The sequence below is a fragment of the Tiliqua scincoides genome, chromosome 2 (genome assembly GCF_035046505.1).
Source record: "Tiliqua scincoides isolate rTilSci1 chromosome 2, rTilSci1.hap2, whole genome shotgun sequence".
In the NCBI taxonomy this organism is placed as follows: Eukaryota; Metazoa; Chordata; class Lepidosauria; order Squamata; family Scincidae; genus Tiliqua; species Tiliqua scincoides.
In genome coordinates, this window is record NC_089822.1 from 59,064,725 (window position 1) to 59,208,903 (window position 144,179).

At 42.8% G+C, this 144,179-nt stretch overlaps 2 protein-coding genes across 2 annotated transcripts; one reads left to right on the plus strand and one right to left on the minus strand.

Moving 5' to 3' along the window:
- Window positions 1–13,572: 13,572 nt before the first annotated feature.
- Window positions 13,573–73,354, minus strand: SYK (spleen associated tyrosine kinase). Its single transcript, XM_066615001.1, has 14 exons — window positions 73,242–73,354; window positions 44,226–44,676; window positions 42,416–42,576; window positions 37,886–38,024; window positions 36,240–36,312; window positions 34,143–34,174; window positions 31,422–31,490; window positions 25,370–25,445; window positions 22,190–22,367; window positions 18,346–18,555; window positions 15,945–16,131; window positions 14,932–15,072; window positions 14,568–14,680; window positions 13,573–13,776 (listed from the first exon to the last, which is right to left on the minus strand). The coding sequence occupies exons 2-14, from the start codon at window positions 44,631–44,633 to the stop codon at window positions 13,704–13,706; spliced, it is 1,860 nt and encodes a 619-aa protein (XP_066471098.1). The 5' UTR covers window positions 44,634–44,676; window positions 73,242–73,354; the 3' UTR covers window positions 13,573–13,703.
- Window positions 73,355–137,788: 64,434 nt separating this feature from the next.
- Window positions 137,789–138,388, plus strand: DIRAS2 (DIRAS family GTPase 2). The gene has a single exon (XM_066617549.1). The coding sequence runs from the start codon at window positions 137,789–137,791 to the stop codon at window positions 138,386–138,388; it is 600 nt and encodes a 199-aa protein (XP_066473646.1).
- The last annotated feature ends 5,791 nt before the right edge of the window (window positions 138,389–144,179 follow it).

Sequence of the window (144,179 nt, forward strand, 5' to 3'; positions counted from 1 at the left end):
CACATCCTGGTTTCCATTCTAAAAATCCTTCCCATCCATCCTCATGAACAGTGTATGTGGAAATGAGTTTGGTTCTGTGATGTTAGATATAAATGGGACATTGCATGAGATCACCAAAAATAACACTCTTGGGAGTCTCTGTGTTCCTCTGGTAGTACAAAGTACTACCATGCAATGGAATTCTAGACCTCTAAGATGATCAGATTTGGGAGCTCTGCAGCGATGGATGAAGCTCTATACAAACTCGCCTAGGAGCTAAACTACACTTTATGTTAAAGAATTTTATTTATGTTTATGTAATTATTTCTATACCCCACTAAACAAAACCAATAAAGTTCCAAAAGGTTAACAATTAAAACAAGCAAAACTACAAAGCATTGTCTTCCTTACTGATGCCCTTTGGAAGTACATCAAATGTGCTTGTGTGTGTGCTTGTTTTTTCCAAACATAAATAATATGTAAGAGGTACTTTTTAAGTGGGTGCTTTCTTTTATTTAGTAGGGGGAGAGTAACTGGCCCTCCTCACCCTAGCACTATCTTTTCTATCCTATTGGGACAGGGAGCCATTATTTGATTTTTCTCTGTAAACCACTTTGTGAACTTTTTGTTGAAAAGTGGTATATAAATACTGTTAATAATAACAATTGGCATGAAACAAACACACTAGGAGCTGTAGCCATGGACCTGCACACAGGCTGCTCAGGTCTAATGGTCATCTACTTAAAACCCCTGCTAACTGGGTAAGAGACACTTTTTAAGTGGGTGCTCTTCTTTTATTTAGCAGGGGGAGAGTAACTGGCCCTCCTCACCCTAGCACTGTCTTTTCTAGTGGCTGCCTGCTGGTGTTCTTTTGCATCCTTTTAGATTGTGAGCCCTTTTGGGACAGGGAGCCATTTAGTTATTTGATTTTTCTCTGTAAACCGCTTTGTGAACTTTTAGTTGAAAAGCGGTATATAAATACTGATAATAATAATAATAATAATATTAAAAGAATGAGGATCAGGACCATAGTGAGGAGAAAGAACGGCCCCCTTGCTGTCCCCCTTGCTAAGTCTCAGTCTAGGTTGGGTCCCTTATGGGTGCTATTCCTCCTGAGAAGGAAACATCCCTTGGCTTCCCATTAGTCAATGGGAGCTTCTTTCCAAACTTAAATAGCAGTAATGAGGGATCCAGATCAGACTTGGGAGTTGAGCATAAAGGAAGGTTTTTAAAAACTCTTTGCTATACTTCCAATCTGGATGGTGTTCCCTCTGGGACTTCTATCTGCACTGCCTTCCTGTTACTTTGGAGCACAATTCAAGGCTTCTAAAGCTTTCAGTAGCCTGGGCCTGGATAACACAGGCCAACACACATTCTGCTTCCTTAAACATTACACCAATTCCTGGGTTTATTTGGGGTGCTCATTCCAAAAATGGCATCCATTTTGCCCTATCATGTCTAATTTTGGAGACACGGCATAGCCTGTTTAGTGAATAGTTCAAGCAGCTTCCTCATGAGGAAGCCATGGTGTAGGCTTCCTCATGAGGAAGCTGCTTCAACCATTCACTAACGAAACTATGCCGTATGCCCAAAACTAGACGTGATAGGGCAAAACAGATGCCATTTTTGGAATGAGCACCCCAAAGTCATATCAAAGCACCATAAAGTTTGGGAAAAACTTTTCTGACCCTCAATTTTGTAGGCCTGTGTAATTGAAGCGACCACCTTCTCCTTTCTGTCCCATGGCAACTGAGGGCTGGAGATCAATTGAGAGTACTCTCTTATTAATAATACCACCATTATCCTCAGTGAAATCATCATGTGCACAAAGGAAGACATTCCATGCTGGAGCAACAGAAGCTGCCATACACTGTCAGAGCAGTGGCCCATCTACCTTTGTACACACTGGCAGCCTGTCCTTTTTCCATTCCCTTCATCCTGCTGAATCTAGTTTCCATTCTGTAAAAGTTCAAACTTCTGTTCCTGATGATCTGCAGAGGAAAATCTATAGCAGAACGAGGTTTAGTGTTGTTGCACAATAACTGTGAAGAAAGAAATAAAACAGGAACATATGGGACATTAAGAAAACAAAATCTGCCTCGTGCTTTATGGCTGAGCTCCTTAAGTCGGGAACGCAGCGCAGCCATTCTTAGAGCTGCTTGTTTCAGTACATTATGTCCTGCCTGCACAATACTTCAAGCAAAGTACATGTAAATTAGAAGATAATAGGCCATTGTCCAAAAAAAGCTATCGTACCAGATGAGACAATTGGAGAACATTCTTGGAGAACTCTGTTTTCCATAGCAAATCAAGGGTTTGTTTATGCACTCAGTGCCAGCAAGTATATTTCACAGCTACTTAGGAGTGGTTGTGGACTCTCCACGTAGCTTCCTTCAAGAGTTGCCTTTCTCCATTTTGGCTCATTAGAGGAATAAGATCAAAAATGACTCTCACGGAGTCATTGAAGTTAGTCCAGCATCCTAGAAAAAAAAGCCCTGTGTGCCTTCCCTGCTTGAGAGCTTGGTGGTTAAAACACACACCAACATCATGCAATAACTCTTCCTTTTTTATTTGAGCCAATGGAACCCTGGTTACTCTGAGTCAGCTGAGAGATGTACATGTGTGGAATTAGGCACATATATCCCTCTTTGTGTAGTGTATGGTGTGTATATATAGGTGCTGCATACATCCAGTGCCTGGGACTCTTGATGTATAGCCCTTTAAAGGAATCTCGATTTGTACCACTTGGCTGCATGGGCGAAAGTGTGGAAAGCAGTTCCTCCCATCTTCCTGCCAAATCAGCTGTCTGCAGTGACTCCTTTAAAGGGCTATGAGTGTGTAATCTAGAGGCTGTAGCATTCTTGAATTAAGGCCACTTGCTTCAATGGCAGTCTCAGCTCTCTGCAGCACAGATGTTTGGGATGTTTGTTCTGGGTGTGAGAGTATTATTTTGACACCACGGTTGAGATTGTGGATGGGCAACTCACAGTTGGGGAATTCAGTCTGGCCCCAAAGTCTTACTTTTTGTCCTTTAGTCCCATAGAGCTTTCTGCATGCAATTCATCTCCTTTTATATACAGTACGGCGGGAAGTTCTTTGTAGAATAAATTCCAATGCAGAATAGGAGGGCTTATGGGGTGCGTAAGTCGTTCCACTAAATTGTGCCCTTCTACCGCCGATGCTCCCTATTTTATTTTTATTTTTATTATTTAATGTATACCTTCACTATTTTTGTTATATAGTGGGTCCATGCGAATAAAGGAAGGCATAGTGATAACAGCTCAATACGTTTATTCCATCTTCAGAACAGAACCTAGCAAAATACAAGGCAAACCCCTGGCTTTTAATAGCCTTTAAGTCCACCCAGGCCTCCAGTGATTGATGCAATTGAAACATTATCTAGAGGGCCAATCGGATGGTAGGATTTCAATCCATCACCCAATTGGCCAGCCATAAGTCTGGGCCAATCAGTTATGCAGGATTTTGATCCTGCATAACTTACATACATAACAGTTTTTGTGGAAAGTAGCATAATATAGGCTATGTATGGGCACTCCTAGCAACTGGTTGGTGCTGCTTTTTTCTCAAATGCCTCTACCTAGAAGATGCTAGAGTGAAGGCAGGAAGTACTGCTTTCTTCTCTTGACCCTCCATCGCTCTGATTTGGCTTCTTGAAAATGTAGCAAAGTGACATCATCAAGAAGCCAAATCAGAATGACAGCAGAAGCAGAAACAAAGATTCCTACCTGACTTTGGCATCTTCTGAGTAAAAAGCTATGATGAATCCCTGTATTTATTTGAGTTCCTCTCAGTGGCGTAGCTAGGTCATTTAACACCCAGGCCCATAAATTTTTGTCACCCCATATGACACAATTAATTATTTAATTATTATTTAATTATTAATTAATTCATTCACATTTTTATACCACCCTTCCTCTAAGCAGCTCAGGATTTGAAATGAATAATAATAATGGCCAGAAAATAAATGCAGTGAATATTTCCCCACAAGCAATGGATGATATTCTGCATCAAATGGTATATAACATGATGGTATTATTCCTAAAAGCCACAATTTCCAGAATTTTGGTCACTAGTTTTGAATTAAGGCAGTGGTTCTCAAACTTTTAACACGGGACCCACTTTTTAGAATGACAATCTGTCCAGGACCCGCTGGAAATGACATCATCAAGCACAATAAAATAAATAATTATACATAATTAAATTAAAGAAAAACAAATAATTAAATAAGGGGAAGCCAGCCCTGTTCCACCAAGTGAATTTTCTCTGTAGCCTGCCTGCAAGGACACCCTCTCCCCCAAATATCAGTGAGATTTTCAGCCCTCCCCAGTGTCCAATTCAGTGTAATATTTCATGCATAGCACTGTCAGGACCCACCTGGCTTTACAAGTCTAAAATCAAATAAACTAGTCCTTACCAGCTGAAGCCTATTTTATTCTTTGGGGGGTGCTGCCTTCTGGAGCATTTGTTGAGCTCCACTTACATCAGATTGGGACCATGCAACTGGCCTTGCATTTCTCTTTGCCTGACTTGACCAGGAGCCAAGGCACATTTGCTTACTTGTGAGTAAACGCAACTGTGTGGCTTAGTTTTGCTTTCCGAAGGGCTCAATACATTCGTCTGCTTGGAGGGAGGATTTCCTTTTTGGGGGGCTGCTTTCTTTGGATAGGAAACATTCTGGTGTCATTGGATTCCTGTCAGTCTGCCCTTTCCGATGAACTATGGCAAGTTCACCTACCCGCAAATAAACACGCGATATGACTCAGTTTCATTTTCCATAGGGTTCCATGCATTTTTTTGTTTCCAGTTTCTTGGCCATAACTTTTGATAGAAAGGAAGTATTTCAATCCAGTGTTTTGAATTGCATTCCGCTGGAAATTCCACATCCAACAGTATATAGCATGATGGGGTTATTCCGAACCTCTGCGATGTTGGGGCATTTGTGGTGTCACCCCCCCAAGGGTAGTGTCTGGGGCAAACCGCCCCCCTGTGCCCCCTATTAGCTACGCCACTGGTTCCTCTGTTTCTTTCTGTGTATTTTCTGCATGTCTCCCTATGTTTTGGCCAAATTTAACTCACTTGCACCTTCTGTGGCTTCAGATACTGGGAATGGCAGACTTGCAGCCCTTGTCCCTTTATTTCATAAAGTACCATTCAAGGGGAGGGGCTTCCTGGAGGTTTAGAAAGGCACTTCTGTTTTTTTGTGAAAACAAGAAGTACCTTTCTGAGGTACCTTCAGGAAGCCTTCTGAAACTCCAGCTTCACCTTGGGATCTGCCATTGGGGGTGCAAGTTTGTACCCCTTCAAGGCATGGTAACTAGAGTAATGTAACCCCCCCTCCCCCTTAGCTTCACTACTGACTCACAGGCTGTGAGTGAGAGGGGCTAAAGATGCTGGCCTGGTAACAAATACAGGGATAAAAGTCTAGTGGAAAAGCAATCAGGTTTTTCATTTTAATTCACCCATTTTTGTCAACTTACAAAGGGTCCAAGCAGATCTGTAGCAGGAACTACATCTGCTGGCCATCAGAAGTAATTTCATCCATAGCAATAACTATTAACCCTTTGAATCCTACCTTTTTCAGCTTGCCTTGTTCTTTTGCTACTTTAATTTAATTTTAAATTTAATTTAATTCTTTTGTTTAATCTTTTAAATAAAACTTATCAAATGTTAACCCTGTGCCTGCCTGGTTCCTGCTACAGGAAGTACCGTGGATTGTTACATCTCTTTGCTCTGTAAGCATTACTGTGAGAGTTAATTTGATTGGAAACTCTGAGGTTTGGTATCTTCCTGGGAGGGGTTTTTCTGTCCAGATGGTCTCTTCTATCTGACCTGATTGCTCAGGCCTGTGGCATTGGATACATTCTACGAAGGCTTTCCCCCATTCAGCTGCATGTCCAAAGGAGAGGGGGGAAGGGAGCAGGATGGGAGTGAGTGCACTAACCACTAGGAATTTTGCCCTGGATCAGCCTATAGTTGCTGCTAGTCCCATTCTTCTTTTGTTACAGGAGCCTTTTAGAAAGTGGCACACAGGAGAAAGCATGAACGCTGCCAGCAGAAAATGGGGCAAATAATTGGAGAGACAGGGAGAGACAACTCCATGAAGCAATTGGAGACAACGTGGAACGTCCTAGTGTCTGTGTGGGCAGGGCCAGCCCATCTGTGAGGTTTAAGGAAGAGTTCGCCTCAAGCAGCAGACTGGTAGGGGGCACCATATCTGTCCACCTACTTGTTTCCTCTGCTCCTCCTTCCTTCCATTGGTGGAGGCAAAGTGTGAAAGTCCTCCACTTCTGCTGTGGTTTTGTTGCCCCCCCCCCCAGGGTTTAAAAAAAAATCAGATACAGTCAAAGTGCATTATATGTAATGTATAACTTGGTCCTAAACTTTGTTGTCTTGGGCTTTTGTAATGGAAATGCGTAAGATCCGTCAAGGAGATAGGGTGTGATGTCAACAGTGGCTCCTTGCTCTGGCAGGCAAGCATGGGAGTAATACCAAGGCCTTAGATTGCAGTGAATGTGCTGCCCAGATGCAGCCACTTGGAGGCAACAAGACCCTCAGGGATAAAAGCAGCACCTGGACAAAGGAACAGGGTGTGCATGTAGAAGGCAAGAGCTTGGTGAGACTGAGAGGGTAGAAGGCAGGAGCTTGGAGGAGAGAGAGGACTGAGTGAGAATTGCTGGAATGGGGACTTCTGGAGACTGGTGTGTGGCTACTATACCCAAGACCTGCTGAGAACCAAGGTGTTGCTGTGGTGGCTGGAGACGCTGTTGGCAAGAGAGGGGAGGAAGGAGGACCTCTGTAGGTTGAACAGGTGAGCTACCCTAGTGGTGGGGCAGTACCCAGCAGTGCTTTCTGTAAAATTAGGGCTATTTCAAGTGGAGAGGGGAACTAATTAGCTTAAAGTAGGCATAGGTTCTCTAGGCCAAGTTTAGAACAGGAATTTCGCAAAACAGCTTTCCAAGTAAGTTTGCGACAGATTAACATCTTTTGGTTAAGCAATGAATCGTCTCAGATTATTTATCTTCTGACAGTTCAGGAGTATCAAGGAAATGCTGTGCAAGCATATTTCCAATCAACACAATGAGATGTGCTTTAAGGCACTTCATATCAATGGGTTCTCTTTCCTTCATTTTATTTTAATGCTCCAACAGTTGGGCCTATGCCTGTTTACTCAGCAGAAGCTCTCAATTGTGTTCAGTGGGGCTTACTTTTGGGTAAGCCCCAAAAGTTTATCAATGCCCTGTTTATCAATGTATTTATGCTAAATGTATGTGTAATGCTTTTGCTGAAATATTGTACATAGAACATAAAACAAATTAAAAATAAAGACAGCAACCAAATCTGGGAATAAGATATTCAAAGGCTGCCATCTGTTGGTCAAATATATTTATTACACTTGGCATAAAAACAAGAATGAATCTGATCATTTATCAGTATAATTATTTTAGGTCAAGGCAATTATATAGCTTCAACCACCACCTTTATTTCTACGCATGCACACACTTTTTGAAATGTCTCATCAAGCTCTTTTTTTGTAGGCAGGGAATTGAGGGTTCCATATCCAGAATACAGAAAAAATTATTTGGTTAGATTAATCTAGTAAACCTTTAATTTGCTGAAAGGTGTTCTCAATTAAAGAGACAGCAGGTTTTTTCAAGTTATGTCAAATACAAGTCCATTTACCCCTGCTAATTGGGTAAGAGGGACTTTTTCAAGTGGGTGCTCTTTTTTTTTTAGCAGGGGGAGAGTAACTGGCCCATCTCACCCCAGCAGTGCCTGTTCTGGTGGCTGTCTGCTGGTATTCATTTGCATCTTTTAGATTGTGAGCCCTTTTGGGACAGGGAGCCATTTAGTTATTTGATTTTTCTCTGTAACCGCCTTGTGAACTTGTTAAGGTAGCAGCCCCAGGCCTGCTGGTAATTTGCAGGCTGGATAGAACCAGGCCCTGATGTCTTGGCCTGACTGAGCATAGCATCAGGGGAGTGGCTGATGCAACACCAAGGCAGCATGGACTGTCACCTGGTATGTCACCCCACAGTGACTCAGCACATCAGCAGATAATGGCTTGCTCTTATTGGCTGAAGCGAGTATATACTCCAGCCAGGGCAAGCTCCCGTGTGGGAGATGCAGAGTGGATTTTGTGCCGAAGGCTACGTCAGTGTGTTTCGTGACTCGTGTGCTACTGGACTGTTTGCTTATCAAGTCTGCCTTGATCTGTATATAGTAAAGGACATTTGGTGGAGGACATCTGCCGTGTGTCGTCTTCATTCAAGGGAGTACTGCGGTCTGGCCTTGGGAGGTAGTCATGCTGAGCGTTGGGCTGCTAGCTCACTGCAACAGAACTTTTAGTTGAAAAGCGGTATATAAATACATAATAATAATAATTTTCAGCACTACAGGGCATAAGTACCATTTTAAGAGGCATTTCTCATTTCCTTCCTTATGCTCCCTGCTACACACACATGTATTATCTAGAGTCAAAACTATGGTTGTTGCTTCAAAACTATTGTTTTTCCCCACGTGCATATGTAGTCAGTAGACCAATAAACTCATACAATTATGGTGCACTCCTCTTTGGGCTTTCCACAAATGGAACATATGTTCCATCAACAGAAGGACTGAGCTGCTGGTATGACAGTTGCAGTGATGGTGCACAGGACGGGGCCACCAGTGCAAATGGCTGGCGACCATATGCACACACCACTGGACCACCCAGTGTGGAGTGCAGTGGCCAGTGCTGCGAAGTTGGCAGCAGGAGTGGGCCTTGGGTGGGGATGGGGAAATTGAGGTACAGATGAGGAAGAATGGGCAGGGATTGGGGTGATGGGGGTATAAGAGGAGGGCAGGGGAAGATATCAACTGTAGCAGTGCCATTGATAACCTATGCTTCTTCCTGACATGCCCCCTTCAGCGCACTTGGACTTGCACCCACGAGCAGGTGATAAAATGCTCCTATCAGATCATTTTGCTTGCCCTCTTTTGCACCTTTTCCAGCTTTATAATAGTCTTAAGGTGTGATGACCAAAAATACATACAGTATCCCAAATGTAGCTGCACTATAGATTTGTATAGGGATATAATATCTGTGGTGTTATTCTCGATCCCTTTCTTAATGACCTCGGCATGGAATTTGCTTCTTCACTTTTAAGGATAAGTTACATATTTTTGATACAAGATCAGCAGTTTCACATTTGAGTTCCTTAAGAACCAGTGGTATCACTATGGTTTGCATCACGCAGTGTGGGAGTCCAGCTCATAACCCCTATGACGGACCTTCTCCCATGCAGTGAGCAGGGCAATGCCCTGGCTGGTGGATATGGTGATGACTGTTGCCCCACTCCACTGGTTTTTTGGCCATAACGTTTGATAGAATAGAGATATTTCAGTGCAGTTTATTTTCTTGCAATCTGCATGAAATTATGCATCAAATGAGATATAACATGATGGGATTCAAAAATACCAAGATTTTAAAAATCTTGTAGTGGTGTCACCCCGTGCGCATCACTCAGTATGGCCCACACCCCCACCAACGCCACTGTTAACACTTGAGTAGTAATTTTTAGCTATGCAGTCCTCATACGCCCATTTTCCATCCCTTATTGTCAGTGTACTTTTTTACACTTTTTTGTGTAAAAGTTTTTACACTATTTTTACACACACACACACACACACACACACACACACACTTCCTCATGTGGGCAAGGCTTCCTCTTTGTGAAATAAACCTTCATGCCTTTCACAGCTTCCTCAAGCTGAGCCATGCCTCCCCCAAACTTGGGTGCCTTTCCAACTTAGTGATTCTATTTAGCCCTAAGGGGGCCATCTGAGCTAGTTTGAGTGTGTGTGCAGAAGTATTTTTCATCTAGCAAGATATGAACTGATTTCCCAAGGAGGCTTTCTTGTTCTTCATGGCCTTGCCTTGTGTGCTTACCTGGAAAAAGGGTGGTTCATGGCTTACAGGCCATCTGTATTCATGTAGCAGGTTCAAGTAGGTTGCAGAAACACTGCCATTAATAACATTGCAGGAATACCTGTCAGTGTTGCTAAGGTAGCTCTTGTTTGTGTACGTACTGTTTTGCTCTCTCCTGGGAATGCAGAGGATCATGACTATATTATGCTTCTGGAATTATCATCTGCTGGCACCATGGAACCACTGAACTGCATGCATTGTTCAAGAAATAACCCAGTAGTTTATGAATGGTAAGAGTGGAATAAGACATTATACTGAAGTAAACTATTCACTAGCAATGATAATTTCAGAGGTAGAAGTCTACTTCTCTAGTTGAACATAAACAGTGCTTATGCAAATGATGAAAGGCTGTAATACAGGAACCACATTGGCTTTGCTTCCTCTTTAGGTTCTTATTCAGTTAATGTTTCCTTTCGTCTGAATCTGTGCTCATACTACCATATATTTCAATAGGGCTTCTGTACTGCTCTGTGTACACTGTGCACCCCCCCCCCCCAGAAGTGATGTTATGACCAGAAATGACATCATCAAGCAGGAGAATTTTTAACAATCCTAAGCTGCAATCCTACCCACACTTACCCAGGAATAAATCTCATTTACTATCATTGTTAAAAGCATATACAGAGTAGCCTGTTAAAAGTACAGGTCTGTAACATTTCCCCAAATGTAGTCACATACCATAGTAGCATCAAGTCTGATATATTAAAAATAAAATGTTGAAATGAATGGGGACCCACTTGAAATTGGTTCGTGACCCACCTAGTGGGTCCCAACCCACAGTTTGAGAAACACTGAATTAGACAAGTGTGCAGAGACTACAATTCTCTTATGAGAGATACTGATTCTTCTGTTTTTACCATTTTGCATTATCCATTGTGATTTTGCTAGTCTTGGGGAGGGACAAGATGTTATGGAAACCACTGAAGCTCCATTCTCACTCATTGGAAATTTCATGGAGTCAGTTGCTGTCAATTGCCCACATACTTCCAACCACTTCATCACAACTACAAGGGTTGGAAATGTGTTCTTTTAAAAAACTAAATATGAAAAATACCCAGGAAGCTGATATTTACTCTGCCTTTTTACAGAATGGCATATAGAGAATCCTAGACTTATACAGGAGACAGTTCCAGAAGCCTGTATCCTAGTGACTTATGCCTCATCTCTTCCCCTTTTGGATTTAGTTTGCTCACAAAGCTCATTATAGATATTTCACCAGTCAAATCATAAAGTCCAGGCAGGTGTTGCCATGTGAGTCCTGGATAAGAAAAGCAACAGGCTGGGGTACTACAATGCATGTGATTGTCAAAGTGCAACCCCATCACCAACTGTGGAATTTCTTGTGTGTTGTAAATGCAGAATTGAATAAGAACACTAGAAAATGAGATCAAAGATTTTGTTTATAAGGATCTCTATCAAAATGCAGAAGGCCATTCATAATAAAATTGAAACATTTTCTATACATTAGATAATACACAAAATCGCTCACTCTAAAAATATATTAAGTAATGATGTCTGGTGTCACTATTCATAGGCCTTGTGCTAACATTTCCAAATTGACTTGTTCAGTGTTAGTGTACATTCTGTAGCACTGTTTGCAACCAAAAGAAGCCAGTTCTGATTTTCCATTTTGTTTTTCTACCAGTGTTCATAATTGCCAGTGTGCAAACACACATTGCTGAATGCGTGTGCAGGGGGAAATATCACAGCAGAAGCTACTGTTAACATCCCCTTATCTCCTTGCATATAAAAACTATAAGTGGTTTTATGTAAGTCCTCCAAACATCAAAAATATTTTTGCCTTAGAAACATATAAAATGTAGCTACCTCATAATTTCAGAGAAGTATCAAAAATAAACACTGTCATTTCAGCATGGCCTATTCAAATCCATTATTAAAGAAAATAACACATTTATGAATCCTATACATTTCCAAAAAGACATAGAAAATATATTAAATCCAAGTCGGAGCTTACATTTATTATTATTTTTGAAAGAACGCACCATCCCACATGTATTTCCATAGTATAATTTAACCTCTCTCTATTCCTAAGTCTTCATGACAGGACAGAGGGCTACAATTGTTGCAGGACCACTGGAATGCAATTAGCATAATAAATCTTCAGGAGCTTTAAAAAATTACCAAGCAAGCTGCCATACAGAAAACTCAGTGGGAGGCAACAAAATGGATCTGGCATTGGTTGAGGGGACAGTGCTTAACCTCAGTTCTGCCAGTTAACTCTTGTCCCTGGAATCCTCAATCACTAAATCCAAATGTAGGGAGCTCTAGCAGCGGCAAGGGAATATAATTCAGATATAGTCCCTTCCCCAGCTAGCCTGTATGACAGTCCTGATAGTGTGGGCCAATTTAAATCTCACAAACTAAATTCTTACATGGGGATCAGTGAAAAGCTCTTTTACAACACCTGAAAGTTGTTACTGCATGCAGCCTCTCCATGTTGACTTTTGTGGTGGGCAATGCACACTTAAGATGCAATCCTAAACACTTTCCTGGGAGTAAGCCTCATGGAATACAATGAGACTTATTTCCAAGTATTCATGTATAGGACTGTTTGCGCGCGCAAGCTCTCTCTCTCTCTCTCTCTAGAGAGAGAGCGCGAGCACAAGGCTTTCAAAATGTTATGATCAGCAAATGGTGTGTCATTCCATGGAAATGCTTCTTGGCAGTCTCTACAGTCAACTGTAATACCAAACTAAGGAGTTGCAGACCTACCATAGAAGTCTATGGGGCAAACACCCTGGGTGAGAGTGTCTAGGATCCCACACAGAAGCCTCTTTGAGGATCCCGATGGAGTTGGAAACAGTGCTTCTGGTTTTTCTGGAAGTACAGTTTACAGCATTGTGGAACCTCAGAGAGGCTTCCCTGATGCGGGCTTAGATTGTGTGAGCCTCAAGTGAGGGGGGGGGTGAATTTGCACATGGGGGGCAACATTGCAGATCTTTGCCACGGGGCTGGGGAGTAACTAAGCTCTAAAAGATTCAATTCCAAGGACTAGTACTAGTTGAGCAGAAGTGCTGAAGCTAATGCATCCATTTTTATCCCACTGCAAAAATGATTTGGTTGTACTGTACAGTCAAGGTGAAGGATGTGGTTAACAGCCTGCTCAGTAGTTAGATTTTGTTGCGTTCTCCCCACAGAATAGAAGTAACAGCAAGGGGAAAGTGCTGGCAAAGATCAAGGCACAGCAACATCAGACCAATGTAAATATACAAGTAGTCACATTAAATAACTTCTAAGATTGAACTCTGTTTTACAGATCTTCATTCTGTTAGAATCAGTGCTTGAGAAGCTCTAGGGAATGGCTAGGAATGTGGTAGCATCAATGTTCCATAGCGACAACAATTAACAAACAATGAAGATCTCCTGATCCCACTACAGATACTAAAAGTAAAATAGTGCCTGGGGTGGGACAACAGATGATTCCTGGTCCCTAGCAAAATCCTTACCCATCTTGAATTGATACACTCAAAGCAGTATCAATGACCAAAGAATCACTGGACTCCCACTTAAAAAATAATACTTTAAATGTGGACATACTTAAAAAAAAAAAATCCTTACCAAAATGCAACACCCCCCCCCCCCAGCAAAAGCAATTCCATAGCAAAGTCTCTTTGTTCACAATGGCACTGCTGGAGAGCTGTTTTTGAAAAGTACTGCTTCTTGCTATCTGCCTCCTGTGGCGTCTTCTTTCACAAACAACAAGAGCACAAGCCTCTTATTGTGCAATGTCATAGTAGAAGCTGCGTAGCCTTTTCTCCACTTCAGAAAACATTGGCCGATCATCAACACTGCAGGAAAAAGAAAAATGCTTTTGCAGGTAATTGCAGTTTTTTCCCTTTGTTATTAAACAGCTGGTTACTTTCTAGTTCAGACTGAGAGGCAGTTTCTAATGTTTAATACCTATTGAACCCCAGCGTTTACTGAGAAGTGCATTCAGGTTTCCAGGAGTCACTGAACAACCCTTCTGGTGCAGGTCAAGTGGCAGAGGGGGCAGTTCAGGGGAGGATTGGGGCAGAGATCAGGACAAACTGGGACAGTTTGGGGAGTGAAGGGGGTGGATCTTGGAGACAGCAGTGGACACTAACTCCTTTTCCCAACCTGGACCCACCCCTTGAGACTCTTCAGCATAGGCCTGAAGAAACATATTGGCAACGAGGTGGCCGAACAGGGGTACAACTAAACAATATGTTTACTTACTTCTCCCAGGCCATCCGGTTGCCATCCCCACCACAGGATGCAGCATAGGCTCCAGTGGTGCAGCTGCATTACGTGGGCTGGTGGGGAATGGACTGGGGAATAGGACTGGGGCATAAATTGTGTTTTAGAATATGCTTAACTGGTAATTCAACAATTGCAATTTAGCTGTGGACTGAGGTTATATGAAGCTGAGTAATAGTCATCTCCAAAAACCTGATTTTATATCCCATGTTTGCATTCAAACTTTAATCACAATGGTTTTTTGTGGCTCATAAAAATATCCTTCATACAATTAAGTATCATTAAAACCAAAGAGTGCAGGAATAAAATTGTAAATAAACCCATCTGTGTTTCTTTTATCAGAAGATATATAAATACTCACTTATATGTCCAGCACAACTTCATTAGCTCATACATATCAGGTGGACAAGATGCTGGAGATTCCATTCGCTCTCCTCTTTCAATCATCTGAGCAACCTCCCCTCCTTTCATGCCCTGCAACAGAGTAGCAAGTCTGTTATAGACTCAGAAAACTATCAGGATGATGGCTGGGGCCTTCTGACTGAAATAGGAACATCACAATTTCTGGCTTATTTGTGTGTGTGTTCCCACCCCAGCTGATGTACTAAACAGTTGTAGAGTGCTTCTATCAAGGATTCAACTTTCTCTAAAGTAGAATACAGTTCTAAGCACATACTTTAGAATTAGGAAAGGGAAATTCAATGAACAAGAACAAAGCTACTTACTTTATATGGTTTTTGGCCATAGGAAAAAGCTTCCCACATCAGCACACCAAAGCTCCAAACATCACTCTTGCTGGAAAATTTGAAGAAATTCATGCATTCTGGAGCATACCACTTGACTGGCCATTTTCCATAATGTTCTGCCTACAACAATCCCCAACACAAAAGACATCAATATAAGCCATATAAGAAACAGACAGGAAGCAATTTTTCTTTAGTATATGTTAATGGTATTTTTGCTTAGAGAAGCAATATGGGTTTTTTTCACTGACAGCAGTGATTTTCAACCACTGTACTGTCGCACATTGGTATGCCATGGGGGTTTGGGGGGAATGTCATATTAATAGGGCCATTGGGGGATGTAAGCCCTAATGGTGTGCCTTGTCCATTGCCAAAAAACTGATGGTGTGCTTTGACAATTTTAGCACCTTGCCAGTGTGCCACAAATTGAAAAAGATTGAAAATTGCTGGCTTAGAGGGACAGTCTTTGCATCTCCTGGCAACTACTACAAGGTGATGGAGGGGGAAATTTCCCAGTACAGTACAGATAATTACATTATCAAACTAGGGACAACTACCATGGGTGCCAGGTTTTATTACCCAGGGAAGAGTAGTATATCGATCTGCAAATAAAATAAAACCTACTACCATTCTTTGAGCAAGTGCAACTTAGCCGTACTGGCTAGCCCCAACTCCATGCCTCACTCAGCAACCAGCAGTAATGAATGTTATGTTTTTTAAATGGTTAAACTGCTTTTAACTATTTTCAGAATGTGTACATACTGTATACCATGAAGCTGCTTCAAGTAGCATCTGTGGAACTCTGATTTCTAACCACAATGTGGTCATGCTGCACTTGACCTAATAATTTTGGAAAGAGCTATTCTCAGCTTCAAATTCCAAATTCTTCTAATTTACAGATGTCATCATGTTTAGATAAAACGGAGGTACAGAGAAATTATAAAGACATCTGATAAGAAATCTGAGTCAAAACATTTCACAGCATGAAATATTACCTTGTAATAATCGTTAGAGCCAAGAGCTTTTGAAAGTCCGAAGTCACTGATTTTGGCATAATGCTGTGTAACCAGAAGCACATTTCTTGCAGCTAAGTCTCTGTGCACAAAGTTATTTTCCTCCAAGTATTTCATTCCCATTGAAACTTGATGAACAAGTTCTATTATATTCTTTTCTGTAACATCTCTGAAAAACATCAGCCGTACATTTTCATTCCTCATTATGTGTCTATACTACAAAATCTTGACTTCACTGAGAGTAGAGAAATTCCATCTCCTGCAGTAACCAAGTGGTAAACAACTGATTTTGTACATAAGTTTCCTAACTTACTTTGCTTTGACAGCACATCTTCTATGTACTCATTCTGGAGATTGTGCTATCATGACATTTTGCTAAAGTTCCATTAACTATGTAAGTCATCCTAATAGGTAGCAGCTAGCTCATAAGATTCTCACGACCTAAGCACCAGATAGGGAAAGGTTCACTGTATCATGAACAACTTGATAATAAACACATGCCTAAAAGTTGGCACAAGCAGAAGTGAAAGTGGGCTATGGCAGTGGTGCTCGAACTTTTCTGACTCACACCTCCCTTGATCCTTGTAGCCATTGGCCACGGCTCCCCATTACAACACCTCACCTCAGTTATCCCCAAAATGGGGATGAAGATGTTATAATTATATGCTAGAAACAAGGCTGCCAGCACTCTGAGGCTGCAATCCTAACCACACTTACCTGAGAGTAAGCCCCATTGAACAGAATAGGACTTACTTCTGAGTAGACCTGGTTAGGATTGTGCCCTGAGTTTGTTAGCAGCACACCTGGAGGGTTTTGGAAAGGGAGGGGGGAAGTGATGAATTTGCAGGAGGGGAAGACTTTGTTTTGTGTGTATCTGCTAATTGCAAACTGACGCAAACTGAGACCTAGAGACTGTTTGGCTGGAATCCTAACCCCACTTTCCTGGGAGTAAGTCCCATTGAACACAATAGAACTTACTTCTGAGTAGACCTAGCTAGGATTGTGCCTTTTGTCTTACAATAGCAGCCAAAAGAGTCCCCCCCCCCAAAGGAGGCAGGAGGAAAAAGGGGAATGGCTAAAAAGGAATGGGGATTTTTATTTTTAAACAATTTTTGGAGACAAAGCCATCAAGAGTGGCTTTTTTTATTTTTTGAAGGGGGAGGAAAAAGAGAAAGGTGAGGATCCTGGGTTAAGCTGACTCAGAGCCCAAGCCTATGTAGGTCTACTCAGAAGTAAGCCCCATTTGAGTCAATGGGGCTTACTCCCAGGAAAGTGTAGATTGGATTGCAGCCACACCCAGCAAGATTACAACTCACCCCAAAGTAGTTGGGGGCTGCTCACAACATACACCCAACATGCAGATGCCACCCCTGTTCCCCCCAGGCAAGACGGAGGAATGCAGGCTGGGGCATTTGGACACCCCCCACTAGGAGCAGGCTGGCTCCTTCCTTCCCAAGCAGCCTTGACCAATCCCAGGATGCCCAGGGCGAGGGGCACACTGGGAAATGTAGTCCTTGAGGCAAAGTTGCACATGGAGAGAGCTCCATGATGAGATGCGGCACCTCTCCCTGCCTGCCCAGCCAGCCTTCTCTCCCACCTCCCCCCACCATGTTTCACACTGCCCCACCCACCTTGTTCTCAGCCTCAGAAAAGCAGCAAGTCAGGAGGCAGCATGTGCAGAGCAGCCTCTCTCCCTGAGATGCCTGGCGACGCCCCTGGAGGCTAGCCACGCCTCACTAGGGAGGCAGGACACACAGATTGAATACTTCAGGGCTATGGGAGAAATTTCCTCAGAAATTTCAACTGAAGAGAATGTTAGATCTTTGCTCAGGCATAGCCAGAGGCATAGCAAACAATTGGTTCGAGGAAAGTTGCAAGCAGCTGAGTCAGCTGAATTACACTGCACCTGTGCTTGCCACACCCTAATTAACTGGGCAAACTCTGATTGGGTGCTTAGCCCACTTAAGCCTCACTAGGCAACTCCACCAGTGCAGTAGGTGTAAACTGTAAAGCTGCCACCAGAGACTTTGACTGACAATTACTGTATAGGAACTTGGACTGACTGACTGTGATTTGTGGATACTGACTGGGAGAAGGTAACTCTGGACTGCTATATTCTATGTGTATGACCTGGACTGCTTTGACTACTCTGTGTGTAACTCCTTGCTCAAAATACAACTGCTGTTCAAAGACTCTGCTGTGTCTGCTCCTCGGTATGCACCCTGCTCTACAACAAGACACACCCAGGTTTCTACCTAACAATGTTTTCATATATCATATACACCAACACTAGAAATATGTAGAGTTCATTTTAGTGATTAATTTATATTCCATCAGTTATGTTTATTCAAAAAATACCATAAATGATCAAAGGCCAACTTACCTGTGTTTTATCAAGTATTTATTCAAGGGGCCAAGTTCAGCCATTTCCATTACCAACATCCAAGACTCAGCTTCACATATACCAATCATTCGGACAATGTATGGGTTATCTAGTTGTTGCATTACATTTGCTTCTCTCAGCAGTTCATCCTTTAGAGCGGGATCATTATTTTCATTCTTGAGAATTTTCACAGCCACCGTCTTTTTACCCCTACCAAGACATTTCCAAGAAATGTAATTCTATGTTGGGCCTCTGACATATGTACAGCCTAATCACTAGATGTGACTAAGGTTGCAATCCTAACCACACTTTCCTGAAAGTAAGCCCCATTGAACAAAATAGGACTTACTGCTGAGTAGACCTGGTTAGGATTGTGCCCTAAGTGTGACACCTCAGAGAAGTGGAAGACATGGCTTAAGAATACTGCAGATACTCGCCTATAAGTCGACCCCACAGATAAGCCGAGGGCAGGTTTTGAGCCAACAATTATGGAATTTTCTATGACCCTCGGATAAGTCAGGGGTTAAACTTAGGGGGGTGTCTGACTATAGTTTTGTCTGATTTTACCTAAGGCCAGATCCTGAAAAAATAACCTACCACTAATTGTTACCTAAGAACTATAGTCTCTAATTTATTAAAAACATAGTAAAAGATCAAAAGATACATTTTTATTCTTTTTTAAATTCTGGTCTTCACCACCTTTTTGTAAACACTATCAGAGTAAGTGCACTGTAAATTACATACCAGTAAAACAGTGGTTCCCAACCTGGTATTCATGTACTCCCAGGGACACTCAACAGGACCTTTAGGGGTACTTGAAAAAGAATGGAATAAGGCAGAAAAAGGCAGGTCATGCTCCAGAATGCCTTGCAGGGCAGGAATGCCTTGCAAGGACCAGCAAGACAGGAAGGGAGGTAGCTAGTTGGCTGTGAAAGCCCCACCAATAGCTAGTTTTTAGACATCAATTCATCTATGAACCAGCACAGTAAAAAAGCTGAAACATAATATGGAAAGTGATCAATCACCCAGAATTTCTCAGCACACTTCTGGTGCAAAACAGTGCAAAGGCAGAGTCTTCTGTTCATCAAACAGATTAAAAGAGAAAATATGTGATGAATACATGAAGTCTGGGCTTTCATATGGAGGAGATGAAGGCCTGTATTATTGATTACAAACATTTTGCTAATATGAAGGGTACAATTTATGGAAATGGGCTGCCAAGGGATATGCAAGTGAAAAAGGTTGGGAACCACTGCAGGAGATCCATGAATCAAATCCACCTTTAAGGTGGACATGAGGAGAACCATGAATCAAAGACAACTTTAAGGTGTCTGGTGTGTTAAGCCAGAAGCTCTACATACAACATACAACCCATAACACATAACTGAGAGTGTGCAATTCAATTCACAGCAGAGAGATGAGATATTTGCAACCCTTTTTACTCAGAAGTAGACCCACTGCTTTCCATGGGTGTTATTCTTAAGTCATGGTGCACTGAATTGTAGCCTGGGAAGGAGGATCCCATCCTGGTGTTTCAAAAAAACAGACCTGCTTTGCAAGCATTTGCAAAGCAGAACCAGGCTGCAGCAGGAGAATAAAAGGTTAACTTTGGCTGGAATGTCCCTGGAAAGTAACTATAGCAACTAAGTCAGTGCCTGCCTGAGCTGAGCAACAGCTCAGTTGAGAAAGGAAACTGTTCAGAGTTGAAAAGCTCTGGCCTCTGATTGACCAGAGATAAGGCAAAGTGATAATTGGAGCTTGATTACTTGGCAAAAATTTCATGTGATGTATCCAATCCGACAAAACTTCCCAGAATAAGCTTTACTGGGCCAGAAATAGCCTTTGTGTCATTAACCATTCAGAGAAAGGGAAAGATATAGACAAAAACTTCACTCCAAATTGGACAGGCTACTGGCAAGGCATCAGATTAAATGTAAGAGAGGAAAAGTTATTTTTCTCTTTTTCTTTCCGAATCTGTTTTATCACAGATTCATCCTCATTTAGAAGCAAAATTGATAGCCATTTCTTTGTTCTGTAACAAGAATATTTTTTTACATTTCTTAATTGAGTAAATGCACTTAACACATTGATATAAATTTAAAATGAAAAGAAATTAAATGATAAAACAATATTCAAATTTTAAAAACCTATCCTTTTTTTAGACTGTGCTGCAAAACATAAGCACATTGCATTCAAAAAGAATACATATATGTATACCCTTTCCACAAAATATGTAATCAGTCCATCTCAGGAAATTAGTTGAAAATTACATATTTCACACTAATGTCAAGATTGCTTAACAAACTAATACAGGCATGGTGAAAAGGATGAGGCTATTTTGTGGGATTTTTCATGAGATGGGAGAGGGAGTAACAAAAGTTGAAATAGCATAGCATGGAGATCTCTTACTGTGAAGTCCAACAACCCAGGGAATTCTCTGAAGGACCTTCCCAACTGGGTTTAGAATGGGAGGCCCTCATTTTGGTGCCACTCACAGCATAAAAAAAAGACAAGATGGACATTATAGCTGTTTTATCTCCAGGTTCCCAGTTTGGGTAGGGGTTGAAAGCAGTCAGGAGAAAAGCCCAGAACTTACACTCATCCCACCTCTATCAGGGTAGAAAGCTGGGAATTTTTTTTTTTTTTTTTTTTTGCTGCTTCCAGTATCTGGCAGAGTGCTTGTTCACCCCCAACAAGCCTTCTGGGGTTACAGGTGGGGAGGAGAAAAGGAGACCAGAATTTATTATTATTATTATTATTATTAGAAAAATTTATATCCTGCCTTTCTGCAGTGCATCTACTGCTGTGACTGGTGATCAGGGAATGCTGAAAGAGATAGTCCATAACCCAACTCCCCCCCATCCAACTGTTCCCCATAATATGTTTTGCTCTCTGCAGTGGTTTCACTATGGTTTCGGTCACCTGGTGCAGGACCCCAGTGTTTCATTCCATGATGGACCTCCTCCCATGCACTGGGTGGGGCAATGCTCTAGGTGGTAGATGAGGTGATGTACCATTGCCCCACCCCTGCTCGTTTCTTTTGATATAACATTTGAAAGAATAGATTTATTTCAACACAGTCTGTTTCATTGCATTCTGCATGGAATTATGCATTTTATATATAATTCAAATAATACCATCATGTGTTTTATATATATATATATATATATATATATATATATATATATATATATATATATATATATATATATATAACACATGATGGTATTATTTGAAAATACCAAGATTTAAAATTTTTTGGCCAGAAGTGGTGTCACCCCCCCCCCCGCTGCGCACCATCTGGTACAGCCCGCACCCCCCTAGCAATGCCACTGGCTCTCTGTTCCCTGGGCTATGAAAGAGATTGGGGGGAGGACCTCAGGGTGAAGAAGGGCTTGAGAAAAACCCTGCTTTACTGGCCATGAGACAGGGCCAGTGTGAAGGATGGAACAGCCATTGCCCCTTATAGGATGTATTAAAATTGGAGACTGCCTGTAGTTTCAGGGAGGAGGAACTGCCCATTGATTTGGACTGCCTGCCAGAAAGCATGAAAAACAGTTCAGACAGCAGCATTTCTAAACTCATATCCGGTGCAGAGTAGTGGATAAACTATTGGACCAGGAAAAACTGGATTCATATCCTTTGCTCAGTCATGAAACTTACATGACTTACATGAAACTTACATGACTGAGCAAAGGATTTACAGCATGACTTTGGAGCACTCACCACCTTCCAGCTTAACCTACCTCACAGGGTTTTGGTGAGGATAAAAGGAGAGGAAGAAGGCATATACACTGCCCTGAACTTCTTGGCGGTACATACATGTGATAAAAAGTAAACTTACTTTTTCATTTCATATGTGCCTTTTCTGACAGTGCCAAAATTACCAGAGCCGAGTTCGAGATCTTCTAGAGTCAGCAAATTTCTGTCAAGTGTGACATTTTTAGCTTTCACCTCTTCCGGGTCAGCATAAGGACTTTCATAGACTTCTGTGTCCATGGGTAAGGCTTCCCTTTGATCACCTATACATCGAACAGCAGGACATACTTACTGCACATCCTTCTGCAATCTGATTGTATTTCTATGTTCATGTTAGCTGACCTGGCCTTCAAACAAGAACAGTCAAATTTTGGATCTGTTTATCTCTTCCTATCTCCACATGGAGATGCACCTCAGAAGTTCACTTTGAAATCCAGTTGAACTTCTGAACACATTCCAAGAGACTGTCAACTCAAGCCAATCTGAACCATCAGTTCAATCTCCCTCACAGGTCCAAATTATAGCAGAGTGCCAGGAAATCTTAAGAATAAGACAAGGAATGCAGAATGGTCTTAACAAATGGTAGCATTAAATGCCGAGGTTCTTTCTTTTGTATGGCCACAGACAGACTGCCATTCACTCCTTAGGTTACAATCCTATGCACACTTACCTGGGAGTAAGACTTATTTTTGAATCGACATGCATAGCATCAGGCTTTTAGAATAAGCCAAAGGGTAAGAAGGATTCTGAAATTGACTATTTGTCTCTGATTAACTTAGGTCATTCTAAATACTGGCCTGAATTAATGAATAGCTTAATTACAAACAGCACGAACGTTCTCACAAAATCAACCACTTACAAAAGTTTGGATGAAAATAAATCTTTTCAAGTAACAAAAACACTTGCAGATGGTCAAACTTTTGTGGAAACATTTGTGTTCATCTTGATTTTGCTCACAAGCATTCTACTCACAGGATAGTTTAATACCGTACCTTCCTCTGGTAGAATGCTTATAACAACTCTGTTGTTCAGTGCTAGCAATGGCACATGATTTTCTGCTGATACTTGGGGCATGGTTTTTGGGCTTTTACTGCTGTATAAATGTTGGCATGTTAATGGTTTCAATATGTTTTTATCACATCATCATTTATTGTAGTTGCATTATGTTGTTAATTACCTTGGGCACATTTTTACTTGAAAGGTTTGATACAAATGTTTTAAACAAACAATTAATCTCCAGTGGCAGACGTACCCAGCCCTGCACCGAGGGCAAAAGTCTGTGATGCCGCCTTCCCCACTGACTGCAGTGAAACGGAGCCTTGTGTGACTCCAGGACCAACCAGGGAAGCATTCTGAGGTTTCCCTGCAGTCTTTAACTATACTTCCAGAAAACCAGAAGTACAGTTTCCGACTACGTCAGGAGCCTCAGTGAGGCTTCCTGCGCAGACTCAGCGCCCGGGGCATTTGCCCTGTTCACAAAGAGCTAGGTCTGCTGCTGCTAATCTCTTCCACTATTTAGCAAAGCTCTTCCCTCTCCTCCTTGAATAGTGCAATCCTATGTGTGCTACTCAAAAATGTCCCACTTTTCAATGGGACTTTACTCCCATGTAAGTGTATATACGATTGAAGCCTAAGGATGCAATCTTATACATGTTTCCATGGACGTACGTCCCACTGAACTTCATGGGTCTTGCTTCTGAGTAGACATGCATAAGATTGTGCTGTAAGTCTCTCTTTAAGATTAATTTTTCAATCAGTGCTTTTTCCAGCAATCTGCCAAACTCATTTTAATGGCAATTAAGTTGCACTGTTATCTAATTTCCTCTTATAAGTGATGCTAATGAGCAATCTCACCCTAGAGCTCACTATCAATTTTCTATCTTCTAACCCCTTCTGATTGTCTATGTTTGTACAGTGACTGGCACATCATTAGTTAATTAGTAAACAATAAACAACACAACATAAGCAGCAATGAATGGCTAGGTATTTTAAATGTCAATGAAAATGTGTTTCATGTACAATTGTGATTATATAATGGATGTGGTCGAGGCAGCTCTTAACATCCTAGCAAGCTTTTAACTGAGAGAAATGTAATGTCTTTTTTTCTATTCACATTATATTAAGTGTTCATTTTGCTCTGTACTTGAGGCCTAGATTTAGTAATTTTCCATAATATAAATTTTTAAAAGCAGTCAAAAAGGTTAAATTGATCCAATCAAGTACTGCTTAGCTCACACTCAACACCACAGCAGTTCACAATTAAGAATTTGTCACATCCTCAGTTGGACTTCTAAAGGCCAGACATCACTCTGTGGTTTGCATCTTTAAAAGGACACAGAATCCAGTGGAAAAAAAAAACTGATTTTCAGGTTCACCATCTATCATTATGGAATAATCAGTGGGTCTTGAATGGCTACTTGGAAGGGCAATACTTGAGCCAGCTTTTTGACCAGACTTGACTAAGGTCGCAATCCTAATCCTAATCCTAATCCATTTCCCAGCACCGACATGCATTCTCTTACTGTGAGCAGGCCTCCATGAGTGCCAACCAACTGCAGGATGCAGCACACATCCCATTGGCACAGCTATGCCAGTGCTGGAAAGTTGGTTAGGATGTGGGCCTAAATCATACATCTGAACTCTTTCACAGCAATTCTTATATTGAGTCTTACAGAGCAATCCTACACATTTTTCATGAAGCTCAATGGGGCTTACTTTCAGTAAAGTGTGTACTGGATTACAGCCTTATACAGCGATCACATAGTAATCTGGTAGATTTGATTTTGACACCAATATTATAGTTCTGCTGTTGTTGGCGATTATCCTAGATCTACTTACATCTCCTTTCTGCCAGATTTGACCAAAATCAAGAAACCTTTGACTTTCCTAATAATTACATCAGGTCCCTACTTTTATTTATTTATTTATTTATACAGGTATTTATATACCGCCTTTCTTTGGTCGTCAGATTTCTCCTCAGACTTTAATCCAAGGCGGTTTACATAGGCAGGCTGTTCTAAACTCCCATAGGGATTTTTACAATTGAATAGTTCTAGTATTTCATAGAACTCCTCCTCCTCCTATTTTGATGGGTTAGGTACAGTATCCAGCATGAAGGAAAATGAGACTTGAACCTACAGTGAAAAAGACAAATGCTTTGACTGCTATGTCCTGGGGTAATAAGACAAATAGCTAGGAACAGTGTCTTTGTCACCATAGTTTGATAACAAATTATTATCAGAAGTGAAATGATGTCACTGCTTACCTCTCTTTGGCCGAGATGGAACATAAGGGTTAGATGGAACTGCAGAATCATCACTTGGGCCAGGAGGCAAAGGTGGCTGGAGCATACAAATAGATAGTTTAAGAAAAAAATGTTCAGGGGGAGATTAAGAATAGCATCATATGACATAAAGGAAGCAGTAAAAAGATATAAGCAAAGATGAAAAAGCACAAGAAAAGGAGCAAAGCTTGTCTAAATCTTCAGGTTATTTCTTGAGTAATTATGCCAGAAAAAGCATTTGTATGCTGCTGAAGCCAAGAGGATTTTGCAAATACCTTCAGAGTATTTCTTTAGAAAGGAACTAATTAATGGCTTTGTGATCAAATTAAAACTTTCAAGAAATGTTTATCTTATTTCAAAATACTGTATCCACTCAAACTTTTCCTTCTCAAAATAGTCTCTGAATCCCATGCACACCTTTAAAAGGAAACCTATTTGAATTCAATGAGGCTGACTTCTGAGTTAACATGCATAGGACTACACTGTAAGCTATAATTGTTTTCAGTTGATTATACTTTTAAAAAGCATTCCAATCCATCACTGTAATCTAGAAAATCATCACTGCAATACAAAAGCAGCATGAACATATAACCAAGTCTCTTCAGTTTAATTGTGTATAATGAAATGTGACTGGGTCTGATCTGAATTCTTTAGAAGATATCACACAGCTCTCAAGAGCAACTTACTCCTGAATCCAATTCTTTGATTTTCAAATTTGTAGGTGGTAATGTTCATCCATTAGAAGAAAAATTCACAATCCGAAGTCAGGCAATTTATTTAGGAGCAATGAAAAGTAAAGTAGAAAATGATGAATGTTCAAATTCTAGAGAAGTCTGTTAGGGCAATGGTAAGTAAAACAGCACACACACTCCTTTTTTCTGCCTTGCCCTGTACCGTTCCACCTCATCTTTTTTCATTTGCCTGTCAAAGAATCTCTCACTATAATAGCAGACTCAGAATCTGAGAGTCAACCAAACTGTAGCCAAAACAACCCACAAAAAAGTGATAAAAAATATTCAGGAACTTATTGAATATTAGCTTGCAGAAGTTATAAACTTTTAAAACAAACCTGCAAAGATGACAAAAATGTTTTGCAACTTGGGAATTCTAAAGTTTAGAAGAGAGTCTGGATTCCTAATAAGGCTTCATGAACATTAAGTAAGGCTTGGAACATTGAGTTCCTGCCCACAAAAGGCAAGTCCAGGATGGAGAGGGACAAGGACTTTTATTTTCTTTGTAAGTACTATTTCCAGATGCACTAGAAAACTGATTGTGTGAAGGGGGTAAGTGATAAACGCAAGAGCCAGATAGATTGGAAACATGATGAGTGTTGCGGTCTAACAGAGTGAACCAGCATATGCCTTTAGTTTGAAGTAAGCCTCATGGAGTTCAGTATGATTTACTCTCAGGGACATGTACAAAAGAATCTGGGAAAGCTGGAGACAGAGAGAGAGAGACAGAAGGTTCCCACCAAGCCTAATAGTTTGATCTGGGGCATATTTACTCTGAAGTAAGCCCCATAGATTTCAGTAGGACTTCAGGAAGATGTAGAAGAAAAGTTGAGAAGGCTGGGGTATGAGTAAGAGATAAGACTCGCATCCACTCCCTGTAATGGGATCTAGGGAATGTTTATTTCACAGTAAACATGTGGAACTCACTCCAAGAGAGATTTACATACAGCAACATTTTGTGAGACTTCTCTTGTTCTGAAGAATTCAAAAACTCTTTGGTTTCTTTTTACTTGTCATTTCAGGCATTGCCTGGCCTTGTACTGTGGGTTTCAATTCTTTGAGACTTAAACCATCCTCAATGGAGACACAGTGGAATAAAGCCCTTCTTGCCATTAGGTCTATGTGTTGTCAGAGTTATCCTGGTTCACCCCCCTCCCCGACCTTGCTTATCTCAGCATGTAAGCTAGCCCCGTCTACCCTGCCAGCAAGCCACCTGCCTAACCCAAAGGAAAAACCATTATAGGAGAAGAAACATCAAACACCCAGCCCAAAATGCAAGTTTGGGGTAGGTGAAAGAACTGTCAACCAACAGCCAATCAGGTTAACAGCAAAAAATTCCTACCTGGTTCACAAAAGAGCAACCAGGGTTGCTCATAGGGTGGGCGGCTGGGGCTATACATAGGATGGGCTGGTGGGACTTGAAAAGCAGTGCTGACTAAAGCTGGGTAGTCAAAATGGCCCCAGCAACAGCTGCGCCATGTCACCAACTCAGTCAAGCAGGCTGTCCTAATTTTCCCACCTCTGTCCATGCACAGTGGGGGTGTGTGTGTGTGCAAATGGCAATGGAGCTCTAAGTGCCTCACCATAATTCTAGATAATCAGTGGAACATTAGATATTCTGAAGCAGGAGGCCTATAAGGAATTATGGATACATTCATCTCCTCTATGGCATGAGACTGCTGCATTTTGGTGCTAAATGAGTAGATTCCTGGTAACACAGCCTTGGCCCTCAGCAATCTAGTGCTACAGAGCTAGCAATTTAGACCAGTTTAGACTAGGATTTTTACCTTCCCCCTTTCTATCTTGTATGGGACAGTGGTGGGTGATGGAAGTTGAAGGATTAGTGCCTCACAATACATATCCCTGACCTTATTTTCACCCTGCTCATTCTGAGATATTTAAAGCTGTGTGGGGCTTTACCACTTTGTATTTGAATGTGGTTGTGATTAGAAAGTTGCTTTTTGTCCATGATAAATCTTTTTCCTCCTGTTGCCCATACACTTTAGTTTCAGAGGTATAGAATTCCTAATATTATCCTGGATGGAGAAGGGAACTGAGGGTCAGGCCCCCCCCCCCGAACTTACACTTTACATACACTTTAGTTTCAGAGGTATAGAATTCCTAATATTATCCTGGATGGAGAAGGGAACTGAGGGTCAGGCCCCCCCCCCCCCGAACTTACACTTTACATACACTTTAGTTTCAGAGGTATAGAATTACTAATATTATCCTGGATGGAGAAGGGAATTGGGGGTCAGGCCCCCCGGAACTTAATTCTTCCCCCAGATACTATAAGTAGCTAACTGCTTAGACAGGTCAATTCACCCTTCACCTAATGCAAGGGTGCCCAAACCCCGGCCCTGGGGCCACTTGCGGCCCTCGAGGCCTCTCAATGCGGCCCTCAGGGAGCCCCCAGTCTCCAATGAGCCTCTGGCCCTCCTGAGATTTGTTGGAGCCCGCACTGGCCCTACACAACTGCTCTCAGAGCGAGGGTGACTGTTCAACCTCTCGTGTGAGCTGTGGGATGAGGGCTCCCTCCACTGCTTGCTGTTTCACATCTGTGATGCAGCAGCGGCAGCAAAGGAAAGGCCAACCTTGCTTTGTGCAAGGCCTTTTATAGGCCTTGAGCTATCACAAGACCTTCATTCATTCATATAAGTTCATCTTTAATATATTCATTTATGTAAACATGTAAATTTATTCAAATTCAAATTCAAATCCCCCCCCCCCGGTCCCTGATACAGTGTCAAAGAGCTGATGTGGCCCTCCTGCCAAAAACTTTGGACACCCCTGACCTAATGCATGCTTTTATTGCACTGTTTGATAAGCGTAGATCTCCAGTTTGTAGAGCTTTTTTCGATACTTTTCCATAACAAGAATTTCCTGCTGTTTTCAAACAGAGACCATAGAAATGGGCTACATCAGTTAAATCCTTGCATTTTAGACAAGTGTTGGTTGTTATGTAACAGAGTTTGTTTTTCTTCTCATAAAAGTTGCAAAGGATTTCAGGGGAAATGACACACTCACATTTTTGGACAAAATGAAGTTTACTCTTGAAGCCACTAAATGAATAAAATATGAATCCACACCAAAAAGTTCCAATTTACAAAAAAAAACGGGGAAAAAAGAAAAAATTCTGAATAGAAATGGTTCCTTTGGCACTCAGCCCATGTCTGACAAGAATGGAAATCCTTGCTCACAGTACCACAAGGTGATACAGTCCTTGGAAGCCATGCTAGAGCCTTATTCTCTGCTTGGACTAATTTCACATAACAGCTACTTACACCGACTTGGATCCAGACTCTTATGAGTTTATGAAAGGAATCTTTCTGGTCCCTTTCTCCCCAAGGTAAGTATAATTCTGAGGGTGTGGGACTAATGATGCGGAGGGAAGGCTTTCCAGAAATTGGGTGGAGGCACCTCTCTCAAGCAAAGTTTCACACAAGCAGCATGAGAATTGATGGGAATTCTCCCTTACAGCCGCCTTTTGCCACATTGCATGCCATTTTCAAGGCTACACAGGGGAGGAAGGGCAAGAAAAATCCTTTGCAAGAGCATTGTTCTATTTGCACAAGTGTGGATTCAACCCTTTCTCACTTTGTAGTAAACAGGTCCAAAAACCACAAGGTAAGAACAAAACCTTTGTTGTAGTAGAGGTCTGCCCTGACCACATCGACAAGCTTCAGTGCTTATTGAGAACAGGATATTACCCTGGAAAAAAAGTACTGAACTGCTTTATACTTCTAACACAATATATAAGTTTTAGTAAAAGATTAAAAATGAAAGCAAATATAATGTTGCTTAAAATATAAGTTGAGAGAACAAAAATATGCTTTAGCAATGTATTTTGATGAAGAAATCCACATGTCTGAAAATGTGCCCCTTATTTGCCTTAAGACGCACAAGTAGGACATCATCAGAAAGAATAAGTAACTCCTGGAATTATTTCAGTGTTCAGACACACTGCTGCATGTTTCTGCATTGTGACTGGTAGAGAAATCAAATAACAATCACCACATAGATCTCTCTCACACACACACCCCAAGAGCCCAGTAGATTCCCTGGTATCTATGGATCCGGTATCTGCAGATTTGACTCACCGTGGATGCCGGGGATACCAGGGAAAGCCACTTCCAGTTTGCTTGCCCAAATGTGTACAGGAGAATTAGCAGCAAGGTATCAAACCATGGAAAAGAATTACTGATCAGCTGAATGAAGTTAAGCCCTTCCACACATTTACAGATGAGCAAACTGGAAGTGACTTTCCAAAGCCCTTTCTGGAAAGGACCCACCACGGATAATGAGGTTGCACCTGTACAAGTTTCCAGCATTTTACTTGTTCCAAATCAGCCATATGCACTGAAATATGGTTCTCATATTTATCAGCTGGTATAATACTGGAAGCTATTCCAAAAAAAACCTGAGTGTGGGAAGTAGAAGAAACAGGTAGAATAGCTCTCTTAGGAAGAAGGGGTGGCTCTCTTCTTTATTTTTCCTATTTCAAATAATGTGGTGTAAAATATACACCTCACATCAAAAAAACTTGACATTAAATCAAGCTAAACTTAAAAATTATGTTTAAGGCAAAGATTTTAGAATACATATGAATATAGGCAAACTGGATCCCTTTCTAACAATGCAGTGGTTCTCACACATTTAGCACCGGGACCCACTATTTAGAATGAGAATCTGTTAGGACCCACTGGAAGTGATATCATGACCGGAAGTGACATCATCAAGCGGGAAAATTTTTAACAATTCTAGGCTGCAAGCCTACCCAGACTTACCCAGGAATAAGTCCCATTTACTATCATTGTTAAAAGATTATACATAGTAGCTTGTTAAAAGTACAGGTCTGTAACATTTCCCCAAATGCAGTCACATCCCATGGTAGCATCAAGTCTATTAAAAATAAAATATTGAAATGAATGGGGACCCACCTGAAATTGTCTCATGACCCACCTAGTGGGTCCCGACCCACAGTATGAGAAACACTGTAACAATGTGTTACTAGTTTAACTTTCAGTTACCTTCTCTCTAACTGATCTTATAATTATTTGTGATGTGTATGCATTGCCACCTCTCAGTAACAAACAAAATGCATTCACTTTACTTTCACTAAATATTAGTCATGATTTAATTCAATGCACCAAGACTGGAAATAAAAGCTGAAGAAAGTTGCCAGATGTGCACAGGAGAATTAGCAGCAAGGCATCAAACCATGGAAAAGAATTAAAGGTCAGCTGAATTAGGTTAAAACCTTCCATGCATGTATTAATTTACAAAACACAGAATCCATGCACCTTCTTGTATCCCGGCTTTGGGAAAGTGTATGACTTGATCCTGGTGATAATTCCACCTGTTGACCAAGTCTAGAAACCATAAAGGATATCAAAAGGATCAATAAGTGTTTCAGAAAAATATGAAAGAATTTAATAGACACACACTTATTTTTTCAAGTTTCTACAACAATGGGTTCCAAATGAGAATGGAACCAAAAGAAAACGGGACTCTGAAGATCTTTGTATTTTTCTGCAGAACTTCTATGTAGAGGAAGGGGTCTTCCACCCATCAGAAGCCCATACCGTTCACAGAGGCAACAATGAGCAGCAACTGTCTGGGGGTCTAGGGTCATGAAAAAGGCCATCCTACCCCTGGAATCTGCCCCAAACTAGTGGAAAATCTGGTAGTGGCAACCATGGAGTTCATTTCACAGTGGCTTGCACCATATATATAAATATCTAATTTTAAAGAACAATGCAATGAACTTATCCTATTATGACTGGTGCAGGCACATTGCATTGTAGTTTAAAAAATATATATGGTGGCAGCCAAATGGCCATTGCCAGCAGCGGACCTCCCCAGCCCTGCATCTGGGGTAAAGGTCCGCGGTGGTGCCCCCCGTGGGCTATTGCCACAAAAATCCGCCCCCCCAACTCACCTGAGGCTCATGGAGCCTCACACGACCCAGGGGTGCATCAGGGAAACATCTCTGCGATTCCCCAACACTATAAACTGTGCTTCTGGAAAACTGGAAGTATAGTTTCCGCCCCCATCAGGAACCTCAGAGAGGCTTCTGTGGGGTCTAGTGTCTTGTGCCTCGGGCTTTTGCCACATCGGACCTTATGGTAGGTCCGAAACAGGCCACTGCAGGAATCTGTGAACATCATCTCATAGGAAAATAAATTCACCTATTTCACTGGCTGAGATTACAGAAGCCAGAAGTTGGGAGATCAGAACACTTCTGCATATTAGCTAATATTTAGGGTCTAAAGTTCAAACCTGCTTTAAATAACTCGTTATGATCAGAAAGTCTTTCTCCCTCGTTCTAGTTGCACTGTCTTTATAATCTCATCTTCAGAGAATCAACATGAACAGCAAAATGCATGTTGCTTTGGTCACAATTCAGATGCACTGATAGCACACGGTATTAGTTTGAAATGACTATTCCAGGTATAACTTGACCTACGCATTGCACTGCAATCTCTCTCATGCATACGCTCTTTCTGCATTTCAAGGGCATAAGGCAGTGGTCCTCAAACTGTGAGCCATGACTCTCCAGGGAACCATGGAAACCACGAAATTTTTGCAAAAAATATGCCACCCTATACAATGCATAGGATTAGTAGCCCTAATGGGAAGCCATGGCCAATGGCCCAAGGGAGCCACCAGTCAAAAATGTTTGGGAATCACTGGCAAAAGGAGTTTTGTCTACTTCCACGAAAATGACAGAGTGCATTTTTAAACAACATTTTTGGTTTCCAAGTGAGATTGCCATGTTGCCCAATTTAAAACCCACACGTGAGAAATACATCTTTATGATTATAAATTTAGCAAAAATTAAGACAGATGACCAGTGTTCTCTATAAAAGAGAAGCCACTGGATGGAGAAAACAATATGGGCAGGAGGTCTGGTCTAGAGGGTAGAGCCTCCATTTGCCTGAAGATTAACATCCACAAGGTCGGCAGTTCGAGGCCACCGGCACCGTGCGACCTTGAAGCAGCTGGCAAGCTGCAGCTGAGCTGTTCCATCTGCTCAGAGCGTGGGAGGATGGAGGCCAGAATGTGAAGTCAGATTGGAGCGTAACATCTTGAATGTGGTGGTTCTTGAAAGAGAGAACCTTCTTTCAATTTGTAAAAATCCCTGCGTGGATTTAATAAGCCTGCCTGTGTAAACCGCCTTGAATAAAGTCTTGAATAAAGACCAAGAAAGGCGGTATATAAATACTGTATATTATTATATTATTATTATATGATTTTTTTTCTGCTTATCTGAACGTTGAAACTGAATACATAGTTTCTGTTCATCACTAGAATGTAAAGCAAAGTAACACAAGACACTCTCAGTCCTAAGTAACCCATGCAAGCATGTGAATGGTTGTTTGATACCCGCTTATAAAGTAACTGCTTCAGAGAGCAAAAAAGGTGTCAAAATTGGTAGTTAAAGCTATGTTTCAAGCAAGCTTGTTTCATGTTTCATTCCATTCTCCTTCCTTGCCTCCAGTCCTTCTCAAAACTTTCACGTGTAACTGAATTTCTGTAAGAATGACAGCAATTACTGAGGAAGTAAATATATGGAGGCCCGACACACTTATCTTAATGACCTTGGTTTGAAAGATTGTGATGCAGAATAAATTCTACCCCATGAACAGAAACACAACCCAATTTGGCACATCTTGCTGCTGCAAATATTTTCAGAAAAACTGTACACAGTTTTTTGGGCTGAGTTGCCATGGTCTAACGTTTTCAAAAAAGTTAGAACATGGCAACTCAGCCTGAAAAACTGCTTACAGTTTAATATGGATTCTAGCCATGAAAGCCTTAGTATGCTTATTTCACAAAAAGTATTTCTTACAGAGCATTTAAAGACACAAAACATCCACATAATGAGTAGTAGTACTGTACAAAGATAAACAAAATGTGAAGAGTATCTACACATTAAGAGTTCCAAGACTAATAATAAAATACTATAAAGTTTCATGAAGCTATTAAAAGCAACCATTACTATTCTGCTACTTTCTTACCTTAGGAAGTGGTGCAAAGCTGCTAGAGTTACCTAAAATAATGAGAAATACAGGTTGAGTCTCATTATTCACAAGGGTTCTGTTCCCAGAACTCATGTGGATGGCAAAAATCGCATTAAAGCAAATCCATTTAAAAACAAAGTCCCTTTGCTAGGCAATTTAAAAACACCCTTGCAGGCTTTGTGATGTAAAACAGATTCATAAGGCAGACAATCCAGCAATCTGTCTCTCTCTAGGCGCTAAGAAAGACTTCACTCTGAGCTAGAAACCCCTCCCTTCACTCAGAGCAAAGTGATTATCTTTCTCTCACATGCTCAGGGGGAAGGGAGGGTTCTAAGTGCCTGGACAGAGAATGATTGATGAATTGTCAGCTGGTTACCCTCTCTGGAATTGAGGCTATTGTTAAACAATTGTTTTCCTATAATTTAAATGGTCCTTCTCATCCTGTTGAGATAGAAAAATTCATGGATTTTTCCAGGGGTGAAAAATCCATGGATAATTAGGTTACACCTGTAATCGCTTGCATGACTGTCTCTTTAAAACAGTGAGAAAAGCAGTTTTTTTAAACTGTGATTTTAAAGGAATGCATTTTTCCCCTTCTCCAGGGATCAGTACATTCCTTCTTATTTGCAGTGGCCATTCGTACCGAGTCAAATCAGTGTATAAAAAAATTAGTGTATAACAAGGTTGGACCTGTACTAATGACTACGAAAATATCAGCTGTTGCAGACAGGTTTCTAGGAGAGAAGACAGGCAGAGAACATCTGGGAAGTAAAGGCTCAAACCTGATTCTGACATGATTATGCTGAAATAAATGTTCAGAACAATCCTATTCTCTTGTGCCAGTGCAGCAACCAATGCGCTGATGCAGGCTGGTTTTTGCAAGCTGCCTTGACAGCCCCGTGTTTGGTGAGAAAGCAGGGTATAAATTGGCTAAATACAAAGATGCTCCAGTATTCCAGTGATTATTCAGAATGAGTGGAAATGACTTCCCTTCACTTCAAAGAAAGATCAATCAGTCTTTTTGGCTCAGGAGTGCTCCATGGCTGACAGTTTGAAAATATATCTGGTGGTTGTTGATGAATTGCCTGTTCTTTTTCTGTCCTTCAGGAATGATTAGGATATAAGTTACGGTTGGCACACAGGTCAATTGACAGGTCAAATATTGTCAACTGAATGGTCAAGAGCCTGCCTATTACTTGCCCATGAGTCAGATAGTCCATGATACTATGATGCTGATGGTGCTTGAAGAATTGGCCTGCTGCCAGTTTAGCACCACTGCTTCGGGGGGGGGGGGGGAATAAAAGAGCAGACGTGTTGTTGTCTTAATATTTGTCATTACAATTTATTTTAAATAATAATGAAATTAAAACTAATAAAGAAATGTAGCTGCAGACTGCCTTTGGCATTCCAGGAGAAAAAGAAAAGAGAAAAATTATTCAGTGAATCGCCTACACAGTGAATGTGTAGAAACCCTATCAAATTGTTGCAGAATAAAGTGCTTATATGACCCAAGAGAATGGTGCCAAAATCATTCCCAAGATAATCTGAGAAGCAACATCTCCTTCAAATAACAACTAGCTTTCAGATATATGAGCCTCAGCATAGGAATGTTAAACTTGGGGCACAATCCTAACCAGGTCTACTCAGAAGTAAATCCTATTGTGTTCAATGGGACTTACTCCCAGGAAAGTGAGGTTAGGATTGCAGCCTTAATCAAGTTGGCAGTATTATGCTGGCGACTTCCCACTTCACTGCTTGTTGTATTTTGTGTCTCAACAAGAAGTTTGAAAATCTGTTTTTATATCAGCCCCCTACTCATATTTGAGACAACTTGTCCAAAATGGCTGAATGACAATATGTAGGCATCTCAGAGTCTTGTGGAGATAATTCATACAATCCCAGTTTTAAATGACAGACCGCCCTAGATAGGTTCTATCAACTTTCAGTGTTAGGAATTTGCCTGAAGTGGTAAAAAGAGGAATGGTCTGCAATAGCTGATGCACGATGGCCAAGCCATTGACAGTGTTATGTACAGTAGTTAAGTAATCATGCAAATGATGTATGGGTTCACCTTCCACATTAACAATCACTCACCATTTGGATTTTTAACTGGTTCTGTGATGATTCTTAGTAGTCCATCTGCTTTGTAGGAATAATGTTCCACTAGCTATTATGAAGAAAAAGTAAAATAGGAAAAATTAGACTACAAGGATGACGTAATAGATGCAAGAAACAAGCTATTGAAATCTTACCAGTGGCTAGAGCCAAAGATTTGGCTGATAAGTTCCAATTGATGTATACAATTCAGCTCCCTTGGGTTCCTGTCCACCTGGGGCTGGCTTTGCCAGAAGCAACCTGGAATGGTTGTATGGAGCTACATCTTTGAAAGGACGAAGAACAGATGAGCCCCAGCCCATCTGTCTGCCACCCACCCTCTCAGCCTGTCACTCGGATCCTTTTCAAACTTATTATGACCAACTTGCTGCATCCTATCCCCCTTCCTGGGCCTGATCTGCTGACACAGATCAATGCGGATTTGCACCAGCTAAATAGCTGGTATGGGTCAGAGTTTTCCCATTGCACAGACAGAGGTTTCCCTGGTGCCAGGGACAATATCCCCTTATCCAGAAGAGGTTTTCCACCTGCTAAACTCCTCCATGGGATGCCGTGTAGCCCATGCTGGTGCCGCTGCATCCGTATGAGGAAGTTTAGGTTGGACAAGGTTGCCTGTTTAATTGTGTTAACCTAAATTTAAACCTACTTTAAAAACAGCAAATTTCTGCAGATTTGAGTCAATTTCTGATTTATATTTATTATTATTAACAGTATTTATATACCGCTTTTCAACTAAAGTTCACAAAGTGGTTTACAGAAAAAAATCAAATAACTAAATGGCTCCCTGTCCCAAAAGGGCTCACAATCTGAAAAGATGCAAATGAATACCAACAGACAGCCACTAGAACAGACAGTGCTGGGGTGAGGTGGGCCAGTTACTCCCTTGCTAAAAAAAAAAAAAAAAAGGAGCACCCATTTGAAAAAGTGCCTCTTACCCAATTAGCAAGGGTTTACATGAAACTTAGAAACATTCAGCAGCAATGACAGATGCTTCAGAATGCAATCCTAAATTTGTCATTCTTTGGCTGTATTATGTTTATCAGTCAGGAATCTAGACAGTAAGAGAACTAAAAATGGTGTCTGGAATTCTAAATAAAGTATTGTATTTTCAGTCTATTTCCTTTCAGAAGGTTATAACAAAAATGCCACTTCCATTGCTTTTTGTCCCTTTCTCATTAAAAAAGAAAAAGGCTGTTCTCATCTAGGATTCTTGTAATTTGCTCAATCACAACTACCACCCAAATTAGTCTAATTCTCTCCAAAATTGGACAAAAGTTAATATTCTATTTTGTAGGCAATTATAATTTTTCTCCATAGTGGATAGGAGTAAAAATTATGATGCAAAACATATTTATAGCAAAAGCTTATGCATGTCCACTCAACAGTAAATCTATTCAAAAGTCCCACTGAGTTAAGTGTGTATAGAATTATAGCTTACATCCTATACATGCTTATCTGGGAGCAGGTCCCATTGAGCTCAGGCCCCTCAGGCTTGCTTCTCAGTAGACACACATGGGAATGGTTATTTGATACAGAGTACAGATTTGTGTTGAAACACACACATACCATTTATGCTGTCAAAATGAAAACTTTAGAAAGAGCTGAGAGACTGTATTTTGACAAACCTGGCAGAGAGTATCAAACTTCTTTCCATCTGGGATTGAGAGTTTCCCCCTCTTGTCTACATCAATGCGATAATGAGCTACCTTTTCATCATGGAGTAGACAGAGAGCATATGATCCATTGTGATCTCTTTGTCTGATTCTGCAAAGACAAAGACAAGTAAAACATTATTTTAAAAATGCAAGGAGGGTCATTGATAGGAAGACAAATATGGGGCTAATATACTGTCACTAGTTACATAATGCCTTCAGTCCCCACCACATGCTTGTTTCTTATGGATTATCTACATTATTGCCATTTGTCTAATGGTTGGAGCTCACTGTGGGGCACAATCCCACAAACTAACAGTGACACTGTTTTCCTTGCTGAAACTACAAAGTGTTGGGAAGTATTTTGAAGTGACAACTGCAGCCTAATTCATATCTATTTGAAGATGTTTATCACTGAGTTCTTACTTCCTCAGTTCTGAAAGACATCATCTTTTCTAGTGTGAATAAAATTATGAAACAATACTTATTTCTGCAGATTCCTCTACCATAAAGAGCACAGTTGCAGAGTTCCAAAATGCCACTTGGAACAGAACTTACTCCTCCAAGTTCACACTTACTCAAGCACTGCACACAAAACTCTCTTAAAGTATGGTTTTATTTTATTGCTTACAGAATGCTGTCATGTCCTCAATTTCAAGACTTCTTGTCCAAAAGTGTCCCTCATTTAAAGATCAATTGGATTTTTAAATGAAGGAAAAACATTCAGTAGTGTAGCGATTAAGTGGGGGGGGGAACTGTAAGTACTATAGGTACTGCAACACACCTTATAAGCAGCCCCTCCCACTTGCCTTTGGAGGCATTACAGGCAGTTATGGCAATCTGCAGGAGATGCCATTTGGTTCAGTGAGTGCCTACATGTTGCCATCACTGCCCAAAATTGCTCTGACATCAAGTGGGAGGGGCTACTTACACAGCACATTGCGGCATCTGCAGTAATTACCATTTTGCCCCCCACCAGCGTATTACTGAAAACACTGTTAAAGGAGAAGAAAATTATTGGCTTATATCTCTTTTGTGCTACAACCTAAAAAAAAAAAGGCAGAACTAATAAGTAATGTGATCTTGTCAAGTCCTCTCCAAGCTTCATGGGTGAGCAGGGTTTTCCAGTTCCTGAATAGCTAAAACACTGAGCACTTCTTAGCCCATCTCAGCTCTCTATAAATAGATTAGGTAGCTGCTAACAGAAAGAGACACAGAAGTGCATTACACATGTTGACATCACATGTTATACTCAGACAAGAGAAGAAAGAAAAACTCAAAATGCTGGATGTACATGGAAAATTGGAAGGAAGCAAAAAAAAAAAAAATCAGTTAATTTGTTCCAGCAGAAGGAAATTCATGGTTTTTAGTACCTGTCAAGAGCAATGAAGTAGCGAATAACACATTTCAGAATAATAAAATTTGCTCTTTGACTAAACTTCAGTGGGTTCTATCTGCCTTTACAGAGTCTAGGTTTTCAAACAATCAGATCTACAACAACAAATAATCCTTTTAATTCAGAAGTAAGGTATTGTCTTGTGCATTACTGGATGATGGAAAACTTGCTGTTATTGCAGAAACAACTGTCAAGGAGCCTTTAGGTGCCATCCCAAGAACTCTATCAGGTTATACTTGCCAAGACCATAGCTGGTACAATTGCCTGGGCAGAGAAGGAATTCTGGCACAATGCAGTAAGTTTGCCTCTATTATGGCTCTGTTAAAGTCTGTTCTCATGCCAGCTGGGGCATAAGTGCTCTGGGAATACAACACAGAAACAATAACCAACTACAGCATTAGTATTCAAACTGGGGTGTTGTGACGTCCCAGCCTGAGGGCCCTGGCCTCTGCCCCTTTAAGGGGCGGGGGTAGGGGGAAGGCAGCGACATGATCCCCAAGATCGCATCGCTCGGTGGGGGGGGGGCTGCAGGGACTGGGATGTACTCACCAGTCCCTGTGGCAGCCTTCCTAGGGTGCAGGGAGCCTTCCTAGGGTGCAGGGAGTGTCTGCAGGGCTCCCCATGTCTTCAAAAGTTAAAGTGAAGAGATTGCGCTCCACCTCCACAAAACCGGAAGTGGAGCCCGATCAGTCTACTTTCACTTTTGGAAGCCTGGGGAGCCCTGCAGACGCTCATGCAGGGCTCTCCGTACCCCAGGATGGCTGCTGCAGGGACTGGTGAGTGCATCCCAGTCCCTGCAGCCCTCCTGAGTGACACGATCCTGGGGATAGTATCGCTGCCTCCCCCTGCCCCCACCGCCACGCTCCCCACCCCTGCAAGAACTTACTGCAGTTTTCAAACTCCTGGAGAGTTAGAAAGCCGCAGCCCTACAGATGTTGTAGTCTGTGGATACTTCTGATCAAGGCTCCAATTCCACAGGAGACTTTGTGTGGCTTTTCTGTTAGGCAGAGTGAAGAATTTTTGTCACACAGCAGTTTGCTTCTCAACATCATTTCTACTTCCCATCCCCCCCGCATCTACTGCATCTAGCATCATTGTCACTTATTCCCATTGTGTCTCTGATAAAAAATTTCTCAACAAGAATATAGTCACTGCTTTGCTGGATCAGATCAATGTCCATCAATTCCTCCATTTTGCTTCCTTCTTGATGCTCAAGATTAAAACACCTGCATTGACCTTTCTCTGCTATTTGTCCCCAGAACCTGATATTTAGAAGAATAATGGTTCAGTAAATGAATAATGCTTCAGTAAACTCCTACCACCAGTGGTATTTGAGGTGGTGTCCTGTACTTGCAAGACCCCCAGCCCCTCTGTCACCTGACAATGAGACCAGCAATGCAATGCAACAATCAGCAGTAGGAGACTCAGCCCAGCGGACAGAGCTCCAGCATGCGCTTTTCGCGCACTTGAAAAAGCCCTCCTATCAGCCCTGACCATCTTACAGGATGTTGTTTGTTGTGTTACATCTGACCTCCCAATCCGGAAGTAACTGGTGATGACATCATAGCCAGTTACTCCCGGTGGTACTTCCAATAGGTGAACCACGAGTGGTACGGCAGGGAACAAATGTTGACAAATGCTGATTTAGATATCATGGCCATTGCAAGGCTGACAGCCCAATCCTAACTATGTTTCAGGCACCAATGCAGGAATGCCAATTGGGCATGAGCTGCATTCTGTCGTTGGGAGGAGGGGAGTGATAGAGGCCTTCTTAAGGTGTTTGTTCCCTTTCTTTGGGGCTGCCTTGCAGCTGCATCAATGCTGGAAAGTCAATTAGTACTGGGCTGTCAATTTTCCATATTGTTATCTCTTATCATGTTACCATCGTGTTACCATTTACTTAAAGCAGGCACTGATTTTACCCAGTCCAGGCAAGGCAGCACCTTGCAAACTCCTGATCAGACAGTTTTAAAATGGGATAATTGGACTAAAACTATACTAAACAGGATCTTGGAAGCTCTTGGAAGCTAAGCAGGGTCAGGCCTGGTTAGTACTTGGATGGGAGACTGCCTCGGAATACTGGGTGCTGTAGGCTTATACCATGGTCTTTCGAGACTGAAGGTTGCCAACCATACTAAACAGGATACTATACTATACTAAATACTATACATGATATCCGCTCCTTATTTCCTAAATTGCATATTATCTATTTTTGTACTGTTGATCTCTATATTTAGTGCCAATAGGTCTGTTGTTAAAACAGAATCGTTCACAGCCCAATTCTGCGGTGGCTGTTCTTTCACAACAAACCTCTGGAGGAGGCAGAATGGATGTGAGGCAGCAAAGGTGGCAGATGTAACAGGTAGTCAGATAAGTGCCACTGTACACCATACATCACTGTACACATAAGCGAACATACACATGTGCCCCCCAAATGCCACACTGGGGATACTGAGATTATATGTGTACAAACTATCAGTACAAATTATAGGATTGCAGAATTTGAGAGACTACAGCAGACAGAGCTGCTTTAAGTACTTTTAGGGCGCAATCCTAATCAACTTTCCAGCAATGAGCTAAGGGCAACACAGCCTGAGGTAAGGGAACAAACATCCCCTTACCTTGAGGAGGCCTCTGTGACTGTCACCCAACTGCAGAATGCAGCTTATGACCCACTGGAACAGCTATGTTGGAGCTGAAAAGTTGGTTAGGCCTGGGGCCTTAATGTTTTTGGCATGCTGAAAGACGATTAATATCCATTTCCCCTTTGGAAAACTGGTAACAAAAATGGTTAATAAAGGTTAAACTATAACCACTTAACTGCTTTGTTCTGGAAACACAGCCCTTTTAAACCCACATCCATAATGAGATAAAGATGCATAAATTTGCACAAAGAATATACAATGCCTGTGCAAACAAGCTGTGAAAGTTTTGCAGTCAGTGAAATGATTGATAGATGTGTATGCATTTTTGTAAATAAACACGCTTGGCAAGCTTTGGAACAGTTAGAAACAAATACGCTAGGAAGTACTATTTAGTTTTCCTACTACTCTTCAGACTGTCAGCATTAAAACGTCTGGAAATAGGAAGGGAAAATGTTTACTTACAAAAATTTCCCATTTGTCCTGGTCCCTAAAAGAACACGATGTTCTGATTCCTCTCGAGATATCATCCCATGGAACCATGGCATTTTCATATGGGCTGTAGTAGCAATCAACTTTTCTAGCTGTGGTTTCTGACTAATAATCGCTTGCTCAAGAGCATGACCCTGCACAGTGGAGAAAAGAGAAAAAAGGTGTAAGTCATGTACACTTTTGTAAGATTATAATATAAAGGGCTCTAGAAGCTGAGCTAATCACTGGATGACATGGTGTCAGGGTGAAGTGTGAAAAGTATATTCAAAACCATGTGCATTCTTGGAATTTGGTGAGTATGATTGCAGCTATACTGTGTTGTACCATGCAGTGTAGGTTCTTTTGAACAGTAAAATAAATCAAGAAACCAAGCAGTAAAATAAGTCATAGTACTTCAACTGATAGACTAAAGAATGGCAAGATAAAATATGTCATATTATTCAATTGATTTCATAGTATTCTCAGTCACGAAACTGAGAAACATGGAGGCAAATATGTCTCCCAAAAATATGCCTCCCCCAAAATCTCCCAGTGTAATGAAATGGCCTTTTCAGCCACACTAGACGCTGTTCCAGAACCACCTTTCAGAGCGCGATACCATAGTCTTTCGAGACTGAAGGTTGCCAACTAATGAAATGGCCAGTGTCTCTGACGTAAGACAGTGGGTGCTGGATCAATTTTGAGGGCCCAATCCTATTCAACTGTCCAGTGCTGCTACAGCTGTATCAACAGGACATGTGCTGAATCCTGCAGTGGGGGGGGGGGCAGTCATGGAGGCCTTCACCATGTTGTTGGCAACCTTCAGTCTCGAAAGACTATGGTATCGCGCTCTGAAAGGTGGTTCTGGAATAGCGTCTAGTGTGGCTGAAAAGGCCAATTCGGGAGTGACAGTCCCTTCCACACTGGGAGCAAGTGCAGTCTGTCCCTGGTCTGTCTCCCTGGCTATGGGCCTTCCTTCTTTGCCTCTTAGCCTCAGACTGTTGGCCAAGTGTCTCTTCAAACTGGGAAAGGCCATGCTGCACAGCCTGCCTCCAAGCGGGCCACTCAGAGGCCAGGGTTTCCCACTTGTTGAGGTCCACTCCTAAGGCCTTCAGATCCCTCTTGCAGATGTCCTTGTATCGCAGCTGTGGTCTACCTGTAGGGCGCTTTCCTTGCACGAGTTCTCCATAGAGGAGATCCTTTGGGATCCGGCCATCATCCATTCTCACGACATGACCGAGCCAACACAGGCGTTTCTCTGTCTCTGTTTCTGTCATGTTGCAGCGAGTCATGGACTCTTTGCTCACAACAGGAGAGGAAACTGAATGCTTTCCACATGCGCTGCCTCCGATGCATTCTCAGCATCACCTGGCAGGACAAAGTTCCAAACAACACAGTCCTGGAACGGGCTGGAATCCTTAGCATGTACGCACTGCTGAAACAGGCCTTCACCAAGTAAGGTAACATTTGTTCCTTTTCCTTGGGGCTGTGTTGCGGCTGCACCAGCACTGAAAAATTAGATAGGATTGGCCCCTCAAAGTCTTCAGATAGCTTGATGTCTATTCCCAGAGTACGTACACACACACACACACACACACACACACACACACACACACACACACACAGAGTAGTAGTAGTAGTAGTAGTAGTAGTAGTAGTAGTAGTGATGTTACTGAACAGAAAAGTTATCTATTAAAGCCTGAAAAATGTTTTGAGCTGGTGTGCTGTTTCAACTTATACCTTCTCTTCCAAACTTATTTCAAAAACACAAAGAAAACGGTGGTAGAAGAACTTACAAACTTACATGTAGGTTCCATGTCTGTTTGACATATTCCCTCATTAGACTCTCCTTTAAGTTCTCAAATTGACTTATTTTTGGTTCTGTTCGTGGTGGTCGATTACACGGTTTCTTGAGTAGGCAAACAAGGCCATCAACTTCATCTGAGTGATAGTTAATGAGTTCTACAGGACTCCTGTGGGATTTTCCTCCTGTAATGGCATAAGAGCCGCTGATTTCCTTCTCAATTGTGTAATGATAAACCTTGCTGTCATGCACCAGGGACAAAGCATAGCCGCCTAGATGGTTTCGGCTCTGCCTCAGTAAGTATAGCCCATTGGTCAGCCCGCCTTGCATCAGGTAATCTTCAGCTTCCTCACGTGTGATGCTGCCAAAAAAATAGGTGAGGTGGTTCAAAGGATTAGCATTTGCCATTTTTCCTTTCACTTCTTAATACCTTGTAATAATTGTTTTGCACCTGGAAGAGAGAGAAAAAGAAAAGAACAAGTTTAAGAAAGAGTAACCTCAAAGGTAAAGCAAGAGTAAAAATATGATGCAATAATTTTTTATTTTGCATGCCACCACAAATGCTTCCTCTGAGCCCAAAAGGTAGCTATATCACATGACCAAAGTTTATACCCTACAAATGAGATGTACAGGTTGAGCCTCATTATTCGCTCAATAATGGGTTCCCTTCCAAGCACTCAAGTGGATGGCAAAAAACTCACTATAGCAAATCAATTTAAAAAACAAAGTTTATTTGCTCTAGTGATTTAAAAAACAGCCTTCCTGACCTTTGTGATGTAAGATAAGAGTCATTAAGAATCAATCAATCAGTTCTCCTCCAAGCACTTAAAAGGCGCTTCACTCAGCCCCTCCCTTCACCAATGCAAAGTGATCACCTTTCCTTCACGTGCTCAGGAAGGGTTGCCTGGAGAGAAAAGGACTGATGGATTGTCAGCCAGCTGCCCTTCCTCGCTCTCATTAAGGAGGCTATTGTTAAAGGACTGTTCAGTTTTTAAAACTAATTTTAAAGGGGTGCATTTTTCCCCTTCTCCAGGGATCAGCACATTCCTTCTCATTTGCAGGTGCCATTCCTGTTGAGTCAAATCCGTGTATAAATAGGCTGGACCTGTACAGGAAGGTAGTATTGTGGTGGTTACTACACTGTCTTGAAGACAGAGAAACTGTCCGAGGCTCCGAGCTGGCCTCTCCACCAGCGCTGCATGTTCTCTGCTGGTGGCAAAGTGCCTTAAGGCACTTGCATGACAGCTGTTGCCGAGGCACTGCCCCCCACAGGACTGGGTTGCCCATGAGTTTATAGCTGTGGATATTTGAACCAGGAACCTCCTGGCTTATAGCTCACAGACTTTCAACTATATGCATACAAATAACACTGTATCATTATTTGCATAGCATACAAATGCAGCCTGAGTACACTGCTACCAAAAAATAAAACCTATTGCAGGCTGGCTTTTTTGAGTCTGTTGTTCTCTAGTCTAAGCCCTTTTTGCATAGGCGTTTTGAGACTGAAATACTTTCAGATTATCCTTTAAAATTATTATTTTAATCTTACACAGGAAGCCACAAATGCAAGGCACTTCAGCAGTTAAGTGTGTGTACATCTCTAGCTGAAAGCATCTAACCTGCCTTTCTATTTCCTCCTGTGGCTAGTGGACATTCTAAAACCCCCTATTTTAATCAAAAGTAATCTCCAGTCAGTCTGTGCAGACTGAACAGCCAAAACCAAAACAAGTGTTGCATGAATGATGCTTGAAGCACCCCTCCCCCAACCCCCAAACTGCAGTGGGAAAACCTTTTTAAGGTATGGTATTAATATGTTGTTTTTTTTAAAAAAAAAAGATGTAAAACTATAGCACTTTTGTAGGTCTAATTACAGAGTGTTCCTCTCTTAGGGACCTTTCCTAAAGGTCAGTATTTTCTAAAGTCAGTAAAAAAATACCCCCAGGCTGGCTAAAACATTCAGTAACTCAGTTTCCAAAACATCTCTCTTCCTTGATTCTTAAATCCTTGGATTATTTCTGCTTTTGTCAGAGGAAGGCAAGTTCTTACTTTTTCTCTTAAAGTGTTCTGCTGAAAAAAGAACTCTGGTGACCAGAATCTAGTAATTTGCTGTTTTATGACTCATGCAGCTATAGCACCTTCCTGGGTAAAGCAACTGGTGCAAGTCCTTTATGGTACATATGCTGTGGGTGAGCCACAAGCCCACACTGCTTAAGACCAAGGACCGGTTGGTCTGCAGCAGCAGCTCAGTGGTCATTACAACCCCTACACCCTACCAAACATTTTGACATGTACAATGTCCCATGAGAAAAATGCTGAATAGGTTCAGGAAGACACCTTTTTTTTGGTTGTTGGCGTTTTTGTTTTGCAAACTTGCTAGGAATATTGTATCATATGTAACTACTGCAAATTAATCAGGTAACTGTATTCTGCTTCGCAGACCTTTTTATATGCAAACAAGCATTCTGACGGGGGGGGGGTACAAGTGTCACCACAATATTGATTGGAGATAGACTGTACAGTATGTAACATAATATCCAGCTGAAGTGCCAAAAAATGTACTCCACACCAACTATGCAATAAAAATAAAACTGATCAAATGAAGTTTTCCTCGCAGTTGGCTCAAACATTCAACAAATTGTGGATGCAAACCTAACCCCTTATGTCAGTGCTTTCCAGCACTGACATAAGGGCAATGCAGCTCTGTGGTACAGGAACAAACATTCCCTTACTTTGAGGAGGCCTCCATGAGTGACACCCAACTGGAGGATGCAGCACATGTCCCATTGGCACTGCTATGCCAGTGACATAAAGGGTTAGGATTGCGCCGGGTATCTCTCTCTCTCTCACACAGATCTGTGTGTGTGTGTGCGAGAGAGAGAGAGAGAGAGAGAAATATTCTGCTTCTTTGAAAAACAATTAAATATTGAAAGAAACTAGATACAATCTCAAGGGAGACAAACTGCCAGTTGGCTACTTTGTACTGAATTCCTGGACACACACTTGTCAGAAAGCAGGTATGCAACACAGACAGGACTACAGTTAAGCAGAACATCAGTTGCGTGCCTGCTGTAGACTTCCCTGGGGCAAATGCCCCAGGCGCTGGCCGCTAGAACCCCATAGAAGCCTCTCTGAGGCTCCCGACAGGGGCGGAAACTGTGCTTTCCGGTTTATAGCAGCGGGGAACCTCACAGAGGTTTCTCTGGCATGGGTTGTGGTTGCGCAAGGCTCTGTGATCCTCTGGTGAGTGGGGGGTGGTGGATTTCTGCACGGTGGGTAGCAATAGCCCACGGGGGGGGGGGGTGCCATTGCAGAGCTTTGCCCCGGGCATGGGACTGCAGAGGTCCGCGGCTGCAGAACATCATATTGATAAGTGATACTAAATATTGACAACTATCATGATTATTGTCCCAATCTCAATATTTAAAGTTAAAATATATTTACAGACCAGAAAATATTCTAAAGGAACCAATTCAGAACTAGGTATGAAAAAGCAAAATTCTTAGATTCTCATCAGCAAAGGTCTTCTTCCATAGAATACTTTGATATGAAAAAGAGTAGACACTCCCCTCTCCCATCAGAAATGTTCCAATGATTTGAAGATTAGGGAAAGAAATAAGAGCCTAAAAGATGGGAAGCAAACAGGGTAAATATATATCAAAACAGATTTGTGAATAAGTCTGCAAAAGTTATTGGTCAACAAAAATATCATAGCCCACCTGCATATATATACCTATTGGTTTTGTTTTGTTTTTACTTTTTGTTAGTCATTTTACAAGCTACAAGTGGTGCCTTGGTATCCACAGGGGATCTGTTCCTGGACCCCTGCAGGTACTAAAAAATGGAGGATAAAAAAATCCATGATTAGTTACCATTTAAAGCCTTCAAGCTTCTGAAGGCTCTTCTAAGGTCCGTGGAAGCCTCCACAATGGGAAGTAGCTCCATAATGGGGCTACTCAATTCTGTGGCAGATCTCAAGTGTCACTTAAATGAGCATTAAACATCACTTCCAGTTTTGAGGCAAAACCTTAGGAGGGCTGGAGAAGCCCTCCCAGGCCCTCCAAAAGCCTTATGAGTCTTTAAGACATCACTTCCAGTTTTGATGCAAGGAGGTGACTGGAGCACAGCTCCAGTTGCCTTTGGAGGGTGCAGGTTGGGCCAGATCTGGCTCAATGCAAGTCTGGGGAACCTGCACTGAGCCAGATCCATGAATACAAAATTCGTGGATAAGTAGGCTCAATCTGTATAAGAATGCACCAAATAGCAAAACAGAAACAGCTTCAAAGCTCATACATACAGAAGTGTGTTAGAGATCAGACAGGTCAGGAATTGGGGAGGGTCCATACAGCCAGACCAACCCCTGTAGTGGTGACAGCACTAGTATCCATTAGGGACCATCAGGGGGCAGGTCCACTGCATGATTTTCCCTCAAGGTTCCCTGCAACTTGGCACCAGCACTGCACAAGAATCAAAACAAAGACACAAAAACAGGACCCAGGCTGGGACCCAGTGCCCCCAAAGAACCTAGAGAAATAATGTTACCATAAATTTAAGGCACATAGTGACACATCAAAGAATAAACATTGATTTTAATATTTCAGGGCACGTGTATGATCATTTTAAGAAGACCATATAATTCAAAAGGGACAGCCTGTATTTAAAAAAAAAAAAAGTCCTTATAGATTTGAGCTTTTTACCTATGTAGCTATTTTGTTCTTTGTGGCCATTCTGCAGCCCAAAACTAAACAAACAGTTCCACACATTTCCCAAATGTATCAGAAAGCTATCAATATCTCAAACACGGCAGATACCAGAACAGAAAGTCACAATTAGGAAGTGCCAATTCACAAAACAGAGAACCCACAAAGCAGAAGTTTGACAAAGATAGTGTTTGAATGTATTTTCATGATGTATTTTCATACAACATACTCTGTCAACAAACCTGTTCCTGGTTTCCTTCAGGGAAGAAAACTAAATAGTGATAATATACAAAAATATGAAGCTGATGTCCACAGAAAACAGCAGATGAACATCAAAAAGGAAATGGTGTCAAGGCTTTTACAGCAGTAGAAAAAAAAATGAAAAGCTCAGTAGCAGAATTAAAAAAAAAAAAATCTAAATGCCAGAAGTGTGCCTAAAAATAACTGTAGCTGTCTATTTGATGCCCTGAATATTTTCTGTGTGAGAAAATTCTTAAGTATGCCAGTATTGCACGTTTCCAGATGGATTTCAGCTTTTAAACAAAAGGAAAGATGAAGTTATGATAAAGAGCAGGAAAGGCAGCTTAGATAAGAACCAAACCAACCATTCACACAGCACATGAACTAAACTGAACTCAGATTGATATTTAACAAGAAATGTTATTAATTAGTAACAATTAAATGATCTTCCAAATTTGTGTTCCTTTATCTCTAGCAGTTTGTCTGGGAGAGGAAAAAAGAAAATCAAACAAGTATTGTAGCATTGGGGCATTTAAATACCAGAAATAGCTTAAAATAAAACCTTTTCTTCCATCTGGTTACATGTTCATGCAAGCATATGCAAACAAGGCAAGTCTAGGAATGTGTTAGAGCAGTGTTTCCCAAACAGTGGGTCACAAGCTGATTTTTGGAGGGTTGCAACAAGTTTTTTAAACCTTAAAAAAACACTTTTGCACTCTTGCCTGGTTTACAGAAGGAAATTGTTAGCTGGAATGCTAAATTATGGTATGAGGTTCATACCCCGCCAAATTAAAATTTCACATTTTCCAATTTGCATTAGTAATTGGTGTACCGTAGATCACACATGAACCCAGTTTCAGTCTTTTGTCTGGCCTGGAAGTCCCTAATTGCACATCTTGCTCTCCAGTTCAGCCTTCTGAGTACCCTGGAATGACTGTAAAGGTTTGGACGGACAGTCCTTGAACTCCACTTATAGGATGAATCTATCAAATGTCTACACACACATACTATATGTAAGATCTCTAGCAGCCTCATGAGCATAGGGCCCTGATTATAATTAATTAATAATTTATTATTATTAATAAAGTATTTCTTTCTAGATTTTTTCTTTGTCTAGTGGGTTGTGAAAGATTGTCATTTTAAAAAGTGGGTCCTGGTGCTAAATGTTTGGGAAGCACTGTTGCATTCCTATACACATTCACCTGGAAGTAATTCCCACTGAACTCAGTGGTGCTTACTTCTGAGTAATTATGCACAGGACTGCAGCATAAGTTAAGAAAAAATGTTTGAGCATCAGTAATACGGAGAGCTCAGTCATGAGCCAAGAGACAGAAAAACAGAGAGAGAAGGACAATATAACCTAGAACAATTCCAGCACCTTGGCATATCAATTAACATTGCATTGCTGCTTAAACCCCAGCATCCATAAAGTGGAAATCAGCACTTACTAAAATGTGCTTACTCCCAGGGTATTTAATCCAGGATTTTCAACCTTTGTTTACACACTCTTTGTGGGAGGTTCTCATGATGCTGTTGTCTATCTATTAAACACTGATATTTTTCTTGACACATTTATTTATGCAGAAAATTAGTCAACAATGAAAAAGTAAAGCAGCAGTGCAATAACCACATGCACAAATGATCAGGGCTTGCTCAAGAACTCCTGGTGACTGAGGCTGTGTGCCAAATGGCACTCTACCTTATTTGGCAACGTACCAGTTTCCTCCCACTCTCTGGATTGGAAAAAGAAGAAGGGAGCAGAGCAGAAGAAGTGTGGAGGTGAGAGGAATGGTGGGCTGGAGTGCTAACGCTCAAATCCACTACTTCTCCACACTTCTGCTTCATCCCCCCTTTCCTTTTTTGATGCAGGAAATTGTGGGAGAAAGAGCAGCAGTGGCGGTGCGTGAGCAGATGAATGTGGGTGCCCCCTGCCAATCTGCTGCCTGAGGTGATCATCTCAGTTGGCCTCATGGATGGGAAATGCATACCCAAATTCAACAAACCACAACAGCGGAGGGCTTAGTCTACTGTGCTCCCAAAACAATACTATGTCTACCACCATGTGAAAAGAATATTGCAATTCTGGATACGACTGCAAGCAGGAAAGCAGTGAGTCAGTGGCTTTATGAAGAGCCTATCTGTGGTTCATTGTAGAGGTCTACAAAGAGCCACAGACTGTGAATCTAAAAGGATTCATCAATACATCGTGGCCCAAGAGTCATTATGTTTGGACTAGGCTCAGTACATACCGTGTTTCCCCGATAATAAGACCTATCCCGAAAATAAGCCCTCCCCTTACTGTGTAAGATTCCTCTAAAATAAGCCCTCCCCCGAAAATAAGCCCTATTGAGATTGCTACTGTAGTGAAGGTGATCCCCTGCGCTACATGCTACATTACGGTACCCTCTGTATGCACCGTCCCCCCCCCCGGGTAAAACGCACGCCGCGCTCTGAGCTGCATCCAATCAGAGCTGCAGCAGTGAGTGTGTCATCCTGTTCTTCCCCAGTGATTTGCTTGCTGACGCCATTGAGAGCAGTGCCGCGGAGGAGAGCTGAGGCAGGACAACATAAAAACCCGGTATGTAAGCGGGAGTGAGGGGGCATGATGGAGGATAAAAGAAGAACTCAGGAGGCATGATGGAGGATAAAAGAAGAACTCAGGAGGCATGATGGAGGATAAAATAAGCACTCAGGGGGCATGATGGAGGATAAAAGAAGAACTCAGGGGGCATGATGGAGGATAAAAGAAGAACTCAGGGGGCATGATGGAGGATAAAATAAGCACTCAGGGGGCATGATGGAGGATAAAAGAAGAACTCAGGGGGCATGATTTGTTCACATTTACCTGTTTATTAAAATTGCTGTCAATGTTCATTAAAATAAGCCCTCCCCTGAAAATAAGCCTTCTGGTGTTTTTCTGTCCAAAAAAAAATAATAAGACAGTGTCTTATTATCGGGGAAACACGGTAGTGAACTACAATGTATCTCTAACAGATCCTCTTGCCTAGTATTCTATGGACCTTTCAGAATAACAGAAAATTTGGTGGCATGTATACAGTTGCAAATTCTAAAAGAAAGAAAAGGAAATTACCACTTTCTTAGCATAAGACTGTATTTTAACTATCAGTACTCCCACACATGCATCTTGTATTGATCAGTAATATCAATGTACCAGTTAGCTTGGTGGCACTCACTTTTGTCTTGGATCTTGGAATGAAAACAATGAGCAAATGAGTCCATGATTTGTGATGATTATGAGCTCTACAGAAAGCAAACAGTCCTTAAAAACACAGAGGTCTGACATCTATCGGCACTATCAATAGCCTTCTAAAACATCCCATATTCATAGTGCAAGAGAGAGGTGACAATGTTACACCAGTGACAATAGGCTGGAAGAGATCAGAACATGGAAATATATGCACCTGCTCTGGAAACCTGTGGTATTCTGTATGCAGAATGTATGGTCTACTACAGAGCTATAATTCCTCCCTCAGCATCATTATGGGCAGGACTGCAGCCAAAAAGTCTTGACACATCTAAAAAGAAGGCCACTCCACTTATTTTCATACAACTGTTTCAGAGCTATTATACAGATATATAATTACGTGATTGCAGTTCACTTAACTTCCTTCTAAGTAACCATGCACAAGATATTTTGCAATAATAATAGCATTTAGAGATGCTATTGAGTGGGCGCAGATTTGAAGAGAGCCATGTCGGGTCTCCTGGACCAGGAGGGAGGTTAGGATATGGCGGCAGGGTCAGAGAGAGGTAGTACAGCACTCACGTTTTGCAGCAAGATTAGGTCGCAAAAAAGCAGCAACAGAACAGCTTTTTTAAACATATGAGTAGCATAACATTTATCCCTGCTAATTTGGTAAGAGGCACTTTTTCAAGTGGGTGTCCTCTTTTTAGCAAAGGGAGAGTAACTGGCCCTCCTCACCCCTGCAGTGTCTTTTCTAGTGGCTGTCTGCTGGTGTTCTTTTGCATCTTTTTAGATTGTGAGCCCTTTTGGGACAGGGAGCCATTAGTTATTTGATTTTTCTCTGTAATCCACCTTGTGAACTTTTATTTGTTGAAAAGCGGTATATAAATACTGTTAACAACATCAACAACAACAACATACCTCTAGCAGTTATGCTTTCTAAAAAGTGCATGGATGCCAGTGTGCTCTGATGTTATTTTCCCCAGGATTAATTTCAAATATCAGTCTAGATCAGATTTTCTGTGGGATTTCAATTACACTTTCATCTATAGAGGCGCATAGAGGGGAGGGAAGAAGTGTTCCTAAGTTTGTCTTCTATGCTTCATGAAGGCCTAGAGGTGGACAAGAACTAAGAGGACCTTGGGAAGGTGGAATGAGATAGGAGAAACTCCCTCTCTCCTATTATCACACTGTTCCAGTCAAATTTAGAACTTCCATGCTTGGTTTAACCCATTTCTGCCCAGCCCACAGGACACATTTGATACCTGTTGCATATATGCAACAGTGGACAGAAATGGCTTAAAGCAAAAAAGATAAGTACATTGGTAACCTACTCACACATTTCCTGACTCACGTGTGATTTGGTCCCGTTACAAAGGTAAAATGCCATTAAAGGGAGAAAGGAGCAAGACACCATTATCCCCCTGTGTACTTAAGGGGGCGGTGAAACCCAGTTCAGCGTGCAATGTAGCTACTAGCACAGACAATTTGGAACTGATAGGTCTCAAGGAACTGAAAGCCTTGTTTGGTAAACAATGTGCTCTCTTCTCACAAACTCTACATACTATCTTTAGAGGCCAGCAGTCTATGGCCTGCCAGTTAGAGGCTCTGTGTAGGCAGTTGAAAGCACTCACAGTGAAGGACAGGCTTCCCTGTGTGGGTGACATTCCTGCTGTTTCCTCAACGTCTGAAGTGAGGATGGGAAGAAGACTGCAACCTTGCAAGATCTCCCTCTCCATTTTTCAAAGCCAGTTAAATTATGGCAGGTGGCACACAAAATTCAGAGCAAAATCTTCTCTGAGCAGTCTTTTACGCTGCGATTTGCATGAGGTGGACTTGCTGAATGTGACTAGATTAAGTTCTTCTCCCAATTGGCAAAATATCCTGCTGTCTTTTTGACAGGATGTAATACCTCAAATGCTTTTTAAGTTATCTTCTCTTTTATATCGTTTTGGAATACGACCTAAGAAAGTCTATTATGAACCTCCCAATATTGCTTTTACTCAATCTCAGGGAGTTAGACATCCTGATACAGTTAGGGCAGAGGTTTCTCTTACCAGGCCTAGAACCTCTGAGCATTTGGACTCTCAGTTTCTGGACCCCACATTTGGACTTCAGTTGAAAGAGTCATTTTCAGAGCTAGCTCTGCTAGAACAGGAGCGTTTGATTTCAGCTTTGCAAGAGCTGGTGCAAGACTTTGAAAACATACAAGATACATCAGTTTCTACTCTACTCCAGAAGCAGGCTGCTTTTCCAGAAGATTTGATTGAAACGGATGTAGCTGTGAAACAGATACCTGCTTCTAAGATAATTCATCCAGATCTACAGTGTCTAATGGACTTTAAAGAACAGTCAGTGACACTTTCTCTTTCTTCAACCTCTCTGTTGTTCCCTCCTCAGGTTGGAGAGAATACTCTGGAAGAAGTAAAGTCTGCTTCTCTTGCCCATGGCTTGGCACTCTTGTCTGCACAAAGTGGATGTCAAACCCCTGGAATAATAGAAACTGATGTTTCACAGCAAAGTCATCTTTCTAGTGAACTGACTATTATGGAGGCTGTTGAATCTTTGTCTGGTAATGACCAGACAATTTTGGATTGCCCAGCGCAGTGTACTCATTCTTCTCCAAATACTACAAACTTGTATCCTGCTGTGAAGTTGGGCTCAAGCCCAGTTGGGATTCAAAGAGTCTCCAATGAGGTTCCATACAGAAATGTGGGGGCTGAGTCCCCTGTACTGAATCCCTGCGTGGCAGCTGATATAAGTTTTACCATCTCCTCTTTTGCAAATAGTCAGGCTCCTTCAGTGGGTATTTGACCTGAGAGCAGCTAAGGAACTTCATCATGGAATGTGGTGGGGTGGGCGGGGAAATTAGAGCAGTCTGATTTTTTGGATTTTGTCAAGAAATGGGATGTTTTATGTTATCAGGAAGTCTGGCTCTCCTCTCCCCCCCAAGTAGATGGCTTTAGAGCTTTCTTAACCCCGGCGGTCCCTGGTTCAGGAAGGGGTAGACTTAAGGGGGGATTACTTTCGTTGATCTCTATGAATTTGTCTATTGCAGTGGAATCCTTGTCCGCTTTTGACCGTTATACTCTGGTGGTAAAACTTAATTTACAGCCAAGTTCCTTAATTTTGGTAAATGTGTACTTCCCGCCACTTGTGGGTTTAGCCACTTTAAGACAAATATGGATCAATTTTGAGAAGCATCTCGGGAGATTCAAAAGGCATATCCTTCTGCTCAGGTGGTCATTTTGGGGGATTTTAATGCAAAAATGGGCAGAAATTATTTAGAACTCTTTACAAAATTTGGAGCTTTCCCCCCATCTTTTTCTGACCCTCCTCCATTGCGCAAACAGGTATCTAACGACCGTAGGTGTAATCGTCAGGGCTTATTTTTGGCCCAATGCTGCATAAAGCAAGATCTAATAATCCTTAATAGCTCATGGCCAGAGGATCACCCGGCTGTGTGTTCCTTTTGGAAGGGGGCTAAACCCTCACTTTTAGACTATGTGGCTATTTCTAGGTCATTGCTCCCAGATTTGTTGGATTTTAGGGTACTTAGTAGATCAGAGTGTGACCATCTCCCATTATCGCTCAAATTTTCAACAGCTGGGCAGTTTAAAGAGATCCATCACCCTACTGACCATTTAGGTTCTGTGACAAGTTGTGTGAAATGGACCAGTCATGTCAGTGTTAAAATTCAGGGGCGTTTGAGTTGTGAGTGGGTAATGGGCTTCAGGGATGCGATTATAGCTAAGGAGGGTGATCCTTTATCGCATTATAATAATATTGGTGCTGCCTTAAAACCTTTTTTAAGTAGTTATGCGCGCAACAATATCAGTCTGAGACGTAGATCTTAGAACTGGTACGATTTTGAATGTAGGATCCTGAAGAAGCGTGTTACTGCTGCTCTGATTATGGCGAGAGAATCTCAATTGGAGGCTCATTATGTGCACCTAAAAAACTTAAAAAAACAATTTAAGGAAACCATCAAACTTAAGAAGGAAATCTTCATAAGAAAAATTGGGAAGATTTAATTAGTGCGGCCATTCAGAAAAATACATCTCTTTTCTGGCATACAATTCATCCACTACTGAAAGTGTTTCCCTCGGGAGCCTAAAATCATATTACAGCATCAGAATGGGTGGAACACTTTCAGGGGATTTATGCATCGGAGCAACCCCCTTGTCCAGATTTGAGATCGAAATTATTAGCTGAAGAACTTCCATCCTGGGAACCTGTAACCAGTGAGGAGGTTGTCTCTCTTATTAGGAGAGTAAAAAGTGGAAAAGCTCCAGGGGAAGATTTTATTAGGAGTGATTTGCTTAAAGAACACCAGGACTGGTGGGCTCCAACTTTGGCTGCTTTATTTTCGTATATCGATGGAACTGCTAATATGCCTTTGGATTGGGCGATTATAGTTCCCATTTATAAAAAAGGAGGTCATGAAATTCCCTCAAATTACAGGCCCATTAGCCTGCTTAATGTTATTAGCAAACTCTATGCTTTACATCTGAGAGATAAGCTATTAGCCTGGATGGAATCTCAAGACATTATAGCCGAGATTCAGGCAGCCTTTTGCCCTGAAAGATCACCCCTTGATCAGACTTTGGTGCTGCAATTCCTTGTCGAGAAACATCTGGCCACTATGGGCTCTAGACTTTTTGCAGCCTTTGTTGATTTTAAGGCTGCTATTGACCTAATCCCTAGATCAAGGCTATGGGATAAATTTGCAGCTTCATCTATTGATCGTTGATTATTGTTGCTTATGGTTAGTTTATATAGCAACTCTGGCATAAGGATTAGGTGTTCATCTGGTGGTCATTTAACGAAACCAATTTTGGTTAATAAAGGGTTCAAACAGGGTTGTGTTCCTGTCCCCCTTTTATTTAATTTTTATATAAATTCACTGATTACTTCTTTTGATGATCTGGCCTTACATCCTCCAAAGCTTGCTGATCGTCATGTCCCTGTTCTGGCATATGCTGACAATGTACTTATATTATCGAGAACACAGGTTGGCATGAGGAGGGCTCTTCGCCATTTAGCCCTGGTCAGCTCACAGGAGAAATTGATCATTAATTTTGATAAAACAAAGGTGTTGGTTTTTGCGAGACGTTATAAGGCCCATCGATGGCTCCTAAATGGGAAACCCATTGAGCAGCTTAAATAAATAAAATACCTGGGGGTGATTTTTCACTATCAAGGTGGCCGTTTGGCCCATAAAAACTATGTTGGTCAATCAGCACAGAAAACATCTAGTGCCATTTATCGTTTTTATTCATCCAAAGGCGCCAAATTTCTCCCTGCAGCTTTAAGGCTGCATAATGCTAAAACCAGGGCTCAATTGCTTTATGGTTCTGAGATCGCCCCATACTTAAATAACAAGTCTCTAGAGGTGATCCAGACCAAATTTTTGCGTCAATTGATGTATGTTCCCCGATGTGTGCCGAATACTGTGGTTAGGCTGGAATCCAGTACCCCAAGTATAGAGATGTCGATGTGGCTAAATGCCTTGCATTATTTTTTGAAGATTTTCTTGAGACAGGATAACTATACTCATTTGATCTTTTTGGATCCTTTTGTAGGCACCTAGGAAATGAGGTGCCAGGACTATTTTAATCTTTGCGATCTCTCCCCAGAGTCTTTAATGATGATGAGCCCGGGAGGTTGGTGGACCTTGAAATGAGATCTGCGAGAGCCAGACATTCTGTGTATGTTTTTCTTGGGGATCAAGCTCTTATACTTTCTCCTGCCAGATATTTTTATAAATTCGTTATTCCAAAATTCAGGATTGCCTTTACTAAAGCCAGGTTTAATGTACTCTTATCAGCAGTCCTTTTGGGATGTTATGCAAGGCATCCCTATTCAGAAAGACTGTGCCCCTGCCATTATAATATGGTGGAGACAACTGCCCACATTATTCTGCAATGTCCAAATTATGATGATTTGCGATCTAAATTTATTTCCCCGATTTTCAGCGCTGTAATGGGGATGCAGGTGGAGGAGCAGCTTGCTTTTCTGCTATCTGATGTAAATTCTGATTTTTAACTCAGGGTGGCCCGGTTCTGTCATGCTGCACAGTTGGTAAGAAAGAAAATTGCGAGTATAAATCCATGATTTTATATATGTGTAAAGGGATGTTGGTTTTAATTTTGTGTATTTTGTTTTGTTGTTTGTGAGCAGCTGGTTGAATGATCATAAATAAAGTATCTATCTATCTAGTTGAAATGTTGTAGATTCCTGCAGATAGAATACAATGGATACACTTTCAGGAAAATTAAACACAACAAAGCCTCACTGACAGCACTGGAATGGGACTTGGCTATCACTAACTATGGCTGCAATCCTAACCACACTTTTCTGGGAGGAAGTCTCATTGAACTCAATAGGACTTACTTCTGTATGAACCTGCATAGGATTGTGCCCTTAAGGCCCATTGATTTCTGTAGGTGGTAGCACTAAATCTTGATGGGTTAGCACAGGCTATTAGCTTCCTCTCCTGCTCAACTTTCTGTACCTCTCCTACATCTGCCAGCAAAATGATTCAAAAAGCAGCAGACTGCCTTGTGGAATAAATTGAAAATGTAGAAGCTGTATCTGCCTTACTTCAAACAAATGATAGCATGAGAATCCAGAATCTGATGACCAACCCCATTTAACTATCAAGGCTATTTATCTATAGATCTGATGTGTGGCATACCTGGCTGTGCTACTTAAGTATTAAAGCTGAAAATTCTGCAAGGTCCTTTCCCCCTCTCTAATTGGTCAGACTGTCCAGAATCTTTCCTTCAGAAGGGTATCTTTTGGATAAAAATCTGTCTTGGCAATGCTTTCACAACCAAGTATGCTAAATATGTTTAACAATGTCTAAAAGTGTATTAATAAGTTCAGTACTTGCTACTGTTTTAATCTGTATCATTTTATAATAAGTATCTTCCTGTTATTATGTTAATTATATGCTTTCTTTTCTATGTTGGACTCATTATCTCTGGGATTCACGCCAGTTTAAACTTAATAGCTCTCTTAAACGTTTCTTAGACACGTCAGATATATTTTATATTTTTGTCTCAGTTGAACAAAACTGTCCAATGATAAAACAGTACATAGGGCAACTGATGTTAAAATCCTACTAATTTGCTAGAACCATTTTTTATCTTTTTTAATATTAAAATTTTGTGTTTACTTTCTGCTTTCCTTGGGGCATTTGTAAGTTGCTAAATGGTTGTCACTCTTTCACTACAATCCTCTACAGAGACTGAAGCAAATCATGGGATGTTACTTTCCGTTTTGAAAAACAGTGTACAGGTATGATAAATGTAAGACGTCCAATTAAAACAGTATCTTAATTTAAATCTGCAAACGTGCCCATGTGAAAACATTAGTATATACTAGGATGAATTGCTATTGCTTACACTGCACTTTGCTTACAAATACCAGACATGGAACTTCCATTACTGTCATGAATAAATTGATCTTTGAATTGTAATTTGATTGTGTTGCTTTTGTGAACTGTCCTGTATTTTTAATTTCTTGGAGAAAGGAAGGCAGTATATAAGTGCAAATACATTACAGGTGAACCCTCGTTATTCATGAGGGTTCTGTTCCTGGAACCCATGCGAATACCGAATTTCACGTGAAACCAAGTCATGCAACCTATGGGGTCCACCCAGCTCCTAACGTGACCGGAGCCTTCCTCTGGTCATGTTTGGAGCTATTCTGAGGCCCATAGAGGTACTGCACAGCCTCCATGGGCCTCAAAATGGCCTCTGGAAGTCCTTGAAGGGCACTTCTGGTTTTGGGGTGAAAACCAGAAGTGCCTTCTAGGACATCTGGAGGCCTGTGGAGGCTGTGTGCTGGAGAACTCAGGTGGGGTCAATTCTCCCTCCATGCAGGTCCTGGGGACCTGCGTTGAGCCAGATTCGCAAATAGAAATTTTGCAAATAAAGAGGCTTCACCTGTATTTTTTATTAAAATACTTTAATTACCAGGGAGAGGAATATAGTAGCCAGAATTCAGCTGTTTTGGAAAGTTTGTTGGAAGACACATCTGTCATGATTGCAAACTGTGATTGGCTGAAACCATATATCAAGGTAAAACATAAGATCCCAGGAAATTTCTGGGCCCCCTCCTTTGGCTCCTGGGACCTGGTACAAACTACCCCCTTTACGCCCCTCTCCTAGGCCCTGTCTCATCACTGGTTTCCCTGTTCATGTGCAGGATTTTGGATTCTTTGCCTAGCCAGTTTGCTTTGCACGTCTATAGGGCTTTACAGCCCAATCCTGAGCTGCCCAGAGCTCAGAAGAGCAGCAGCACCAAAATGGCTCCCACTGGGCTTTAGGCAACCACTGGTATCTCCTCAGCGGAAGGCCGAAACCCTGCAATGGTGCTATTCAAGTCTGCGCCAACTATTTTGCTGGCACAGAGTTGAGAGGCCCAGTGTCAGGTTGGGAGGGCTAGCACAAGGTTCTGGATCTGGCGGAGCAGGGCTGTGCTGGTCCTGACCCCTCCTGCTCCACTCATTCCCCTTGCCCCACCTTCCCCCCACTTCAGGACACCTCCCCACCCCCACCCCGACTAACCTTTTGACCTAGAGCTCTTCCCTTGCTCCTGGCAGTGTGCAGTGGGTCTCTCACTGGGACTTGCTCAACACAGACTGGCACTGAGCCGGTGCCAATATTGACCTGGCGCTGAGTGTTGCGGGCGTGCCAGGTAAGCTTCACAGTGCTGGTGAAGGCTAGCGCTGAGAGTTCAGGATTGCATCCTTAAAATCTATACTCACTACAGACAGCCTTTCTTGCCAGAGTCCACATTGCAGGATATTAAGCTCACCCTCAGATTTTGGCTCAGAGATATGCAAACTGAATGTTGTCCTCAAGACTGGGACAATGGGGTGTTCTGGTCTTTCATTTGTATATCCAGACATTTTCTCTTACTTCCAATATCCTAGGATTTAATGCCTTCTCAACAGATTCTATAGGTGACTTTCATCTAACACCTCATAATTATTACCTAGCAATTACCTTGAAATTAAAGAGAGCTGCCGCCTGGTAGCTAACAAACCACACCTCGCTAAAGGCATCAGTAAGCCTCCCAATATTGCCCTCTGCCAGCTTCCTTATCTAGAGGTTACTAGTGAGAGCTGAAATAAAACCACCGATCACTAACCCTGGATTACATCACTGTGAATCCAGATGTGGCATCCTGTTCATTGGTTGGTTGGCAACCTTCAGTCTCGAAAGACTATGGTATAAGCCTACAGCACCCAGTATTCCCAGGCGGTCTCCAACTCTTGGGAACAATCATGTTCAAAAGAACAATTACTACAAGTATATGTCATTAAACAAGTGCCCTGGATGTTGCATTCATGATACTGACAAAAAACAGCAGACATTCTCATACGCGTTTCTGTAATAATTAAGTTAGGTATAACAACAAGGAAGTCCAAACAGCCTGTTGCTAAACATTCTTATTTACAGGGGGGCCCTCTCATATCCATGGTTTCAGATAACTACAAATAGGATCCACAGGGCCCCCTGTACCTCCCCGACGGTCTCCCCTCTGGAGGCTTTTCTGAGGCCCAAAGAGGCCACGCATGTCTCCCCTCCCCCCTGTGCAGGCTTCAGTATGGCCATCTGGGTCAAAAAAGCAACTTCCAGTTTCCCCAGGAAAAGTGCTTTTTAAAAAATATTTTTTTTATTATTTTTCTGAAAATGAACATCAACAAACACAAACAACACAAAACACATATCACACCACAATACACAAACACTCTAATGGAGGGTGCAGAAAATCATATATCACTCTCATATCACTATAACTAATAAATCATTACATATCTCCTAATCAATTTTCTCTTCTATATTCACCTCTTAATATTATTTATCATTAATCTATTATATATCTTCCCCTGGGGGCTGGGGATAAGAATAGGCCCTCAGTCTGGCTGTACTTGTCGTAAGAGGTGACTAAACAGCCACCGGGTAGATGGGACTCGTCAGCCTGGGAAGGCAGCTCACCTGAGAGAAGGAAAACTCTGATCCCAAACCTCCACTGCCTTGTGGCTACATCCAGTTATGGAAAAGGCTTCAGGAGTCAACCTCGAGGCAAAATCCGGAGCCGGAGTCCCTGAGGCAGTTCATGGCTGAACACAGTCACGTTCTGGCAACTCCTGCGATGCCGCTGGAACCAACCGTATTGGCTTCTGCCTTTCCATTGGACCATTTCAGCGACGTGGAGAGGGGGGATTTGCTGCACGGGTAACAGCCTATCCTCCATACCTACTTTACCCAGGCTTCGCGCACTGGAGAGGACACTCTGTTCCAGAGCCACCATTCAGAGCGTGACACCATAGTCTTCCAAGACTGAAGGATGCCAACAATTATATATCATATATATCATGCATGTCCAACAGGTAGATCGCGATCTACCTGTAGATCGCGGAGGGGTCAGAGGTAGATCGCCAGCCCCACTTGACTCCATCTCTCCAGCAGCTCGTCCCATTGCTAGGAGAGAGCTCATGCCGGCAGGTCGTCTGCCGAGGGCTTGCCACCGCTGCTAATCCTTTGCCTGTCTTTTTTCCCTGCCTGTGAGAATCTTGCCTGCAGGTGTATTGGGGGCACTTGTTGTTTTCATGCCAATAGTTTGTGGGTAACCCAGGGGGCCGCCGCCCACGCCCCACAACGAGACACCACAGACCCGGTGTCATACCTGGTCTCCTGCCTCTCAGAATCACCCATTCCTGCCCCCGCCCCAACACCCCTTAGAAGTGTTATATACTGGGCGATATCCATTCGCCCGGGCTTTAACTAAATACACTTACCGTATTAGTTGTGTCGTGTGCTGGTCATTGGTCACTTTATAGTTCCCTTTCATTAAACGTTTTCGGGCACACACAACAAAGTGTCAAGAATTTGGTGATCTTGGCGGGCTTTTCCAATTTTGTTCTAACTTGCCTATGCCTTGCCTTTGAATTGGTTCAAACCATTTTATTTTGCCTAGCCTTTGCGTTGATTCTACACTGCAATTTTATTTCGCCTTGCCTTTGCATTGATTCTGCACTGTGTGCAGAATTTATTAAATCGCATGTGGTGGTATTTGATCTTGTTTGGCGGTATTTGATTTTATCTGGTTTGCTGGACTGGTGTTTGAGTTTTTTTTTATGATTGTTTGGTGGTATTTGGGGGCAGGAGGTCTGGCTCAGTTGGTAGAGCTGCCGCCTTGTATGCCTGAAGATCTGAGGCTGTCAGTTCGAAACAACCGGAAGTACCCGAGAACTGACGACACGCTGATATACTGATGAACTGACCCTAGGTGGCAGAGAGAAGTTGCCGTCAAGTGGAGCATGGGAGGCGAAGGGCCAGAGAGAGGCCAGACCACGAAGGAATCCAGCTGGAACAAGGAGTTCTATGAAAGATTAGAACTATTCAACTGGAAAAAGCCCTAAACCCAGGGGGTTTAGAACAGCCTGCCTATGTAAACTGCCTTGGAATAAAGTCTGAGGAGAAATCTGATGACCAAAGAAAGGTAGTATATAAATATCTGTATAAATAAATAAATATAAATATTTGATTATTGGTGCCAGTATGATGAATTCTTATTTTTACTTTTAGAACTGCATGTGTGGTTTTGGCATCTCCAGTCCTTGTATTACACATCATCCAGAGGTCTTCAGTTCCTGTTGATCTTTAATACTTTGGGACAGCGACAGTTTTGGACCAGATTCAGCCAGTGTTTATACTAACTTAGCAGATTTGGCCTTTTTACATCCAGCCACCCAGTATAACTAAGATGAGTGTTCCAAAGAAGAGCAAAACCTACCACTTTCATGATGAATGGGAAATGGACTACTTCTTCATCATGGTGAAAGACAAGTGTTGTCTAATTTGTAACGCCCCAGTATCCTTGCCCAAAAAGGGTAATCTGGAACGTCATTATAAGGCTCTGCATAGCAATAAGTTTGATGCTGATTTTCACCCAAAAGTGAAATTCGTAAACTGAAGCTCAAAGAACTTAAATCGAAATTGGCTACTCAGCAACAGTTGATGGCGAAGCCAAGGTCACATTCGGTCAATGCAACCATAGCATCCTTCAAGGTCAGCAACCTGATCACAAAGAAATGCAAACCTTTCACTAAAGGGGAATTTGTAAAAGATTATTTTCTTGTAGCAGCTGACAATCTTTTTGAAGGATTTAAAAATAAGAAAGAGATCATAGCTGCTATTCAAGATGTACAATGGTCAAGAAACACCGTCGTGCAGTGAATAGAAAAGATGTGTGGAGACACAACTGAACAATTGTTGGAGGAAGTTTCAAATTGTGTTGCTTTCTCATTCCAACTGGATGAATCTACAGACATAAGAGACATAGCCCAGTTACTAGTCTTTATCCAGATGGTTTTTGAAGACTTCAGTGTTAAAGAAGAACTACTTGGAATGATTTCTTTAAAACTGAGAACTACTGGTCAGGAAATATTCAGCTCTCCCCATTCTTTTGTGACAAAGTGTAATCTTCCATTGCATAGACTTGTTTCCATCACTACTGATGGAGCAAGAGCAATGACAGGTGAGGTTAATGGTTTCATAGCCCTCTGTAGACAGCATGACGACTTCCCAGATTTCCTTTCTTATCACTGCATCATTCACCAGCAAGTTTTGGCAAGCAAGAGACTCAATACAAAGACTGTCATGGACATCACTTTCAAAATTGTAAATTCAGTTTGTGGAAGATCACTTCAAAGACGGCTTTTCAATCTTACTCTAGATGAAGGGGCAGCGGAAATCATTTTGCACACAGATGTAAGGTGGCTAAATAGGAACAAATTTCTGCAAAGATTTTGTTATTTGCTGAATGAAATAAGAAGTTTTTTGAAGAAGAGGGAAGATGACCAAGCAGAGCTGGAAGATGAGGAGTGGTTATGTGATGTGGCATTTCTCACTGACTTTATAGGCAAACTAAGTGATATGAACCTTGAACTACAAGGTAAAAACAAATGTATTGACAAGATAATGAGTACAGTTTCATCCTACAAGAGCAAATTTGAGCTAATGATGACTGACCTTGCAAACAACACTTTTGATCATTTTCCTAATATGCAGGACCATCCGGGACAATATCCAAATTTTGTTTTTCAGAACGAGAAGTATGAGACAGTATGTTCTGTTATCCAGGAATTCAAAAATAGATTCTGTGACTTCCCAAAAATTGGAACAGTTGTGGAGTACTTGTCATACCCATTCAAAGTAGATGTGGACATTAAAGAAACTGCAGCTGCTATCAGTAAAAATTACTCATTGAACAAGCCACCTCTTGAAAACGAAATATTAACCCTTAAAAATGACATTTTTCTCAAGACCCATGCTGAGTAAGAATCGTTTTGGAAGCTAGCGCCTAGAGGCAAATTTCCCAACTTGAGAAGATGCAGTGAAGCTGTACACTCCTGTTTTGGTTTGACTTATTTGTGTGAATCTGTGTTTTCCTATCTGAAAATGACAAAGAGTACACAACGTTCCAACATGACAGATGAACATCTCCAGGCTTCCCTGAGACTGGCCCTCACACAATATTCACCCAACTTCAAAAAGCTGGTGGATGAAATGCAGGCTCAGATGTCTCACTAATGAGCAAGAGTGAAATATTAAAGATTGTGCATCTTTAATATTGTGCATCTTAATTGATTGTGCATCTTTAAAGATTGTGCATCTTAATTGATCCGCCTGGATCAATACTCGACCTAAATTTAACACAAATTACTCATTAAAAGTTAAAGAAAGTTATTAAGACAGTTAAAGAAAGTTATTACTCAATAAAACTTTAAGGTTCATTTAAAATGGGGGGGGGGAATCCTCCAACTTTATTGGGTTAAAATTTAATTTGAAACTAAGTTGAAACTTAATTTTCATGGTGGTAGATCACCTTCACTTTTGGCCAGAAAAAGTAGATCACGATCTGTTCGAAGCTGGACATGCCTGATATATAATACATTCACCTAAGTGCCCTATCTTATATTTCTACAACTTCATTTTCAGCCAAGCATATAAAGATTTCCATTGCTCAGTCTGTGTTGGCTTTTGCTGTTGATCCAAAATCTCAGAAAGTCTGTCCATTTCCGGCATGTTCATTTTTTTCTCTATTAATTCATCTTTCATTGGAATTTTAGAATCCTTCCAGTATCTAGCATATAAAATCCTCGCTGCAGTTAATATCATAACTAAATACACAACATTTTCTTTATCTATAATATCTAAAGTAGGAAAAGTGCCTTTTTGAAATGCCTTTTTATGCCTTATGAGGGCAGTCTAAAACAGTAAAAATGAAATTACACACATTTAACACATATATGGCAGTGATTACACCTTACAAAATTGATTTTAATTTGGAATAAAAACACAAAACACCACTTTCACCAATTTTTAATTTTTGGATAATACTAAAATCCCTGAAAAAAATAAAACTGTTTTAGACTGCCTCTACAAGGCATTCTGAGACCCCTGGAGGGCTTTCCCGGGCTGCAGAATGTCTTATAAGAGCAAAAAACATCACTTTTGGTTAGAAGGCTTGGGGGCATCCCTGGGTATCCGCAGTTACAGTTAACTGCAGGGGGCTCCAGGAAGGAACCCCCATGGTTACCAGAGTACACCTGCATTTATATCTCACCTTTCTCCCAGATTCAAGGGAATTCAAGGCAGCTTACAAAATAAAAGCAGGCAGCTTACAATAAATTAAAACAATACTAAAATGTTAAGTATAAAAACAGTTAAAACATTAGAACAATCAGAATCACGCAACGATTAAAATCCATCTTCTTAAAAACGTCAGCCCACAGTGTCAGTCAAACGCTTTCCTGAATAAAAAGGTCTTGAGGCCCTTGAAGTCAGAGGTAGCTCCACATTGAGGGCCCAATCCTATCCAATTTTCCAGTGCCAGTGCAGCCGTGCCAATGGGGCATGTGCTGCATCCTGTGGTGCTGGGGCACTCACAGAGGCTCCTTCAAGGCATGGAAACACTTGTTCCCTTACCTCAAGGCTGCATTGTGGCTGCGCCAGTGCTGGAAAGTTGGATAGGATTGGGTTCTGAGTGTGTTACAGTAGTCTAATCTAGATGTCACTAGGGCATGGGTCACTGTGGTCAAGTCTGTGTGACCTGATGGCCACAGCTTCTCTAATTTCCTGACATTTCCTTAGGAAAAACCATTAAAACCTGGAGGACTGGAAATAGGATAATTTTCTGAACATATAAACTAAAGACCTTAACACCATTTGGTCTTAATATGGAAGACAACATTTAGGCTGTGCATCTCTCTTTACTTCTCTGGTGTCAGCCTCTCTGCTGAGAATCCCCCCACCCCAAATGGAGACTCCCCATTCTCCAAATGGTCACCACCTCTGTTTGTATTTAAATAATAACTGTGTTACCACAGAAACTGAAACACAACATAAAAATTTAAGTGTTCTTTGTTTCAATTATTTAGGTAATATTACTATTATCTAATCTGACAGTATTTTTCAGGAATCCAGTACCTACTTGTCTGCAGTGCTGTTTTATTTCTTTTTTTTTCTTTGAAACACAAGAGAGAGAGAGAGAGAGAGAGAGAGAGAGAGAGAGAGAGAGAGAGCGCAACTTCGATGAGATATGGATCAAGGCACTAAAGCAAAGACAACTCAAAGCAAAACAACACAATTATGTAAGAGAAGTACTACTTCCCACTTCCAGTCAAAGTGTATCAAGAAAAGATTTTCCAATCTTGCTAAGCTTTCACTTCAGTTTTGCTAGCAACTGCTAAACAACAATGCAATCTTTGCCAATAGAAGTAACACACATACACACACAGCTATGACAAGACCACTTTACATATGTCTTACCAGAATCACCTGGTCTTCATCTAGGGCTAGGCTTTGCTGCTCAGGCCTTCATGTCAATGTACAAACAGCTACCTAGAACCTAACTCCCCTCTAAGTACATGAACCTGAAAGTAGTTGTGCCTGCCTGTCTGTAGACTCCATCCTCCTCCTCCCTCCCACCATCACCTGAGTTTTTTCTGCACCTCATGAGCAACCTGTCTCTCTCCTCTGCATTCAAACTGCATGCGCTTCCCTCAAAAAATACCAATGTTTCCCCCATTCTAAAGAAACTATCTTTGGACCCTCCCTCCATCTCCAACTATTGCCTGGTCTCCCTTCCACCTTAGCCTCCAAATTCCTGAAGCACACTGCATACTTCTGCTGCCTCAAGTACTGCTTTTCTCTTCTCCAACTCCATTCTTCAACACCTCCAATCTAGTTTCTGTCTTCTGCACTTTCTAAAACGGCTCTAACAAAAATCACCAATAATGTTCTTGCTGCCAAACTGAAAGGTTTCTAAACTGTCCTCATCTTTCCTGATCGCTCTACTGCATTTGACATACTTGCTTCATTCTCTCTTAGCTCTCTTTATACCTTAGATGTCCATGATACTGTCCTCAGATTGTTCTCTTCTTTCTAGTCTGACCATACTTTCAAGGTTTCCACAAAGAGAACCTCTTCTGCTTTCAGTGTCAGTTTTCAGTGTTTGTCAGTGTCCTTCATACATTCATCCTGACTCAGAAAGAAAGATCTGCTTGCAGAAACACACTGCCGCACCCAGCTCCTTTGCAGGACTGGAAATCATACACAGTGTCAGTGTGCATCTTCACTCTAATGCTCACCCAAGGTACACAGGTAGCCCAATCCTAATGAAATTTCCCTGCACCGATGCAGCAGGAATTTAAGGGATAAGGGATTTAATTTTTATTTCTCATTTTTTTTTGGTGTTGAAAATGTACTTTTGAATACCTAATAGACTGTTTCAGTTAGGATAGTTAATATGTTGTACGATTTTGTAGTAGAACAAAGGACCAGAGCAATTTGCACAGTATCTCACAGGGGAATTTTGCAGTCTGGAGGTCTCTTCAAGGTAAGGGGGCATTTGTCCCCTTGCCCTGGGGAAAGCCCCAGCCACAACACTTGGTCTACTCAAACCTCACCTGCTAAATCACTGGCGCACATTCAAGTGGATTCATGCCAACAGATCTGGCCTGGGAAAGGAGATATGATACAGCACATGCTAGGGCTGCTGGGACCCGCCCTGCCCCTCTACTGCAGCATGGAGCTTACCTGCTCCAAAGGGCATGGAGGTCTGCACTGGTGCCAGCAGGACAGTGCATGCCTTCCAACTAGCACTGCCAACTTCCACACTGTTGCAACTTTCAGTTGGAAAGCACTTGCTCCACCAGCACAGAGGCACAATGGGATTGTGCTGTAAGTATGTGTGTGTGGCTCCACTGATATGTATTAGGATATTATCTCTAACCAGAACCACTAACTGGGCAAAGTGGCACATTTTCAAATGGTGCTCCTCTTATATTTCGTAGGGGGAGAGTAACTGTTCCTATTCACTCCAGTCTAATGTCTTATCCAGTGTTTCTTCTGCATCTTTTTAAGATTGTGGGACAGAAGACAATTTAAATTTTCTCTGTAAACTGCTTTGTGAACTTTTCAGATATAAACATTCTTAATATTAATAACTGCACACAATGCACAAATGCTTTCATTGTTAGAGCTGTTCTAGGATTACTACCTGAAGAAATAAGTGTCTGTTTGAATTACCTTGTTTATTTCTCCAACACAAATCACAAATGTGTAAAAAATGTTTTTAAAAAAGTTATTTGCAATTGGAAAGTTTCAGGTATGATTAAAGAAGTGTCAAATTTACAGAATGAGCCAGAATTTTACATTTGCTAAAAGAATCACAACTGGGGAATACCATGCCTTAAGTCCCCATTTTCTATTGTAACTACGTTTAAGTACATGCTACTGAAACAATAACATATGCTTTCCCTGGTTAACCCACCTCTGTCCTGATCCTCTCCCCCCACTGTCTCCCTTGTGTCAATGCCTAGACCAGTATTTTTCTTTTCCCCCTTTTTATTAAAAACAAATAAAAAATTAAAATTAAAAAGAAAAGATATTGCAAGTTGTGTGGCAAGTGCAGAGATCTTGATCTACATTTCATTCTTCTACTACAAAATCATACAACATATTAACTATCCTAACTGAAACTGTCTATTACTTATTCAAAAGCACATTTTCAACATCAAAGAAAAATGAGAACAAATTAAAACCCTTATCTACTCCTCAAATCCATAGATTATTTGGCCCATTTTCCCCTCGATGCACAAGAAGTCCATGAATGGTTTCCAATTGTCCATAAAAATTTTTACTGACTTGTCTTTATGAAAAATTGTAAGTTTATCCATTTCTGCCAGATCCAATACCTTTAGCCACCATTCCTCCGTGCAGGTATCTCTGGAACTTTTCAGTATTTGGCATATAATATTCTTGCAGTAGTTGTCATATGTATATAAAACATAATTTCATTGTCTTTCTGAATAGAATCATTCACTGTTCTCAACAAAAAAGCTTCTGGTTTCATTTGTAAATTTACCGACCAGTGTTTTTCAAACTGTGAGCCCAGACAAGGTGGGTTGGCACTAGTGGATCATGACCCAATTTCAGGTGGATCACCATTCATTTCAATATTTTATTTTTAATATATTAGATTTGAGGCTACCATGGTAAGTGACTGCATTTGGAGAAATGTTACAGATCTGTATTTTTAACACGCTACTACGGATATGCGTTTAACAACAATAGTAAACAGAACTTACTCCTAGGTAAGTGTGTGTAGGATTACAGCCTAGAATTATTAAAAATTTTCCTGCTAGATGATGCCACTCTGGTCATGACATTACTTCAGGTGGGTCCTGACAGATTCTCATTCTAAAAAGTGGATCCCAGTGCTAAAAGTTTGAGAACTATTGACATGTAAGTCTCTCAACTGAGGCATGTCTTTTCACCCTATGTAGTGTCATGTACTTTGATAGTACCATATAAATAATAACAACAAAGTGCTGCATTAATACTATGTTAATTGTGTATTGTTTCAGAAGTTAAGAAACTCCTACTTTAGGATTTGTTGTTTATTTTAGTACCATTCATGAGTACCAATAATACTCAATAAGAGTATTATTTTAGTACCAGTCAGTCTGTGCCATTTAAACAAGTCTGGAACTTGAATCTAAAATGACGTTCTAAAGATGTAAATCACATTCAGTTTCATACTACATAAATTTTGATAACACAAACACTGAAAAGAATATTAATGATGGCATATAGTCATCAGCAAACTACATATACTGTAGTACATGGATGTAACACAACAGTTTGCTATAATGTAGACATGGATCTCAGTCACTATGACAAATTCAAATGGAGCACCTAAAGAGAATATAAACTGTTTCAAAAGGGAGAACAGTCATTATATGTCTTTGTTCCAAAAGTGAAACTTAAAATCTGTTTTGCACTAAGCACAACTAATTGTGTCTGTACAACACCTGCTGCTCTCCATCTCAAAACTGTGATATACAGAAAATTTGGGGTTTTTTCCCAGCACACTCAATATTTTCTTTCCCTTCTCATTTTTTTAATTTTAAAATGAAGTAATAACCTACGTATTAAAGTAGTAGCCTTTTAAAGTATTGACCTAATATTTCTAAATGGGAAAAAATTTTCCAGATGAAGAATTTGCAGATTTGGAACCAAAACCTGTAGATAATAAAATCCTTTCAAGTATTTTGTAATTGAGATTGTTTTCTAGGGAATTTCAAAAAGAACATTCGGAAGAGGAACAACCAGAGATTAGGCAAGAGACAAATGAATAGCCATAATGTGTTATTTGATAACTTAGTATTATTTTAGGTTGAATGATGGAGAAAGCATTTTGACATTCTTTCCAAGGATACCAAATTCAAGAGTGATCCCCATCTAGAAATTTCACCTTCAGGTTTATTCTTAATTTAATATAACAACAAAAGGGTAGAGGGCACTCCACAGTCAGAATGTGACAAATGCTATTTTCTGAAATGCTGAAGGTGGCTTGATTGCTCAATCTGGAAGCAAACTCTGGCACGGTGCATACTCTAACTAGGGTCGGGAGGCCGGGCTGGCTTTCAGTAAATCACTCTCTCCCCACTTAACCCACCTAGAAGAACTTATTGTGAGGATTGAAAGGGTCAGCCTCATGCAATATTCCTTGAGCTCATTTGGTGGAAGGGCAGGACATGAACGTGATCAGGATCTCAAACTATCTCAAAGCATGTCAAACGCGATCAGCTTCGCAAAAATTACGTTCTTCTCTGTTCATCGAAGAAGCAAAAAAGAAGGCTGAAGTGCACGTTGTATTTCAGGAAGGGCAAGGCATCTGTCTTGCTCCTCCCTTCCATTTGCTCTCCCTTGTTTTCTGGCCAGGCTCTTGGCCTGTGGGACATGCAGGCAGGAGACAAGGGAAGCATTTTATTCTTCCCAGCTGGAAAGTGGCACCTGACTTGCCAGAAAGTTGCACAAGAGTGGCCAAAGTGAGAAAAACTTGAGCAACCCAGAGCAAGAGGACTCCACTTGGGTACCCTTCCCCACCTCCTCTCTGCCACCCCGTGCCACTCCCTACAGGCTTTGCCACTGGGGAGCCAACCCAGCTCTGCTGGCTCCCTCTTGGCCAGAGAGGGCCCACTTTCCAGCACCAGCGCAACTGAAGTGCAGCCCCGAGGTCAGGGCACAACTGTTCCCACACCTTGAGGAGAGGCCTCTGTGACTGCCCCAGGATGCATTGCACACCCAGGCACGGATAACTGGACAGGCTTGTCAGGATGCCTTCCACCTGAGAAGCGCTCTGGTGACATGCGCGCGCACCCGCCCGCCTCTCCACCCCAGAATCCTCGGCCTCAGCCGTCCAAGGGACGGTGGGAGGGGGCATTTCCCGAGCCCCTTTGGTCTCCGCCCCTCCCAGGGCTGCGGCGGCTTCCCCTACCTGCGCGGAAAGCTCTCCGGGGTCCCTCTCCTGGCGAGCCCTGCGCTTCCCAGGCGGGAAGGGGGGACGGCAGCAGGGCAGGGCGCCTCCGCTCCCCAAGCTGCGCCTCCGGGAAGCCCTTCTGCCCCCGGCCACGCCTGCTGGGCCCCTCCGAAGTCCGTTCAGGCCGAGTGGCGCGCTCGCTTCCTCATTTGGTCCCGCAGCGATTTCCTCAGCGCGGAGTTTCAGCTCAGCACCACTTCCTCGTCGGGCAGAGGCGCATCTGCCTTCATTTGCTTAAGAGCTGCTCGGGCTGCGGCGGGGGAGCGACGGCGCAGGGCTGCGGGGCCGGGGCAAGCCGCGGGGCCGGGCCCCAGGAGAGCTCCCTGGAAAGGGCGAGGCACGTCTGTCGCAAGGCGCTCCACGGGCTGCTGCCAAGCCTGGGCAACTGCATGACTCGCTCCGTGGGTTTCCCCCTCGAGCAGAGTTCAGGTCTTTCCTCCTGGCACGGAGCCTCCGCCTGCTCACGGCTGCCCGAGCAGCAGGAATCCGCCGGGTGCCGGCGAGTGAGCCCGACACACCCACGTGCTTCAAGGCTCGCTTGCGCATCAGCGCACAGCTGGACCTGTGCAGTCCAGGACGCGATCTCGCCGTCCCTCGCATTTCGAGCAGGGCACCACCGCGCCTGTCGATCTTCTGCCCTTCGGGTGCAGGAGCCCTCCGGGCAGTGGCGTAGCTGGAGGGGCAAAGCACAGGGGGGGAGGACAGGGCGCCTGTGCCTTTAACCATTGGATGGAAGCGGGAATGTTGACAGGTGCAGCTCAGCATGGAAGGGTTTTAAAAGCTGCACCAGCCAAAATTCCTTCTTCTATACAATGGTTAAAGGAACAGGCACTGTGTCCTCCGTTGTATCTGGTCACCCTGGCAAAGCACTAAGGGCCCAGTCCTATTCAGCTTTCCAGCACCAGTGCAGCCCCAAAGTTCCCTTACCTTGACTAGTCCTCTGTGACTGCATCCCCTCCACAGGATGCAGTGCATGCCCCATTGGCACAGCTGCACTGGCACTGGAAAACTGGATAGGATTGGGCCCTAAGTCTTGCAGTCACCTAAATGTGCTGTGTAAGCTGCCTCCCCTCTCCCCTTCAGAGCCATTCAGGGTGGTGGAAGCAGAGAGGAGGGGAGGGGAGGGGCCACTTGCAGGGCGCATTCAAGTGCCTGCAAGACTTAGTGCATTGCCCCCCCAGCTATGCCGCTGCTTCCAAGAGAAAAGGCGACCACCCCCTACTGCCTTTTGAAAGACTTGATTTTGAACATATATGCCATACCCCAACATTATTATTATTATTATTTTGGGTGGCAGTATTATTAGATGACTGAATGCACTTTGCAGTTGGTTCATACATGAGCCTGAAGGATTTCCTGCCAACCTCTGTGGTCAGTCCAGTCACATAATGTATGTTGATGATCTGGATTGTACTGATTCAGAAGCAGTTTGTAATGTGGCATAGAGATCTGCTGTTTAAAGCAGAGAAATGGTAGGCATGCCCAAGAAACCCTTGAGTGCACCCAATGTTTGGATGTGACCAGCAGCATTACTGTGGACTTCCATGCATATAACAAAGGGCTGGTTTATACCTTGTGCCAGCACCAGCACATGCCCTGTTTGTGGGGGCAGGGGAGACCCATGAGCTGGAAATAAGTGCATACAGTGTAACAACCGATTGCTGCAAATTCTGAGATCAGGGCAGCTCAAAAAGAAAAAAAAAAGAAAGAAAAAATTTAAAAGAAGGCTCTTAGCATTAGCCACATTAGTTGTGTACTGTAATTGTTTACATGTCTCCTGCCGTTGCTACCTGCCCAGGGCTACTTAGGGAGAGGTAGGAGTGAATGCCAAGAAGCTATTTCAGCTGAAACTAATTCCCAGAATACCACGGGATTCCCAGCCACTCCTTCTGCATAAAGGTGTGACAGTGGGGAAAAAAAAAAACTTAGTAGATTACAAAAGAACAAGGTGTCATCTGCCATTTCCAAATTTCCCTGTAGGTAGAGCTATCACCTGCCAGCTTTTGATTGTTTAGTCTCTTTATTAATCCGTAATATATAAAAACTGTGTTTTCATACATACCAAGTAAGATACAATACATAAAACCAAGTACAGTATATAACAATGAACTTTCTTCTCTGTATTGGACTCACATGATACTTTGATAAACCACATAGAATGCTGCCTTTTACAGAACTGAAGCATTGATCCATCTAATTCAGCATTGTTGAGGCTGGCTGCTTGCAATTCTCTAAGGCCTCTTTTCTTTGCTCTGATAGATGAGCCTGGGACCTTCCATGTGCAAAGCATGTGCACTACAGTGCACTACATCTGTTCCCCACACAAATTGCCTGAAATATATCAAAAGTACGAGTAAGTCATGAAATATTTAAACTGACCCCAAAAATTTGAATCAGTAAAGCTGGATCAGCTCAACTGAAAATCTAACACTGTAGTTCGTAATCTGAGGCTGCAATCCTATACACATTTTCCTAGGAGTAAGTACCATTGAATACAATGGAACTTATTTTTGAGGAGATATGCCTAGAATTCCCGTTAATTTTGCTTGCATGCTTCACCCCTTAATATACTTGCAGCCCAATCACATGGGCATGCAACACCACCAGAACTTGTGTACCAGCAGCGCAGGATGCTTTATGGCTGTTGCAAACAGTGGTACATGGCATTTTGCACAGCTGGGCAACTGCTGCAAGTGGTGAGCAGCCATGGCCCCATGCCAGTAGCCTTCCCTCAAGCCCCAATGTGGGTAAGTCAGCATGGGGGGCTAGCAGGACACAAGGGTGGGCAGAATGAGGTAGGGAGGAAGTAGAACAGGATAGAGTCCTGGGCAGGGAGGAAGATGGATCAAGTCCTGGAAGGGGTTGGTGTTGACAGCAGAGTGCCACTGTTATACTATCACCCATTATCCTTACTGGCCTTGATCCACCTTCCTGGGTCTATTCGGACTTGCACTAAGTCACTAGTGCAAGTCCAAGTAGACTCATCTAGGCAGTAGACACTTACCCCTGGGCAAGGGAACAAATGTCCCTTGGAGACCTCTGGGACCGCCCCCTGCAAGATGCAGGACGTGCTCTCGTGGCATGGCTCCATTGGCAGGGGATTTCTGCCACCCTTCCCATCCCTGAACTGGCCCTGCCTGCCCTGCTTCCCACCCCAGTCCTCCTGATCCTTCCACAAACTCCCCATGACCCTGCTCTGCTACCATCTTACATGCTCTAGTGTGGCCTAGGTGAGCCGTTGGCTCATGTGCGGAGGCCTCCGGCATATAAATTAGCATATAAATGAGCTGTCTTCCTGACATGAGCTCACTTGAACCTGAGATCTTTCCAAATTTGGAACTCGATCTTGAGGAAGAGAAATTAGCTCCAGAGCATAGAAAAAGTGCCAACTAGATAGAGACAGAAAACAAGAGTCCAGTTCCCATTTCCCATTCAGGCCCAGGGGAGCTAGTGGGAAAAGGAAGTAGCAGCAGCTGCAGAACCACCAGGGCATAGCAATCAGAGAGCTACTGCCACCTCTGTTCCTGCTTACTCTTCAGGCTCTGGTGGCTCCAAAAATGCTGTACCTGTTGGTTTGGGGTTGGCAGAATGCAGGAACTGAGATCCCCTTCACTTCCGCAGAGTCTGCAGAACAAGCAGCTGCAGTGACTGCAGCTTCTGCTGCTAGCCTGAGACAGAGGTACCAGCCGAGGTGAGCTGAGATCAGCCTAGACACTGGCAGCCAATGGAGGTGGTGGACCAGCACACGGTGCGAGTAGGGCATCTCCCACCACTCCACCAATCTCAACGATCCAATGAGGCCCTGGAAGCAGAAAAGGATGTCACCTTACCAGGCAACCGTGGCTCCTATGTTGTTAGTCTTTTGGATGGAGCAGAAGCGGTATTGGCAGCACCAGTAAGAGCTGCCACCACCAGGCAACAGGGATATGACAGACAGGGCTGGGAGGAAGAAGGTCGTCCCCTCTTGTTCTGCTGCTGGCACTGCTGCTCCTTTGACAGAAATGGAGAGCACAGTAGCAAACTCTGTTGGGGCATGGGCAATGCTGTCACAATGGGGGTGCGGTTGGTGCAGGATGCCCCATGTTCAAGCCTCAGTGGTTCAAGCCTTACTGCACTGGGTGCAATGCACCCTCAGGGCACCTCTGGTAATGAGGCAGTGCATTCATGACAGTGAAGGCAGCAGGCAGGTGCAGGATTCATGCAGAGTAGCTCTTACTGCCCAATATCCAATGAGGTCCTCATAGGGGAGGAGGCAGGCAGCAGTGACAGCTATGCTACTCATCTGGAAGAGGCTGCAGTGATGAAAGCAGCAACAAAAGAAGCTGCTACTAAATAAGAGAAAAGTGGGGCACAAAGAGGAGGATCACCCTATTTTGTCCAGCAGTGGTAGCTGCTGCTACCATCACTACTCTCAGTGGAGCAGCACCCGTGGCAGCAGCATTGTGGGGGCTTCCATAATGGGGGCAGCAAAGTGGAACACTGACTTTGCCAATGTTTCCCAAAGTTCGACTTGGACTTTGGAACCACAGTAAGTCTTTGTGGGGGTTGGGCAATAGCAGCAATGCTATTCCTAGGATCATGCCACTGCCAGGGACAGAAGGGGGATCTTTTACTTACTGAAGCAAGTGCCAGCCTCTGTGTGTGTGTGTGTGTGTGGAGCATCGTGGACACCTCTGTACAAATTGGAGGTGGGTTCTGATAGCATTTTAGCTTTTTAGGAGCTTAGGGAGTCCTGCAGAAGCATCTGCGGGCTCCCCATACGTCCTCCCCTGGAGGCCTATGCTCACCGGTAAGTAAAATACACCCCTTCAATCACCAGCATCAGTGCAATCCCGGCGATCACATTGCTGCCATCCCCCCACCCCACGTCTTAAGGGGTCCTGGCTGGTGGGTTGTGGCCCACCAGTTTGGGAACCACTCGACTATGCCAATCCCCCCAGGACTGCCCATATGGCACCTTTGAGCAAATTCAAAAATGTACCCCTTCCCCACCAGAAGTGACATTCCATCAGCATTCTCCCTCTTTCCGAAGTGAATGGTGCCTTTGTGCAGTGCACAACCATAAGTGGCCCTGAATCTACCACCAGAGGCATCCACCTCACCATGCTTTATTGATGAGGCTACAGCAGGGAGGGAAATTACAGACAAGCACCACCCTGTGGTTAACTGGCAGGACTGCAGCCATTTGGTCAGAGGGAATGAAAAGCAAACTTGAAAAAGGAGAGGGCAACTGGGGTCCTATGAAAGTTGTGGCTCCTAGCACATGCCCAAAATAGTCCAACCTTTCTCTTTGTGGAATATTCTGTAGCTGTAGCTCAGACTGTCTATAGACCTATACAGCCTTACTTTGTCCATATGCAAAAGACCTTCACTAAATATTAACAAGTGCAACATGTACAGTACTTAGCATGTACAATTACACCACAAGTCCCACCATAGAAGAAAAATGGAATACAAATGTGATAAATAAGTTCAGCAACAACATCATGTCCATTTTCTGCCTCTCCTGCCACATACCCTTTGTTTAACAGCTTTTGGAACACCAGAAGCCAGCCTATTATCTTTATAGCCTCACTCAACAGTCAAAGATGGATCTGCTAGCAGCATTCATGCCCTGAAGTGAGCGAGGCTATTGGGATGTCTGTGTTAAGTTGACTGGTGATTTCAGAACCTTACGGTTCCCAACCTAGAGGCACAAATGGTTTTATGCAGTTTAACCTAGCATTGCAAATGATGGTCATGTCACTCTGAATTATACTCAGTCATGCATTCAGAAAAATCAAGGGAAGACTAGATTAAATACCAAAGACCCAACAAGAAGACATTCATGAAACAGAAGGTGAACACCAAGATTTTGAGAATGAGATACAACATCAAATGTCTTCTTAAATAGGCAGTTGTCTTATAGCAAGTCAAACTGCTAGTCCATTCAGCTCAGGGTGCAAACCCAATGCACCCTTGGGCCAGCACCCGGGACTGCTGCAAATGTGCCATAAGGCACATTTTTGCTGACTTCTAATGCCAGACCTTAGCCCTTTCCTGGGCAGTGTGGGGAAGTTCCAGGCAGCTTGGATTTGTCACCTCTTTAGTTGGCACAGATCTAAGTAGACACGCTGGGCCCTATCAGGCTCTACCAGGCATAAGGGAATTATTTCTCCTTGCCTGGAGCCAACCCACAGCTAGCCCGAAATGCATGCTGGATGCAGTGCAGGCTTGCTGGCTGCCTGTTCCAGAGGAAGTTAGGATTGTGTTGCCCGTATCAGTGACAGTGGCATCTGCTTTCCAACAGGAATTTTTCTCTGCCCTACCTAGAGATGCCAAGGATTGACCTGGGACCTTCTGCATGCAAAACATATACTATCTGAGCCATGGCCCCTTTTAGGATGCTGCTATGAGCACTGTCTTGCATTAAGAGGCTATGCTTAGATTTCTTCGGCCTGATGCATGTCATTCACCCCCTACCATCATACAAAAAAATTACATTAATGTTACTGTTTAATGTTTAAAAGTGGTATATAAATATTCTTAATAATAATATAATAATAGTAATAATAATATTCTCTGTTGTGGCATCACACCTCTGGAACCAGGTGCCAGAAGATCTGAGGGCAGCCTCCTCAGTATATGGTTTCCAGCAGGGTTTGAAGACCTATTTGTTTTGCCTGGCCTTTGGGGAGGGAGGTACTCCCTAGGAACCCTTCTCAACTTTTATGCCGCTTTACATTATTTTATATGCCAATCTGCTTTTATTTTTATTTTTTAAAGTGGTTTTTATGAAGTGGTTTTTTATGATCTTTATTTTAATATTTTATCCAGACGTTTTTATCTCTATGTGTTTATGTCTTGTTGTACACCGCTTTTGGTTTTTAGAAAAGCGGTATAGAAATCCTTTAAATAAATAAAATAAATGAATAATAGTAACAATAATATGTAATTCTGTTTAAAATTCTTGCTTATGTGTCATAATAAGAGATATAAGAGGTGACAATGCGCATGAAATAAGAGGAAGTCCTCTTCAAAAGGGGAAACAAATGTTTTGAAGAAAGTTTGTCACCAGAAACTCTCATGAAAAATGAGTAGCTGAAGGCAGGGTTGGCTCATCCATGCGGCCAACTGAAGCAGTTGTTTCAGGTAGCAGATTGTGGGGGGGGGCACCCCCATCTCTGTCCATTTACTTGTCTTCACTGCTCTTCTTCCTGCCTAAATTAGAAAAAGTTGCACTGAGAGGAAGAAGAAATAAGTGGTGTTCCTAGGGTTTGTGTCACTTGGTACAGAAAGCCAGCACATCACCCCTATGTTGCAGTGGGTGGGGCAATGCCTGGGGCAATGGGCATGGTGATGCGCCATTGCCCCACCCCACTTGTTTTTTGGCTATAACTTTTGATAGAAGAGATATCTTTCAGCAAGATTTGTTTCATTGCATTCTCCATGAAATTACACATCGAACGATATATAACAGGATGGTATTATTTGAGAATACCAAGATTTAAAAAACTTGTGGTGTCACCCCCCCTCCTGTGCGCGTCACCCGGTGCAGCCAGCACTCCCTAGTGACACCATTTTGTGGATGGAGGGGAGTGCTGAGCTAGAGTATTGGGGGGGGGGACAGAGGTTGGCACATCATCAGGTAAGAAGGCAGCATTTGGCATGCTGCCTCAGGCATCAGGACACCAGCCCTGGCTGTAAGATAAAGATATATGACTTGGAACCACAAACAAAATACAAGAAACAAATGAGAGGCATAAATTAACAATATTCACAAAGCAAAAAGAACACTGAGTTGAGTGGGTGTGATATAGTGCAGTGGCTAAAAACCGAGCTGTAAATCAGGATTCTCCTTGGCTGAGTTTTGCTTCTGCCATGAACTTGGTAAGGGACCATAGGCAAGTCATGCCCTCTCAGCCTCCACTGCAGTATGGGGATAACACTTAGAGCCCAATCCTATCGAACTTTCCAGTGCTGGTGTAGTTGTGCCAGTGGGGTGTGGGCTGCATCCTGCAGTGGAGGGCAGTCATTTGGACCTCCTCAAGGTATGGGAACATGTGTTCCCTTACCACGGGTCTCCATTGTATCTACACCAGAGCTGGAAAGTTGGATAGGATTGGGCTCTTACTCTGCAGCATTGCTATGAGAATTCCATCAAGATTATACATGTGAAATGTTTTGCAATCTCAGAAAGCACTCTACACATGTGAAGTAGCAAAGATCTGTATTGGTACTGGTTTTATTTTGTTGTTTTTTTTAACTTAGGGATGATTCACAACTTCCCTTCTGGTGCCACTGCTAGTTGTCTTGTTTGTATAGGCACCAATGTTACTAAGGTTATTATTAGGTTATTATTATTTATTTCATTATTTATCTAGTGCCATCAGTGTGCATGGCAGTTTTCACAGAATGAGAGGATAGGTCTCTTTACTATGTTAAAATGCAACATCATTATATATATTAAAAAAACACAACCTGCCCCAGCAAAACTTTTAAATTGGCAAGAAAACTGTGAAGAGTTCCAAAGGGAACTCTTCAAATTAGTTGACTGGGCAATGTGAGTTTCAAAGCTACTAACTACTTAGTTGTGGTGGTCATTGTCAGGAGACAGAACACTGACCTAGTGAGTTCATGGTAGGAGTTCACCCTCCTTTACCCTGACTAGGAAGGACCACAGGAGAGAGGGAGTGGCCAGGAGACACTACAGCAGGAGATTTAAAGGGAAAGGGTTGCAGATGCAGCAAACTTAGCCAGGTGCAATAAATAAATACTTTATCTTAAGAGATGGGGGAGAGACAGCTGATAAGCGAGATAATTCACATTACATTGGCAAGTTCTTCAGAAATCAACAGCCCAATGCTATACAGGGTTTACAGTACTACCTTAAACCCCAGACCAGTGGCGTAGCTAAGGTCTGCCTTATCTTGTAGCTAACAACTGCCTTATGGAACAAAAAGTGGATTTCTTTAACTCCAGACTGACCTATGAGACTGATTGTTCTGAGAACCAATGACATGTTATTATGTTATTGACATGTTGTAATGACATGTTATTATGATATAGTATGGAACCAATAATGTGTTAATATGAGTCAGCTCTCATTTCCATGTATCGTAATACAGTTACCCCTGCTAACTGGGTAAAAAGGCACTTTTTCAAGTGTTGCTCCTCTTATATTTAGCAGGGGCAGAAAAACCATCCCTCTTCACCCCAGCACAGTGTCTTGAACCAATCAGGGGCACACTTTTTTAAAAGCCTGGGCATGACACACTGCCGGTTGTGACGTCACTTCCAGGGCATCATTTTGAGCTTGGCACTGGGCTACACAATCATTAGCTACACCACTGCCCCAGATCAGCAGCACTTGGAGCCAATGGCGCAAATGACCAGAGGCTCTGTGCACATGATAGTGGCTCCCAGATGCCCCACCAAAGCAAGTACAGGTAGTTATGGGATGATATTGGGAGGTTTGGGGTGGGGAGCATGCCACAAAAAAGGCAGAAGAGGGAGGATCTTGGAGGCAGTGGTGCACACCAAGATCCTATCCTCCTTTCTCACCCCCAAACCCCCCCCCCTTGCATAGACTTACACCAGGAATTTAAGGAGGGGTGTGTTGTGATCAGAGTAACAAGAAAGGTAAATTATTATGGCAGCAGCATCCTGGATGGAGGTGAGGGGCTGAGCTCAGACAATGGAAAGCCAGAGAACAGAAGATTGTAGTAGTTAGGTTGAACGATGCGGCGACAAAAGGAATCAGCTTTGTATAGCTTGCTCAAGAATATGATTGCAACTTGATGCACACTTACTTGGAAGTAGGTTCCACTGAAATCTGTGGAACTTACTTCTAAGTAGACATTCATAGGTGGGGCTGCAAATATTTCTGTGCTTCTGTGAACAGAATCTCTTCCTCCATAGCATCTCCACCCATTGAAATTTAGCCACTTGAGACACTGATTCATTTACCATAATTCAAGTCCCAAGTGACTTCCCTATTTTTGCTTAGCTGTATATGAAACTGCTTTCCTTCTTATATGCAAACCATAAGAAGCAGCCATTTTAATTTGTAATTTTGTAACATATGCTAGTGAACTGTAACTTTGAAGGAGTGTAAAAAATCTTATCACAAGATGCAGGATAAAGCAGAATGGCTTCATTTTTTCCCCCTAGGATGCTAGTTTTATATACTGATGAGCATCAAATCTTCTTGCAGGGAATACACACATTCCTTTATTGTCCAGTGTTAAGTGTCTTCATTTAAATCTACAGTTATGTGAAATGGTCCAATTCCAGTTTTCTTATTTCAGGAGTTGATGGCAATTGTGTTGTTGGCATCCTTCAGTCTCGGAAGACTATGGTATCGTGCTCTGAATGGTGGTTCTGGAACAGAGTGTCCTCTCCAGTGCGCAAAACCTGGGTAAAGTAGTTATGAAGGATAGACTGTTTCCCATGCAGCAAATCCCCCCTCTCCATGTCGCTGAAATGATCCAATGGAAAGCAGAAGCCAATACAGTTGGTTCCAGCGGTCTCGCAGGAGTTGCCAGAACGTGACTGTGTTCAGCCATGAACTGCCTCAGGGACTCCGGCTCCAGATTTTGCCTCGAGGTTGACTCCTGAAGCCTTTTCCATAACTGGATGTAGCCACAAGGCAGTGGAGGTTTGGGATCAGAGTTTTCCTTCTCTCAGATGAGCTGCCTTCCCAGGCTAAGGAGTCCCATCTACCCTGTGGCTGTTTAGTCGCCTCTTAAGACAAGTACAGCCAAACTGAGGGCCTATTCTTATCCCCCAGCCCCCAGGGGCAATTGTGTAAAGCAGATGTTACTGCCTATCTCACATACCAATTCCAAAACAGCACAATAGAAGTTTTCCAGAAACAAATTTCTAGAAGTACATGTTATAATGTTTAGTTTCAAGTTTCCATAATGCTTACCATGTTCACTAATGTCTCTTATTGCTATCGTTAAAATAAATGCCATTTATTATTATAATAGATTTACAGATTTCATTATTCTCCAGGGGTAAGATGTATCCATGATGGGGGCAATTCTTCACACCTATCTTGATTATCCTAAACACACTGTGTAGGTTGAAAAATGTATGTTACACAATGACTTTGACATCAACTCACATGCGAATAGGCCATCATGGATACAATACTGCACCACGGACAGAACTTTCGAATCACCCCATACCACTTCAGTTGCAATGCTTTTCAACATAGCTTATTCAAACACATCAAGCGTATATCGATTTGTTATTACACACAGGGCCAGCTCAAGACTGCAGCTCCTCTTACCTGATGATGTGCAGCCTCTGCTCCTCCCACTCTCCAGTGTTCTAGCTTAGCACTCTCTTTCTCTCTGTGCCCCTCTTCCTTTTCCAATCTAGGGAGACAAAGCTCAACATTTGCTCCCTGAGGCAACAGCTTCAGTCGGCCTCATGGATGGGCCAGTCCTCTGTATTAGGGATGTTAATCAGCCATCATGACTTTAACAGCTGTGTGATGTGCAAAGTTTTGCAATGGCAACTGCTGATTTGTGCAGCTCAAATTGCTGTTAAAAATTATGAGTATGGGCTCAATCCTAACTAAACATTATGTCAGCAGAATACATTATTCATGTAGTGGTTGTTTAACTCCATCTTGGCCATGACAAATTGCATTGTCCCTGCACTGACACACTTTGTACCAGATCTGTTCGTCTGTTCAAATGGCAATGTAAGGAACAAAAGATTCAGCACTGACCCAAAATATGTATTCATTTCAGCATGAGTTTTGTAAAAGCAAAGCATTTGGAGTTTGCTTTGGGTAGCAAATGTACATTTAACTTTTATGATAGCTAGATAGTTGTGTTTTAAGGTAGTCTCTGGATTCCTGTAGGGGGTAGTGCAGTTCCATGTTGAATTGTTTTCTATTTCCAGCAGATGGCACAATGAAATGCAGACATTCAGATCACACACAGTTATTATTACCAAGGCTATATTATTGGCAGTTTCCATAGGAATGAATCTACCAACTCTGTCAACATCTGCAAAACAAAACCCTGTTTCATTACCATACCTGTGCAGTGCTCGCAAAACAGCTGTGTTCTCATAATTTTCTGCTTCAACAAATAAGGCATCTTGGAAAAGCTTTGTACAACTTCAGCAGGGAACATGTGTACTTTGATCTTTGCACTCACAATTTAACAAGTAGGGGTACATGTGTGGTTCTAGAAAAGAATCAGGTAGGCATCAATAGGCCCACATCTGAAACCTCATCTGAAGTGAATCCTTGAGCCTGTTTTCAAATCATGTTCCAGGATCTGGAGCACATCCCTTGCAGTTGTCTCCTACTCTACAAGTTCTGAACATCACCATGTTACATCTATCATAGTAGTCATAACAGTAATAGTACTGGGAAACAGGGGCAGAAATAATATGAAGATCCTGGGTGCTAGGGGGGTCTGTAGCAGACACTGGCTAACAACCTGAGAATGAGAAAGTAAGTCTCACTGAGCCCCTTCCATGGTCAAAAAATACAAAGTCAACTCTTGTCCCTATTCACAGCCCTGATAGTGAAGGTAACACCATTTAACTGCTGAATGAGACAGAAGAGTTCTGGGCTAGAACCAGGCTGGCATCAGCTCAAGGCAAACTTGGGCAACTTCTGAGAGCCCCATGTGCAAGGGGTTCTACTGTTCATAAAGCTCAGTCCTGACCAGAAGATTCCTATTTGCATAACTCCCCCCCCCTTTCCTTACTTTGGTGGCTTACTGTACATGGGTTTCTTTCATTTTCAGGAGACCAGTAGTAGCTGCCCATCAAGTTTCCTGCCCTTCACAATGCCCCATGTAGCATTAAAATGGGAAATAGATACGTTGTTTACAGTGATCTTTCTACTGCTGCTGGGCTGCAAGAATATAAGAAACCTGGTTCCACCACCACCCGGGTAGGAAGGAATCTACCGGAGATCCCTTGCCAAGGGCTCTCAAATGGAAACCACCCTGACTAGCAGAACTCATTGCTCTGGATCTTCTTCCAGCATCAGTTGGCTAGCAGCCCTTTATGTCTAAGAGCAGGGAGGGGCAGAAACTCCCTGAGAAATTTCACTTGTCAGAAACAGCAACATCCAGAAAACTGTCATCATCCAGAATGATACTGAATCACTGTATTATAGATTTCAGTCCTCCAACAGAAACACTTCAAAGGGAGATTAGACAGGGAAAAAATGTTGAGTTGGATGCAAAGAATACTGGCAGACAGCCACTAGAAAAGACATTGTGGGGGCATTACATAGTTTATTGAGTGACAGCACAATCCTAATCATGTCTACTCAGAACTAAGACACATTGTATTAAATGGGGCTTACTTTCAGAAAAGCATAGATAGGATTGTAGCTTTAGCCTTGTTGTGATATCATTATCACTAAACTGAACCATCACTGTGTTGATATTGCATCATTTTAAGCTTGTTTCAGTGCATCCTTGTTTCATTTCCACTTGTTAATTCACTCCACTGTTTTAATTTTTTTTCTTCTTGTATTGTCATGACTAACTAAAATTAGAACACAATCCATCCTTGCTTGCTTGCTGAGAATGTGCGTGCCTCTTATAGGGGAAGGACTGCAGATCAGTGGTAGAAAGCACATGTGTTGCATATGAAGGGTCCCATGTTCAATACCTGGTATCTCCAGGTAGGGCTAGGGAAGACCTTGTAATGGAAGATCAGAAGATCATCAGATGGATGATGTGGTGTTGGCAGCGATTCCATGTTTTGACAACTGTTTGACAGCTCTAGGAAGGGCAGGGCTGGCTCCACAGCTGTAATCAATCAAGGCCAATGGAGACCTGGATGGGACTTTGAATGAGCTAATGAGGTAGCTCACAGCTGAGCTGCATTTGGACTTAACAAGGGGCTGCAGGATAAAAGGCAGCTTCAGAAGGCACAGTGCTACCCAACCAGACCTACAGGATGGACACACATGGAGAAGGGGACACAGAAGAGTGGACTGTCAGGACCCTGCTGAAGGAGACACTCTGATGGAGAGGACATAGAGGAGGGACTCTGCTGCAGAAGACTGAACTGTGCTTTGAACTGGGGTGGACTTGGACTAGAGGCTTTGGACCTTTACCCACTAAGTTAAATGGAGTTTTGGGGAGGGAAGGCCTCTGGACAAGAAGACTTGCAGCAAATAAGTGTATGTGCTTGTAGCAATAAGTTTGGTTAATTACTCAACTGATAAGGAGTCCTGTTCCTTTCTTTGCACACCACAGCTATTGCTTCTAGAGATAAAAGAGGGTGTTAATTAGTCAAAAAGTGGGCATTGGGAGTTGGAATATTTGGATGGGACAAATTGGTATAGTTGGCAGGATTGCACTACAAATTTGCATAGTTGGCAGGATTGGGAAAATTGGGATAGGACAGACCTGTCTGAAACAGTGATAAGTGGCTACCAATCAGTGAAGACAATACTAAGCTAGATGCTGCAATGGTCTTTCACAAACTGCAATCCTATACATAGTTACCTGGGAGTGAATCCCATTGAACTGAATGGGATTTATTTCTGAGTAGATATGCATAGGCTTGTGCTGGCAGTAAGACCGCCTCCTTTGGGGAGGATTAATTAGATTTAAGGTTTGAATTGGCCCTTTGTTCTTCGATAATGCTTTGCAGCTGACTTATCTGCAAGGACTGCAACTTCTTCCTACTGATTTTGAATCTCTAAAAAAACTGTGGTGGGTCAGGCTTATCACCAAGTCAAATTGCTGCTTGGTCAAGAAGGCACTGGGTTCCCATTCAGATTCAAGGGCTGTCATGCTCTGGTTCACAAACAGCAGGGTGGCCTCGTCATGTATTCATTTTTAAAATGTTCACTGGCATAACACCAGTGTTGAAGTTTCATGTTTGTCGTTTCTTATTTCACTACAATTTCTTCACCAAAAGAAAGAGCTCTGTTTTTACTTGCAATGTTTTAGCAGGCTTCCAGTAAAGCAGTTCAGGATAATTCAGTATCAAAATTGCAACAGACAGAACCATTTAAAAATATGGTTCTGAAATGTTTCAGTATGGAGTTTGGGATAAAATATTCCTCTAAGCCTATATTGAAGGTACAACCTACATCAGTGTTTCTCAACCACTGGTACAGGTTCCACCAGTGGTACTCGAAGTGGTGTCTGGTGGTACTCGTAGGACCCCTGGACACCTGTCACCTGGCAGCAAGACCAGGAACACATACAACAAACAGTGGTAGGAAGCTTGGCTCAGTAGGCATGCTTTTTCCATGCTCAAAAAAGCCATGCTGCCTACCCTGAGCCTCTTACTGGTGTTTGTAACATTGCATCTGATCTCCCAACCGAAAAGTAACTGGTGATGATGTCATCACCAGTTACTTCTGATGGTACTTCAAATAGGTGTGTGAAGAGGAACAGTGGAGAACAAACCTTGAGAAGCACTGACCTAGGTCACCTTTGGGGATGATTCCTTTTGATGCAAGCACCAGATCTGCTGAGAGAGTCAGCTAAAAAGAAAAAGAGAAAGGCAGGAGAAGATAAATGAAGAGACAACTCAGGCTAATGGTATGGAGGAAAGAAATGCCTTTGCCAGCATATTCCCCACTGCATGAAGGATCCTTTTCTCTGCTGGAGGCTGCAGAATGAAGTGGGAGAACATTGTCATGCATCAGGCTTCAGGTAGTTCTTGTTTCAGTCAATTGGTCTGTACTGGAAGAGTAAAACCTACACTGGCCAGAATACGCATTTGCATTATAGCTGCCTTCCTTACACTTTCTCTTTCACATTGTAAAGATTGATACAAGGGGCTCAAAGGCAGTTTAAGCCTTACTATGTTTAGCATTTAAATAGTATGTTTTGACCATGCAAACTATTTTGTATGTATCATCTAGATCAGTGGTTCTCACACATTTAGCAGCGGGACAGAATGAGAATCTGTCAGGACCCACTAGAAGTGATGTCATGACCAGAAGTGACATCATCAAGTAGGGAAATTTTTAACTATCCTAGACTGTGATCCTTCCCACACTTCACTATCATTGTTAAAAGAATATACATAGTTTGTTAAAAGTACAGGTCTATAACATTTCACCAAATGCAGTCACATATCATGGTAACATCAAGTCTAATAGATTAAAAATAAAATATTGAAATGAATGGGGACCCACCTGAAATTGTCTCATGACCCACCTAGTGGGTCCTGACCCACAGTTTGAGAAACACTGATCTAGATATTATCCTTATGGTATGCAAGGTCAGTATGTGTAATGGAAATGCACAAGATCCCTTGAGGAGATAGGGTGTGGTGTCAACAGTGGCCCCTTGCTCTGGTAGGCAAGCACAGGGTTAACACCAAGGCCTTAGATTGCAGTTGGTGTGCTCCACAGCTGCAGCCACTTGGAGGCAAAAGGCCCAGAGTTAAAAACAGCACCTGCAAGAAGAAAAAGGGGTGTGGGTAGCAGAAGAAGGAAACTTAGAGAAGGAAGGGGGGGGGAGAGAGCACACACACACACACACACACACACACACACAGTGATGGATTAATGGACTAGCTCAGTGGTTCTCAAACTTTTCCAGCCCATGGCTTCCCTGATCCTTGTGGCCATTGGCCAGGGCTCCCCATTATAACACCACACCTCAGTTATCCCCAAAATGGGGGTGAAGGTGTTATAATTATATGCTAGAAACAAGGCTGCCAGCACTCTGAGGCTGCAATCCTAACCACTTATCTGAGAGCAAGCCCCATTGAACAAAATAGGACTTACTTCTGAGTAGACCTGGTTAGGATTGTGCCCTGAGTTTGTTAGCAGCACACCTGGAGAGTTTTGGAAAGGGAGAGAAGTGATGAATTTACTGCGGGAGGGGAAGACTTTGTTTTGTGTGTATCTGCTAGTTGCAAACTGAGACTCAGAGACTAGCTGCGATCCTAACCTCACCTTCCTGGGAGTAAGGTGTTCCCATTGAACACAATAGGACTTCTGAGTAGACCTAGCTAGGATTGTGCCTTTTGTTTTATAATAGCAGCTAACATGGGAAGTAAACCCCCCCCCCCAAAAAAAAAGGAGGCAGGAGAAAAAAGAGGGGTAGTTGAAAAGGAATGGGGATTTTTATTTTTTAATCAATTTTTGAAGACAAAGCCATCAAGAGTGGCTTTCTTTCTTTTTTGAAGGGCAAGGAAAAAGAGAGAGGTGAAGATCCTTGGTTAAGCTGACACAGAGCCCAAGCCTATGTAGGTCTACTCAGGAATAAGTCCCATTTGAGTCAATGGGGCTTACTTCCAGGAAAGTGTGGATAGGATTGCAGCCACACCCAGTAAGATTACAACTCACCCCAAAGTAGATGGGGGGCTGCTCACACACACACACCCCAAAATGCAGATGCCACCCCTATTCCCCCCAGGCGAGACGGAGGGATACAGGCTGGGCTTCCTCTTTCCCAAGCCAAGGAAAGCACTGCACTGCTCTCTCTAGGTCAGGCTTCCCTCCCAGTTTGAAGCTTGCCAGGGGCGCACCCTGTGCTGATGAGATGCAGCACCGCTGCTGCTGCTGCCCAGCCAGCCTTCTCTCCCAACTCCCCCCACCATGTTTCCCATGCCCCACCCACCTCGTTAACAGCTGAGGAAAAGCAGCAAGTCAGGAGGCAGCATGTACAGCAGAGCAGCTGTAGCCATCTCTCTCCCCGAGTGACCACCCTAGAGGCTAGCCACGCCTCACTAGGGAGGTGGGACAAGCAGATGGAATACATCAGGACTAGGTGATGGACTACTGGACCTGTTGACTGACCAATGGAGTAACAGACAGATGGGTGAATGCACTTCTGAAGATTGCTGGAACAGGGACTGCTGGAGACTGGTGTGTGGCTGCCATGCCCAAGGTTGGCTGAGGACCAAAGTGTTGCTGTGGAGGCTGGAGAAGTAGCTGGCAGGAGAAGGGAGGAAGGAGGACCTCTGTAAGTTGAACAGTCAAGCTACCCTGGTGGCGGGGTCCTGCAGTGCAAAACTAGGGCCATTGTTGGGGAGCTAATTAACTTAAAGTGGGCATAAGTTCTCTAGAACAAGCTTGGACCTGGAATTTGGCAAAATTTGGAGCTTGTCTAAGGCCAACTAAATGAGCTTAAGGTAGAGGCAACATTCAATCAGGAAACTGCTTCAGATTGAGAGCTGAATATTGCAGAACGGGGATAAAACCTGAAACTTGGGGCTGTAAACTCACTCTAACATTAGAAATCTGATCCCTTTATCTCTCTTGCCTGTCCATTTATGATAGGGATGGGATTATTCCACCACATATAAAGCACAGATGCTCTTTTCACAGTTTCCAAGTACTTGAGCCTCAAGGCAAAACTGGCCAGCTTTTCCTTGTTCTTCTAAACCCATGAAAATTGACCTTTCTGGAAAGAGAGAAGACAAAGTGATTTGTGGGGGGAAAAAAGATTCTGATTAAAAACAACAAGCAAGGAACTATTATTAACTGACTTGAATGACACCTCAGCATCTAAGAGTTTGATTTTGCATGTGTACATTTCCAAAAAGAGTTCTTTACAGAAACACTAATTTTTCATGTCCCACTTTCAGCTTTTAGCACTTCCTCATTCAGCTCCAGGATGCCCTTTTGTGTACCAGGTTCAGGCTTATAGAGATAATTTTGGAAAGGGCAAACTATCATTAAGGAGCTCATTTGAAAAGCTAAAAACAGCATTTTGGCTTTCTGTCTTCCTTGTACTGGAAAAACAGAAAGCAAATTTGTTGCTAAAGCCATAATAAGGTATTCAGTCATGTGCAGTTCTGTCCTTTTGCCTCAAAACTGGCCGTGACAAATTGATCTTGCAGAGCTATAGCCAGCATGAAAGGCTTGATTAAAAAAAAAAAAAGATGTGGAGGGTATGCTATTTATCCTAGTTGAATGGTTTTCTATTTATAGTCTGTTTATAATAGATTCCCAATTTTCCTTCTAATTAATTTTAAAGTCTAATTATGACTCAGGCTGGGTGCACTGATGTCATTAAACAGAGGTGCACAAAGCATTTGACTTGACAATAAAAGGAAAAGCTTTTGGTACCAAAACATTTCATTGTCTCTAACTGGATTTTCATGAATGTTTGAATGCTGAAATTCACAAGCATGTTCAGAGTCAGACCGAGTCTGGTCTGGTCCAAGTCAATTTGATGCCCAACATTGCGACAAATGCCACTGCCCATTGCTTTGTCCGCCAGTCACTGCTAGTTCATCTGCAACATTCTCATCCTCGGGGCTGCCACTACCTCATCTGGGCACCAGTGGCATAGCTGGAGGGGGGCGGAGCACTCAGTCTGGCAAGCAGTCCCTCCCTTTGGAGCCATTCCGGGTGAGGGAAACAAAACAAATAGGCCTGGATAGGCTCCAAAGGGAGGGGCTGCTTGCCTGCCTGCCTCACTGAGGCTCCCTGCCAACCTGAGTGCTCCACCCCCCTCCAGCTATGCCACCACTGGGCACCACCACTGCTGGGTGAGGATGATCTTGAAGGCAAAGCCTCTCCATTCCCTGCATCCTCCCCACCTGGCCAGTACATACAATAAACTGTGGGGAGGAAAGGAAGTGGTGGAAGTGGCAGCAGTCCAAAGACAGCAGCGATGACTACTTCCTTCTCTGATTCCATTGCCATGATCCTTTGCAGTGCTGCTGGAAGAGGAGGATGAGGAGGAACGCTGAACCTCCATACACTTCCTCTTCAAGGACAGCATGTGAGGATAGGCCTGGATAGGCCTTTCCCATTGGCCTGCAAAGAGAGGAGGCAAAGGAAGTGGGGTAGTATTGCATCAGGATTTCTGCAGCAGTATAATTGACTACAGTATTATTTCTAATGCTACATTAAACAGTATTTCATTCATCATTCTGGAAGGAAAACACTGTACTTTTTCTCTTGGAAGAATACAAAATTTAGGATTTCCCCCTTCCCCCTTATTTTTCTATTCCTTTGCTGCAGAACTCCACCTTGACACCTAATCATTCAATAATAGGCAACTATCAGTGCAATCCTATCTTGCGCCAGAACAGGCCAGCCAGGAGGCCTGTACTGTATCCAGTGCAAGACTGGGGCCAGAATTGGCTCAGCCGGAGGCAAGGGGAAACTCTTCCCCTTACCCCCCCTCCCCCTGGTAAGCCACCACAGCCCCAGTGGATCTCCTTGAACCTGAGGCACCTCAGGAAGTGGCAAGTCAGAGGAGAATGGAGCGACTTGGAGCCACTCCATGCTGCTTGGGGAATGGGATTGGGATCTGGCATAACTGCCAGGTCCCAATCATACCCGCCCACCCCCTGGAATGCCCTCCTCACTGCCTCTCCAGACCCCTGTGTTGGCTGAGCTTGGCCAACACAACCTTCCTGGTGCAAGCCGCCATGGAAGTTAGAAGCAGCCTCTGTGCTCCAGTGCACCTCTATGCTCCAGTGCACCTCTGTGCACTGGTGTGGCTTGCTCTCAAAGAGGCACAAATGTGCTTTACAGCATGTTTGCAACTCTCCTAGGCTGGTGCATGGGACATTACCAGGGTTAGGATTGCACCCTAAGTGACATTAAAAAATCCCACGCTTGCTGAATGGGATAGGATTGCTTCTAAACTTCTTTGCAGTGATAGGCCACAACAGTATGCATGCCTCTTACATCAATGAGACTCTGTATCTAAGAAAAAATGAGGTTTCACTGTTTGAATACACCAAATACAGACAAGCATTGCAGTGGAATGTTGGTAATGGTGGATAAACAGTCTTTCAGACAATTTGTACAGGTCATGCCTCTTTATCCACTGGGGTTTCATTCCGTAACCCCCAGTAGATTAAAAAAAAAAAAAATCAGTGGAAAAATAGTTTAAAAGATCCACTTCTTGTTTTTTTGCTCCTAATAGGCATTCAGTCACTAGATGGAGTGAATAATGGAATCTAGTGGAATGAAATTATAATTATTTAACAGCACAAAGGTGGGAAATTGGATTTTTGTGCTTTTTCCCTTGTTACAAGGCATTTAAAACATTTAAAGGTGACTTTGGTATCAGAGATGAGTTAAACCAGTGGTTAATGAGGTCCAATCTGTTTTGCTTTTCTGAGAAGCTTTTTAGGAACTCATTAGTTTCTTACAATTGACTCAAAATCACTGATTTGAAATACATTTCAAATAACAGATTGCTAGTCTGGTTACACTCCCACAACATTGTTTCAGTTGGACTATAGAACTGGGAAAGGAGACATGCTTGAAACCCACTGGAGATCTATTTTTTTCCCTGTTACTGTGTATCTATATAATAATATCAAGTTGAGGTGACTAAAGAAGGAGTTTGAGAACTAATAGAAGGCAAAAGGGAACAGTTTTCCAAGGCTAGATGAATAGCATAAACTGGAACTCAAATGTGCGTTCTTAAAGAACCTGTGCAGTTGCTGAATTGGGGTGTAGATAGCACTGGACCTAGGGAAGCAGCTCTTTCAACTTGTTGTGGGGAAGAGAGGGGAAACCTACATGAAGGGAAGACTTTTTTTTTTTAATGTCTGTACTTTGAGCAATCTCTGGAGCATGCTGAGAACTGGTGGATGTACTCCAGCACGTTCCTGCTTGCCCCCAGCTCTCCTATACAAAAGTGCCCTTTAATGGGGAAGGGCATGGTCAGTAGGAAGGAGCTGTGGATTCCAGGAAAGGTCTTATCTCTTAGTCCAGAAAATGGAAGCCATTTTCTATGGAGGAGCATGGGGCTTGTAGTTTGGATTTGGTGGGGAGGCATAAGAAACTGAATTTCCACTACACCTCAAAAGGAAAAGATTTTGCAGCATGTTTAAGCAGTTCCAGACCCACATGGAAGGTCTGCCTACAATACCTCTCCTGTTACCAGTGATCCCTTCCTAGTATCAATTCCCTCTCTCCTTCACAAGGATAAGTTTGATTGAGAATTTTGCTTATCCTTCACAAGGATAAGTTTGCTTGAGACATGGGTTGGGGACTAGCCCGGAGGTCTGCCGAGTGGCAGAAGTGGAAAAACCATTACGAGTTAGGCCCAAATTCAAAGGGGAATAGAGGTTCATTGTACAATGGGACATGGAATTCCAGACTGGGGAGTCAAAATTCCAAAACTCTTATTTCTGAAATGTACCTCCACATCATCCAGCTGCAGCACAATTTATTTTCAGTGAATATTTCCCATCCAGTAAACAAGGTCATGAGGCCCAGAACTTTGTCTCATCAGATTGTGTGTGCATGTGTGAGATGTGTCCATGTGGGAGTGGGTTCAGTAAAACAGGACAGAAATCCTCAAACACTTAGGGAGTGAGTTGCACTCCTGTGTGGAACTCTTATTTACTATAACCTGTAATTTATTAAAATCACCCTCTTACCAGAAGACTAGAAGGTGATCATGGTAATGTCAGCTTTTAAAACAAGAATTCAGATGGGGGCTAGTTTGTTACAGACCAAGGTGCCTGTCAGCAAAGTTGCAAATCGGTATCAAATACTCTCAATGCCAGAAGCATTGATCATGCAGAAGAATAAGCCCTAGTGAGAAGAACAAGCCTCACTATAGTTTTACAAAAGCTAACTTTCTTTCAATGTTCTCTTTTTTTCACTTGACATCCAGAAGACTGACCAAGCTTGTTGGCCCTCCAATGTCACCATCTTATTCTTCCTCTACAACCCCTTTTGATTTCAACCCATGCCAATGCATTTCTTTGACTTTTCCACTATGTTGGTCTATCTGACCTGATGGCACCATCTCCTCTTGGGCCATATGGCACCCCCTTGCTTTCTGATCTGCTGGAGTGTGTTCAGCACCTGTTAACAGAGTGTCTGCAGGGCCAGCCATAAAGAGATAAAATCTAGCTATTTGCACCTGGTGCCAGCCCCACAGGGGTGCAATCTCTCAGTCACTGGACATTGTGACCATTGGTTTTCTGAGGTCTCAGGCTGTCTGCTTCTCACCTGCTCTTGCCATTTGCCAAATCCAGGAGAAAGGGAAAATGCAGGTTGCAGTTGCTTATCTGTCTATAAGAGAGCTGTGGGATAGGAGAAGTAGAGAAAAGGGGAGCTAGGAAAGGTGAGATGGGTGAGAAATGGCAGACAGGAAGCAGCAAGCATCTCTCCAGGTTATCTTCATTCTTACAGCTAGCCCTTCTCTCCTTCTGTCTGTGTGGAGACAGAAAATTGTTTTGATTTGACAGAAATTCTCACGCATTTCTTGTGTTCCCCCAGAATAGCCTGTGAAATATTTCACGGACAAGCCAGAAATATAATTCTTAATGGAAAGCTCCTAATCATTATATTCAATTCAATAAAAAGCTGGCCTGTTTTTTACAGATCAACACAATGCTACTATGGCCTCCATAATAGCAGAGGGGAAAGTATGTTATGGAAGGAAATACTTAACAGCCCTACCCACCAAAATGAATTGCAGCTGTCAAGTTTATCTGAAACTTCAGCACGTTTAGGAGAGGAAGAACATTTGCTATACTTTGAGATATCATGTTACTCACAGGATGAGGAAGTGGCAGCAGTTAATGAAAGTTCAGTCTCTCTGTCTCTGCCAACACAACTGATTTGGGTGGCATGTACCAGCATTTGTCCTTGTTACAGGATTTCAACAGTGTTCCTGGACAGAAAAATCTAATACAGAACAGTTAATGCTCTGCATAATTGCATTGAGCACAGCTGCTGACAGACAGAGAACCCCATAAGAAGGATATTTGTCATCCAAATATTATCACCATAACAGGTATTGAGTGAAACACAAAGGACGAAATTAGGAAGATAAAATGTGTTTCAAAGGCTGAAATGTCAATCAGGGGACCATTGGTTGCTAGAGTAACCTCGGAGTATGTGCTGCAAATGTAGAGATGCACAGGAGCACAGACTGTGACCATTGAGTGCTATTGCTTGGCAGGCAGCATCTGAAAGGACTGGAAACATCACTACAAAATGATGAATATTCCCCCAGTGGCAATTTTCAGGTTACTGAAAAATTAATAGAGGCAACTGGAGTAACACTGAAATCAATGAATGGTGAAATTATTGGTTAAGTACACTGGTTCTGAATGCGATCGGACTAGTGAGGAAGGAAACCTTCAACTCTTTGTTGGAGAACTGCACAGGGCTGGCCCTGCTATTGATTTTGTGATTGGTCCCTTTTGCTGGTGATGATGCACTCTGCCGAGTTGAATTGTTAAGCTGCTGTTCGTTCTTTGCTGGCTTTTATTGATTTGCTTTTTTACTTTTTCAAATTGATGGTGATGTTTATAAGTCTTTACATTGCTTGCAAGCCATCCGTGAGCCATGAGCCATTCATGAGCACCTGTTGGAAATGTGGAATAAAATGTTGTGTTGTTTTTTTTTTAATAAAAAGAAAATATAATGGATCACTTCAATCCATGACAGCCTATCAGGAACCATAGAACTATGGATGCTACTACTGGAGCTGGTGTTGTTTCAAAAGGAAAGGAGGGCAGAGAAAGAAGTGGGGAGTGGTGGTTCTCCTTAGATGACTACTCTCTACTCCTCTCCTCACTTCTACCTGCCCTCGCCTTTTGAAAAGGAAATGGGCAAGGAGCCAGAGAGGAACGGAGCAGTACCCAGCAGCACAAGCAGGAGAAGAGGAGGAATGGAAGAACCTCCAGAGTTAGGACCAAATCTGAAAAACAACCAGGCTATGGACCTGTTTTTTCAGGAGAATGCACCATGCAGAACAGACTGCCACCCCCAAATTAGCTGTCATACTGAGTAACAGCATCTTGGTCTTGCTTGGATTAATGGTTAAATGCATTTCCATTAATTTACCCTCATCCAGTCCTATTCTGCACCCTGGTTGAAGTTCTCTACAGCCTCCCTAGTACCAGATGGGGGGAAAAAAAGAGGTGGCCATAGGAGTCATCAGCATATTGATGATTCTGTATCCCAAATTCCCAGAAAACCTCTCTCAATTACTCTGTTTAGAGGTATGGGGTATGGAGTATGGGGGACAATGCTATTAAGGGAAGAGATTTGCAGTATGATTCTCTCCTCCCTTGAGAATAATGGCTATACTGAGGCAAAGAGCCACTTTAAAAATGGCAGTCCAAAGCGCTCTGAACAGGAGGATGTCATGCACTCTTGGCAGATGAAGTGAGTCATGGTACTAGTTGTGGTGGCAAAGTGCTTACCAGAAAAGGGGAGGGATTCCATTGCAGAGAATCCTTTAAAGTGGCAGCTGCCATTTTAAAAGAGACAAACAGTTCCCATATCTGCCCTAAAGACTGCCAAAATGGGCAGGGAGGGGAATTTTTGTTGAGTTGATAAGATTTTTTTCCCCAACCAGTGGTATAGCTAGAGTAGGTGCTAGAGGGGGTGCAAAGCACTAAGTTTTGCAGGGAGCCTCACCGCAGCATGCAAGTGGCCCCTCCCCTTCAGATTCATTCTAGGGGGGAGCAAAACAGAGGTGCATGCCTCCATTTTGCTTCCCCCACCTGGAATGGCTCTTGGGAGGGGGGCTGCTTGCATGCTGTGGTGAGGCTCCCTGCAAAACGTAGTGCTTTGCACTTCCTCTAGCTGTGCCACAGGGCCCAACCCTTTAAGCTTCATGAAAGCAGGGAGATAGTTACTGCATTCCTTCCTGTCATTTAAATCTTTGGAATGCAAAAGATGAAATGCTAATGAGCTTTTCAGAAGTCTTCACAGGAAAGGCAAAAAAATAGTGTTAAATCCTTGTCTATTCATAGCACTTCTTAAAATGTTTCCAGAGTGTTAAGAATGTATAACTGTTAAAAAAATGGTCATAAAAGGTATGAAGAGTGGGAAGAAGTTGACTGGGTGGGCTGTGATGGATGTAAGAGAACTTGCTTACTTTAATTCATTTCACTATATACAGGAATTTATAATTCTTATTTGATTATCACTGTTGTGTGCTTAGAAATAGTAACTCATAAGTTTAATCACTGAATGATGATTTGAATCTGGGTGTTGGGAGACACGCTACTTCTGATTGCCCTGAAGTTCTGCAGTCTGACAGACCAGTTTTTGTATCTGAACCAAAAGGCTTCAAACTGGTTAGTTGCTTAATCACTGGTGACCCTGTCACCATGGTATAAGCTAAAAAGACGGTTGAAAGAAGGAATACAGAGAGAAGAGGATAAGAAGGGATGATGAAGAAAGTCAATGAGGAAAATCTTTCTGTTCCAGATGATGATGATCTCTGTTCCCTAAAATCCAAAACCTATTCTGCAGCCTTTCACAGACCCATGAACACAGTATATATCACTTGCAGAATTTAGTTGTATTAATTTTGGATTCTATTAAGCACATTTCTTACCCTTCCTTGAACAGGACAACAAATGAAGTCTTCACAAAAGATCCTGCAATGTTGTAATTCAGCCATACAAAATGTAATTTCTATTAAATACCTTTGAATCCTGGGTAGTTCTTGCAAATTTTGATTATGTTGGAAATATCAGATATTGTTGTAGTGACATAAATTTTTGGGAATATGAATTTTAAATTATTCATTAAATTATTAAGCATAGTTTGAATGTTCATACTTCAACATGCATATTTTGGCCAAAGGTGGTGTACAAAACTATATGTTGATCAACAAGCAGCTGGTTTCTGGTTAAGGAAAGTTTCTTGCTTGTTGGTTAACATGCATGGATGAAACTTCCTTTTTAAAATCACCCTTTTACACTATTTATAACTATTTCTCTTAAAGATGCGCCTTGGGTTATGCATCACTGAGAATGGTCTTGAAGGTCTTTTTTAACTGACTTGATCTAGAAATACTTGACTATCCATTGCTTTACAGCACAATGAAGTTCAATTATTGCAACACAGTGTATTGGAAAATGCTTCTCTGGAGAACAGAAGACAAACTTATTGATGGGTTATTCAAACATGAATTTGTCTCCAATAGCAGATTAATTTATTCATAGAACTACAGTGGGAGCCTATGCATGTCTACTTAGAAGTCAACCCCAGTTAGTTCAATGGGACTTATTCCCAGGAACTGTGTATAGGAGTGTAGCTTTAAAGGTTTTAGGTGGGATTTTTTTTTTTTGCAACTTCTCCTGGTTTTTTTTGCTTTTTTTTGTTTTTAAAGATGACGGCTTCTTTTTCTTGTTTACAACTTGTTGAAAACATACCTTGTTTTGATGGAAAACAATGTTTCAAATGGTCTTAGACCAAGGATGGCCAACCTTTCAACTTTAGGGCACCTGGACCTTTAGCTTTTTTTCTTTTTTTTTCTTTTTCAGTACCTTTATTGGCATACAGTTACAATACATACACACTTACATATACAAGAAAAAAAACACAAACAAACAAAACTTGAAAGAGCTGACTAGAGAACCAAGCATACCAAACTAAAATTGACAATTATAAAACACAGACTTCGGGGAGTAGGGACACGCTTCAAGTTGGATGCCACTATTTGTGAAATAAATGTAGCTATCTGGAAAATGATGTTAGGGTCAGTGGAGGCTAATAAAGATTGCAATATAACAGAGACCTCAAAAGAGGAGTTAAGATAAGATTGGAGAACTAAGCATTTTCCCCTAGCCACACTATGGAGCTGGACCTTTAGCAATTGTGTAGAGGCGGGAATTTCAGCAGGTGCAGCTTGACCTTATGTACAATTTTCAAGTTGAACCTGCTGAAATTCCCGACTCTACACAATTGTTAAAGGTCCAGGAGCCCTAAAGTTGAAAGGTTGGCCACTCCTGTCTGTAATGGAAACACGCAAGAACCCTGGAGGAGATGGGGTGTTATGTGTTGTCAATAGCGGCCCCTTGCTCTGACAGGTCTGGGACGCCTGGGGTTTAGCGTTGGGTGTGCTGCACAGCTGCAGCCACTAGAGGCAACAAGGTCTTCAAGGATATAAGCAGCATCTTGGGATTTTCCCTTATATTTTCATTAAACCACTGTGAATGAAAGTAGAATGGTTATATGTGTTGGTACCATTTTATGATAACTTGGGGGTTGCGATGCATAACTGCAGAGATTGTAAGTTAGAAAAACCAAACTCCATGTGAGTGGCATATTTGGGGCCACGGCAGTTTCTATGGTATGGTAAGAGTATAGTGGCTAAGGGACTGAGCAGCAAATTGAAGACTTCTCTGGTTCAACCCATGCTGTGTTCATGAACTCACCAGGTGGCCATGGACAAGATATTACCTATCAGCTGCAGTATGAAGATAGTAATACTTACTAGTAATACTTAACGAATGGGGTAGCTGGAAGGATATCAAGAGAATACATGTGAAGTTCTTTGCATGCTCATAAAGTGCTATGCAAATGTTCAGTATTATTACTGTGGCCCCAGCGTCTTACCACCATGATGTGGCTAGAGTCACATAGTGCTTCCAGGCTAATAGATCCAGTTTCCCTAGTGAAACCTCCAACTCTCAGAAACTTGAGTTAGCTATCTGACCTGTAAGACTTTCAGATCACTACAGGAAACCCCCCCCCCCCAGCAACAATGAATACTTATGCTTGTGGTCAAATAAGGTAGCTAGAATTGTTCCAGAGTGCACCACATAAATCAATGTAGCACCCTAATGCCTGTTACATGGTCAGTATTTTAATTCTATTTATTTCTGCGTGATTAAAGGCATTCTGGAGATATGCATTTAAACCCATGTACTTGGGGCCGGGCATCTGTCTGTAGACCAAAGGGCCAGATAAGCATCCTGACCATTAGAAAGATGGTTGGCAAGAGGCGACAGATCCTCTGGCCAGGAAAGCCACATTTCCAATCGTACATCGGAACCATGTAATAAACTCCCCCCTCTTCTTAACTGAGCCTCGGAAATCCTTGGATGGAGCATTTGCACCTGCAGTCCCACAGTGTGTGACAGTGGTGCTCAACTTGGGGCACTACTGTGTCATGGCAGTGTCTGCCACTGTAAATGGCCCATAGAATTGGGCTGACTGTGTCTCGGCAATGGAGTATGTTCACTTATCACAAGCTGGGGAGTTATCCTCTGCCTCCATAGTCTCTTTTCAAGTGTCCCTAATGCAAGGTGAACAGAAACAATAGGGGACAGAGTGGCTACACCTTTAACCACTGTACAGAAGCAGGAACTTTGACAGGTGCAGCACAACATGGAAGGGTTTATAAAGCTGCACCTGCCAAAATTCCCTCTTCTACACAATAGTTAAAGGTATTGGCACTCTGACCTCCATTGTATCTGGTCACTCTGCCCTAATGTATTTGAGGGCAGCTTCCTAGACATTAACCTAAAGATCTTTCTTAGAATATTGCCTTGTTACAGAAAAAAAATCCACTGATGCCACTGAACTTGTGACACTATGTGCAAGTTCACTTTCCTATGGTGTTTTCTGCTTGTAAGAGTGATTGCCTTTATGGCTCATCGCTTACCATTGGTGCAACTGCTTCAAGTTCTTCATTATACAGTGAACACTCAGTAGCCACTGGCAGCTAAAACTGGGTCTGATGACTGGTGCCTGAGTTGCTGAAGAGGGCAGGTTTCTTTCCATGAGTGCTACTGCTTGTAGGACCTGGCCCTTGCCTTCTCTTATTCTCACTGCTGAAGCATCTTCTCTGCTGTTTTTACTTACTCTGCAGTTGCCTCTCTTTCACCAATTTAAGAAACAGAAACAACTCTTTTATTTATGTTATCAACAGTTCAAAAGAGACCTGGGAAGGCCAGCCCCCTTTCAATCAGGAAGGAAGGAGGGGGGAGGAGCCAGCCAGGAGTATAAAGCTAGGCAGGCCATTGCGTGAGGCTCTCTGCAGACGCGTGTGGCCTCTGGGAACCAAGTGCCTCTGGGAACTAAGTGCCAGGTAAGGCACAAGAGTTTAGCATCTGGGCGAGTTCAGCAGCAGGGCGAGGAGGCCAGGGCCCCAGACACTGCCCTTCCTCTTCCCTAGAGAAAAGGGCTGCTATCCAGTGTACGGTTTTTAAAAGGACCCCTAAATAAAACAACAACAACAACAACAACAAAAAAGCTATGCAGTCAGACAGCCAGCAGCAGGGTGGGGGCTATCCAGTGTTCTGCATCGAGTGCCACATGTATGATTATATGCCTCTGGGGCATAAGTCATGGGTGTGTCCTCGATGCAAGGAGCTCCAGGCTCTCAGGGAACGCGTCCGCTCCCTTGAAGCCTTGGTGGCCGACCTGGAGAAGCGCAGGCAGCCAGAGGAGGACCGTGGGGAGACTTCTGGGGACGATCAGGCTTCGTCCCAACCTCAGGCGTGCAGCTCCTCGGCTGCCCGGGTGGGAAGTCTCGGGACTGGAGGACGTCATCCTGGAGAGGAGGGAAACAATCCCCTAGGGGGGAATCCCTTCTCCAGGGGATGGGCCCGTATCCGAGCGCACTTGGGATACTCCTCGGCGGGAGGGGGGTCGGGGCCTTCTTGTAGTGGGGGATTCGATTATTAGAAACATAGAGAGGGGGGTTTGCGACGGATGTGAGGACCGCATGGTGACTTGCCTGCCTGGTGCGAAGGTTGCGGACATCACTTCTCGTCTAGACAGGCTGGTAGACAGTGCTGGGGGAGAGGTAGCGGCTGTGGTGCATGTCGGCACCAATGATGTGGGCAAGTGTAGCTGGGAGGTCCTGGAGGCCAAATTTAGGCTTTTAGGCAGGAAGCTGAAAGCCAGGACCTCAAAGGTAGCGTTCTCTGAAGTGCTACCTGTTCCACGCGCAGGGCCAGCTAGGCAGGCGGAGATCAGGGGTCTCAATGCGTGGATGAGACGGTGGTGTAGGGAGGAGGGGTTTAGATTCGTTAGGCACTGGGGAACGTTTTGGGACAAGCGGGGCCTGTACAAGAGGGACGGGCTCCATTTGAACCAGAATGGAACCAGACTGCTGGCGCATAACATTAAAAAGGTGGCAGAGCAGCTTTTAAACTGATCCCTGGGGGAAGGCCGACAGGAGCCGAGGGGCATCCGGTTTGGGACTCCTCATCCCTATGGGATGAGGATGGGGAGGTTAGAGAACAACAAGACAAAGGCAGGGTAGGAGAAGAAATTGGGAAAGGTAGGGAGATGGGATGTGATAGACGGTTTGGCACAATGAGAGGATGCGGGGACAAAGGAGCGAATAAGCAGCCCATCCTGGGGCATTCCGTGTATAAATGCTTTTATGCGAATGCCCGAAGTCTACGAGCAAAGGTGGGAGAACTGGAATGTCTGGTGACAAGGGAAAATATTGACATAGTGGGCATAACGGAAACCTGGTGGAATGCGGAGAATCAGTGGGATACCGCAATCCCGGGCTATAAACTGTACAGGAGGGACAGGCAGGGGCATGTTGGAGGTGGGGTGGCCCTTTATGTTAAGGAAGGGATAGAATCCAGCAAAGTAGAGATTGAAGGTGGGTCCGACTCCACCGTAGAATCTCTGTGGGTTAAATTACCAGGCTTGTGCAGCGATGTAATACTGGGGGCGTGCTATCGTCCTCCAGACCAGAAATCTGATGGGGACCTTGAAATGAGGAAACAGATCAGGGAGGTGACAAGGAAGGACAGGGTTGTAATCATGGGGGACTTCAATTATCCTCATATTGACTGGGTCAATTTGTGTTCTGGTCACGATAAGGAAACCGGATTTCTTGACGTGCTGAATGACTGTGGCTTAGATCAGCTAGTCACGGAGCCCACCAGAGGACAGGTGACTCTGGATTTAATTTTGTGCGGTACGCAAGACCTGGTTAGAGATGTAAACGTTACTGAGCCGTTGGGGAACAGCGATCATGCTGCGATCCGTTTTGACGTGCACGTTGGGGGAAGAATACCAGGCAAATCTCTAACAAAAACCCTTGACTTCCGACGGGCGGACTTCCCTCAAATGAGGAGGCTGGTTAGAAGGAGGTTGAAAGGGAGGGTAAAAAGAGTCCAGTCTCTCCAGAGTGCATGGAGGCTGCTTAAAACAACAGTAATAGAGGCCCAGCAGAGGTGTATACCGCAAAGAAAGAAGGGTTCCACTAAATCCAGGAGAGTGCCCGCATGGCTAACCAGCCAAGTTAGAGAGGCTGTGAAGGGCAAGGAAGCTTCCTTCCGTAAATGGAAGTCTTGCCCTAATGAAGAGAATAAAAAGGAACATAAACTGTGGCAAAAGAAATGTAAGAAGGTGATAGGGGAGGCCAAGCGAGACTATGAGGAACGCATGGCCAGCAACATTAAGGGGAATAATAAAAGCTTCTTCAAATATGTTAAAAGCAGGAAACCCGCCAGAGAAGTGGTTGGCCCTCTGGATGGTGAGGGAGGGAAAGGGGAGATAAAAGGAGACTTAGAGATGGCAGAGAAATTAAATGAGTTCTTTGCATCTGTCTTCACGGCAGAAGACCTCGGGCAGATACCGCTGCCCGAACGGCCCCTCCTAACCGAGGAGTTAAGTCAGATAGAGGTTAAAAGAGAAGATGTTTCAGACCTCATTGATAAATTAAAGATCAATAAGTCACCGGGCCCTGATGGCATACACCCAAGGGTTATTAAGGAATTGAAGAATGAAGTTGCAGATCTCTTGACTAAGGTATGCAACTTGTCCCTCAAAACGGCCACGGTGCCAGAAGATTGGAGGATAGCAAATGTCACGCCTATTTTTAAAAAGGGAAAGAGGGGGGACCCGGGAAACTATAGGTCGGTCAGCCTAACATCCATACCGGGTAAGATGGTGGAATGCCTCATCAAAGATAGGATCTCAAAACACATAGACGAACAGGCCTTGCTGAGGGAGAGTCAGCATGGCTTCTGTAAGGGTAAGTCTTGCCTCACGAACCTTATAGAGTTCTTTGAAAAGGTCAACAGGCATGTGGATGCGGGAGAACCCGTGGACATTATATATCTGGACTTTCAGAAGGCGTTTGACACGGTTCCTCACCAAAGGCTACTGAAAAAACTCCACAGTCAGGGAATTAGAGGACAGGTCCTCTCGTGGATTGAGAACTGGTTGGAGGCCAGGAAGCAGAGAGTGGGTGTCAATGGGCAATTTTCACAATGGAGAGAGGTGAAAAGCGGTGTGCCCCAAGGATCTGTCCTGGGACCGGTGCTTTTCAACCTCTTCATAAATGACCTGGAGACAGGGTTGAGCAGTGAAGTGGCCAAGTTTGCAGACGACACCAAACTTTTCCGAGTGGTAAAGACCAGAAGTGATTGTGAGGAGCTCCAGAAGGATCTCTCCAGACTGGCAGAATGGGCAGCAAAATGGCAGATGCGCTTCAATGTCAGTAAGTGTAAAGTCATGCACATTGGGGCAAAAAATCAAAACTTTAGATATAGGCTGATGGGTTCTGAGCTGTCTGTGACAGATCAGGAGAGAGATCTTGGGGTGGTGGTGGACAGATCGATGAAAGTGTCGACCCAATGTGCGGCAGCAGTGAAGAAAGCCAATTCTATGCTTGGGATCATTAGGAAGGGTATTGAGAACAAAACGGCTAGTATTATAATGCCGTTGTACAAATCGATGGTAAGGCCACACCTGGAGTATTGTGTCCAGTTCTGGTCGCCGCATCTCAAAAAAGACATAGTGGAAATGGAAAAGGTGCAAAAGAGAGCAACTAAGATGATTACGGGGCTGGGGCACCTTCCTTATGAGGAAAGGCTACGGCGTTTGGGCCTCTTCAGCCTAGAAAAGAGACGCTTGAGGGGGGACATGATTGAGACATACAAAATTATGCAGGGGATGGACAGAGTGGATAGGGAGATGCTCTTTACACTCTCACATAATACCAGAACCAGGGGACATCCACTAAAATTGAGTGTTGGGCGGGTTAGGACAGACAAAAGAAAATATTTCTTTACTCAGCGCGTGGTCGGTCTGTGGAACTCCTTGCCACAGGATGTGGTGCTGGCGTCTAGCCTAGACGCCTTTAAAAGGGGATTGGACGAGTTTCTGGAGGAAAAATCCATTATGGGGTACAAGCCATGATGTGTATGCGCAACCTCCTGATTTTAGGAATGGGTTAAGTCAGAATGCCAGATGTAGGGGAGAGCACCAGGATGAGGTCTCTTGTTATCTGGTGTGCTCCCTGGGGCATTTGGTGGGCCGCTGTGAGATACAGGAAGCTGGACTAGATGGGCCTATGGCCTGATCCAGTGGGGCTGTTCTTATGTTCTTATGTTCTTAGCACTAAAGGGTATGAAATGGCTGGTTGTGCCCTGTGTGGTGCCTTAGTGTTCTTGTGCCGTCACTTGGATGCACATTCGAGATGAGATATGCCCATTCCCCATTCAGAAATGTATGGCCTAATCCTAATTTAGCCTTATGATTTGGAATTATGCCTGAAACTCTCCTGTGGGATGCAGAGCATGCTCTATTGGCATGGCTGCATTACTGTGTGAGGAGTTAGCCCCATCCTACCTATCAGCTTCTAGAGATCCTGGGGAGGGAATGGGATCCTGAAGGATCTCACCACTAACAATTAACACTGACAACATTTTAGCAGGATATTCCCAAGAGACAAAACATAGGACCTGTGGTTTACCAGGGACAGAGAAAGGACCACCCCTGGAAAAAAGGGACTGTTGGCGCATAAATACATATACATAGTTAAGCAGATTTCTTGCAGCCAGGGAGCACTCCCTCTAAATCACAAGGCAAATGGTTCTTTTGTTCAGCAAAATGCTGACAACAGAGAGTGTTCTTTTAAGTGTTGGGCTCCTGCCAGAAATATTTGCCTCAGGAACCAGGACCATCAATTTCAAGCCCTCTTATAAAACAAGAGCATGTAGAGGTAGGTGCTTTGAAATTTCACAGCATTTTGCTGCTTTTGGGGGAGTAGTTTTTATACTGAGCCACAAAACTAGGTCAGTGCTTTTCAAAAACAGTTCTGCTTTAAAGATGACAGATGGTCATTGCAATACCCATATGATCATGGTTAACCAAAAACAGTTGCAAAGAGTCCATTCCTGACCTTTGTAATCTCTAAGGTTGCCTCACTACTAATGCAGGGTGTTTTCCCCATGTCAGAGGCCTAATTTACATAAAAAAAACAAAAGAGGTGGTGTAAACCCTGTGAGTGGACTGTACCACTTTAGGTGGCAGGTGGAGGAATTACCTGATTGAATACACCTACAAAAGGAACAGCTATTATGTTGTGTAACATCTCCCTGACATAACATTTGCTCATGGCAATTGGCATGTCTCGGAGAAAGATTCTGGTATACCCATTTCCCTGATGCTTAAGGGCTGTTCACATGTTCTGTGTTGCAAAAGTACATAATGCATGTACCATTTCCCTAAGAATGACTGAAGCTCGGATTCATTTTTCCAGATAAAAAATCCACAAATTTTGTACACAGATTGCACCTGCACTGAATGAAACAGGTTGTTACAGAGTGTGCTTTTCAGATATGTGTTAACATGTGCACATGAAGGAAATCTATTTTGTGTGCTGGGACTGTGTGAAGTGGCCAATGGCACAGTTCAGTGGTTAGGTGGGAATGAAGGGAGACAGTGCAAACAGACTTCAATTGTTGGCGGTGATTTCACAAATGCAGGGAAGGGAAACCAAAACAAGAGCAACTGACTGTTAGTTTTCTAAACACATATGCACAACAACACAATCACATGCTGGAGCAAAAGATAGAGACACTAAGCATGTCATCACTTTGATTGCACACTTGACAATTATTATTATTATTATTTTATACCCCGCCTTTTTGCCCAATGGGCACAAGGGAAGCTAGAGGGGATTTGGTGGGCAATTGTGAGGCTGTTCCGAAGACCAAGGTATCAATCTACTTCTGCTGTTTCATGTGTCCTGCATTGCAGGAGTAACAGGACTAGAATGCCAACACCTAGTAATTCTCCTACTCAAGGGCAAAGTATCCAAAGGCAGAAAGGGCTTTGAAGCAAGCCTAGGCAGTAGATGTAGCTGACTCGAGGAAGAAAGCAAGGCATGAGAGTTGGAGCAGCTTTCCCAGGAGAAGCGATCACACAAGGTGACCCACAAAGAACGGCCGTCTAGCCCTCACTGGCACAGTGGTTCTTGGTTGTCTTCAAGGGAGGAAAGAGAAGAAGGTTGGAAAGGAAAAGGGGAACCTAGCTTCACAAAGTGGGCCCTGGCTAAAATGTGAGTGCTTCATGCAGTGCTTCATGCAGTACCATCAGGTCAAATGAAGTGACAGAAAGGCAGACAGATGAGTGAGGGATGGAAAACACAGTGGTCTGGTGATACCACATTTTATGTTTTTTTCTTCCAATAGAATCCTGTGGGATCTTTTGTGGGGAAAACTAATCAAAAGATCTTCTTTTATGACTTGAAGACCATTGGTTGCTCCTTCCTCGTCCTAAATATGTACTATTATTGTTGTGCAGCCTACCACACATGCCACACAGAACTCATGACAAGCTATGGAGACCAGTTGCTTCATTAGCATGGACTCCTTGATTGAATTTGGCCATGAGAGCAACTACGGTCAGAGACGTTTCTTTTGTGTCACCAATGACTTTGTTTACCTCAAGTCTAAGGGGGAGATTTTCTCACAGGTTCAAATGTGTTATGCAAGGAAGATGTGGCCATCCATGGAATTTTCAAAAAGTCAGGTGAGGCTTCCTCCAAACCAGAGGTGCCCAAACCCCAGCCCTGGGGCCACATGCGGCCCTCGAGGCCTCTCAATGCGGCCCTCAGGGAACCCCCAGTCTCCAATGAGCCTCTGACCCTCTGGAGCCTGCACTGACCAGACACAGCTACTCTCAGCGTGAGGGTGACTGTTTGACCTCTCGCATGAGCTGTGGCATGAGGGCTTCCTCCACTGCTTGCTGTTTCACGTCTGTGATGCAGTAGCGGCAGCAAAGGAAAGGCCAACCTTGCTTTGTGCAAGGCCTTTTATAGGCATTGAGCTATTGCAAGGCTTTCATTCGTTCATATAAGTTCATCTTTAATATATTCATTTGTGTAAACTTATGTAAATTTATCCAAATTTTAAATGTAAATTAATTCTTTTTTCCCCTGGCCCCCGACACAGTGTCAGAGAGATGATGTGGCCCTCCTGCCAAAAAGTTGGACACCCCTGCTCCAAACCAACATTATAGGAAGGGAGTTGCCAATTCTGACAATTGAAAGTGTGGCCTTCCTCTAGGTCCCTGGGATCTGAGGCTTCCTGCTATCCATCCTCCTTCAAAGTCACAGTCCCGCTCAGGGTCACAATGTATGTTTCATGCATTTAAAGGATGTAAGGCAACAGTATGAATAACTATACTCCAAATAACAATTGTACACAGATGCACCCCAAAACAGTTTAACATTTAAACACTTTAGTTTTTTTGTCAGGGGATTTTTATTTATTTATGTTGGTGGATGCAGGCACGCTCAATCAGGTGAGACCTCATCAACTGGCTGAAGTGGTACGGCCGAGCCACGTGTCTTTCATCTCATCTGTAATTTATGAGAACCAGATTTTATCAAGAAAATTTTTTGGCACAACTGAGTTTCCCCGAGAGCACACTCAGACTCCATGGCATTAATGCATTGCACACGTGACTCCCCCAAATTTGCTGATGCAGTTCTGTGTGAAGGAATGAATTCATCTGCTGATTTTCAACCTAGACATCCACATTTCCATAGGAAGCAAGGCCATTCCTTATTATGCCAGGATCAGACACAACAAGAGTATTTTGTTGAGGACATTAAAAATGGCCAAGAGATTCCAAATTTAAATCCCATAATGGAGTCTTCATAACTGAGCAACTTGGGAGAAAATGGTGATAGCCCATTGTTGAATAGACTGATTCAGGATGGTCATAAGATGTCCCTATAAAAGAACAATGCATGCTTTGATAGAGAAATGTGTATCTTCAAGGAATAAGACCACTGTAGCCACCTAGTGATGAGAATGGAATATGAAGTACAGACTGCAAAGCCAATCAGTCTAAGTGAGCTGGAGAGCTCAACACAAAGGCACTTTGGTCTAGTCTGCAGAGCTAAATGTCATGGGATAGGCAGTTCCATGATTCTTCCTTTCAGGCCTTTATTTTTAAAAAGGTATATAATTGAAATCAAGGGCAGAGTACTGATAGAGGAAAGGTTGCTTAACCTACCTTTGCCATTTGTCCAACCAAATACATCCTGCCCCCCCCCCCCCAGCTGATTTTTCAACCACGAGAAAAAGATACTGATATAAGCAAGATGGTTATTCAGCTTATCAGCTGCCAGGAACTCCTGAAACTAAAACAGTATTCATAACCGTGTAACCTCATTTTCAGGCTTCAAAGTCCCCTCCATCTTGGTTGATGCTGATGCATTGTGTATGTGGGTGCACATGTACATTTATGCAAGTTACAAAGTTGGGCAATGTTTTCCCATTGCATAGGGCAGGGGAACGGAAACATCCCCCTCTTCCTGCACTGTGCCACAGCCTTACAGCACATGTGGGAGAGAGTGAGTGCCCCATGTTATCTAGGCAAATGGACAATATTTATTCTCATTGGGTGACACATCTTTGCTTCCCCACATGCTATGTTACAACCTCACAGCACAGGGCCCATAGAGTGAGAGTTTCCTACTTTGTCTGGGCAACTTGGCCATGCTCACTCTCTCCTAGAAAGACTGAACATTGGCCAGTTGCATGGAAAATATGAGGATGTTTGCTTAGCGTATGCACTGGGCAGTGAGGTTGCAGCAGTAGCGTAGTTGGGGAGGGAAATGGCAAGCGACCCCTCCCCACTTGCCATCAGAGCCATTCTGAGCAGTGATGAGTTCATGCACTCACCGAGCCAAATGGCATTTCCCGTGCATTGCCATTACTGCCTGGAATGGCTCCAACGGTGAGTGGGACGGGCTGCTTACATGTTGCATTGCAGTGTCCGCAGTACTTACCATGCTGCCCCCCTCTAGCTATGCCACTGAGTTGTGTTTCAGTGCTGATGTCATCACTCAGAACTGACATTCCAACTCATGGGTCCCTCTTCCTAAGTGCAGTTACTGAGGAGCATGGCTGGGCCCCAGGGCATCAAATCATTGCTGAGGGAGTAGGCTATGTCTGGAACAGCAACATCCTGCCAAAAGTAGCACTCTCAACTTGGAGGCTAGCCCAGAAGCAAAATGCAGGAGCAACTATCCCCCAGGAGAAATTCAAACTCATATGTTTTCAGTTGTGTATCTACATTTTAGGGCTTGGACTTGTGAGGTCCCATTGCTTGTGTTTGACTAAGCAGCCAGTTATTCACTATTTTCTGCAGGTTTACATAAATGTATTGGTTTTGTTGTGTTTCAGGTGTGTGAGCAGGAAAGCATTTGCCCAGTGGAGTCCCAAGTTTCATACCTTCCAGTGCAGCTGCAGCTGCATGCCTCCGTGACTGCTCTCCCATCGCAGGATGTAGTGCACGCCCCATTGGCGCAGTTGCACCAGTGCTAGAAAGTTGGTTAGCATTGGGCTGTTAGTGCTTTGAGCCTTCAGAGTAAGTTGAAAGAAGGTAACTTCCAGATATTTGAAGCCAGCTGTTGGTTCTAATCAATGGCGTCACTGATTAATCAGTGACGGGCCACACCAGATGACACACACATGGGGGGTGATACTACTACTGGCCAAAATTTTTAAAATCTTGGTATTTTAAAATAATATTTAAAAAATTAAATATTTTAAATATTTAATATAACCATCACGTTATATAACGTCTGATGTGTAATTTCATTTTAGAATGCAATAAAACAAACCGCATTCAGATATCTCTATTCTATCAAAAGTTAAAACCAAAAAACCAGTGGGGGCGGGGCAATGGTGCATTACCACACCCACTGCCTGGAGCATTGCCCCGCCCACTGAATGGGAGGAGGTCTGTTATGGTGTGACACTTCGGCCTCCTACACTGGGTAACGCAAACCCTAGTATCGCCACTGGTTCTAATTCAAGGATTGCATTTTCTTTTTTTGTAAGGAGTCCAGCAGTGATTCTCATCCAACAGCAGTTAACAAATGCAAAGTATCAAGGGAACTGATGTAAACTCCAGGGCTGAACTGAAATGCGGAGGTATGTTCTGCAAACATTTTTGAGTTCTGTGAAATGATCGTTCCCCACCATTTAGCAATCTTTACAAAATGGTGTAAAACTGTGCATGAGATTGGTACTGGGGGATGTGACCCTAATGAGGGGGCAGGAAGGCTGGGACTTCCTCATGCCAGGATGCACATACAAATATGTACTGACCTTAAAAGAAGCCAAGGTGGACCTTTTGAGGTTCATCAGATCTTGTGAATTCTCCGATCCTGTAGTCTCCTTGTCTTGGCAAGCTTCATTTACGTACGTATTCAGCCACTTAACTGCATTTCAAAAGAACATTCTGTTGTTCGTATGTTGTTATAAATTGTTATGCACTGAAAATAGCTTTACAGCCTCCGCAGAGTTTACTAGTGCTACACCAAACTTTCACGAGGTTTGAATTTTGCTGCAGGAAAGACCAAGGAGGGATATGAAAGTGTTCACACACAAAACACACTCCACTTCCACTCTTCCAGACATAAGTAATGTTGGTTTGTATTCTTTATTTAACGGATATTGCCTTGCTTTTGGAGGGGAGGGGATCATCCCTGTTTCTAAGGCTACTGCTACTCTCTCATGCAGCGATGTGCATCTCAGAGCACAGCCCATTGATAGCAATACTGGCGAATGACATCCACATTGAGAATCACAGCTGACCTGAATTTACTGATTTTTTTAAAAAAATTTCACTTTAAGCAATTAATTCAGTTTAAATGAATTTGTTTGTTACTAAAACTTCCATGGGTGCTAACTTTGATGTTTTAGTCTGATGTACTGAAATGTGCAATAATTTACAGTGTAATCAACAAAAATAATTTCTTACAGCCCAATTTTATGCAGGTCTACTCAGAAGTAAGTCCTACTGTGCTCAGAGGGACTTGCTTCCAACAAGTGTGTTTAGGACTGCAGCTGTTATATTATTTCCACTTCACATTCTCTGTTATAGTAACATGCTGAAACCAATAAATGTATAGTTAGTTCAGTCCCTATGCATGTTTACTCAATAGTAGTCCCAATGTATACAGTGAGCTTTACTCTCTAATACAGTGGTTCCCAATCTCCTCCAATTGAGGAGTGATTGTGGGGGGAGGGCAGGAGGTGTATGTGCCCTGACGGCACTGCAGCGATCATGGTGAAGCTGGGAACCAGGGACAGCCTCCTGGAGTGTCCTGGAGGCTCGCAGCCCCCTCTGCAAACCCCCCTGCCCCCCACTGCAGCAGGTATGTTTAAATGCCCATCAGGTATGTTTAAATGCCCCTAGGTCCCTGTCACCACAATTGCTGCAATGCCATCGTGGCACCCATTCCTGGGCCCCTCCCCTTAAGGCGGAATGGATCACTTCCAGTTCCCATGCTGGGTCGCGACCCACCACTTTGGGAAACAATGCTCTAGTAAGTGTGTTTAGGATTGCAGCCCATGTTCTTAACTCTCAGCCTCACCATCTAAACTGTGGGGTTTAACAATCAACCGACTACAATGTTAGTTGATTTGTGTACTTCTGATTGAAGAGATTAAAGTTTACAGTCTTTATTAAACACTTAGGAATGAGCAATCTTGCTTAAAACGTACCCCGGGATAGAAAGAGCAAATATGCCCAATCATTTGTTGCCCTTGGCTTGGTACACCCAGGTATACTGTTAAAACTCTCCATTTGAACTGCTCACATTTCATTTAAGTACACGTGTGAGTGTTTTTCATATGGAATAGCATCTTTCATTTGCATCTTTTTAGATTGTGAGCCCTTTTGGGACAGGGAGCCATTTAGTTATTTGATTTTTCTCTGTAAACCGCTTTGTGAACTTTTAGTTGAAAAGTGGTATATAAATACTGTTAATAATAATAATAATAAAAGAACTATTTTAAAATCGAGTATCTATAGCTCATATAGATTAAATTTGAAACGGCACAATCAGAGCCCAATCCTATACCAGAGCCCAGGTGTTTACAGCTGGGCATGGGGGCAGTGATCTGGATGTAGAGGAGATCAAGATCACTCCGTTGTCATGGACAGATCACTTCCTGGTAAGGTTTAGGCTGGTTGCGACTTCCTACCTTCGCAGAGGCGGGGGACCGTTTTCTATGGTCTGCCCCCGGAGGCTAATAGATCCTGAAGGTTTCCTGAGGGCTCTGGGGGATTTTCCCACTGCAGAGACTGGCACCTCATCTGAGGCCCTGGTTGACCTCTGGAACAGGGAAATGTCCAGGGCAGTGGATGAGATTGCTCCGGAGCGACCTCTGCCACGTCGCAGACTCGGAGCGGCTTCTTGGTTCACTGAGGAGCTGCGAATGATGAAGCAGCAGGGCAGGCGTCTAGAGCGACGGTGGCAGAAAACTCGTGATGAATCCGATCGGACACGGAGTAGAGCTCATTATAGAGCCTACTCCGTGGCAGTGGTAGCAGCGAAGAAATCATTCTTCTCTGCTACCATTGCGTCTGCTGATAGCCGCCCGGCAGAGCTGTTCCGTGTGGTGCGGGGCCTCCTCCATCAGGCCCCGCCAGTGGACCAGGAGGAATACACGGTCAGCCGCTGTGACGTGTTTGCGCAACATTTTGCAGATAAAATCGATCGCATTCGTTACGACTTGGATGCCACATTGACAATTTCTGATGATGTCCCCCTGGCAACTGCTTGTCCAGTGTTGTGGGATTCTTTTCAGCTTGTGCAGCCTGAGGATGTGGACAGACTCCTTTGGAGTGTGAGGCCGTCTGCCTGCCTGTTTGACCCTTGCTCAGCTTGGTTGATAAGAGCTGCCTGGGGTGGACTGGCTGAGTGGACAGTGAGGGTGGTCAACTCTTCTTTGGGGGAGGGGACATTGCCGCTTGCTTTGAAGCGGGCGGTGGTTCGCCCCCTCCTGAAGAAGCCCTCCCTGGATTCCACTGTGTTGAACAACTATCGGCCAGTCTCCAACATCCCGTTTCTGGGCAAGGTAATTGAGCGGGTGGTGGCGGCCCAACTCCAGAGGGTCTTGGATGAAGCGGATTATCTGGATCCTTTTCAATCTGGTTTCAGGCCGGGCTTTGGGACGGAAACTGCCTTGGTCGCCTTGGTGGATGACCTATGCCGGGGACTGGACAGGGGGAGTGCGTCCCTGTTGGTCCTGCTGGACCTCTCGGCGGCTTTCGATACCATCGACCATGGTATCCTTCTGGGCCGATTGGCCGAGTTGGGAGTTGGAGGCACTGTTTTGCGGTGGTTCCGCTCCTACTTGGAAGGTTGGTCCCAGATGGTGGTGCTGGGGGATGCCTGTTCGACACCCTGGCCATTGAGGTGAGGGGTGCCGCAGGGCTCAATTCTGTCCCCCATGCTATCTAATATCTACATGAAACCGCTGGGAGAGGTCATCCGGGGGTTTGGAGTGGGGTGTCATCAATATGCTGATGACACCCAGCTTTATCTCTCCTTTCCTCCAGACTCCAGGGTGGCAGTTGAGGGCCTGGAGCGCTGTCTGCAAGCAGTGAGGATCTGGATGGGGGCTAACAAGCTGAAATTAAATCCGGATAAGACAGAGGCTCTCCTGGTTCGGAAATCCTTGATGCAGGTGCTGGATTATCAGCTTGCTCTGAATGGGGTTGCATTCCCTCTGAAGGAGCAGGTCCACAGCTTGGGGGTCCACCTGGACTCGCAGCTGCTCCTGGATTCCCAGGTGGCGACTGTGGCTAGGGGGGCCTTTGCTCAGCTTCGGCTGGTGCGCCAGCTGTGTCCGTACTTGGATCGTGCAGACCTGGCCACGGTGATCCATGCTATGGTGACATCGAGGTTAGATTATTGTAACGCGCTTTATGTGGGGCTGCCCCTGAAGACGGTTCGGAAACTGCAATTAGTGCAGAATGCGGCGGCCTGTGTGGTCACTGGAGCTAGGCGGTTTGACTCTGTCAGCCCGCTTCTCCAGGGGCTACATTGGCTGCCCATTTGTTTCCGGGCCCAATTCAAGGTGCTGGTTTTGACCTTTAAAGCCCTATACTGCTCTGGGCCAGGTTATCGTAGAGATCGCCTACTCCCATACAATCCGGCTCGTCCTCTCAGGTCATCAGAGAAGGCCTTTTTACAAGTGCCGCCACCTAAGGAGGTACGTGGGGCGGCGGCAAGAAATAGGGCCTTCTCAATAGTGGCACCAACGTTGTGGAACTCCCTTCCCCTTGACTTGAGAATGGCTCCCTCTCTTGAGACTTTTCGGCGAGGCCTGAAGACGTTGTTTAACCAAGCCTTCTGACTTTATGGCCTTTTAAACATCTTTTATATATCTTTTAGTTGCTTTTTTACAGGCCCGATTCCTCTAAGAACTGCTGTTTTATGCTCTTTTATTCTGACTCTTCTGACTACTGTTTTTATGGGTTCTGCTAATGTGTTTTTTAATATGTTTTTATCTGTTTGTGAAATTATGTTTTAATCTGTTTTATATGTTGTTAGCCTGTTAGCCGCCCTGGGTCCCTTTTTGGGAGAAGGGCGGGATAAAAATAAAGTTGTTTTATTATTATTATTATTATTGTTGTTGTTGTTGTTGTTGTTGTTGTTGTTATACATATCTACTGAGAAGTAAGACCGATTACAGTCAAAGGGGGCTTACTCCCAGGTAAATGTGAGTAGAACTGCAGCCTCAATCTATGCATCAGGTGTGAAAATGACATTATGTGTACGTTTTAGAGCTTCATATTTTTGGCAAGGATTTTGGACTTGCTTTCAATCATGGAACAGTTTTCAGTTATAGGGAGCACACAGAACATGTGAACAGTAACAAAGAAAAGAGCATCCCTGGGCAAATTTTGAGTGTCTTTTGCTCACCACTGAATAAGCAGAGCCATCCTCCACAGATCTAGGTTTAAGGACATGGCTTTCCCGGTCAAAATATATCTTTTTATATCAGCTGAGGCTTCAGCACCTTCTTTTTCAGATGTTAAGTAATGACTATTTGAAAATCATTATTTCTTGTGATCCATTCCTTCACCCCCATCTTCAGAGAATTCCTTTTTTTGCCACAGCATTTCTTCAGCACACATTTTTCACAGTCATTAAGCAGACCCATTGATTGGACTCAATCAGTATGAAAGAAGCAGGGCTCCTTCTGTGCATAACTGGAGACATGTCTGGAATAAGGAAACAAATATAGTTGTGATCTAGGCAAGGCTCCTTGCACAGCAGAAATCACCACCTTTGCAGAAGTGGCTGGAAATTAATAAATAAAGTCACAACCCAGCCCTTCCCGAGCATGTGTGTTCCCATATTTATTCAGTAGGTGGCAGTTAAAAGCTTAGATGAGATTTGCAGTCGCCATTTGGGTACTAATACCCGCTGAAGCAGCAGCAAGAGCTACAGCTGGTCCAGCCCAGAGAGGAGAGAGAGTGTGTGTGTGTGTATGTGACTGAAGGCAGCTTGTCACGAATACAAGCATTAACCACGGCCCAGGCACCCAAAGAGGAAGAGAAAAGGCAAGCATCAGAGTGAATGTGGCTCCTGCAGCACAAGAAACCTAGAAGAACGGCTGCCAACTGGGCACAAAGGAGAAAAGAATAAAAACAGCCGGTTAAGAGCTGCAATTGAAAAGCTCTACCTCTGCTACTATGACAGGCAAAAACTGAAGCATATTGATCAGGCTTCTTCTCCTCAGGTAAACATCTTCTGTTTTTCTTTTTTCTTTTTTCCAAATGTGCTATATCTATGCAGGTTGCATAATGGAGACAGTGTTGTAACACTGATTGTACAATATAATCTTCATCTCAATGAATTGTATGCAGGAAGGATGGTCAGTCCCATCTGCTAAATAAGAACTGATTTCAAAAAGGGGGAGGGAAATGGAATGAATGAAAACGTATTTTGGATGCTGGTGGGAGAGGAGTTGATATGTTCAGCATCTTTCAAAATGTTCTAGTGAGGCACATATGGACTAGATTGTGTCCCAGGTGCCTTCTCTGTTTCTAAAAAGAGATGAAACCGTGAGATAGCCATTGGAACTTATTCCATTTCAAAACAGTAATAACGTGGAGACTGGTGCCTTTTATGCAAATAGTCTCCCAAATGGTTAGAGCAGGAAAATGTTAGGCTACTATGGGTGGGTTGTTTCACATGTTTGAGCAGCTTGAATCATCATTAGCCTTGAGATGCATTTTAAAAAAGGACTGATTGAGAAGCCAAAGCTGAAGATGCTTATAATGGTCCTGATTTTCTTTTATCACCAAAAAGGAGAGTATATTAAGGGTTTAAATGAATGGAATATTTGTTTCCTGAACAGGAATTTATAATTGAAGAACATATTAGAAATATGCACTTCTGCAATGTTTTCCACATAGGTTTCGAAGCTACTTTCAGATTTAAACTTGCTTCATTTGTTTTTTGTTCTGACTGCTGACTGGTACTTCACATATACTCCTGAGAATAGTTTTTCCATGATATTGCAGCCTATTCTGTGCCACCAGATTACCTACTGTTACCTACCCAGATGATTACCAGTACACTCTCAGAATTACATTATTAAAAAAAATATATATTTTCAGTACTGTCATTCCTTAAATTGTATAAAATATATAAGCTATTACATAAGATTGTCTGTAAACATAGCATAAGGATCACTGGTGATGCAAGGTGCTGAATTATAGCCATGTAAAACATGAATCTCTGAGAAAATGTATGAATCCAGTTACATTGGACTTCCACTCTAGAAAGGGTATGATATTACCAGTATCCAGTTGAATTTAGCCATACTGGCATCTCTTCTAATAACCCTGTTTAAGAGATGAGGTTTAACTTAAGTTAAGAATGTGGCATGATTTTTAAATTAATTTTTCAAGGAAGCAGTTTGTGGTGCGGTTTGAGAAACACTTGAGTGGTATCTTCTGTGCTTTATCCTTTATAAAATAAATATATCCTTTATATAAATAAAAACAACCTTTATCCTAGTCTTTTTTTGCCCAGCTTATACAATGGGTAATGATGAACTGGTAAAAGAAAGTTGATTTGTGAAGATTAATCAAGCTTGATAATTGACCCAAGCGTCTCAGTCGACAAAACTCTTTCTAGTGGTATGAACTTCTAATTTCTGAGGTATTCATTAGTATGTTTTATTTGTAGTGTCCTAACCGATCGGGTGGCCAATATTGAGTTGTCAAATTACCTCAGAAAGAAAAGTGGGAAACACAAAAGGCACCAGAAGAAAGAATAACTTTGAACTATAGGAAGATACGTTAGAAAAAGACTTCATAGTCACAGGAACATTTTAGCATAGAATAAGCTGCCTGTATCTCTTTCTTTGGAAGCTTTTTCCTTATTTGGAATTCCATTTGTTCCCTTTCCAATGGAACCTCATGGAGGTAATGATTTTTAGTGTGGTTAATAAGAAAACATTTTGGTGTTTTTGCACAGGCCATCCCAGGGCAACAGTTCAAAATGTATGTCTATAAAGAGCACAGTCCACCAAACACTACTGAGGGGTAACTTTCTTGAGATTGGGTGACTTTTGGAAGACCCAAAAAGAGAAATGGAAGTTACACCATGAAACTGCCTGGTAGATTGTACCAAATGTTGTGGACTTATTCCAGTGGCGTCGGAGGCAGCGCATGTGGCCTTTTCAGCCACACTAGACGCTGTTCCAGAACCACCATTCAGAGTGCGATACCATAGTCTTTCGAGACTGAAGGTTGCCTACTAGTTATTCCAGTGGCATTCTATCACCCACACACTTTTCTTTCCCTAACTTCTTAATTCACGTTTTAGCACCAGTTACCTGACCTATAGTAAAATCTAAGACAGTTGACGTGTTCAGTAAGGCAGTTAAAACAATTTGGTTAGCATGCAGCTGTTTTCTAGGATCACACTATAGTTTCTCTTGGGCAAGAGTGACTGAAATGGCTTTACTAAGTTTGCCAGAAACAGTGCTAAAACGAGGGTGTGTTTAACTCAAGTCAAGTACTTGCTGATTGATTTTTGAAGAATAGAATAAAAGAGATCTCTTGAAACTGTTGTAAGGGAAACAAAGGCAAATGTTTAAAAATCTTAAACTGGAAAAGAGAATTTCATAATTCACACAAGGTTTCTGGTTTCCTTGTGCTGACTTTACTGTACAATGCCACAGTAGTCAAGGGATGTATCCTGTTAGCGAAACAAGGGAAAAGGGATGAGAGCTTATACCTCCCTACATTGCTTCACTGGAGGATGTCAGCACATTCTTGAAATTCTTTTTATGTGATAGACTTTGCAACTTTAGGAAGAGATTTTGTGTCATAGTAGATCAGGAGGATACACTAGCCTCCTTCCCTCTTTGGAAGATGGATGTTTCAGTAAAGCAACAGCAATGGTAAAAGCACATCAATTTCCAGGTTGCATAAGGTTCTTTCATCTAATGCTCAACCGCTCTGGCGAAAAATCAATACCACACAGAAATAAGACTCACAGAATTGCATGATTTTTTTTTCTTCCTGAAAATGAACCTAAATGTGACCAGTTGAAAAGGATAATAATTTCAGTGATAAATTCTCAGGTAGCTACCAAACACAACTAATGAAGAAGAAGAAGAAAAAAGTATTGTTCTTAAAATGAATTTGTTGCAATCAACAAAAGCTACCAAATTGCTTAGGTTGCAATCCTAGGCACGCTCACCTGAGAGTAAGTCATATTGAAATCAGTGGGGCTTACTTCTGAGTAGAATAGGATTGTGCTGCTAGTTAAACAAAAACAAAGACTGAAAATTCCAAGTCTCATTTATTTTGAACATTAAAATGAATATTTACCATTTTACAAATCATTATAATAAACTGCTGCTTTTGAAAAAGGGAAGAGTTGCAATAATGATGGCATAGTGTTGAACATTCAGATGTGAAAGTAAGGCCTTTGCAACAAAATACTGTAGAGGATAGTTTTGGATAATCTGAAACCCTTCAAAATGTCTACGTCTGTTTAGAAATCTCTTAAACTTAATGGAGTGAGAAAATGTAAATTGGTAGAGTAAATAGACAGGAGTCCGGATCCTACACCAGTGTAGAAACTATGCAGGTGTGCACCTGATCAGTTCCATGCTATAACATTTTTCCTAATGCTCCTGTCACCTTTCATATGGATGTTGGTTGCCTTAAAACCAGCATTTCAGAGGGCTCCTTGCAGATGGAATATTGATGGGTTTGCATCTGAGATGCCGGCAGCTATAAGACATGTAGTTTCCAGACTGCCCAAGTCTAAAATAGATGACAATGAATTGGCTCCAACATGGTTAGGAATTCTCACCCTCATAATAAAGTAAAAATAATATTTTCACCTGAGTGAAGTCTGTAGTCTCTGATTCCACAAGCACCTAATGCATACAAGCTACTTTTTGTGTCTCATTTATGTGATTGTAAACTCAACTGATAGTTCACATATACTTGATGAATCAGTCACTGGATACTAAAGAAATCATGTTTTCTAACCCATGCACCCAAGACTCCTTCTCATGACAAATAAACCCCCTGGGAGACAGAAATATTACATCCATCCCATATTGCCTAAATTGACAGCCAGAGTACCAACCCACAACCTGTTGCTCTTATTCATCAGTACACTACAAGTCTGTGTTGTAGCACACTGATGTCTCACAGTCTGTGTTGATGATTGGCGCTAGAGATCAGTTGGGAGAAAGCAAGAGTAGTATCTACTGAACCTACTCTGGTTTACTTCTCCCTTGCATCAGGGCAGAGGAAGTACATTAAACTCTGTCCAGTCCTTCACTTACATGGATATTATTATTATTATTATTATTATTATTATTATTATTATTATTTAATGGCTCCCTGTCCCAAAAGGGCTCACAATCTAAAAGATGCAAAACACCAGCAGACAGCCACTAGAAAAGACACTGCTGGGGTGAGGAGGGCTAATTATTCTCCCTCTGCTAAATAAAAGAGGAGCACCCACTTGAAAAAGTGCCTCTTACCCAATTAGCAAGGGTAAAGGTAAAAGATATAGGTTATTTTGGGTGTCCTCCAACCCACCCAACCATTACTGTAAACGTGAACCCCTTCCCTTTCTTACATAGAGATCTCCAGGGCCCTTGTGTGCTGGCTACTCTCAAAAATAGTGTGAGAGGAGATAAGATGGATCTTGCCCATTGTATAACAAACTAACTCACATAAATTATGTTTCTTTTCCTTATTCAGATGTTTTAAATGTAACTGGAGATAGTTTTTTTAATGTTATACAAGTAGAAAAACATTAGTCATCTGGAAAAAAAATCTAAGTGATACATATCTATCTGATAAATGTTTAATCTTCCCCTGTGCCTTTACAGATAAGATGGTTTCTTGTGTGCTAAAAAAAAAAGGGGGGGCTATTTATTTAAATGTATAGCCTACACCATACTAAGGCTTTGGTATGTTACCTATAATGAAAAACAGACAGTACCTATATAGTAGATAGATTGAAATGCAGGTCACATGGGTGGAGATGTCAATGTGGCTACTTCTCATTTTAATGTTTCTCCCTCTTATGACACTCTCTCCACATTACCCAGAGTTTCCTCAGGAAGAACACAAGCAATACAATTACCATGGCTTTCAGGTAATATCAGAAGCTAACAGTGTTTGAAGTTTAGTGGGTGCTCTTGATTGATCATGATAGAATGAATGGGTACTCCCTGTGGGGCACTGAACCCAAGCTGTGATGGGCTATCTAGGGCAATAGTAGCATCTTGAATTATGCTCAAAAAACTAAGGTTGCAATCTGATACATATTTACCTGGGAGTTCAACCCATTGAACTCAGTGAAACTTACTACTGGATGGACATGCATGGGGTTGCATTATAAGAAAGTTAAAGCAGAAACACCACTGTAATATATGCACAATGTTCCACTCATGCACATCATGTGCTCTAATTGATACTTTCAAAGCTCTATACAAAATTTCCAAGGGCAGCCTGATACAGTTTGTCTGTTCACAAATTTATTTCATGTGTGAAACAAGCATTTATCTTTTGATGAGCTTCCTTGCAATAGAATCTTTAGCATATGTTAAGAGGATGTGACCTTTGCCTTAGCTTGTAATTAGCCCAGACTTTGTTGTTGTTGTTGTTGTTGTTAGCAACAGTATTTATTTACTGCTTTTCAACAAAAATGTTTACAAAGCGATTTACAGAGAAAATCAAATAACTAAATGGCTCCCTATCTCAAAAGGGCTCACAAACTAGAAAGATGCAAAAGAACACCAGCAACAGCCACTAGAAAAGTCACTGTGCTGGGGTGAGGAGGGCCAATTACTCTCTCCCTGTTAAATATAAGAGGAACAGCACTTGAAAAATGGCCTCTTTACCCAGGTAGCAGGTATATATTACTACAGGTGGAGCCTATTTAACCGCATTACTCATAGTTCCCTTCCGTGACTTGGTGTGATTAACAAAAAACACATTGTGCTAAATTCCATAGAGTTACGCAAAGAGACTGCAGCCTGACACTTTCGGATGGAAGGAAACTAAGGCAGCTGTTATCAATCCCCTCCACTTCCTACTCAGCCCTCCCTGTTGCCAGCTGTCCCGCTGAGCTTTTAAGAGTCCAGCCCTATGCATTTCTACTTAGAAGTAAGCCCCATTGTAGTCAATGGGGCTTACTCCCAGGAAAGTGTGGAGAGGATTGTAGGCTAAATCACATGGGAAGGTTTGCTTGTGTCAGTGATTGCCTGCACCATGGGGGGGAATTCAGCAAACACTCCCTGAGTTTTTTAAAGCAATCCCCTCTGTTGCTACCACACCTGCTCCTGTGTGTGTGTGTGTGTGTGTGTGTGTGTGTGAGTGAGTGAGAGAGAGAGAGAGAGAGAGAGCGCGAGTGCGCGCAAGCACGCAGGAGCTCCACCTTACTGCACGTGTTCTGGCTACAGAGGTTTTCCGCTGCCCCATTTCCCCTCTTCAGCCTCTTTGCTGGCTCAGGTGCTCCAGGAATGTTACTGTTCCATGCAAGGGGAACCTCTTCCAGGGCTCCAGGGCTATTTCCCTGCCTGGGCGAGGCAGAGCCTTTTTGCAGTGTTTTGGGCTACCTGGAAATGGATCAAGATGCCAGCACAGGGCAAAGGAGGCAAAGATGTGTGTGACTTTCAGTACACCCACCCCATTCTCATTGAGACAAATCTGTGGATAAATAGGCTGCACCTGTACTATTAATACAACATTTAAAACATACTGGAAGATAAAGTCATCTTGAACATTTAAGCATCAAATGCTGGTGTTCTATAGTACTACATAGGATGTTACATGGTTTAAATAAAAGACTCCTGGGTTGGATTTGTTCTGAACTGCTGAGGTGAATACTTCTTTTGTGATTAAACTTAGCTCAGCTGAAATGCAGAGCACTAGAACAGATAGTTCTCTGGCTAAGCCTTCAAAAAGGTAACATTAATGACTACTCATTGAAAATATGCCAGTTGCTTTGCTTAATCAGAATGAAATGTAATCATGTGATCAACGAATGATGAAGTGGCTGGATGCAGTCTCCCTACCACTTGCTTCTGGCTCCTGAAAATGCTGCTGTTAGTATTTATTGGTAAGTTTGTGATGTACTTCACAGAATCAAAGAAGAAGGTCCTCAGTGGAGCATCTGATTCCCTCCCATCTACTATCCCTACACATTGCAAAAAGAAGGCCTTCTAGCCCTCCTTTGAAAGTCTAGGTCCAGTGGCATTCCTTGCCACTGTGCCACCCGGGGGCACACCTCCAGGGGTGCTGCTCCCCACCTTTAGGTACTGCCTGCTGGGCCCACTGCCTCCCATTACAGAGGCCTTCTGAGGGCCAAAATCTAGAAGTGATGGTTTTTGGCCTCCAGAAGCCCTCTGTGAGGGGAGGCGGTGGGACCAGGATTTGGCACCAAGGTGCAGGGAGACAGTGGATGCTGCCCCTGCAACCCCCACCAAGCATGCCTCCGCCTATGTGCCTCCACAGTTCTTGCAGTGCCGAGTTGTTCTCAGTGTTGCTTGTAAAGCTACCTCTACCTCCCTGTTGTCTTTAAACCACTTATTCTTTCCAAGTGGTGTAGCTAGGGGGCTGCAGGTGGCGCAGGCCACACAGGTGACACACACGGGAGGGTGATGCACACTGAGGGGGTGACACACTAAAATCACGGTGGTTAGGTGTAATACTGTCATGTTATATACTGTTGGATGTGGAATGCAGTGCAAAAACCTAGAGTGAAATATCTCCTTTCTATCAAAAGTTATGGCCAAAAACCTGGACAACAAAAAATGCATTATGCCCTATGGAAAGTGAAACTGAGCTGTATTGTATATTTACTCGCAAGTAGGTGAACATGCCTTAGTCTGTTGGAAAGGGCAGGCTAGAAGGAATCCAACAACACCTCATCCAATGAATGCAGCCTCTAAAAACACCTGAGAGGGAAGTCCCTCCCTCCAAGCAGATGAATGTATTGAGCTCTATGGAAAGTGTTTACTTGCGAGTAAGCAAACGTGCCTTGGCTGGTGGTAAGGCCAGGCAAAGGGGAATGTGAAGCCACCAGAATGGTCCTGATCTGATGGAACTGGAGCTCAACAAATGCTCCAGAAGGCAGCCTCTTCACCCACATAAGGGGTTAGGATTGCACCCTCAGTTTCGCTTTCCATAGGGCTCAACTTTGTGTAATACAGCTTTGTGCAAATTGATAACCATTGGCCCTGAAGAGTGCAATAGGCACTGTTTAATTCACCTTTTAGAGAGAGAATTGCTGCGCACTGTGACAAAAAATTCAGCTGCCAAGGTCCAGGAACAAAGTACCAAAAAGCAATGTGGTATCAGGTTCATATTACAATATATTCAAAATACAATGGTGTATTGAATACAATACTTATGGAGCATGATCATTTTACAACCATAGACTAGATCTTTCAACTAGATCTTGCCTCCATTGTAATCAGCCATGAGTGATCAATTTAATACATGGAGAATTATATAGTAGCATAAGGGCACATTTATTTATTTACTACTGTTTTTATATACCACCTTTCCTTCTCCTCTGATTGCTCAAGGCGATTTACATAGGCAGGCTTCCTTGACTGAATAACAGCCCAATCCTGTGCTACCTGGCACCCAGAGGAGCAGCAATGACAAAGTGGTGATCACTGCATCCTGAATGCAGGGCCGAGGAGAGGAGGGTAAAGGTGGTAATTTGTGCCCAGGGTCAGAAAGGGGGCCCAGGAGCCCAAGGAGGTGGCCCAGAAATTTCCTGGGATCTTACATTTCCCAATATCACTCAACTGCCCACATGGGATACTGGAGACAAATACTGTGGACACATGGCAGCAACTACTGTCGCAAGCCATGCACACCAGACCCAGGAATACATACATTCCTTAACAGTGTCACATCTGGGAGGAAACGGACCCACCACAGTAACTCTTTGGCTTGTGGATCCGCTTACCATGAAGGACTGTACAAAAGCTCAGCAAACTGTACGGGACCACAGCTGCTGCAGAAGTCAGTTTTGGTGCGCACAGGACACTTTCCATTCTATTTATTTATTTATTAACACACACAAACATATAACATACATTTAGGAGTGTATGTACATTTTCTACCTCTTATTGGTTTATTCATTTATTTATATAATATACAATAAATTTTCCCTAATGACCTATACTATATTTTTTAAATATTCACTTTCTACCAAGCATAAACTAACTTCAATTGCTCATTAATATTAAAACAAAATAATCTAATTGCCAAAATTATCACCTCAGCTATTTCAACTCCAATCTAATTCTCCACTCTAATTACACTTTTTTTCTTTGACATAATAACCACATATAAAACAATTCTCCCACATGTTTACATTTCCAGCTATATTTTTTTTAATGCATTCTAATTCATATTTATCAATTACATACGTATTCTTTTTTTCTTCAAATAAATTTGGACCATTGTTATTAGCTGAATAAATTCTCCAATTTTCTTTAACCCTCAGATTACCCCTCAGAGTTCTTTTTCTTTCTTACTTTCCATTTTTTTCTCCTGTAATATCTTTAATAATTTATCTCTATAACAGAATCTGATAAATCCACACTTTCTTATATAGGGTATGTTCATTCTTCCAGTTAACTGGGATATATTTTCTCCTTGTTCCAACAAATTTTTGATTTGTGCATTCCTGTTACTCTGTCCATCTTATCTTTCTTAATCTCCATCAGCGCCTCTTCTTTGTCCTGTTGATCATCCTGTTGATTTTCCCCCTTGTCCGCTTTTTCACTCCCTTGTTTATCTTCTGCTGTTTCTTCACATCATCCAATTGTTCCTTATAGATATCTATCTGTTGGGAAAGAGTCTCCTAACAAAGATCTTCAGGTCCTCTTCAGACCTGCAGTATTTGGGGGAAAACAAAACTGTCTCCCAGGAGCTCCTGGGGACATGTATGTTCGTCCACCACTGGCTCCTCCTCCTCCAGGACACTTTCCATTCTAGTGGGAGCCTAGATACAATGATACTAGCCTCCTGCAATGATTTTCTATATTTGAAAGATTTTAGAGAGACTTAGGAGTGTGTTTGGTTTTCCGTATTATTGTATTTTTATTGTATTATTATTATTGCATTTTCTGTATTATTGTATCTGGCTGCCAAAGCCAGGCAGGTAGGTAGACTTGAGCTCTGCATTGGAAAGACTGGTAGACCTGGGCTCCAAAGACTATTCCGGCTATTGCCACATTCCCCCTGCCTGTTTTGCCCCCATTCTGCCCACCCCATTGCCACCTCTCCACTCTGTTTCACCCCCTCCCTCTTTGGGAAGGGGCCCAAAAGAAACTTTGTACCCCCAATAAAATTCCTCTCAGAGACCCTGCCTGAATGCACCAGGCAGCCATCGCTGGCTGCTTGGGAGAAGGGGACATTTATCCCCCTCCCCTGTGTAAGGGAGCAGGCCCTGCAATGGAGCTACTCAAGTCTGTGCTGGCTATTTAGCGTTCCAGGAGGCCCAAATTGAGGTTCTGGATTCCTCCCCCCTCCCTGCCATCCCTCCGCCTGTCATCCCATCGCCTCCCCTCTGACCTGCCATACCTTTCCGCCATCCAGAGCTCATACTTTGCTCCAGATGGCACGCAGTGGGCCTCTGACTGGTGCTGGCTCAGCGTGGACTGGCACTGAATTGGGGCCAGTGCTCACCCAATGCTGAGTGCCACAGGTGTGCCTTAGGGCACGTTTGCAACACTCAGCACCAGTGGAGGTTGGATCTGAGACCTCAGGATTGGGCCCTAAGGGTCTTTACAGTGTTGTTCTACGTATATAGAACCCTTCAAACTCCAGCAGCTATCTTTCAGTGGTGTAGCCAACTTCCTCACAAGCTTCTGTGGTGCTGTGATGTTGCGCTCCTAGTCTTGAGCACTAACACTGAATCGCATCATTGTACCATCTATTTAAAAATGACTTTCAAGTGAGTAAATTTTCCTAACATATTATGATACATTTCTGTAGTGACTGTAAGGGCACTTCCACACAGTTCTAATTTTGGCTATGGTCAGAAGCACTGTGACACCCTCCTACGCATGTGGGATGCTGGATGGTCCGTTAGGAAAGCCAAATTAAACCATGAACAAGATAGGCAGCAGAGTGTCTCTATCTAAATACTGAGCCTACTCAGCAGGACTAAAGTAAAGGCAACTAGACTAAAGCACCACCACACACACACACAAAAAGCTTTTATTATTGCAATAAGGCTTTGGGAACAAATGTTCTTTTAAATTCCTGCACTGCATGAAATTCATTAGGAAAAGTCCACTGAAATCTCAGTAGTCGCTGTTTAATATCTTGTGCTACCTACATAATAACCAAAATAATCATGTAGCTGTAAGAGTCCTTCTCTGTGTAGAAAGCCAGTACAACAGACATTGCTTTCCTTTCTCTCTCTCTCTCTCTCTCTCTCTCTCTCTGGTGCATTTGTTCCTATCTTAAAAACTTGGAGAGTTTGTTCAACCTGGTTGCTCATTCAGTTTCTTATGAAATTTCTGCCTGCATATTAATAGGAAAACAACTGGCAAAATAAAAGGGCCATTTGTTTGTTTAATACGTAGGATTTCTATAGTGCTTTTCTTTTGAGCACGCCAAGTTCTTCACAAGTATTAATGATGTGATCCTTAACAAGAGTCCTGCAAGCATGTCTCCATACCATGGCTGGGGAGCTGAGGCTGATAGAGAGTGGCTTGCCTAACACCACCTTGTGAGTTCATGGCAGAGATCAGATTTGAATTGGAAAAAAGAACTGATTTGCAACCCAGGTCCAGTTCAGCTGCTACAGAACTAATAGCAGATTTGTGCTCTTATGTGTCAAAAGTATGTTTAGCATGAAGCACGCATAGAGAAGCAGTTGAGACAAATCACCTCTCCTCACAATTAGTAAATTGGGAAATGAAAGGAGGGACAGGATGTGCAAGCAGCATGAGCATAGGTATCTATGATTGCACTGGGTCAATTCTGGACCAAATCTGAACCCACCCTTATCTCTTATCTACTACACATCATCAGCTCTCATAATTATAAGACCTTATCGTGAAGGCTACAGCATTGAGTTAAAAGGGGATAACAATTTTGTTTGCCTAGTGAAAAAAATTCATTACATTTCCTTCTATTTGGCATCTTTTGCTCCACAGCTCAGGTTGGTGTGACTTGGCTCGGTATCCAGTACTGTACTTAAAAATGCTCCCAAAAAGCTGTTTTGAATTATTAATTCTCCTAATTGAAATAATACTGCTGGAAAACAGGCAGTTCCTGCACTTCAGATGAAAATGGCAAAAGGCCTGCAGACTAGATCCTCCCACACTTGAGCCTACTTAGGACCCAAACCTATCCAACTTTCCAGCTCTGGTGTAGCCACAATGCAGCCCTGTGGTAAAGGAACACATGTTCCCAGGTCTTGAGAAGGCCCCAGGGATTGCCTCTCCACCACAGGATGCAGCGCACATCTCACTGGCGCAACTGCATCAGCACTGGAGAATTGGATAGGATTGGGCCCTTAGACAGCAATGCCTTGCTTCTTTGTTCTAAACCCTCCTCTTTTAACCCCAGGGTGGAAAAGAACAATGTAAAATATCCACAATTTAAAGCTACTAGAATTACACATAACCTTTTCCCCAAGCCTTAGCTTTTTGAAAATCTCCTCAGAAAAAGTCAAAATCTGAATTTGGGAGATCAAAAGAGGCAGAGAGTAACTAGAACTGATGCAAAACAACCTCTGAGGGTCACTTCTTACATTACAGAAAAAGACAGATCTTGTTATAGTCTCGGAAGACTATGGTACTGCACACTGAAAAGTGGTTCTGGAACAGCGTCTAGTGTGGTTGAAAAGACCAATTCGGGAGTGACAATCCCTTCCACACTGGGAGCAAATGTAGTCTGTCCCTGGTCTGTCTCCCTGGCTATGGGCCTTCCTTCTTTGCCTCTTAGCCTCAGACTGTTGGCCAAGTGTCTCTTCAAACTGGGAGAGGCCATGCTGCACAGCCTGCCTCCAAGCGGGCCACTCAGAGGCCAAGGTTTCCCACCTGTTGAGGTCCATTCCTAAGGCTTTCAGATCCCTCTTGCAGATGTCCTTGTATCAGAGCTGTGGTCTACCTGTAGGGCACTTTCCCTGCATGAGTTCTCCACAGAGGAGAGCCTTTGGGATCCGGCCATTGCCCATTCTCAAAACATGACCAAGCCAACGCAGACATCTCTGTTTCAGCAGTGCATACATGCTAGGGATTCCAGCTCATTCCAGGACTGTGTTGTTTGGAACTTTGTCCTGCCAGATGATGCGTTGGATGCGTTGGATGCGTCGGAGGCAGCACATGTGGAAAGCGTTCAGTTTCCTCTCCTGTTGTGAGCGAAGAGTCCAGGACTTGCTGCAGTACAGAAGTGTACTCAGGACGCAAGCTCTGTAGACCTGGATCTTGGTATGTTATGTCAGCTTCTTGTTGGACCAGACTCTCTTTGTGAGTCTGGAAAATGTGGTAGCTGCTTTACCGATGTATTTGTTTAGCTCGGTATTGAGAGAAAGAGTGTCGGAGATCGTTGAGCCAAGGTACACAAAGTCATGGACAACCTCCAGTTCATGCACAGAGATTGTAATGCAGGGAGGTGAGTCCACATCCTGAACCATGACCTGTGTTTTCTTCAGGCTGATTGTCAGTCCAAAGTATTGGCAGGCCTTGCTAAAACAATTCATGAGCTGCTGGAGATCTTTGGCAGAGTGGGTAGTGACAGTTGCATCGTCGGCAAAGAGGAAGTCATGCAGATATTTCAGCTGGACTTTGCTCTCAGTCTGGAGAGGTTGAAGAGCTTTCTGTCTGATCTGGTCCGGAGATAGATGCCTTCTGTTGCAGTTCCAAAGGCATAGTTCAGCAGGACAGTGAAGAAAATCCCAAACAAGGTTGGCGCAAGAACATCGGTGCCAGTAAGGTGCACAGATGATACTATATAAATTAATAAGATTAAGTACAATAACAGCAGCAATGGCTTGTTGAAAGATGTACCGAACATGACCTTGGAGCCGTCAATATCTAAGGCTTGGAAGCCTTTGTCGTTTAAAAAAATATATATATTAGCTGTTTTCTGCCCCATTTGAGGGCCGTCGAAGTGGGCTACACTGGCAATAAAACAAGCCAAAAACAGTTCAAGAGTAGCTGCTCTGTGTGTGTGTGTGTGTGTGTGTGTGTGTGAGAGAGAGAGAGAGAGAGAGAGAGCTCTTGCTGCTTCACTGTGAAATTCTGTATCTTGTAACAAATCTCTACTGCAGGGGAAAATTGGCAAGGTTTTGCTTTATGAAGGTGAAGTTATCATATACATGATTTTGTTATAATAAATTCTTGATTAGAAATAAAATGAGGAGCACAGGTCATAGTTTGTAGCTCAGCTTTGTGCATAAATCTATAAACTGCTTTTAGAGAGTTACTTTAGTAGCTAAATAGAACATGCTAGGAAATAATATAGCATTCTCATAGGTAATGATTAAGGTAATGATTAAGAGATCTCTAATGAAATGCTTAATTACAGTACCCATGCAAGTGGTTTTTAGAGAAATTGCCTAATACAGGATTGCATGTTTACATATGTGAGGGCTGCTGAAGTGTCCCTGTCTGAGCTTCTTAGCAGCTCCAATTGGCCGTAGCTTTGGTTTTCTCTTTCTTCTAATCTGCATTCTAGCCACAGTATAGTTGCTCTGTGATTTGGTTGCTCTGTGATTCTGATTTGGCTATATGATGACATCAATGAGGATAAAGCTCATTCGAATGAAGACAGTACATCCCAAATAGGCATTGTTCTCACTTTGATTACAGGCGGAGCATCCATACCCACAAATTCTGCATTCATGAATCTGGCTCAACACAGGTCCCCTGGATCAGAGCTGTGCTTTGGTTGCCTCTGGAGCACTTTTTGAAGTCTGCAAAAGCAGCATGTGGGCTTGAGAGTGGCCATTTCTGTTTAAATAACACAACTTCGGGTTTCTTGAGGGAAACTGGAAGTTGTGTACTTTTGTCCAAAAAGGCCATTCTGAAGTCCACAGAGGCAGCAGGTGGACATAAGCTGCCTTTGTGGGCTTCAGAAAACCCACTGGAGAGAACCAGAGCACAGCTCCAGTCCCTTTCAGAGGGCTTAAAGGGGCCAATCGCAGATTTGATTATCTGTGAATTTTGGTGTCCACGGGTGGTCCAAGAACAGATCCCCATGGATACCAAGGCCCCATCCATAGTTTGTTTGCCTTCAATTCTGTCACCTCATTCTCAAGTGTCTTCATCACACCCTACCTATCAGGTTCCTCATTCATGCGTATATGTGTAGAATATAACACAGGTTTGCTCCTGACTTTCTTGGACTTAGCCCCTTGTGTGGAGTTTCCCAGATGGGACATTCTGTGGTAAGAGAGACTGTTTCCAGAATGGTGGCCACTGAAAGTTGCTGCAGGATGCAGTCTGCCAGCAGCAAACTTTGGTAGGGATCCTTCCATCCTCCTGACAATTGGAAGGTCTGGGCCAATGTGTGGCTCAGGAAGCTGAAGGGCCAGAATTAGCAGCAACTGTCTTGAAGGTTTTAAAAGCCCAATTTAGAGGCATGTGATAAGAGAAGAATGTGCACTGAGTGCTCCAAAAGAACCTTGAAGTAGAGGCCTGGACAGCTGCTGAGAGGAGAAGGAACTGGGTGAAAGCTGAACCCCTCCCTTCCTTGTAAAGGAGTGGAAATTCTGAGGCCAGAGAGAGAGAGAGAGAGAGAGAGAGAGAGAGAAATAAATATAAAAGAACCACTTTAAATAATGCCTCTCTGCCCGGTTAAGGGGGGGGAATGCTGTTGTATGGCCAATCTGATTGCACAGTTAATTGGCTGTGCCTGAATATAACACAGGTGTCTCCAAGATAATTTACAAATGCAGATAGAAGATCTAGGGAAGCTAACTGATGCTCCATTGACAGCAAACTGTCAATTGCCAGTGAGTAGGCAATAAGGTGATTGTATGGCTGGCACAGAAGAGACAACAGGGACATATTTCTTCCTTTAAAGCAGCGTCAGATACTTTGGCAAAAAAAAAAAAAAAGCCTGAAAACATGAATGCCAAAAAAGCTCTAATAAAATATCAAGAACATGATAGCCCTATTCAGGTGTTCTCTCTGCAGAGCAAGAGAACACATGAGGGGCTTCTTGGGAACAAGCGCATTAAACATATCACCTGCCAATGATGTGACAGTTAGGCCAGACCCCTGGACTCCTCTCACTCAGAATGGGTCTGCAGGAGAGGCAGAGAGAGTTTTTCCCCATGACTGGATCCTGAAATGCTGGGGGTCCTCAGTCTTGAGGAAAAGTGGTACCTGCTTTCAGAATGTGCCTCTGCAGACACATGAGGGGAGAATGGGGGAGCGGGTTAGCCAGTACATCAATAGCAGAGGCCATGGTTAGTGTACTTACTCTTAGGAAGCTTCTTGCACGTCTGAACAGGGCTAGAATCAGAGTCTCATGGCTCTTAGGCTGTAAAAATTTCTCCTAAGAATTAGGATGCTGGATAATGACAGATTGGTACATCCACTAGCATTTTCTCTCACCCCACTCTAACACTGTGAGCCTGCTGATTCTGGGCTTCTTGTCCCCAGCTTCAGAGAGCTCTAGAGTTGCATTGTCCCCATCTGCCTTGTTCTCTTCCTTGCAATCACGACTACAAAACTATTAGTCCTCACTGTTGTTCTTTCCAGCTCTGTCTAAAACATAGTTCTAGTTAGCAGCTGTCTCTTAGACTTAGTCAGCCTTATCCCCTGGGGAAAATTTCCTTCTAACTGCCTCCGCTCTTGTTTCTTCCTGTAGGCTGCATTGTGACATGTACTAGACGCCTACTTTCTCTTTGCATTCCAGAGCCTTTTCTTATATTTTCTTAGTGGTTTTCAGTGTCCACTCATCTTTAATATACCCCAGGGAGTTCACACTTGGGTTGGATATGAGCAACTATAATGCCATCCCTGTTCGTCCACATTATTTTACACTGTAATCCCATTCAAATGGCTCAGCTAGACAGTAATTTGGCTTTTACTAGCAATTTTGCTTCAGGTCCAGAATGTTCCCAGCTTTTCTGAGGTTGGTTAGAGATAGGAGAGTTCTCACAGGGATGAGAGGATTTTATTCCTTTATTTTTCAGTGTACTCTCCCTGTCCTACATCCCCCTCTTTCTGAAGTCCAGTTTAAACGGAGCAATTCCTGAAATGAATTCTAGAAAAAGACTATGTACAGGTGGCCACAGCTTTCAGCTGCTTGAGTTCTTTTACATCTCAACCCCACCCCGCATTACCAAGGCACATGTGTGCACTGATAAAACACTGCAAATACTGATGTGATCACACATGTGATTTGATCAACATCTTTTGTTGTTGTTGTTCGATGTGTGCTGTGGCTAGTGGGAGCATGGGTTCCAGTGTCTAACACTCCAAAAGAATTTGAAACAACCATACAGCCATTCAGCCATACATACATACAATTGCAACACATTTTGTGGTGTTTTTCAGTGCACATAAGTGCACATATATAACTGCAAAATACCTAACAAATGGAAACTTGAAGAATTATGTATATGATCCCGGCTTTGTTTGCACTGTTTTAAAATCAGTGCACATGTATGCATTGGTAATGTAGTTGTGAAAAAAAAAGAACCAAAGGAGTGCAAACTGCACATTTCCCACCTTCGGTTCATTGTCCCTTTACCCCAGGAAAAGCCCCAGCCAGAGCAATGGGTCTAATTAGACCTGTACCTGCTAATTTTGCCAGTGCAAGTCTGAGTGGACCCATGTTGGCGGACCTCACCCAGGAAGGGGGATAGGATATGTCATACACTAGCTCCACCAATCCCTCTCCCCTCCCAGGCCTAATCCGCCTGTGTCGCTGCCCTCTCCCTGCCCCTTGCCCTGTCGTGATCTACACATGCAGCAGAATGAGGTAGTGGAGTCCTGATAGTAGAACGGACCAGACCACTTCAGGCTGCAGGTGAAAGACCACACTTTTGAATTGTCCCCTATGAAAATAAGAACTCCCTAAAAGATAGAAAACTAGCACAGTAAAGAACAGGCTTGGCCAAAACCTTTAATGTATTTTAAACTTGCAGGGCTTCTTCTTTACCCACTTTTTCACACTATGCATCTTTTAATAAACTGTATCATGCCCCCCTCCCAGGCATATTTTTCATTATTTTCCTAAGCTTAAAAAGCAATTGAGTCATTCAGAATCAAGAGGGTCACACACCCCCTATCTCCTGGCCTGGGTTGTCCTGCCAAGCAACCAGGATGACTCTGGTTCTAAAATAAGGTATATAATCCGACTAATATCCTTGGCTGCAGCACACATCCAGTCTTAACTAAAAAAAAAAGGTTATAATTCTACAATGGTTAATCATCCTACTATTATGAAAAATCAAGATATTTGACTACTAGTGATGAATGAGGCCTTGTAGGAGTAGAGTGCTAGGAGTGAAATTGGGTTTTTGTAAATCACTTGCCAAATCTACAAAATATATATCATTTATAGTTCTGGCTCCAGGTTGCTGGAGGCTCTGGGGCAAAGCTCTGGACTGCCTTCTTCCCATGGTACCCATGACAACCTGCCCCTTTCCCTGAAGGCACATTGGCCGCTACCCCTGCCATCAGTACTGAGAGCTTTAGGGTCTGGTCCAGCTAGGCGGTTCATCTTGATAGATGTGGGGGCCCAATCAGTCCCCAAACTTTCCAACTCCCACTCTTGATTATTTGAATAACGTGAAATATGTATGAATCCTCAATACTTGTTTGAAGTGGCTATTTTTTCCCCTACAAGTTCTGTCCTCATCATCTTTGCCATTCAGGTGTCTGCTTCTTTCTATGAGAACTGGTCAGTAATTACCCTGTTGATGACACAAAGGGTCTGAATCATCCAACCATAATAAGGCTACAATCCTATCTACACTTAGCTGGGAATAAGCCCCATTGACTATAATAGACAATGAGTAGACATGCATATGATTGGGCTCTAATTTATATTAATTTACTGATTTGCTTTGAATTGAAACATTGAAATCTAAAAATGAGAAGACAGTATCTTTCTCATATTTTCTATGATATAAAACATACCATCATCTTCCCATTTTTTTTACCCTGAATTTCTTTGGAACCACAAATTCTTAATATGTGATGTACATTTTTCCCCTCCACAGGTTTTCTTTCCTTGCTGAGTATCGCATTCCTTGACAACCATGCCTGAACAAAGCAATGACTACAGAGTGGTGGTGTTTGGAGCAGGAGGAGTTGGCAAAAGTTCACTAGTCCTGAGGTTTGTCAAAGGCACTTTCAGAGACAGCTACATACCCACCATTGAAGACACCTACCGGCAGGTGATCAGCTGCGACAAGAGCATATGCACTTTGCAGATTACAGACACAACAGGGAGTCATCAGTTCCCTGCCATGCAGCGGTTGTCCATTTCCAAAGGACATGCTTTCATTTTGGTCTTTTCTGTCACCAGTCGGCAGTCCTTGGAGGAACTGAAACCTATCTATGAGCAGATATGCCAGATCAAAGGGGATATTGACAGCATTCCAATCATGCTAGTGGGGAACAAGAGTGATGAGGACCACAACCGAGAGGTGCAGACCAGTGATGGTGAAGCCATGGCCAAAAAATGGAAGTGTGCCTTCATGGAGACCTCTGCCAAGACCAACCACAATGTGAAGGAGCTGTTCCAAGAGCTGCTGAATTTGGAGAAACGTCGGACTGTGAGCCTCCAGATTGATGGCAAAAAAAGCAAGCAACAGAAAAGGAAAGAGAAGCTGAAAGGCAAGTGTGTGGTCATGTGAACACAATGCCACCCTCGAGCAATCACCCCAGGCTCATTCTTCGGACTGTGTGCCAGGTTACAGGCCTGTAGACAATGATAGACTATTCCATTAATAGCTACTTTGAAAGAAATGTACTGAAATTAAAAAGTGATGTCCGTGGGGTCAAAGCACTGCAGCCTTTCATGCAGTTACCCTTCCATCAGTTAGCCACTAACAAGAAACAATTAGTTCCAAAGAATCAATGCTCTCTAATTTCAAGATTATAGAAACAGGAAGTCTGTACCTCCCGCCAGCATTGCTACCGCCATCGAAAGACTGGGAGTCAATTTTCTTACTTATGCTAATGCTATGTGTAGAATTATGAGAAATTGTGTTTAATCTATAAAAATAGGCATTTGGCTGTACAACAAAAATTAAGATTTAGGTAACGTTAGTAGTCTTCCCGGATTTTAATTCTGACACCACGTTAGATCCTATTTTCACTCACACCCCTTACAATGTTGAGGAACAGTGTTTGGGGTGTATGTCACCTCTGTGATTCACTAGTACTGCTGGCTGAATTCACAGGCCTCAGTAACAAACATTTACTCAGTACCAAATGTTTTTTATTCGTCAAAAGATATCATCAGCCAGCATCTCCTTTGCAAATAGCTCACTTCAGAACCAATGCTGGTTCACAGTCCAGAATAGCATGAACATGGTCGGGAATGGGCTGCATGGGGAAAAGAAACATTTTTGACCAAAGGGTGAAATTTGCAGGGCAAGTTTCTATAGTACTTAATTTGCTATATATTTCTTACCTTTATTGTATATCACATAACTAGACTTGTGATGTTCTAATATCCAAAGGCTTTATAATTTATATAGATTTCCACCAAACTGCTGTCATGAACTGTAAGACAAAATTTTTCAGTCTTTGTTCACAGCAGAATTGTGTTAGCTAGAAGAAATGGGACGTAAGGACTGAAAATGTTACTCTGTTTGAAATTCCAGTGAATGACTCTGTACAGGTGTATCCTCAGAAGACCATCCCATACTCCCAAGCTCATCCCTAAGGGTACAAGATGGGAGTACAGAGAACAGCACTTAAGAAAATAAAAGCAGGACGTGACATAGAATTCGTTGTACCCAATCCAAAAGTGGGTTTGTACTTCTCATGAGTGAGTTGTGATACTAGGCTCCAGCCAAGGCTTGCCTGTATCTCATAGGTGTGGGTTCAGGAAAAGCAATCCATGGGCATTATATGATTTGCAGGACTTAAATATGGTGGATGAACCTCTGTATAAATATAGTTACATTTTAAGACATGAGTCAGAACAGAAAAAAGTAACTACTAAATACTATTTTGTTGGGAGAATAGTTCTGATTATGAACAGAGCTGCTCTTATGTACTGGTCTTTGAGGTATCTCTATGTAGACATTTTGAAACAAATGATGACATTTTCAGGGAGATCTGCTTGGCAACAGCAAGTAACCAAGATTTGAAAAGCATATTCATTTTTTTTAATGGTATAAATATTGTATAGACTCTGCTTTGCACCAGAACGAACTACCTTGAAACAGAGCACATTAACATTTTGGCAAGTGTGTATATCAAAAACTGGAAAATGCAGTTCAGTGTTCATAAAAATAGCATGCATCGTACATTTTAAATGTCACTGAAGAGCTGTTTAAATGCATCATTCACTTTTGAATACACACAGATCTCTAAAGGCTTGAATGCAGTGAATCCTTTAAACACAGCAGCCCCCAGCATGAGTACAAAGAATGACAAAGGGCCCAATCCTACCCAATTTTCCAGCACTGGTGCAGCTGTAATGGAGCCCCCAGGTAAGGGAACAAATGTTCTCATTTGTTCTTTCTTAAGGAGGCCTCTGCGATTGCCTCCCCACCACAGGATGCAGTGCATTACCCATTGGCATGGCTGCATGAGCACTGGAAAATTGAACAGAATTAGGCTCAAAGATAGTACTAGCCAGATAGGGCTACAGGGTATGCCGGTTTACCTTCCATCGGACACTACAGGTAAAAACAAACAAACAAAACCCTTTACAACATGGGATCATAGAAGCAGAAAGGATGCACATTTTTGTGTGGCGCATTCATTAAAATGTGGAATTTATGAAGAATTCCAACCATTCTATGGATACAAGGCCCTCAGCCTTCAAGTGCCAGCAGGTGCCAGAGGATGTGTGTGTTGGGAAACTGGGCCCAAAGGGAGTTCAGTCACAGGGCAGGGAGTTCAGTCACATACGCATCATACTCTGAAACCACCGCTGCCTTGCTCTGTTCCTTACCTCACCTGCTTCTCACCTCACCTGCCCAGCCAAGAGGAAGAAGGAGCAGAAGAGAAAGTATGGGAGAGGACAGGGAGACATTCTGCCTTCCACTTTGCCATACATCCTGCACTTGGTGGAGCAGGGCAAGAAGGTGGGAAAGAGTGGAAGAAGCTGGTGGAGGCAGTCGCGGCGGCAGCTGGTGGACAGCAAACCACAGCTCCATGGTTGTATGCATGTTTTTGGGCACCACACTGAGGAACTCTGTTCTAATGAATGAACATAGAATAGCTTTCTTCTTCCACCACATGCCATCAATGAACCCAAATGAATTTCTCTAAAGTGCTATAAATACATTCTAAAGTGGATTGGAAATGGTTCAGATGCATATTCCCTGTGTTCCAAGACATTTGATTCCTGAGTAGAGAACATATGTTGAAATCCCTGTCACTACACTTTGAATATTTATGTCTTTGCCTGAAGACTACTTCCAAAGCAGTCATCTTCAAAGCAAGAGTATATCCTATTTTCAGTTTTAAAGCCATGACCTAAGATTATGAAGGATGTTTGTATTCTTTTATCTCAAGTGGGTCCCCTGTTGAAAAATCCAACAGCATTTAGTAGGGCAATAATGCAATATGCAACCACAAAATCGGTTTGTTTTGTTTGTAAGCTAATGCATACATAAAGGTTTTTCATCTTTTCCATTTGAAGCTCCATTAAGACGTGCAGGACTAAATGACGACTACTTGCAATGGTGTTGTAGTCTATCATGAAAACAGCAGGCTACATATAGCATTTGCTTATATGTAGAGTTGTTTGAAAATGGTGTTATTACTCAGAAGTAAGCCCATTGTGTTCCATAAGACTTGGGCTGTAATCCTATCTTACTCAAAAGAAAAAGAAAAACCTCTGCAAGTTATATGAAATGAATGGGGACCAGGAATAGGAGCCATAGACCCAGTTTGTGAAATCTGCTAGAAATAGAGTGGGCTACACGTTTAAGCCCCCTCTGGTTCTCAGAACTATAGGCTTCAATCCTCCACGCATTCTTCCATCCTCCCACTGACTGATTCTCTGTGGCAAGCTGGATGGATAATCTGCCCCACATCTGCAGGGCCTCTCTTTGGAAACATTCAGTCTCTTCATCGCACATTATACGTGTGCATGAAAACCCACAGAGAGAACCAGATAGCTAGATAAAAGTCCCTCCCCCATGCTGTCTTTTACAGATCTGTGGGGCTGTCCATAACAAAGAGCAACCTTGCAGAACCATTTTGTCTTAGAAGTACATTTATGTACTTCTCTTACTAATGCACAGAATCCCTGAAGAAGATGCTGATACAAATCCTTCTTAACTTCTTATATAATGTGAAGAAAGGTTTCTCTCTAATCCCCAAATGCTGTTGATGATTGTGATCAGAGTCCATTTGCACCAAAAGAAGCAGGAAACAAATAGGAGAACTTATCTGGTATAAAAACGATTCTAGATAGTGTTGTAACATAGAGACTCTGTCAAATAAGTCAACACTCTAAATTCTCTGTTAAATGTAAGGACGAGACCTGTTTGTCCCGTCGATCCTAATCTGCTAAGAATAAAATAAGCCATGATTATGTTTCATGGCCTTGCATTTCTCACTGCAGGGCTAGTATAGAAGCAATAGATATTCTTGGACCAGTAATTCTAAGGCGGATATATTTTCTATGATACCCTTCTATTGTCCTTGTAATTTATAATAGATTTTGCATATCTCTGTGTTAATCAGAAATATTTGTTTTACTATTACAGGTATAAGGATTTTTTTTTTTTTTTTTTGGATAGACAAAGGAAACTCTTAGGGGAAAAATAAGTTATACAGCTGTATTATATTTTGTGGCTTATTTCCAAATGTAATCCTAGATACATAATAATATTTGAAAATGTACACCAATAAGATGACATGTTTGAAACTTTCAAGGAACCTCAGCATCATGGCAACATAATATGGACATACGTGCTGTCCACAAAGCATGATTTTCATTTGTGTGTGGAAAATGTTTAAGATATATAGTTACCATTCAGATGTATTTATTGTTGCAGTTTCATTATCTAACATTTTATTCAACAGCAAATACCATGTAATTTGTGCCTACAAGTTTCTATGTTTCCTGTGTTATTCCGTATATAAGATAAGGCAAAATAAATGTTTTAAATTACAAATATCAGCTTGGAAAACTGCCTTTGTCTCTGTCTCTGTCTCTACAAATATCAGCTTGGAAAACTGCCCAGTCATATCTCCCGCCATTGGCTCTGATGCAGATGTGCTGACGGAAAGTGCACTGCATTCAATGGTGGGGGGGGGGGCACACAAGGCCCAGATTGAGGCCTTGTGATTGAGGGGCCATGGAATTAGAACATGGATTTTCTTTTAAAGAACTGGGGAAAGCTTTAGACTGAACATTCAAAATCAAATCAGTGGAAATCATCCACCCATTGACAGCTTTTCTCCCCCCCCCCCGTCCTGACTGTCTGCTTGTACATTTGTGCCTATGTTTGGGTTCCTTTCAAATCAATCTAAAGCCCAAGCTGTAATTATGGGAATTTCATGGACACTGTTGACCTGTGTAACCCATTAATATTGGGGAAAAAAAGTATGACATGACACTATTGCATTAGCCTTTTTTGATCCTTGCAGTGGCCAATGACAAAACAAAATGGGTGGAAACACTTATGTGAACAACAGTCTTGATGACTCTGCTGTTTTGCTCTTTGGTAGTGGTTGATGTAACGATGTCACTCACATACAGTTTTTGCGCTGCACTTCACTACGGAGATAGAAGAGAGATGTGGGTTGGTACCATGCAGCTGTCTCTTCAGGTTTTTTTGTTTTTTTTTAAAGATGTGTCTCCCCATAACATGTACTTAAATGTACCTAATTATACAAATCAGCAGTAGCTGTAAAGAGATTAACCACAGTCTGACTCACACAGCAATCCAATGTCTGGTGTGAGGACCATGACAGAGTACCATGTATAGTGATAGTATCATCCTATTTGGCATAAAAACCTATGAATGAAGTATCCATTAGGCTTCATTGTAGCTCCGTCCTTCACAACCCCGATCAATAATTTTGATTTCGCCTTGCTCAGCTAGTTACAGCAGCTAAGGAGAAATACATCCGTTGACATTTAAGTTCCCAGTACTTAGTCAGTCAAATGTTATATTACTATCAGCTTACACATTCATATATTCATCTTGGATAACATTATAAGCAAGAACTTTGGAAACCTAGGAAATGGCAAGAACAAGTGGGACAAGAACCTAGGAAATGGCAAGAACAAGTCTACATTCCTAAGCAAGTGTGCTCTGGAATTATTTCTTGACAGTAACGGCGTCATCTTCTCTCATGATCCACCACCACAAAGCCCAGGAAACTGGCAGGAAAGCTGCTGCTGTTGTGCACTTTAGGGCAGTTGGAACAAAAAGCTGGAGGCTCAGCATGTGAAACAGCAGCTCCCAGATTCCTGATTGGACCAGATAGGTCAGCGGTAGA

Bases quoted from the DNA above. Each gene is read 5' to 3' on its own strand.
- SYK (XM_066615001.1), bottom strand. From the start codon at position 44,633: ATGGCAAATGCTAATCCTTTGAACCACCTCACCTATTTTTTTGGCAGC. The intron at 42,577-44,225 runs GTAAGTTTGTAA...TCCACTGTGCAG, and splicing joins AACAGACATGGAACCTACAT to GGTCATGCTCTTGAGCAAGC. The intron at 14,681-14,931 runs GTAAGTAGCTTT...ACTCTGTTGCAG, and splicing joins ATGGCCAAAAACCATATAAA to GGCATGAAAGGAGGGGAGGT.
- DIRAS2 (XM_066617549.1), top strand. From the start codon at position 137,789: ATGCCTGAACAAAGCAATGACTACAGAGTGGTGGTGTTTGGAGCAGGA.